This window comes from Pinus tabuliformis, chromosome J, assembly GCF_031772625.1.
Source record: "Pinus tabuliformis cultivar Carrire ecotype Pingquan chromosome J, CPIR1, whole genome shotgun sequence".
NCBI classification, from domain to species: Eukaryota; Viridiplantae; Streptophyta; class Pinopsida; order Pinales; family Pinaceae; genus Pinus; species Pinus tabuliformis.
This window is the reverse complement of record NC_142295.1, coordinates 451,661,204-451,805,382: the sequence shown is the minus strand read 5'-3', so window position 1 is coordinate 451,805,382 and position 144,179 is coordinate 451,661,204. Positions and strand designations below refer to the sequence as shown.

The following is a 144,179-nucleotide window of genomic DNA, read 5'->3' as shown; positions in this document are numbered from 1 at the left end:
TAATTCTTAACAAACTTGCGATAATACCCTATCAACCCGAGAAATCCTCACAGATGCTTTATGGATGTGGGAATTTTCCATTCCTTAATGCCTTTAATTTTGCTAGGGTCTACCTTAACTCCTTCATGAGATACAATATGACCCAGATATTCCACCTCTTGTACTCCAAAGAAACATTTGGATCTTTTTGCATATAATTGTTTCTCCTCCAATAATTGTAGCACCCTGTCAACATGTTCAACATGATCCTTCTAAGACTTGCTGTAGATTAGTATATCATCAAAAAATACTAACACAAATTTTCTAAGGAATGGTTTGAAAATTGAATTCATCAAACCTTGAAATGTTGAAGGTGCATTGGTAAGGCCAAAAGGCATGACCAAAAATTCATAATGACCCTCATGAGTTCTAAATGTTGTTTTCGGAATGTCTTCAATCTTCATTCTGATTTGATGATATCCTGAACGAAGATCCAACTTGGTGAAGTAAATTGATCCATGCAATTCATCAATGACAAGAATGGGAAACTTATCTTTAATAGTGAGCTTATTGAGCTCCCTATAATCCGGACACATGCGCCATGATCCATCCTTCTTATGCACCAATACGACTGGAGCAGAGAAAGAACTTTGACTTGGTTGAATTATACCGGCCTCTAGCATTTCTGCAACCATACATTCAATTTCACTCTTTTGGGCATAGGGATATCTGTACGGCCTGATGTTTGGAGGAACACTTCCTGGAATCAGATGAATAGCATGATCATGATCACGAATAGGTGGGAGACATTTGGGAGTCTCAAATACCTTGGAATGATTGTCCAAGACTTTTTGGAGATCTGGAGAAATAGATGATTCCACTGTGGACACATCTAGCGAACATAATTGTGCAATTACACCTCTTTGTTCCTTTTTTAGAAGCTTTGTAATACCGTTAGAGCTGATTATCTTTCCCGGTTTCCCTGCAATACCCCTTAATTCAACTTCCTTTCCTTCCACAGAAAATTTCATGATAAGTTCTTGAAAATTAAAAGCTATTGTACCCAAGGATTGTAGCCATTGGACTCCTAGTACAACATCAGCACCTCCCATTGGAATGGAAAGCATTGGGCTAGTCAATACATATTCTCCCATGGATAGCTTGATATTATGGCACTTTCCCGAGCAAAATATTGTTCCTCCATTTGCAACCATCACTTGACACTCTGGTGCTGGATATAAGAAGCAATTCAATTCTCTTGCTACCTTACAATGAATAAAATTGTGGGTACTTCCTGAATCAATCAACACTATTACCTTTTTCTTCTTGATTTGTCCTTCTATCTTGATGGTTTGAGGAGTGGTAATTCCCGCCAATGCATTACAAGATATGGTTGGATTCATTTCTTCTTTATCTAGGCTTTGTTCCTGGAGTATATCCTCTTCTTTTGACCTTTCTTGCTCCTTTTCTTCTTCCTCTTCACAATCTATGTAGAATAATTTCTTCTCAGCACACTTATGACCTTTAGTGTATTTGCTATCACAAATGTAACAAAGCCCTTTTGCTCTTTTTTCTTCCAATTGTTGTGGTGTCAACCTTATAGGTTGTGGAAGACTAGCGGCAACAACACTTCCGTCTTTATAGTTGTGAGTGGTATGCTTCCTGGTTGCCATAATTTTGCTTTCCATTTTTCTTGCTAACCTGAATGCCTTCTCTAATGAATCAGGTTCCCAAAGGCGAACATCATGTTGGATATTATCCTTTAAAGACCCTATGAACACATCAATCCTATGCTCCTCTGGAATATCTTTTACCCTTATGTTCAATTTTTGGAACTCCTCAATGTGCTCCATTATTGAACCCTTTTGTTTGAGACTTATCAATTGGCTAAAAAAAGTGTTGCTTTTTGTATCCTCATAATATGCTATCAATTCTTCCGTAAAAATTTCCCAAGTGATAAATTTTTTACAAGAGCAAAGCCATTGATACCATACAAACTAATTTGGTTCCAAATATAAAGTTGCAATACATACCTTTTGAGTGTTTTGCACATTATTGAGATCAAAAAATTGCTCCATCTGTAATATCCATGTTGCGGGATCCTTGCCATCAAACTTCCTCATATCGATTTTTGGAATATGGTGGGTCTTTGATCCAACATTAGAGTCTATGGAATCATGATTAACATTTCTTTTGTTCTCATCATGAGTTTCCTTTACTACCCTTTCACCATTAGTGACCCTTTCTTGTAGCAACTTATTCATATTTATCTTCAATTCTTCCATGTCTGTCTTCAAATCTATCTTCAAATCATCCATCTTAGCTTCCACGTCATTCATCTTAGCTTCTACACCTTTCTTTAAACAATCCATCTTAGCTTCTATGCCTTTCTTTAAACCATCCATCTTAGATTCTGTTCCTTTTTGTGCAAGGGACAATTGTTGCACTTGGTCTTGTAATTTTGATATATCATGTTGCATTTCTTCCTCTTCTTCATGAGTCATGCTAGAGCTTTCAGGTTCCTTACTAGGTGTTTTCATTTTCTTTCCTCGGGGCATCAGTTACTGATAATAATGCTCTACTATTCCCTTTGAATTCCTTCAAAATAAATTTTCAAACCAAGCTTAAGCAAAAATTTAAGAAAATCTACACACCTTTTTTCACTTTGTAGGAGCTAGATATTGCCTCTGATGTATCTCTGTACTTTCCAATCATCTAGATCTAAATTTGTGACCTACAGTAGCCCTCTATGTCCTCTTTCCAATGCCACAGGTCTGACTCAAATTGGATTCTCCAAGGAAGAGTTATGCGAAATCTCCCACAGTGACTTGATTATAGACTAGTTGAGTAGAGTGAACTTGTACGACGTGCCACGAGTCACTGTTTCGACCTTTGGATCTGAAAAATGCATACAAGAAACTACAGTCCGTCCTATTTCTGTACCTTCTTACGAAATTTCAATCTGATCCCCAGAGAGAAAGTTATGACGCTTTTCCCCAGGTCACTTGTTTGGAATGTAATTCAGGAGTTTGCAAAAAGACCAACTTCCTCAGTTCATATCTCCGCAAATATAGCGCGAACAGCTCTGAAATTCGGACCCGAGGTTCAACGTGATTTCTTCTCAAATGGGTTTTTTTTTGCAACTTCTGAAACATCACAGAAAAAAGGTTATAGCGAAAATGCCACGATGACCTGTTTGGAGCAGCGAAACCCTAGAATCCAAAGCTCCGATACCAAATGTTATGAAACCAGCTCAAGAAAAAGATAGAAAAGATAGATCAACGCCTTAGAATTCAGCCTCTTCGAGGGGGAAACCTCCTTTACATTACATAAATGAACAATTCTTGGATGATTCAAATGACAAAACCTCCTTTCTATATATAGGAGTCTAAGGAGTCACAATATAACCCAAACGACCTAACAATAATAATATAAAGCCACAAAAATAACAATAGATGGATTCTATGGGGCACAGTAATAACAATATGGGGATAATAGGGGCACAACAATATTAATAAGGGGTACAACTACAATAGTAATGGGGTAATCACTAGTATTATAGGGACCCAACAGCCTTCAGGTTGCTTCATGTAGATCTCTTCTTCCAGATCCCCGTGAAGAAATGTTGTCCTCACATCCATTTGTTCTACCTCAAAATCAAAATCAAAAGAAACAACAACAGATAAAAGTAATCTAATAGAATCTACCTTGGCAATAAGAGAAAAAAATATCACCAAAATCAATTCCCAACACATGGGAATAACCTTTTGCTGCTAACTGAGCTTTGTATTTCTCCATCTTTCCTTCTGCATTCATCTTCTTCTTAAACACCCATTTTCTTCCAATGGGTTCCTTCCAGTTGACAACTCCACCAAATCCCAAGCCTCATTTTTGTGCAAAGATGCCATTTCATCAACCATGGCCTCTTTCCAGAGTTTTCCATCCTATGAATCTACTGCTTCCCTGACAGTTTTGGGATCTGTTGTAGCCACAACCTTTTTGGACTGTTTTTGTTATTCCCTCCAGGGAACAACTGTTGTTCCCTAAAAGGAACAACACCTTTTTGGAATGTTTTTGTTTTTCCCTCCAGGGAACAACACTTTTAGAGTTTGTTGCAGCCACAACCACCACCCTATTAAAACCTACTCTAGGGGAAAATTTGAATGGGTCCCCTAAGAAGTTTGATCTTTCGTTTCTCTGAATGATAACTGGGGTTGTCGGATGGAATTATGTCTTCAAAGCTGAATGGTTCAATGGTTTATTAATTATGGTTGCAATCCATTTTTAATCATCAGCCCCCAAAAAATCATCGCACCCTCTTGAGATTTAGAGCCGGAAGGACTCATATAACCCCCAGTTGCAAAGTCTGCCTATTTGTGAAAGTTTTTATGAAGGTAAGGTTTGTTTTAGGCTTTTCTATCATATCTCTCATAATCATAACTAATGTTAATTATTTCTGTAGGCGAGGACCAAGAGAAGAAAAGTGAGGTCGACGAGTTGATGCATAAGCATCAGGAATGGCTGCAGGAAAAGATGCAAGCGAGACCTAGCTGAAACAGAGGAATTTATGACAAGCAACAGGGAAGGCATACACAGTGGGGAGCTACGCAACAGACTACGTGCTCTGTTGATCCTAGAAAAATGCCTTCATTTGCTAGATCTGTGCAAGTTTGATAAGGCTTGATGAACGAAAACAACCGCACAACACTCTACCTCGCAATCTGTCGAAGAAAAGTATGAACACATCGAAGAAACTCTGAATGAGTACGAAGTCATTGTTGATCGCTTGCCTGAATACTCGGTTGATTTGAAAAATGCAATCACAGTCATAGAGAGGTAAATAAACATGGACAACATATAGCTAAACTCTAAAGAATTCTTCGAGATGCAAAGGGATCAGAAGGTGGTAATGAAATTCGAAGAAAGCAATGCAACCTTTAAATGATCATAGCATGAATAGTACGCCTAGTCCACATGATACCTCTACCAGCTGGATTTTGTTGCCATGTGTCATTGTTTTGGGACAGAACGGGGTAGGACTTCCTAAAATTCTGAGAAGACAAGAAGTAGAACAGACATTGGTATAAGGGTTCTTAGGTCGCTATGGGGACTCTAGATGACACCTCTACACCACCGATGTCGATATTGCAAAGACATACTCCGCAAGAAAAGGATATGGAACCGCCACAGTGCATAATGGAGGCATACTCTATGTAAGTGGAGGTACTCTTGACAACGCAGATCCATCAAACTGTGTCACCTCCAAATACGCCTTAAATCATGCCAGATGTTCGATGATGAGCGCAGTGTCTTCATTTTCCTTTAGGAAATAACAGGGAATAACGGTCAGTCGATACTAGTGCGAAGAGATGGCTTACAGTCATTCTTTTTTCCGTCGGCATCCATTCATTTCCTCAAGGAAATAAAACTCTCCAGCAAATGTGGCCTCGACGTGTCAGTGGTTTCATTGACCGTTTTATGTTTGTATATTTTAATTTGTGTATTGAAAAGAATAGGAAGGTAGAAAGTCACAGAAGACGGAGGGTCAGCTTTCCTGTGGCATAAAAATTACCTTTGGATATGGGTGAAGAACTTTTTTTTGGCATAAGAGGGGTCGATTTTATTGTGCTAATAAAGAAGACTGTTTCAGTCAAGAATAAGCCTTTTTTCATATTCATTTTCCATTTTCTTTTATGTTTGGAATCAGGGTGTTGTGACTGGCATGAGGATATATATGTTATGTTTTTGTGCACAGTGATAACAGACAACTTATGACTAATCTTGTTTATTTGAATATAATTTGTTATCATGGTTAAATCATGAGCGGTCTCTGATTCGAAGCTATATTAAACATCAGTTGCAAGTTTTATTTGTAGAAACAGGAATGTGTATTCTTGTATGAATAATTATATTGCAATTAAGCTTAAATACAGCCTTGTTCATTGGTGAACTCAGTAATTGATTCATTTGGAATTGGAATTTATATATGATGTTTAATCTCTTTTATTATGCTCCTGCGGGATAGATTAGAATAGTTAGAACTAGCATAAGTAGGTAGAATCAGTGTAGATAGGACTTGATACATATAGGTTAGTTGTTTCTTTTGTTGATTTAATTGAAGTCTTCCTCCAAGAAGCAATCTTTCAACACCTATAACAGTTTACGGGATCCTTTAAAACCCATTGGAACTAGCCACTCCAAACGAAAGCGAATCTAATTGGGGTCTGCGATCGGGTTGGTTCCCTTTGTTGGCACAACGAACATTTGACGTGTCAACAAATTGGCGCTAGAAGGAGGGCCTGAACCACCGTCCACAACTTTTCATGATTTCATCTATAAATGTCGCGCATGGATTCGAAAAGATTAATGTATGGATCGTAAAGGTCGAAAAGATCATTTCGCCCATTTGGAAGAGCCTCATTTCGAAGAAGCAGAGCTCCCTCTAAGTCTCGTGTTTGGGTCACCCAAGGAAGAGAGATTGTGGGGGTATCCTGTCACTCAGGAACAACCAGTTAGAGTACTTACTCGTGCTTACACCCGTTCCCTCTCTCAGCTCCCCATCTTTCACTCTTTACCTCTGACAACTAAAAGAAAGCCAAGGGTCTTTCCCATAAGCGAAGAGACATTTGCAACCCCTTCTCTTGAAGATATTGTGCTAGAGTCTTTGCAAAGTATCGACACTCCTTAGGAGGAAATTCCTGAGGATCCCCCCTCTAAAGGTAATCCCTGGCTTGATTTGGAAAATCCTAACAAAGAACGCCTCAAAGAAACCTTCAACCAGAACCTCCCTATCCATAATATGGCTAACGTTCCCCCTCCAGGTGGGAATCCGCCTCCACCGCCCCCTCCGGGTGGGAATCCACCTCTACTGCCTCCTCCAGGTGGGAATCAACCCCCACCTCCTCTGGGAGCACTCCCTCCCTGGCTTGCACAGGATGTCGTAGCAGTACCTGGGCAGCAGCATGCCTTACCCAAGAACGCAGAAAGAGTATTGCCTAAATTCAACCCTGAGCGAGGAGACACTGCTGATAACCATATTCACTCTTTCTTCCTAGCCGTGCGCATGTTGGGGGTAGCCGATGAAGATGTAGTATGTCGCTTATTCCCTTTTACTCTGATTGGTGCGGCCTCCACATGGTACTTTAGCTTGAGAATAGGATCGATCACCTCATGGGGTGCCTTTTAGTAAGCCTTCTTAGACAAGTTTAGTGATGACAAAAAACCTGCGGCCTTAGTTTTGGAACTATCCCGTTTAAAAATGGAAGCCAAAGAAAAGGTCAAGGATTTTAACATCTGGTTCAACACTTTGTTCAACAGAATCACAGCTAATGTTAGACCTACTAATGAGGTGCTCATGGAATTCTACATCACTGCTCTCCCTGTCCCTACCGCGATGTGGGTTAAAAGGAGTAACGCACAAACCTTACGGGGTGCCATTGATGAAGCAGTAAAAGTTGAGAATGAAATGATCAATCTCACAGCATGTCATCATACGACCGAAGAAAAGAAAGCCTCTCAATCATCAAAGAAGAATAATGGGAGTGATAAGAAAGTGGCTGAGATCAAAGAAAAGGACACCACAGATGTGGAAGGTTTGCATCGGATCATTAAGAAATTGACGAACACAGTCATCGATATGAAAAGGAATTCTGGAGAGAGTACAAGTGGGAATGGAGGAGATTATAACAACAGAAAGTCCTTCAAACCTTTCTATCATAAGAAGATAGAAGGTGGTCATGGTCAACTTGCGTTGCCTGCTCCACCCAATGAAGGGAATTTAAATATGGAAGAGTTGGCTCTTATCGGATCGCTTCTTACCAAAGAAGAACCTATAGTAGAGCTGGAGCCAGAACAAGAAGATGAGGAAGAGTACCAAGTAGAAGAGCCCTTGGACGAGGCATCTCAAGTCAATGTACTATGGGATTTCTATACAAATGGGAACGATGACGACAAAGAAGATAGTATAGCAGAAATCCACACTAATGAAATCCACACACGAAGTAAAGGGCCACTTGCGGGCGTGATGAAGCCTATAGACCAGACAAAGAAAGATGTTCGCCCTTCGAAGCCATCCGCTCCCAAGTTTCCTGTTGAGAAGAATAAACCTAGTGGTGATTCCAAGGGAATTCCAGTCGTGAACTATCCAAAGAAAGATAATGCACCTCCAAATGCAACAAAGGCGACTCAAAATGGTAAACTCCCACCTAAGAATGGCAAAACCGGTATGTTTACTCTGCCCTACCCTGTTTATAACATTGATTACAATATTGTAGATGCTCTTAAGAAATCTTGAGCTAATATCACATACTTCGATTTGTTAAAGTTAACGCAGCAGAGAGATTTGCTTTTGAAAGCTATGAATGAACGAAATTATAAATCTCTCACCAATCCAAGTAGTCAAACCAAAACTTCTGTGTCTATAACTGTTAGTACCTCCAGTACATCCCAAACGCCATCAGCCATGGAAGCCACTTTGTCAAAAATGAATCGAACGCCCCAAGATGTTAGTGCAGCCATGATAGGAAGGAAATCAAAATCCATAACTCCACCTTTCCTTATCACATTTGAAATCTTCAACATGAACGTACACAATTACCTGGTAGATTCTAATGCCTCGTCCACTGTTATGCCTTACGCTGTTGCTAAAAGACTTCATGCAATGCTCGAGAAAACTGGAACTCGAATTATGAAACTGGACATAACGAATGTAAAAATAATTGGAGAATTGAAAGATGTGCTGATTCGGACGACTACCAAACCACAGTACATGCAAGTCATTGACATAGTGGTAGTTGACATACCTGAGGCATATGGAATGCTTCTTAGTAGGGACTGGTCAGCAAAACTGAATGGATATTTCTCAACTGATTGGGCCCATCTCTTGTTGCCTCAGAAGGGAAAAGGTGATATGCTGAGAGTTGATCGAGAAAGATACATGAAGTATATAGTGACAAAACTAAACGACCCCAATGAACTTGTAATGTTTACCAACTCTATCCTTGGGAATTATAGTTTCGATGTTTGTGCCACAGAAACCTGTTTTGGAGAATTCCATGCAGAGACAATTGAAGAAACTGCAATAAACACACAATTGGAAGCTCTCCCCCGTAGTCCAACTAATGAGCCACTCTGTAATATAGTAGATGATAGAACTAATTTCATAGGAAGTAGGTCATTTGATGTAACATTAGATTCTGTATTTTGGACACTCTACTTTGATGGCTCTAACTGCCTTGAAGGTGCAGGTGCTGGGAGCATTCTCATTGACTCACAAGGGAACCAACATCTGATGGCCAGCCAGTTGGAGTTTGCGTGCACCAACGACACGACAGAATACGAAGGCTTGTTGCAGGGCTTGAAAAAAGCCATTGATATGAAGGTAAAAAATCTTAAAGTTTTTGGTGACACATAGATAATTGTGGACCAGGTAAGGAAAAGGATACATTACAATTCGCCACACCTAGTAAGAAACCAACATGAGGTATGGAGCTTAATTGATAGTTTTGATTCTTTCAATATCACATACATACCTCGAGGGCAAAACCGAGATGTCGATCTGATGGCTGGTATGGCTGCGAAACTTTTGCCTGATCTTAGATTAAACAAGAATAAATATTATGTTGAATTGATTTTCAAACCATCCGTGCCTGATAACATCTCAAATTGGCAGGTGTTCGAAGGTGATGAGCAAATCCTTGAGTTCCTGCATTGGGAAAAACATTCAAAAATGCAGTCATTGATGAAAAAGAGCATGACAAACTTATGAACGGGAGTGAAGATGAGGAAAATGATTAGCCCAATATAATCCCCAAGTCAGTTGTCAAGATGGAGCACTTTTATGACCTGCATGATAAATTTAAGAAGCCGACTAACTGCAAAACACATAGCTCATCCATGAAGTATGAGTCGGTCAACCTTGGAACCGAAGAAGACCCAAAAAATGTTAATTTGGGCTTGGGATGCTCTCCACAAGAAAAGGCTGCATTTGTTAAGCTGTTTAAAGAGTACAAGGACGTCTTTGCATGGACATATGGCGACTTAAAAACCTTCAATACCGGCATTATGCAGCATGTAATTCCTTTGGAAAAGGATGTCAAGCCCTACCAACAAAAGCTTTGCAAGATGCATCCAAGCCTGGAACTGTTGGTGAAGAAAGAATTAAACAAAATGCTGGACGCCTAAATCATTTTTCCTGTCAGACACACCCGCTTAGTAGCCAATCTCGTGACAGTAAGAAAGAAAAATGGAGACATCAGGTTAAGTATCGATTTCAGAAACCTGAACAAAGCATCGCGGAAAGATAACTATCCTGTCCCTTCTATGGAACACATTCTTCAATGTGTTTCTAGGTCTGAAATTTTGTCCCTATTGGATGGGTTTTCGGGATATAATCAAGTGTTGGTGGCAAATGGAGATCAACTTAAGACAACCTTCAACACTAAATGGGGTACTTACGCATATCGCAAAATGTCGTTTGGGCTTATTAATGTGGGGGCCACATTTCAGAGAGCTATGGACATAGCTTTCCGAGGATTGATTAATAGATCAGTAGTGGTTTACATGGACGACATTACTGTGTATTCTTATCGCAAAAGGGATCATATTTATCACCTGAAACAGATTTTCGAAAGATGCTGAAGATACGGAATATCGTTGAATCCCAAGAAGAGCATTTTCGCAATTACAAAAGGGAAGCTACTGGGTCATATCCTCTCCAAGGAAGGAATTATTATCGATCCTGAAAGAATAGAGACCATCATGAGAATACAACCTCCTGCAAATAAAAGAGCAATGCAATCTTTTTTCGGGAAGATTAATTTCGTCAGGAAATTTGTTTCAGGCTTCGCGGAAATAGTGCGTCCCATTCAGCTGATGATGAAGAAAGACGTCGTGTATAGGTGGAGCGATGAAGCTAAGAAATCGTTTTAGCGAATTAAGGAGGCCATTGCAGAAGCTCCTGTGTTGGTTAGCCCCAATTTTGACAAGGAATTCCTTTTGTACACTTTTGCTTCTGATGTTTCATATGCTGCAATCCTCACCCAAAAAAATGATGATGGCAATGAAGTCCCTATTTCTTATATGAGCTCTAATCTTCAAGGGGCAGAACTGAACTACCTAGACATGGAGAAACAAGGTTTTATGGTTTTTAAAGCCGTGAAACATTTCCGCCCTTATTTATTAAAGGCCAGGACTAAAGTAATCGTTCCCCACCCTACTGTAAGAACCCTCTTCGTGCAAAAGGAAATGGGGGAACAAAGAGGGAATTGGATAACCGCTCTTCAAGAATATGACCTCAAGATTAAACCGGAAAAGATAGTTCAAGGGCAGGGATTGTGTAAACTAAGCTTTGGCAGATAAAGAAGGGAAGTCGGAAGAATCAGAAGCGTAGAGCACACAGGATGCGCAAGTAGAATTCAGGGAGGAGCCCGGATGGATTAACGAAATGCTGATGTGTGAGTGCGAAACGTTGGAAGTCCCTTTGGACCCTGAGTCGTGGTATTACGACATACGCTTTTATCTAACACGGGGATCATGTCCTGAGCACATGGATGCATCATGAAGGAGAGCGCTCAGATTAAAATCTAATCAGTATCACTTGGCCAATGACACATTATACAGAAAAAATTATGATGGAGTTTGGCTAAGGTGTTTGGAAAAGGATGACGCTAATCATGTCTTGAAAGAAATGCATGACGGCCCAGCAGGGGGTCACTATGGCAGAGAGACCATTGCTCACAAAATATTAAGAGCTGGGTATTATTGGCCTACAGTGTTTAGAGACTCGCATGCCTACGCTCGGAAGTGCAAGGTGTGTCAAACTGCCACAGGGCGAGAAAGAAAGCCAGTTGTTCCCCTTAGGCCCGTTATGATTTATCGCCCGTTCCAGCAATGGGGCCTAGATGTCATAGGTGAGATCACTCCGAACTCTTCATAGCAACATAAGTATATACTCACGGCAATCGATTACTTCACCAGATGGATCAAAGCCATCCCGCTTCGGAAGGTTAACAAAGATGAGGTAATATCTTTTATTGAGAAATTTATTATCAACAGGTTTGGCATCCCTGACGCTCTCATATTTGATAATGCTTCTTATTTTTCATCACTAAAATTGACTGAATTTGCTATCGATAAATCAATTCGCATAAGGTATGCATCAAACTATTACCCCCAGGGAAATGGAGTTGCAGAGTCCTCAAACAAAAACCTCATCCACATAATCCGTAAATCTGTCGCCGACAACCAAAGGAATTGGCACAATGCTCTAACAAATGCCCTTTGGGCCGATAGAGTCACCCCAAAAGTAGCATTAGGGAATTCCCCATACTTCCTCGTCTATGGACAGGAAGCGATTTTACCTCCCAATGTTACCCTTCCCTCTTTACAGCTCTCCCAAGCCTCGAGAGGGACCCCTTCAACCTTACTTCAAAAAAGAATCAACCAACTGGTGAGGTTGGAGGAATTGAGAGATAATGCTAGAAACAAGTTCAAGAATCACCAAATGATTGTGAAGAGATGGTTTGATTGCCATCTGGCTGGAAATAAAGATTACCAAGTCGGAGAGCTAGTCTTGAAATGGGACAAGTTGAGTGAGCCGAAAGGTAAGCACACAAAATTCCAACATTTATGGCTGGGCCTGTTCCAAGTTGAGGAAAAAATTGGTCAGGGAACCTACAGATTAAAAACTTTACAGGGAGAAACCAAAAAACTCCCTGTTAATGGCCAACATCTTAAGAAGTATTTCCAGTAGCCACCACATGGTGGTTACCTCCTGAGTAGGTTAGGATTTATTTTATTTGCTGTTAGCTTAGTTATATTTTTCTTTCCTTTTTTGTTTTACGCAAAAGTTTTATCTTCCTTTTGTTTTGAACTTCAGTCTCTTTCAGCCATTTGATTTCGGTCTTTCAATTTCGTTTTCACCTTTTGTAACTTTCTTTTGATTGCCCTCATTCATCATCTTCAACATTTTGCTTCCCTCACTGGCCTGTTGATGAGTTTGCAGATCCTAAATTCATTATTACTTTGCAAGTCAAACGAACCTTTGATGAGCCTCTGAGAACTGGAAAAATCAGGGTAAAATTTGAATCGAAGCCACTCATTGGCATCTGTTGGGAACTAGGTAGGCTCTGTTGGTAACCTGGACACCCGAAGCATGTAGGGACATCTTTATAAAACGAAAAAATGCGTAACCACGGTTGGACTGGCATGGCGGAACGCTGCATTTTTAAAATCCCACCCAGACCTAGCCTATACTTGCCTATAAGGTTTGCAGTTATTCTCCATTGGTTCCACCCACCACACTAAAATTTCCAATATCTATCATCTACAAGTAAACCTCCTTTCATGGGCTAAGCTCGTTGTCGTATATCCTGTGGCAAATTTAATTGTGCTCTAGTCCTTGTGCCTGAAACTAGAAGGACTTATTTAAAAATAAAAATAAAAATAAAATGTCGAGTCCTTGTGCCAATCTAGAAGGACAGGTTGTTTGGGAAGCTGGTTAGAGTAGGGACTGTTGTTGGACTCATAGTACTGGTTGACACAGCAAGCCCAACCTTGCTTAAGCGGTTTAAAAATATGGCATGATCCATGACTGCGCCCCATTCGATCATATGAAAGTATAGCACTAATTTTTTTTACATAAAGTGCAGATAGACATATCTACATATATTCATCAAGCTTGATGTGCGATAAAGAGCTGAGGTACACACCTAAACAGGTATTGACAAACCGGTGATGGCCCCAAAAGGATTTTGAAAGCAGAAAATAGGTAAAGGAGGGTCAATAAATCCCATAATACGACCATTGGAGAATGCCTGTCAAAACCCTATCAGTAAGTAGAAGCTATTTGTCTTTATCCTGCCTTAAGCGATTAATGCTGAAGTGGAACCCATGCCTGTCCATCTATACAATTTGCATTTCGAGTTTATCTTAACACCCTGATGTTCTACGGATCAAAGTTTATTTGGTAACAGAGATAATTGGTTCACCCAGCGGTTTGCCATTTTGTTGTGGCCACAACCTTTTTGGAGTGTTTTTGTTGTTCCCTCCAGGGAACAACTATTGTTCCCTAAAAGGAACAACAACTTTTTGGAATGTTTTTGTTGTTCCCTCTAGATAACAACACTTTTATAGTTTGTTGTGGCCACAACCACCACCCTATTAAAACCTGCTATGGGGGAAAATTTGAATGGGTCCCCTAAGAAGTTTGATCTTTCGTTTCTCCGAATGATAACTGGGGTTGTCAGATGGAATTATGTCTTCAAAGCTGAATGGTTCAATGGTTTATTAATTATGGTTGAAATCCATTTTTGATCATCAGTCCCCAAAAAATCATCGCGCCCTCTTGAGATTTAGAGCCGGAAGGACTCATATAACCCCCAGTTACAGAGTCTGTCTCTTTATGAAAGTTTTTATGAAGGTAAGGTTTGTTTTAGGCTTTTCTATCATATCTCTCATAATCATAGCTAATGTTAATTATTTCTGCAGGCGAGGACCAAGAGAAGAAAAGTGAGGTCGACGAGATGATGCATAAGCATCAGGAATGGTTGCGGGGAAAATATGCAAGCGAGACCTAGCCGAAACAGAGGAATTTATGACAAGCAACAAGGAAGGCATACACAGTGGGGAGCTACGCAACAGACTACGTGTTCTTTGGATCCTAGAAAAATGCCTTCGTTTGCTGGATCTGTGCAAGTTTGATAAGGCTCTATGGACAGAAACAACTGCATAACACTCTATCTCACAATCTATCGAAGAAACGTATGAACACATCGAAGAAACTCTGAATGAGTACGAAGTCATTGTTGATCGCTGGCCTGAATGCTCGGTTGATTTGAAAAATGCAATCACAGTCATAGAGAGGTAAATACACATGGACAACATATAGCTAAACTCTAAAGAATTCTTCGATATGCAAAGGGATTGGAAGGTGGTAATGAAATTCGAAGAAAGAAACGCAGCCTTTAAATGATCATAACATGAATAGTACGCCTAGTCCACATGATACCTCTACCAGCTGGATTTTGTTGCCATGTGTCGTGGTTTTGGGACAGAACGGGGTAGGACGTCCTAAAATTCTGAGAAAACAAGAAGTAGAACAGACGTTTGTATAAGGGTTATTATGTCGCTCTGGGGACTCTAGATGACACCTCTGCACCATCGATGTCGATATTGCAAAGACATACTCTGCAAGAAAAGGATATGGAACTGCCACAGTGCATAATGGAGGCATACTCTATGTAAGTGGAGGTACACCTGACAGCGTAGATCCATCAAGCTATGTCACCTCCAGATACGCCTTAAATCATGCCAGATGTTCGATGATGAGCGTAGTGTCTTCAATTTCCTTTAGGAAATAATAGGGAATAACGATCAGTCGATACAGGTGCGAAGAGATGGCTTACATTCATTCTTCTTTCAGTCGGCATCCATTCATTTCCTCCAGGAAATAAAACGCTCTAGCAAATGTGGCCTTGACGTGTCAGCGGTTTCAATGACCGTTCTATGTTTGTATATTTTAATTTGTATATTGAAAAGAGTAGGAAGGTAGAAAGTCACGGAAGACGGAGGGTTAGCTTTGCTGCGGCATAAGTATTACCTCTAGATATGGGTGAAGGACTTTTTTTTGGCAGAAGAGGGGTCGATTTTATTATGCTAATAAAGAAGACTGTTTCGGTCAAGAAGAAGCCTTTTTTCATATTCATTTTCCTTTTTCTTTTATGTTTGGAATCAGGGTGTTGTGACTGGCATGAGGATATATATGTTTTGTTTTTGTGCACAGTGATAACAGACAGCTTATGACTAGTCTTGGTTATTTGAATATAATTCGTTATCATGGTTAACTCATGAGCGGTCTCTGATTCGAAGCTATATTAAACATCAGTTGCAAGTTTTATTTGTAGAAACAGGAATGTGTATTCTTGTATGAATAATTAGATTGCAATTAAGCTTAAATACAACCTTGTTCATCAGTGAACTCAGTAATTGATTCATTTGGACTTGGAATCTATATATGATGTTTAATCTCTTTTATTATGCTCATGCAGGATAGATTAGAATAGTTACAACTAGCATAAGTAGGTAGAATCAGTGTAGATAGGACTTGATACATATAGGTTAGCTATTTCTTTTGTTGATTTAATTGAAGTCTTCCTCCAAGAAGCAATCTTTCAACACCTATAACAGTTTACGGGATCCTTTAAAACCCATTGGAACTAGCCACTCCAAACGAAAGCAGATCTAATTGGGGTCTGCCATCGGGTTGGTTCCCTTTGTTGGCACAACGAACATTCGACGTGTCAACAGGATCATCATCAATAATAGATAAAGCAAAATTTGAACAGAAAATAGCTGGACTATACCTTTATGGCTACCTTCTTTCTCGAACTGATCTTCTCACAGCTAGAGTTTGTGGCTCTTCATCTTCTGATTCCTCCTCCTTTAGTTCAAACTCTATCTTCTCAGGTTCCTTTGGTAGGACTTCATGTTTAATAACATCTTTCACCTCTCTAAATGCCACATTGCGGTTGTACACAACCTTCCTTGTTTCTAGGTTCCAAAGCTTATAACCTTTTAAACCATCCTTATACCCAATAAAAATGCACCTTTCAGATTTACTATCAACCTCTGTTCTTTTCTCCTTTGGAACATGTACATATGCATCACATTCAAATATCTTCAGATGTGAAAGAGAGGGTTTCTTACCAGTCCATACCTCTTGTGGAGTCTTATCCTCCAATGCTGATGAAGGTGATCTATTGACCAGGTAACATGCACTCTCCACCGTCTTTGCCAAGGATTCCTGTCCTAACTCGACACGATTGAGCATGCTTCTTGCCTTTTCCATCAACGTCCTGTTCATTCTTTCTGCAACTCCATTTTGATGAGGTGTGTATGGAGTAGTCTTCTGCCGTGCTATACCACACTTCTTACAGAACTCTTCAAATTCTTTCTTGCAAAACTCTCCACCGTTATCTGTCCTCAACACCTTTATCTTCTTCTCCGTCTGGTTTTCCACTGGAGCCTTAAATTCTTTAAACCTGTCAAAGACTTCATATTTCCTCCTGAGGAAATATATCCATATATTCCTTGAGAAGTCATCGATAAATGATACATAGTGCACAGACTTACCTAGTGATGGAACCAACACAAGTCCAAACACATCATTGTGCACAAGTTCTAATATCCATTTCCCCCTCTTAGCACTAGAGGGGAAAGTCACCCGATTCTGCTTTCCATATAATTTCACATAAATCAAAATCCAGAGAGAAATTAGACATACCTTCTACCATACCATTACCATTAAGTATTCGAAGGCCCTTCTCTCCAATATTTCCAAGCCTTTGATGCCATAACATGGTCTTTTCTCCAGTGACCACTAGATTTTTTGCTCCACTTTCAGGAACCACAGAACTGTTGTACCCATAAATTACAGTGCTACCCTGAAGCTTGTATAAAGTTCCAATCCGAACTCCTCGCATCAATACTAGTGCTCCTTGAACCATCTTGCAGGTATCTTTCTCAAACGCTGTTTTTACACGTGCATCATCTAGCTTGCTTATCAAAATCAGATTTCTGGCTAATGCAGGAATATGCAGAACACCCGAAAGTGTTCTAATCCTTCCACCTTGCAGCTCCAACTTGAATTTTTCCACGACCAACGATTCTAGTCTTCCTTTCATCCCCTAAGAAGACATCACCACCATCATATTTATCATACTTGCAGAACCACTACCTATGGGGAGTGAAGTGAAAGGATGCACCTGATTCAATCAACCATGCCTCATGATCTACATGTGTACTTGAAGAAGAAACCAAGTACACATCCCCACCTTCATCTAAGGTGGTTTTGCCTCTACAGAAGGAGCATCATCAGATCCCTTTCCTTTCTCAGCAGCTTTAGATCTACATTCCTTTTTGAAGTACCCTTCCTTTCCGCATTTCCAGCACACCTTTACAGGTTTTCCTGGAGATTTATATCTCCCTCTAGATTTAGATATCCCACTCGAGGATTTATTTTTGTTCTTGTTCTGGGACCATCCATACATACAAGGCATCACCATTCTGGCCCTTTGTATTTTTCTGTCTCATCTCCTCCGACAACAAGGATGAAACTATTTCATCAAACTGCAAGGCAGTCACATTGCCACCTATTGCAACAACCACACTATCCCACAAATCTGCTAAATAACATCACAGTATTAAAGGCATTCAGATCCTCTGTCACCAAGTCCCTATCCTTCATCCTCAGGTTATACATCTTTTTCCGTAGGAACAGTTTATTCACCAGAGACTTAGATTGGTACAAAGTCCCTAAGTTGTCCCACAAAGCCTTCACTGAAGCTTCCCCTGATACATTCAATAATATTGAATCTAAGATACATAATCGTATTGTGCTGTTTGCCTTTCGATCCAACTTATTTTAGTCTTCATAAGACATTGTCGTTGGTTTAGTACCCAGATCTACCATGATCCACCGATATTTATCCACCAACGAATCCTCCATCTTTAGTTTGCACAACTCAAAACTCGAACCATTAAATTTCTCGATCTCTATCTTTCCACTGCTCGCCATCTTCTTTCACCACAATATCCCTCAGATCTCCTACTGAACAGGGTCTACCACAGGCCCGAAAAAAATCCCTCAGCAAGAAAGGCGTCCCCTTGAAGCCAAAACAACTATGATACCAAATGTAGGTTTTAACCCCATTCAAAAATTCCTGCATATGAATTCTAAAAACAAAAAATAAAGAATGGCAAGAGCATAAAACATAAAATAGATATACACAGAGATTTTCCCCTGGATCCCAAAACCGAGACTACCATATTGATTTTTCATTATATTCCTTTCAAAGTTACAATACATATATATACATGCCGAAGCATCCATAAACCCCAATCCATTAACCCTGGATTAGAACATAACTGTAGTTCCCCTGACCGGATCTACAAAATACCATGGGCAGAAAACCATCATGCCCAAAACCATGAGCTAAAACTACGCTCAAAACAATAGGTAGGTACGCCCACCTAATATAGGGTTCAAACAAATTTTCCCTGGGGTGCTGCGTTGGACCCCGTAAAGGGGGGCTATGGCCCCCGTCAAACCCCACGATAGGGGGGGTAGCTTCCCCCCCTACTACGCTCGACACAACGAACAGGGGGGTCTATCGCCCTCCCATGCGTGGGACTATTCGTGGAAAGAATATAACACACACCCAACACCTTTAAAAATCTCCTTGGTGCTCAAGTGGATGGTTTTCGCATAAAAGTATGCATCCATGAGAAATTATGGCTAAGGAAAATGGTACATTAGATGATAGTCTACTGCTAGAAAAGAAGAAAACCTTCATCCGCTGGTACTTCCAAGAGTCATAGTCTTTGGATCTATGTGAGACAATATCCAGCTAATAACATATGCACATGGGAATGTTGGGTACCTGCATGCAACCCTAACTTCTAGACATTGACATACACTTTCCAGTCTTCTCGATTTGCTTTGAAGGTTCTTGCCGAGAAAATTTCATTCACCTTCTGCCATGTGAGATCTGATTCCTTTTCTATAAATAGTTGAGTGCCTGAGTATATTGGCAAGTAAACTGGTGTACTCTCAACTGCCTCCTCGATGCTGCTCTCTGTGGTATCCTTTGAAGTGGTTCTCTTAGGTGCCATGATAACAATGACTAACGAAGAGAAATTCTCAACACTTGCAATACTAGTGGGAGGAAAAGCACTCATGGAAGACATAAGTTAGCTTCAACACATAAACTTTCAGAGCAAGATCAAGCAACAAACTAGTGAACTAATGAAGAGGATTGCGCAATTCTAGAAGTGAAGGGAGGGAGACTGGGCATTGAGCAGTCTAAGTAGCTAGTGATGCAACTTGAGGCTAGAGATTGCGCAATGTGCAGTCCAACTTGGGAAGACTGCGAGAGATACTATGCATTACATAGTTTCAGTGGCCAAGGGGTCAGGCCTGAGCCCTGGAATTACGCAATGCACATTTGGGTCAGCTTGTGCTATGAATTGCACAGTCTCAGAGGCCAATATGAGAGCCTAAGCCTCAGACTTGTGTAATGCCCAACTAGACAAGGTGAAAACTAGCCAAGGAAAGGGCAGATCTGCCCAAACCGAGTGTGGGAAACAACATATCTGACTAATTATAAATAGATCAGTGCAAAACAAGTGCAGAAGATTAACACGCAAAAGGAAGAACAAACATGCAAGAAGAGTCACCGTAACGATGACCCCTGACGGGAAAAAAATAATAAAACTAATGCGATAATTATGAAAGGCAAACGATGAACTGAAGCAACACTTGTACAAGATAATATACATTAAAATTCCAACAACCATGAAAAGAAAAAAGAAAAACACTCATAGAAACCAAACAACAAAAATCAACAAAAAAATCGACAAAAGCAAAACTCACCTGGAAAAGCGCCGCAAACTCCTCCGAAGGATCCTTGATTTCCTTGGGAATGCTAGATCGATAAGATCGAATGTACAAATGAGCTCTGGGGGCATACATCATATAGATATAGACTAATTAGGGTTTATGAGGGGCATTCCTAAGATCAAGGAAAAAGTGACACTTGGCGGAAAGTTCCAAAAATAGTAAGTGTGCCACATTTGGGAAAATAATTAGTGAATCCCTATTTTCTAGGGATGTTTTTTTCTTTCTTTTTTTAGATTTTTTTTCTTTTTTTAGGAAACTTGCGTGTACACTGCCAAGAAGGATTCGGTAATTCTCGAGGACTGCGCAACTTCTTGATTCAGTGCATTGTGTAGTTTCCATCAACAAGGCTAGGATGTCATCCAGAATTGCGCAGTTTTCATGCTCAAGGTTGCCCTGCCAAGAAGGATTGCGCAGTTTCTGGAAGCAAGGGTGGTTTTTCTTCCAAGATTGAGCAGTTTCTAGAGGCAAGCCCAACAATGCTGCAAGGTCAATTCAAAAATTAACTTGTGTTTGAAAGATATCAAGTCTGGATCAGTGCATCACAAGAAAATCATGAAAAGATAAGTCTTTATCGTATCATGAATACTTGATGATGTTGGAAATACTGAGAGGGGGGGTGAATCAGTATTTCTTTTTCCCACTATTGTTTTACCAATTAAAACATATATATTCAGAACACAAGATGAACATCAAGAATAAATGCTTTTATTAATATAAATTGTGCAGTAAAATAGATACAATATATAGATGGTTGCAATCAATTGTCAAGCTCCAACTTGGACTTTGGTGAGGCTCCAACCTCCAAAGCACCAACTCTATTTTGCCAAGACACAAATCTTGGACTTAGGAGCACAAACTCTCAAGGACTTCAATCCTTCCTACTTCTGAGGCTTCAACCCCAAGGACTCCAATCCTACTTACTTCTGAGGCACCAGCCCAAGGACTCCAATCCTTCTTGCTTTTGAGGCACCAGCCCCAAGGACTCCAATCCTATCTTGTCAAGGCACTGTTTGATGGTAATCTTTTGCTCTCAGAACTCTTCTCTGCTAAGTTCTGTCTATTTACAGCTTCATTGTAGTCTCCAGGCTACAGTATCAATGACAACCAGTCTTCTTAAGAATGAGTCTTTACAACTCTGCACACTGCCCACACATAGTCTCCAATAGCCATTTTTCTCTCTGATAATGTCTTCACACAGCTTTAGTCAGTCTTCTGTTAGCTGCACTAAACTCTGTATAAAGAACAATTTTCTATTCAAGCTTATGTTCTCATTGTCACAGTGAATGCTTCAGCATGACTGTTTCTCTGCTGGCTGTTTTTCCCCTTCGACTGCCTACTATTCTGTTGGTCCTTCATCCCTCTTTATGTTCTGCTGCACCCTCTTTCTGTTCTGTTGGACCCTCACATGGCCTCTATTTCCTCCAGCGTATTTCAGCAACGTTCAACAGCTGCAGCAGTCTTCACCAGCGTTCACCAGCAACTTCATACAATGCTTAACCACCTCTGCTGCTTCTGCTACCTCATATTCTGGTTCTTTGCCACACCAAAAATAGCTCCTCCAACAACAGCTCTCTGTTTTTACTATTTTATAAATTCTCATACCTTTGTCCATTCGTTTCCGCTTACTCAATGGCTCTTTGGCTTCTTCTTCGCTCGCTTGAGCTCCGGCTTCCTCAACACTCGCTTGACCTTCCGGCTTCCCTCCTCCATTCGCTTTATCTTCCTCATGATTACCTTCGATTGATGTGTTGTCACAAAAATATAATGTCGTCGTGGAGGTGTTTCAGCAACGTCGAAATATAATTTCGTCACGGAGGTGTTTCAGCAACGCCGAAACTGGTGTTTCAGCAACAGAGAAATTGATGTTTCAGCAACTTTTCTCCAACTTTTTCAATAGTGTTCAACAGCTGTTTAAGCATGCATACATGGGTTTTACAAGCCCGATAACATAGCTTGCTCATACAATATAAACTCTACCTTTTTCACTCCGTCAGTGTATTTGCATATGAGTCTAAGTCTTCCGCCTCTGATAGCTCTTGATGACTCTAATATGCCTCCTTGCTTTATGGTTCCTCCTGCGGCTCCTCTTAGTCCAATGTGGCTCCTCTAACTCTGTCTGCTTCCTCTATGGCTCCAATGGTGGTGCTTCGTGCTCTTTTAGCTCCTCTCGTCTCCATTTGCTCCTCTGGTGGCTCTGTCTGCCCCTGTTTGCTCTGATGGCTCACTGCGTCCTCTGTTTGCTTATGGCTTGGCTATCCTGATGGCCTTGCTCCTATCTCTTCATAAATCTGCTCTGCATCCCCTTGGCTTCATGTCATCCTCTAGTATCCAGAATATTGCCATATTGACATCAATGACAACCTAGGTCAACAGACGACAATAAAAGATAAGCTACTGTGGATAGAAGGAAGGCTCCAAAATCAAAGCATGGGAAAATTTTTGGAGGGTGGTTGTAGCAGCTACAACAAATAGGTAATTGATAATGTGGTGAGTGGGTTAAAAAAAAAACTTATGGAAGAGGGGGACCACTACAATCAACACAACACAAGAAGTCTATTGAAATATGACTCAAATTATAATGGTGTTGGTGGGTCCACTTTGTACTTTTTATTTTTTTTATTCCTACAAAGTTATGCTCTTATCCGAAGCATATTACATTGACATAATGCTCAAATTATTAATATTGGAGATTTGCAGGAATTTCCCGCACTATAAGTAGGAAACATGGTTTCTAGTGATTGAATATTCAAAATTTCAACACAACCCCTTTCAGTTATATGTTTTTTGGGTTGATAATAAGGAGTAGGGCTTCAAGGGTCACAAGGATAAGCAAGTGTGCTATGTTATAACTCTTTGACATACTTGCAGACCCCAACAATAGTATTCATCCCAATATCTTAGGGTACTAAGTAAGGAGGTTCAATTGTATCCTTAGCCATACTACCCGATTACACAAGTATTAGAGTAATCTTTAGGAGTGGTATTCTCAATGCCACTAGTTAGGTGGTTGAGGGACTTATCTAAGGCTAGTTTCAAGGCACCTACAAGACTTTTGATGTACCTAAAGACGTGTTGAAGTGAATTCCATATGCAAATGTTGTCTAATATGACATTATTCTAAGGGGTACCAACAAGGGTTGCAAGGGTTTCCAATTAGGTGAAACCTCTTATATTTCCCACATGTATGCTTCCCTGACTGCAAGTTTACCTGCTTAACGATAAATCTTTGTGTTATTTATAGATTCTAGAATGCATCTTTAGCCTAAAAAATATTATTCCAAAAATATGCCAAGAAAGTGCTTTGATGATGTACTGAATTTTATTCAAAGTGGAAATTACAAATATTATTCAGATATATCATAAAAATTGATAGAATAGGAAACACATGGTGCAATATTCACTTGCCTCTTCTAGGGGGCCACCTCCAATACAATAGAGCTCTAATTACAAATGATTTCCAAGACACCCTTTACAATGATTTTACATCTTTATATAATAATTTCTATCTCCTATCATTTAAAAAAATACATCTATCTCCTAGAAACATTATAGAGAAGAACCTTTCTAAGAGGAAAAACCTTTTAATAAGTGTTCTTACAATAATAGTGTTCATAGTATTACCTGGGCTTTATTTACCAATAATGATCTCCATGCATAGTGATACATAACAATCTATATACTTAAAGGATTAGAAAGGTGAGGATCTTAACAAATATTCATATATATTTATTTTTTGAAATGATGGTAAATAGATTTTTAATGAAGACTTATAGATCTCACACACACGTAGTCTAATTAATAGAGGAGGAAATGACCCTTTTATGAGCAATTTTTCTGATCGATTTTGCCCAAAATTTTATAGAGACTTTTAATAATCACAAGTATAAGTTGTTGAATTTACAACTTTCTAATGTCTCAGGGTTTTTTTTTTGGGTGTTTCAAAAGTACATTTTAAATAACAAGAATCACAATCTAGCTGATGCAGCAAAGCTGCATCCTTCCTCAAACACGTGGACCTGTGGGTTATGGGCCCACGAAATACGTTGATCTCATCTCTGCAACAATTATACTCAATAATCCTTCAAGATTATACCACCTCCTCGCAAGGATCCGATTTCTACTCGTCATTCAAACTCGCAACACATACTTGTATCCTCTCACACACATATTAATGTATTCACATGAACTGGGCATCGTTCATCATACAACCAATGTTGAAAAACTATTCCTACGATCCACGTTTGATTGCTCAATCTCGTACTATTTCAATGCTGGAACAAACACAACATCATACTCGATTATTAATTAATACAAAAATCCACACCCTCTATTACAAATTTCACTCATAGTTATGGTGCCATGGCTGGCCCAATTCTCACACAAATGGCCACTTATCAATAGTCATCTCAATTCACACACCGAGAACACCCTTGGCATCTCTACGGGCCTGAATCTCATTTGAATGGCCCCCCACGACAATGTTGCATATTATAATTTAAATAAAAATTACAATAATGTGTATCATGACAGATCCACGATTTTCTCAACCTAATGCCTTAAATAACCTTGCGAGCCAACAACCAATCGCTAAGATTTGTAACGATTTTCCTATTTGTGCCAATAAATAACAAATTACAAACAAACTTAATCAGATTGGAGGAAATATCGTCCTCACGCGATGCTTTCTCCTTTGGAAGGTTCCAAAATTCGATTTTCACTTTGAGCCGTCGATGCTCCTGCATCAGACTCCCGAGGTACAAAAGTTTTATGACCTCCTAGTCATATGTCTCCTTCATCCCTTAGCAATTCTACCCACATCCTCTGTGGAATTGCCTTTATGATCTTTCCGTGAGCTACAACAAAACCTCTGCAGTAACAAGTCCTCCTTGCTACACGATACCTCACCAAGCTTCTCTCCTCTGAGCTTAGTCTTTCGGCATCTCTCTGGTTCTCTCTTCTGGAACCAATTGAGCACTCCTGGCTCTAGGTTGCTGCAATCTTCTCACCTTCTTCTGCCACTACTTGTACGACAATATAAAGACCACAAAATCACCAATCTTCAACATATTTACACCTCTACGCAGAATCTTTTTCTGCTCTGATACCACTTTGATGCAACAACGCTGCATCCTTCCTCAAACACGTGGACTTGTGGGTTACGGGCCCACGAAATACATTGATCTTGTCTCTGCAACAATTATACTCAATAATCCTTCAATATTATACCACCTCCTTGCAGGGATCCGATTTCTACTCGTCATTCAAACTCGCAACATATACTTGTATCCTCTCACACACATATTAAGGTATTCACATGAACTGGGCCTCGTTCATCATACAACCAATGTTGAAAAACTATTCCTACGATCCACATTTGATTGCTCAATCTCGTACTATTGCAATGCTGGAACAAACACAACATCATGCTTGATTATTAATTAATACAGAAATCCACACCCTCTATTACAAATTTCACTCATAGTTATGGTGCCATGGCTGGCCAATTCTCACACAAATGGCCACTTATCAATAGTCATCTCAATTCACACACCGAGAACACCCTTAGCATCTCTATAGGCCTGAATCTCATTTGAATGGCCGCCCACGACAATGTTGCATATTATAATTTAAATAAAAATTACAATAACGTGTATCATGACGGATCCACGATTTTATCAACCTAATGCCTTAAATAACCTTGCGGGCCAACAACCAATCGCTAAGATTTGTAACGATTTTCCTATTTGTGCCACTAAATAACAAATTACAAACAAACTTAATCAGATTGGAGGAAATCTCGTCCTCACTCGATGTTTTCTCCTTTGGAAGGTTCCAAAATTTGATTTTCACTTTGAGCCATCGATGCTCCTGCATCACTAGCTCCAAAATGTATGGCTAGATTTTGGCCAAAAAAAAACATTTTATCTATTAATTAAACTACATATATATTTATATATCACACTTATTTAATAATTTTAAGAAAAAATAATAATAAAAATAAATATTTTAATTAATTAAAATACACTTTATCATTCACATATATATATATATAATTTTGTAAACAAAATACTCAAATATGATAATATAATAGGAAAAAACACCTTTAAAATATCATAATTTTTACTTCTTAAATTTGATTTATTTGTGGCTTTAAAGTTTACAACCACCCTAGATCCATCTTAACCCCAAATCTATCAAGCGTCAAGAGTGATCAAATCTCTCGAGGTGAAAACCTATTTTTTTAGTGCAAAACTTGAGGAAAAGTTTGCACCTCGAGAGATTTGATCCCTCTCGGCGTTTGATAGATCCAGGGTTAAGATAAATCTAGGCTGGTTTCAGTGGTGTGTGGTCATACAAAATTTGTTGAACATTTAATTGTTTTGATCATTTTAAATGTGCTAAATATGTCTAAGATTAATTTGGTCAATTCAATTTTAAATTTGCTTAGTTACCTCACTTTGGTTAGATGAGAGAGATTGTTAGTAACTTTAATGATGAAAAATGATGAAATAAAAATTTCGAGTGCAAAGTGACAATGTAACAATGTTGAATGATATAAAATGTGAATAATAAGAATATATTCAATTACAAACAATCTTCATTGTGATCAATCTAAAACTATTTTCTTCTACTGTTCTTATTGTCACACCTATTAGTTTTGCCATTTTCTCATATCGATCATATGAAAAGGGCAGTTGAAATCATAGACCATTCAAATATTTAACTCGAGCTACTGTAGTAAACATCATACCTTGTCTCTGTTGCTCTCCAATATTAATAGTAGTTTTCTCCAAAGTCAATCATTATGACTTATGGAGTGTTAAACCCCAAATAATTTTCAATGGTAGTTATTTTCTATTACCACATTTGAATGCAAAGTGATTAACAATGTTGAATGATGGAAAATAGGAATAATAATAATGTAGCCAATTACAAATAATTTATAGCTTTAGGAAGAAAACATTTCAGGTAAGTGAACACTTTATTTAGGATGAAAATTCAACTATTGTATTTCTGGTTGAATTACTGTAACACAGAAGTCAATGCACATCATGAATAATTTTTATGTGCTTACATTGAGAGAGAGTGTGTATGTTTTGGGGATGAGAAGGAGAAACAAGAGTAGATAGAGATATAGATGGAGGGGGGGGGGGAGAGCTAAAGACAGGGAGGGAGGAATAGATATAGATATGGAGAGAGAAGTGTTAGAGAGCGAGAGAAGGGGAAGAGAGAGAGAGAGGGAGGGAGAGAGAGAGGGAGGGAAAAGGGAGGGAGAGAGAGGGAAAAGAGAGAGAGAGATAAATAGATATGGAGATAGAGTGTGTATGTTTGGGGGGTGAGATATAGAGATAAAGAAGGAGAGACAATGGGAGATAGAGATATAGATGGAGGGGGCAGAGATGTTCTTACACTAAAATCAATGCACACTATTAATCTAATTACTTTGAAATTGATATACATTATACATCTAGTTGCATCAAATTAGAAATCAACATCTACACTAAAATCAATGCATCTAGTGCAAACAATCAAATAGGATTAGAAATCAACATCTACACTGAAATCAATGCATCTAGTACAAACAATCAAATAGGTTTAGAAATCAACATCTACATTGAAATCGGTGCATCTAGTGCAAGCAATCAAATAGGATTAGAAATTAATATCTACATTGGAACCAATGCATCTAGTGCAAGCAATCAAATAGTAGAAATCGATATCTACATTGAAATCAATGCATATAGTGTAAGATATTAAATAGGATTAGAAATCGACATCTACATTGAAATCAATGCATCTAGTGCAAGTGATCAAATAGGATTAGAAATCAATATCTACACTGAAACCAATGCATCCAGTGCAAGCACTCAAATGGGAGTAGAAATCAACATCTACACTGAAATCAATGCATCTAGTGCAAGTGATCAAATAGGACTAGAAATCAACAACTACACTGAAATCAATACATCAATGCACAATATTAATCTAATTACTTTGAAATTAATGTACATCGTACATCTAGTTGCATCAAATTAGAAATCAACATCTACACTGAAATCAATGCATCTAGTGCAAACAATCAAATAGGATTAGAAATCAACATCTACATTGAAATCAATGCATCTAGTGCAAACAATCAAATAGGATTAGAAATCAACATCTACACTGAAATCAATGCATTTAGTGCAAACAATCAAATAGGATTAAAAATCAACATCTACACTGAAATCAATGCATCTAGTGAAAGCAATCAAATAGGAAAAACACAACTTGCTCATTCCCTCGCTCTATTCCCCCTCCATCTCACTCTCTCTCTTAAATATGACCACATTGTATTGTATTTAAAAAAAAAAAGGAAAAAAAGAAAAGAAAAAGAAAATTGGTTGTAAAATATTAAACCTATATTTTGGATCAATGATGTCAAAGAAATACAATAATAAAAAACTTAAAAGAATCATGTACTCTCTTTCCTCTATCATTGTTAGTCACTTTGCTTTCTCTCTGCTTAGATCCTTGGTTAAGATGCATCTATCTCATTCTTTATAATATTATTTATATTATAAATTTCACATATGTATATATAAAAGTATTATCATTTTTAATTTATTAAAACCTCAATTTAATCTTTGTGGGAATATTTTTAGTAGTCACAAGGATGGAGGGTATAGATATACCTCAAAATAATTATAACCTTTTTGTTTTTAGATTTAATTAAAAAATGTTATAAAATTAAACTAAAATAAAGTATTTGTAAAATATTTTGATTTTGAAATAAGTTATGGTTTTTGGGCTTGTGGTATTGATAAGCCATGGTATTGGCCCATGATATTGTAACAAAATAATTAAAAGGTTAGATTCTTAACACAATAATCAAAAGCCTAGATGGCCCATGGTATTGTTAAAACATGGTATTAACTCATGGTATTATGATTTTCTTCCCTCCTCTCCCTCTCTCCCTCCCTTTCTCTATATCTTTCTCTTCTGGGTATTGGCCCATGATATTGTAAAAAAATATATTTAAAAGTTAATAATATCCATGGTAAATATTCATGACTAAAAATCTTGTTATATTGTAAATATTAATGCCGAGAGACACTCTACAACCACATTTAACATTTAACATTTATCATAAACATTTAACATTTATATGTCAACTAAATTTAAAAAAAAAAGCTAAAACATTAAAAGTAATAAAAAAAGTTAAATTAATAAATAAAAAAGTTAAAAAAATCATGGAAATTTCCCCAAACAATTGATAAATTCCGGCTCAGATTTTTGTAAATTCAAGTTATAGCTATCAAACTTCAAGGTTTTGGGTGCCCCAGAGAGTTTTGATGGTGCTGAAACCATTTCCACCATCAAAAACATTATTCAAACACTGCTATAACAAGATTTATTGAATTTTTTTGCCTAGATTTCTGCCACTTTTGGCCGTTTCATTTCCACCATAAAAAACATGATGCAAAATTTTGATAAATTCCCGCAGAGATTTTTGTAAATTCAGGTTATAGCTTCAAACTTCAAGGTTTTGGGTGCCCTAGAGGTGTTTGATGGTGCTGAAACCATTTCCACCATCAAAAACATGATTTAAACACTGCTATAACAAGATTTATTGATTTGGGCCACTTTTGGCTGTCCGGGCAATTACTCCGCGTGGGTAGGCACTTCCATATAAAGACATTTAAATTTAATAAAAAAAGTTAAAATAATAAATAAAAAGTTAAAAGTAAAGTCAATTTGTTATATTCTGATTTCGTTATTAACTTATAGCCTTTGTTACCATACCATGGGCCAATACCATGGCTTATCAATACCACATGCCCAAAAACCATGGCGTATTTCACAATAAAAATATTTAATAACAATATGACACGATTCTTAACCATGGATATTCACCGACATGCCCAAAAACACACAACTTATTTCCCAATCAAAATATTTTATTTTAATTTAATTTTATAACTTTTTTTAATTAAATCTAAAACGAAAAAGGTTATCATTATTTTTGAGATATATCTAAACTTGCTATCCTCAAGACTACTAAAAAGATTCCCATAAAAATTAAATCAGGGTTTCAATTAAATTAAAAATGAGAATACTTTTATATATAAATATGTGAAATATATATAATATGAATAATATTACTAAGAACCAGCATAAATCCATCTTAACTAAGGATCTAAACGATGAGAACAAACAAATTGACTAACAATAATAGAGGAAAGATAGTGCATGATTGTTTTAAGTTTTTCATTATTGTATTTTCTTTGACATGATTGATCCAAAATATAGGTTTAATATTTTACAACCAATTGAGTTTTTTTAATTTAGATACTTTCTTAAACACAATATCATGGAATCAAATTTAAGAGAAAGAGAAGGGGGAGAGAGAGAGAGAGAGGGAGGGGGAGAGGGAGGGAGATAGTGACAAAGGTGGAGGGAAAAGAGAGAGAGAGCGATGAGGGGAGAGATTGAGGGAGGTGGGAAGGAGAGATAGAGGGAGGTGGGAGAAGACAAAGAGGAGGGGGGAGAGAGAAGGAGAGAGGGAGAGAGAGAGAGATGGAGTTGGAGGGGGAGAGAGAGGGAGGAAATAACAAAGACATAGAGAGATAGAGGTGGAGAAAGAGAGGGAGTGACAAGGGAGATATGGGGAGAGAGTGAGGGAGAGAGGAGGGAAGAGAGAGAAGAGGAGAGAGATAATGAGAGAAGGGGAAGAGAGAGAGGGAGACACAAAGATGGAGGGGATAGAGAGAAGGAGAGAGGGATGGAGATAGTGATAGAGTTAGAGGGAAGAGAGAGTGTGTGTGTGATGGGGGGTGAGAAAGAGGGAGGTGGGAGAGAATGACAGAGAGAGGAACCAAGGGAGAGAGGACCCAATAGAGAGAAGGACAGGAGAGGAGAGAGAGAGAGAGGGAGAGAGAGATGGATTTGGAGGGGGAGAGAGAGGGGGGTAAGAAGAAAGACACAAAGGGAGAAAGGTGGAGAGAGAGATGGAGTGATAAGGGAGAGATAGAGAGAGAATGAGGGAGAGAGGAGAGCAAGAGAAGAGAGTGAGAGGGAGAAATGCAAGAGAGAGGGATGGAGGGAGAGTGAGAGATAGATATGAGAGTATCTATGTTTGGGGGGTGAGATAGAGAGAGAGAATAATAAAGAGACACATAGATACAAATATAGATATTATATAATATTATATGACCAACCTACATCCATCTTAACCCTGGATCTCTCAAGCATAGAGAGCGATCAAATATCTCGAGGTACAAACATTTCCTCAAGTTTTGCACTCAAAAAAGAGACTTGCACCTTGAGAGATTTGATCTGATCTAGGTTGGTTAATTAAATTTAAAGATGGTAATGTAATCATTATTTTAATTTATGTGGTAAAATGGATGTTAATTTATAGGTACTATTTATATGTTATATATTTTAATGTGATATATATATATATATATATCTAAAAAAATAAAAAAAACAAAATTACAATAAAAATAAATAAATTGAATTTAAAAAATATTTAACAACTCACCTCTTAAGACTATACAAATATAACATTTCACATCTAATGCTCGCACATCTACCCTACCCTATACTGAGTTATAGAGCCGCTATCCACACTAATCTTTTTTTTAATAAAATTTAAATTTAAATTTATCATTCATTACCGCCGAGGAGTGTTATAAGGGAGAATTTTCACTCACCTTCCTTGTTTATCCTCTAAACACAAAGCCTATTAAAAAAGGACACGCGTTCGAAATATGTTTTATAAATAGAAATATTGATTTGCATTGGAATTCAAAGGACGTGGAGCTCCTGAGCTCACATCAAACTACGATTCCAACGATTCCAATCTGCACAGAGATCTTTCTTCCGTAGGATAGCCCGGGCATCGAAACCCCTCAACTACCATTTCAACCGGTCTCAAGTTCCAGCCCTTTCAACTTCTGTCGAACAAACCTCTGAATCAACCACTCTTGCGCTGGCCGCCCTGCAAGAGCAGCTGGCCAATGGCGGTCCAACTTTGTGGATGTTGGCTCCAAGAAAAACTCCTTACCCAAGCCCGAGTGGATGAAAGCTGCAGTTCCAGGAGGGAACACGTATACGGCCATCAAAGCCAAACTTTCTTTGGTAGCGGTGTAAGCAGGTGACCCATTTGCTTCCCCAGGTCGCACATCAACGGTCCTTGCGAAAGTTGTATTAGCAGGAAACGAAATTAAAAGAATTCCCAAACGTCATTGCAGACCTCTGCAAATTGGAAGTTTTAAATTTAGATAATGATTTGTTGGAAATGCTGCCACTTTGGATCGGTGACCTCAAGTGTTTGATAATCTTATCAGTCTCTTCTTCTCTGTAACTGAAATGGTTGCCCAATTCCATTGGTCTGGTCACTGAGACGACAAATATGGATATAAAGGATAGTGGGACAGAATACTTACCACATCTTGTCCAGATGAACAATATAAAATCTTCAGTACTATCAGATTGTCCGCTGCGCCAATTTCATCTAAAAGAGTTGGAGAAAGAGAAGCACCCTTCCTGCAACGATCTGTGCTTGAGATGGTGTTGAAAGTTGAGGCAAATAGGAGGTCTTTGTGGTCTGCCCAAAACCTCAAGCTCCCGGTCTTGAAGCGTTGGTATCTTTGGAGATACTGACTGTTGAGAAATGTGAGAAGTTGGAGAGAATAGAAGGGTTGGGGCAGCTTACAAGCGTTAGACAACTAGGTGTTCGGCAATGATGTGAGATATGAGAACTGCCAAACGTGGAACATTTGTCTTCTTTGAAGGTGTTGGCTGTGACTGGATCTGTAGGACATTTGAGGTCATTAAAGATTCTTGATGTTCGTAACTGTCCCAAACTGCGATGGGGTGAGGGGGGACTTGAGCAGTTGCAGCGACAATTGAGGGGGTACGAAAGTGATGTCTTTTTACACACGTTTCTTGTCATTATGGTGGCGTCGCTTACCGTCCTTTATATGCCACGGGAATCCTTTTATCAGAGCTATTATTACAGTTATTAGCATGTCTGGTGGTCGATGTACTGGTGCGTGGGATGTATCCCTTTTCCCTTTTGGTCACTAGTCTGAATAGCATTGGTGATTTCATTGCTTCGTTATTGTAGCATTAGGGATTCCATTGCTTGACGTTCAAAATTTTTATGTACAAACGTGAGAAAACATCCCTAACGCCTCTGTTTCGTTGACTTTCATTGTCTCCACGTGCACTGGCACATTTTTAGTAAAAAGGTTTCCAAAAAAATTAAGGGTTTCTTAGGTAGATTTAAACGGAGTAGCAGTTTAATGAGATTATAATTTTGTTCGGAAAATAATAGAAATTTTGATAAGATTTTGATAAAATCTGGTTAAAATTTTTAGAAAACTAAAGTGCTTTAGAATTTTTAATTATGCTAAATCCATTTTGACCATAAAAGAACCATTCTAACAGTGAAATTTTTAGAAATATTTTCCCCCAAATTCAGCCAGAAACTTGCCATATGAACGAAATTGTGATTTTAGTAAACAAAGCCATTTACATAGGCTACATGTGTAAGAAATAAGTAGAAAATAATTTAAATTATTCTTATATTATTCATTAAATGGAATGGAACTTTCTAATTACATTAAATTTATAAAGAAATTATTTCGAAGTTTCACATTGTTTTTAATAGTAGCCATTACTTTAAAGTTAATTTTTTTTAAGAAAGAAAAAACGCTTTTTCATTATAAAAGAAAGTACACATACTGACGATTTTCTCCACCTGCACCCTGTTGCTTCAAAACAGTTACATGAACCTGTTATCGTTGACATACCTTTTGGAAAAAATTCTATCTTCTATACTTTTCTGTGACTTATCTCTATAAACAAATCTTCCAATTTGCCCCTTACACCAAAATGTTACCACCTCAATGTAACTGGCCAAAAAAACAAAATATAAAATAGGTCTCTATGATCATATTCCAGAAACAGCAATCTATATAACATAAGACTCTGAACTAGACGTTCCTTCATATTAGGATGTATCCAAACCGCTGAAAGCAACCATTTTCAAAAGCCTGGAAGCTGATCATCCCTGGATCGGCACTGCAACCTTCTTTAGACAATATCTGCCTCACTATTTTGATGTATATCACATAAGACTCTGAACTAAGACGTTCCATCCTATCATGATGTATCCAAACCGCTGAAAGCAACCATTTTCAAAAGCCTGGAAGCTGATCATCCCCGGATCGGCACTGCAACCTTCTTTAGACAATATATCTGCCTCACTATTTTGATCTCTGTAGATATGGGAAATAGAAACCCTTTTGAAATCATTGATCAACACCCTGACCCTGTTCTTCCAGTAAGAAAGCTCAGCAGTCTCCAATTTATATCTCTGGTTTGCCCATTTTACAACTATCATGAAGTCTCCGAATGCGACGATGTCCTCAATTCCAAGCCATTTGGAACAATATAAGACTCCCCACCATGCAAGAAGTTCCACTCTATTATTTGTTCCTTTGCCTCCGATTATGATTTTGTCTTCAATTCCAAGCCATTTGAAACAATATAAGACTCCCTACAATGCAAGAAGTTCCACTCTAATATTTGTTCCTTTGCCGCTAAACCATAAGAAACGGTAACAACCCCAGGCCCCAAATGAATGGCCATCCCGCTGCCACAAGATTCGAAAGATGAGGCCACATTGAAAAAACCCGCTGGATAACAGGCCCACAGAGCCCTTGGGCGCAGAATGTTTTCTGATTTCTTGTTCTCATGGAGATCATATTCCTTAAAGAAAGCCGAAATTTTAATGAATGTTCTCCTCACATCTGGTTGTACCTGCTCAAAGGTGTTGGCGTTCCTTACCCTCCATAATCCCCATAGGACAAAAAAGGTAATGTCCTGTGTGCCTTATACTCCACAAACCACTGCCATAGACATGCCCCAATGTCTGGACTCTGTCCTATCCCAATCTGCTCTGATGTTAAACAGGTTGAGCAACCCAAACCCCAAACCACACCAAAACCGAAAAAGAACACTGCAGGAAAAGGTGGTTAACATCTTCTACTTGAGCCAGACATAAACCACACCTTCCAGGGCCCTGGAATCCCCTCTTGATTAAGTTATTCCACGTCAGAATTTTGTCGTGAACCACCAACCATACAAAACATTTGAGTTTCTGGGGAGTATTCCATCTCCGTGACCTGTTGAGCTAGCTGTAGCGAAGATATGCATATGAAGCCTACTTAATGATAGAGCATGCTTCACATACCTTAATATGTCCTTTATGAAATCCACCACACGTAGTTAGTCTGTTCTCCTTTGGAGTCAAAATAATCCCTGCAAGCTTTAATTGTAATATATAGTCTTTCCATTCTTCCACTAAAAGATATGATAGGCCAAGATCCCAGGCATTTTTCCTAGAGGTTGAATGTGGAACAGTCCCAAGTGAACTAGTTATATCCTTAAGAACATAAATACCCAATTCATGTAAAAAAGGAAACGAGGGAGAAAGATAGAGTATGACTACCTTCCACTCTGAAGAATGCGTCCAATCTAATTTCCAGAAGCGATCCTGAGCCAATCTCCCATCTCAGATTCCCAAGGAACCAATGTTTAGTTTGTAACAAGCTTCTCCATGACTGTGAAACTGCCTTAGGATCAGGAGCTCCCTCTCTGGTATTTGCCTTTAATATATTCGATGCCATAATCCATCACCACACACTTCCTCAAAATTTTTTTGAGCAATAAGGCCATATTAAAACATTCCGTATCTTTGAAGCCCATCTGCCTTCATATACCTGTCCAGCCAGCACCTCCATCCGGACAAGGTGGATTTTCCTATCGGTAACAGTACCAACCCACAAAAAATGTGAGATGATGGAGTTGATCTTGTTTACAATACCCTTGGATAATTTAAAAATATGCATCCAATATATGGAGATACTTTGTAAAACGGACTTGATTAAAATGAATCTGCCTCCCAGTAATAACCACTTATGTGACCACAAATGTAGCCTCTTCTCAAAATTTATGAGTTAACTAGCCCCAGAGTTTGTTTTCATATACGTTTGGCTTCAAGAAGAAACCAAGGTATTTTAACCCTCCATCCAAAGAGATTGATTGGACATCGAACAAGGATGCAATCTCCCTCATCAATTCCCCCTCATGGTTTGTCAAGATTAGGACCGACTTATCCTTGTTCATTAACAGTCCTGAAATCTCCTTGAAAGATGTAATAATCTCGAAAAGATCCTTCCATTCTCTGAGACCTGCCTTTCCAATTGCAAACACATCATCCATGAACATCAAGTGTGTAAGGGAAATGTCACTAGTCAGCTTGCAACGTGTAATGATACCCCTATCACACGCGTTCGAAATCCCTCTGCTTAGTATGTCAATCACCAACATGAACAGGGGGGGAGATAGTGCACAACCCTATCTAAGACCTTGAGATGCTTTGAAGAAATTTGTGGGGAGGCCATTGATGATTACCGCGAAATTAACAGGCGAAATGCAAGCCATGATCCAATCCACCATTTGAGCATCAATACCCAACTAAATAAGGATCATCCTCAACAATTCCTAGTTGACACAATCACAGGCTTTGATAAGATCAATCCTCATTAGGCAAGCTTCAATGCGACGGGTCTTAATGGAGTGAATGCATTCTTGTGCAATGGCAACAACATCATGTATCTGCCGCTGTCCTAGAAAGCCAAATTGTTCAGAAGAGACAAACTTTGACTGTGATGGCTTGATCCAATTTGCTATGGTCTTAGATATCAGAGTATAGATCATATTGCACAATGAAATAGGACGAAAGTCCGAGAAGGAAGACGGCTTCAATACCTTAGATATAAGTGCTATGAAAGTTGCATTCACCACACTTGCAACCTGACGTAGCCTTCGAGACTCCTCAACCAAATTTGTAAGTTCATCGAGCATAATGTCCTGGAAGTGAATAAACAATTCCACAGACCAGCGATCAGGTTTAGGGTTCTTACCTCTTGCCAATTCTTTCAGGACTGCAAGAACCTCATCCTTTGTGACTGGTCTCACCACGAGATCTTTGTCCTCCTCATCGACCATGATAGGGAATAGGTTGTAGAGTTCCATCTGCTTGGTGAAAGGAACCTCCTCTCTTTCTTTGTAAAGGTTACTAAAGTAACAGATAGCTTCCCTTTGAATTTCCACTTGTGATGTTAAAAGACAACCTACTTCATTCCTAATACTCCAAATAGAGTTTTGGTTTTTCCTAAAAGTCACTTGTCTATGGAAAAAACGGTTGTTTTTGTCTCCTTCTGCCCTCACATCAACCTGCTCTTTTGTTGCCATTCCTCTGCTTGTCTCTTCAAAATCTGGCTTTTGCGTGTCTCCAATTCAAGAAGCGTTTTTTTGGTGAATTAGAAAAGTATGTCGAATCTTGAGGGTCTTCTAGCAACTTTATCTGACTGCCGATCCATATCAATTCCCTCACCATCTCTTTCTTCTTTGACCTAGCCCATTTCCGAACCTTGTCTTTTAGAATTTTCAGCTTGTGACATACCAAATCCATATTTGAAACCCCAGGTTCCACTCTTGTCTTAATCCAAGAATCACAAACCAAAGCTATAAAATTGATCTCTTTTAGCGAAAAGTGGTTAAATTTAAAAGGGAAAGCCTGCCTCTTAAATTCCCCCGTCCATTCCAAAAAAACAAGGAAATAATCAGAAATGAGGGATGGAAGGATCCAATTGCATAATTGTTTCAGGCGACAAGCTATACCGTCCTGGACAAGGAATATATCCAATCTTTTCGAAATACCCTGTGAACCCCATCAACCGTTCTTCCATGTTGGGCCAATAGGATCTGGCCGGATATCCTTTAATGATTTTTGATAGAAAAAGTCCTTGAAATATAAACCCAATGAATCTGGCCTGCATTGAGCACCCCAAACCTCATTTGTCTCCAGGGTAAGATTAAAGTCTCCTACCATGATCAACGAGCTTAGGTCAAGAATACTGCTACCATCAACCCAGTCCCAATATCGCTTTCTATCCGAGTAAGGGGCATATACATTAATTATTTGTAGACGTATTGAAGAACCTCTCTGGACACCTGTTAATAGTAAACCAACAACATAATTGTAACCCAAAGTTAAGAACATCTGGATTCCACAGTGTGGCCAGACCTCTCGAGAGACCGGAGGCGCTGGTCGCACACACATGCCAAAGAGGACAAATCTGCATCATAAAACCCAAAGCCTTCTCCTTGCTAGTCATGGTTTCTTGGAACAAAACAATGTCGGGGTTGTAAATCCCAATAATGCTTTCGAGGGATTGTCTTTTGGGGGCCGATCCCAGACCCTGAACATTCATGGACATAATAATCATTTTGGGGAGTCTTCCATTTAAGGACCAAAGACTCAGAAAGAGCTACATCTAAATATCCAACCTTAAAATAAGTAGGCTCACTGAAAGGTGGCAAATGACCCTCCGACGACTCTTGAAAATAAGTTGAAAGGTTTGAAGGGACCATAGAACGATTTGTGATTTTCTTATATTTGACGCCCCTTTTTTTCCTAGTGGTAACGTTCTTTCGAGATTCAGGACTCACAAATACATCCTCGTTTGCAAAGAAGGATTTCTTAATGGTGAGCAGTTCCAAACCACTCAAAGAGTCCCAGGCCAGTACCTCCAATTCCTCATCTTCCAAGAATGACGAAAACATGCATCCCAAAGGCTCTCCAAATTTTATTGGAGAAGAGAAGTATTTCTCCTTCCTAATTTTTTCATCTGCTATTTGGACCTCTTCCAGATTTTCGAGAGCAGTTACATTTCGAACAAGAGTTGGACGTGCCAACCTCTCAAGGGGTTCTAATATTGTTGACAATGGCTGAGTGGCGCCCAAAGTGGCAAGTTTCAAAGCACGATTGGTGGGTTGAGTAGAGGGAAAGACCCTATCCCCAGTAACAGACACAACCTCCATCAAATTTATGAGAAGTTAAACTGTTACCTGGATCCAGAGGAGGTATGAAAGCATCATCCCGTCATTCCACCCACCTCGCACCACCTTTAAAACGCACAAGATGCCCTCCAAGCCTGTTAATTCTCTGGCGACCCCATGCATGTCTAGCAAGGCACTCCGCCATGAGGTGTCTAGTCATGTGACAACATAGACACCGAAAAGGAACCCCCCAATAGTCAATAACTTGTCTGTGAGAACACGACCCCAAAGTAAAGATTAGGATCTGCTAGAAGACCCCCAAGAAATTCATTTCAACCAGAACCCACGCTATCCGCTTGTCGCGGCTGCCCAAACTACCTTCCTCACAGGAAATAGAATTTGCTAATTTTGTTAGCAATGGCAAAAAATGGCCTCCTTAGTCCACAGCTCTAGCAACAACCTTGGTAGTTTAACCCAAATGATGTTATGTCGAGGCGTGTCCTTTGCAGGATCAAAGCATAATTTCGACTTCTGTAATGAAAGGTAGCCCCTACCTTTATCCCATGGGGAAGCAACAATGCGAGCAACATCTTCAGAACTCAGGAAGTGGAAAGCGAACCAACCGTTTAGAAGCACGACTACCCTCGGTCTATATTTCAAAATAGGCAACAACGAGGACTCAACCCATCCCTTCATTTCTTCACCAGTCATCTGGCTGAATTCTCACCTACCCACCAGAGCTTTTTGTTTCAGTCTATCCACCTCCTCCCAATACTCTTCCATCCCAAGGATTAAACCTTGTGTATGCTCATTGGGTTTGATTCCCTAATGCCTTCGAGTGTTTTTATTCTTCCCCGAAAAAACCCTGACACTGTCTTCATGTAGAACACCCTAGCCTATATTCCCCTACACACTACCGACCTCCTGTACCATAGTTGTTTGCTTGTTGAAAAAGAATTTTGCATTCTCCTCTGTAAGTACCGTAACCTCTATTAGTTCCTCTACCCCATGAGAGAAGTCTCACAATAGAGACTCTATTGACGCCATCCCCTCGGAAAATCACAACGAGAAGCTAGACCATCTGGACAGGGGAAATTGGGCACCTAAACCGCCTCAGAAAACCACACCTAGAAACTCGGAAGCCACCCCAACTACCTAGTGGTTGTGCCACATTCAATGAGACATCCAGGACAGAAAACATACGTCTCTATCCAAACAGAGAAAGATACAAAATATCAAGTAGAGAGAGAAAAATATCGCTGATCACTGACATCGTCCCTTTGAGAAAAGGGTCCCCAATATATAAGAGGCCCAACTCCACAAACCGAGAGCCCCCCAAAAAAACGATTTCAATGAAAAGGATGCCAAAGGGGATAAATGTTGTTAATTTTAGATAACAATGGTATGTTTTATGCTTTAGCACAATTTACTTCAATGTTTCTTAGCAGTCCAATGACAATTTCCAATTATCTTCAATAGCAATCACATTAACTTGTACATTGACAGTAAATGCAGATAGAACATAAAAACATGTGCAGAAGACAAGCCAAGACAAGAGGACACAAGATGTGGCAGATGCCAGGGACAAATCCCAATGTGGGGAAACCCTTTGATCAAATCTTCTTATTATTCTTCAATAGTTCAACAGAGAGAGAGAGCACAAATATCAGAAATACATGCCCAAAACAAGTCTGCCAAATCAGCAGTCAATGCAGCCCTAACCAGAAAGTCAATGGTGGTCAAAGATACCCCAAAACGTCCTCCAATCAGCTTGGTCAACAACAGAAGAATGCGACCTCCAAAGAGGGTCAAAGTCAACCCAAAACAAGCTTGGTCAACCCATTCAAAGTATTTTGTAATTCTGCGGTCAAACCAGAAAATCAACACAATAGTCAACTCGGTCAAACAGTCCCCAATCACCTCAAAATCGGTGCCAAAGAATGTGGCCTGTAGAAACCAAAATTCTGCCCCCAAACAGAAGTCAACGCTGGTCAAATACTGATGGTCAACGCATGCCCTAGTCTTCAAATTTTCGGCCTTCAAAACCAGTCCAAAAATTTGCCTTCCTTCCACACGTGCGAAGAAGAGGGCCTCCAATGTTGTACGAACCAGTCAAGAGAGGAGAGAGAAGATGATGTGATGAGATGAGTGATGTACAATGAGAGAAGGGTCACTCCTATTTATACAATTCGTTGAGGGTGAGGAGACACATCCATTGGGCTTCATGAGCCTACATTTGACTGAGGCCAACCTTGACAATTTGTCCATGAGAAATAATAAATTCAAAATTCCATTAATGCTTGTCAGAATGAGAAGATCTTTATATCAAAATTGTACCTCTCGAAAAGAGGAATCCAATGCAATAATCATCTCCATCATGTGAGCTGTCCTAAGGTGGAATTTGGCCCTAGTTGCATTTTTTACACTCCCTCTCAACTAGGGAGAATTCCACCTGCCAATCCATCATCATGCCAACCTGTCATCCTGTACCATCCCTGCCATCACTGTCCTGGACTGCTCTGCTCTGCTGAACCATGAAGAAATAATGAAGAAAAAGTGATCAAGAGTGAGACATAAGATCATATTACTCTCCACTGACAAAAGTCAGTCCTTGATCCCAGATCAAGTTGTTGGACACCATGCATCCTAGTCATAGGGAGTACGGCAGGACATGATGCATCCATCGATAGTGCTATGGTCCCTAACCATCTTTTCCCAACTCATTGGCCAGATCAGAGGTACTTCCCATGAGTCCTAGACTCTAGGTAGGATGTGTGCTGGGGCATCAATAGGAGAAGGTGAACCACTCATCCTGCTCATATGCCATAGGAGAAGGTGAATGTTAAAATTGGCAACTAGGGCCAAACTCCATGTGGGTCATCTTATTTATGGAAACTAATATTTTTCTTGGATCCCTCTCATTGAGAGGTGTAGGAGTGATCTAAAGATCATCCGATTCCGATAAGTATTCATGGAGATATGAATTTATTTGTGTTATGGGACAATTCGTCAAGGTCGGCTAGCAACCAAATTGCCCCCACTTGTGCTCAACGTTTTAGTATAAAACAAGGTGTCTTGATAGTCATTTGAGCAACATGCATTTTCTCTTGTGATCTCTTCCTCTCCACTCGTTTGGGTCTTAGTGGAAGGAAAAGTCACCAAGAGTATATGCTGCCATAGAATGAGTGCCCTAAGCATCTACGTTGCCCTAACATGAAACTATGGAAGATCATGGAGAAGCATCTACGTTGTCCTAATAGAGAATCCTATACATTGTCATGTTATGGAAAAATGGAAGCCTAATACGCTGTTATGGAAGCCTAACCTATACGTTGCCATAGAATGAGTGCCCTAAGCATCTACGCTGCCCTAACATGAAACTATGGAAGATCGTGGAGAAGCATCTACACTGTCCTAATAGAGAATCCTATACGCTGTCATGTTATGGAAAAATGGAAGCCTAATTCCTATATGCTGTTATGGAAGCCTAACCTATACGCTGTCATGTTATGGAAGCCTAAATCTAATACGTTGTTATGTGAGTCTACAGCAATCCTATATACATCTACAACAATCCTATATACAATCTCTCGGAGAATGACTTCAGACAAGGACAGTATATGGATCTGCATGTATATCAGTGATATATATGTCTGCACTCTTTCATGGTTGGATGAAAGTATGTATTAAGGTGCAGTTGTATGCAATAAGGTGCAGCTGTATGTAATAAGTTGCATCATGATGTAATAAGGTGCAGTTGTATGTAATAAGGTGCAGCTCTATGTAATAAGGTGCAGCATGACAGTATGATGGTGCAACATAGTGCACAGTGATGGAATGGTGCAACATAGTGCACAATGATGGGTACAACAGTATGATGGTGCAGCATAGTGCACAGTGATGGAATGGTGCAACATAGTGCACAATGATGGGTACAACAGTATGATGGTGCAGCATAGTGCACAGTGATGGGTACAGAAGTGTGAATGGTGCAGCACAATGATGATGGACATGGTGATTTTGCAGCACAGTGATGATGGACATGGTGATGGTACAGCAATGGTGCAGCACAATGATGATGGACATGGTGATGGTGCAGCACAGTGATAGGTACAATAAGGTGATGGAATCACCTGTGTCCAAATCAGCTACCTCATGTGACATCTTCTTAGAGAAGATCTCTGCTCTTATTTTGATAAGTCAAGATGCTGACTTCTGATGTATATGTACTATCTCTCTGATGTATATGGATCTGCATGTATATCAGTGATATATGTCTGCACTCTTTCATGGTTGGATGAAAGTATGTAATCAGGTGCAGCTGTATGCAATAAGGTGCAGCTGTATGTAATAAGTTGCATCATGATGTAATAAGGTGCAGTTGTATGTAATAAGGTGCAGCTCTATGTAATAAGGTGCAGCATGACAGTATGATGGTGCAACATAGTGCACAGTGATGGAATGGTGCAACATAGTGCACAATGATGGGTACAACAGTATGATGGTGCAGCATAGTGCACAGTGATGGAATGGTGCAACATAGTGCACAATGATGGGTACAACAGTATGATGGTGCAGCATAGTGCACAGTGATGGAATGGTGCAACATAGTGCACAATGATGGGTACAACAGTATGATGGTGCAGCATAGTGCACAGTGATGCAATGGTGCAACATAGTGCACAATGATGGGTACAATAGTATGATGGTGCAGCATAGTGCACAGTGATGGAATGGTGCAACACAGTGCACAATGATGGGTATAACAGTATGATGGTGTAGCATAGTGCACAGTGATGGGTACAGAAGTGTGAATGGTGCAGCACAATGATGATGGACATGGTGATTTTGCAGCACAGTGATGATGGACATGGTGATGGTGCAGCACAATGATGATGGACATGGTGATGGTGCAGCACAGTGATAGGTACAATAAGGTGATGGAATCCCCTGTGTCCAGATCAGCTACCTCATGTGACATCTTCTTAGAGAAGATCTCTGCTCTTATTTTGATAAGTTAAGACGCTGACTTCTGATGTATATGTACTATCTCTCTCTCTGCTGAACTATTTAAGAAGATAAGAAGAATTGATCAAGGGTTTCCCCACATTGGAGTTTGTCCCTGGCTGGTGCCACATCTTGTGTCCTCTTGTCTTGGCTATCTTCTGTGATTTATGTTTATGTTCTATTTGTATTTTACTATCGTGCTAAATGTGATTGCTAATCTGGAATTGATATTGAGCTAATATGGAAAATTTAAGTAAATTTGCTATTAGCATAGAACATACTTAAAATTAACATGGTATTAGAGCTAAGATGAAGACAAAGCCCAAGCAAGAGTGAAAGAGCAATCACCAAAGACAATTGGGAGAGGAGAAAAGGCTCAATGGATTCCTCATCCCTCTTCAAATTCAAGAAGGGTGGAAGGAAAGGCAGATGCCTTACTTACAATAAGTTCGACCATTATGCGAAGGAGTGTCCGAATGGTAGGGACACATCACTTGATGATGATAACAATCATTCCAAGGACATCTTCAATGATTGGAGGAATGACAGGTAATGTAGGTCATCAAGGAAACGACCGACTCTTCAAAGAAAGAAAGGAACTCCAGGTATGAAGAATTAAATGTTATTTCTGACAAGATAAAGCGACATTATCTTATATTGGCCCTCTCCTCCAGACTCTTTGGGAATCTGGCTTATTGATTGTAGTCCTTCAAGGCACTTCATCGGATAGAAGGGTGCTCTCTCTGATTTGGGAGAGATGGAAACAACCATGGGATTATACTTGGAGTCAATGCCACCTATCCCGGAAATGGTGTAGGGAATGTTACCCCTCAATTGAGTGAGGGTAATTCGATTCATAAATAAGAAATCTCTTTATGTACCTGATCGCAAAAAGAACCTAGTGTCCATTTCGACAATGGAAGCCAAAGGCTTCAAGGTGGCATTCATCAATAGAAAGGTATGTGTTTGAAAATGAAATTTTCCAAGATGATTTTACTCATAGGTTCAGGATTGGCAATTTGTATCAAGTTGCAGGAAGTTCATTGGGGACCATGTCAGTTGACACATCTCATCTATAGCACCGGAGGTCTGCTTATTATGGGGCCCTACCCGATATGAGTCAGATGATGACAGGGATGCCTGAATTCAAGAAAAGCATTAAGGTACATGTCCGAGATGTAGCGAAGGAAAATCTTACAAGGGGAACATTCCTCTCATGTAGCAGGTCCATAGATTTGGAACAACCTGAGGGGTTTGAGATTCATGATCGGGAATCTCATGTATGCAGGTGGAAGAAAGCCCTCTATGGCTTGAAGAAAAACACCCCGGGCTTAATATGAGAGGATTGATAGCTGTCTGATGAAGCTGAGATTCACTAGGAGTGAAGCCGATCCAAACCATTGCTTGAAGGTTGTGGATGATAGACCTCTCATACTGGCACCTTCTGAGGACAACCTCTTTCTGACAGGTGCAGACCCTCTCATTTGCAAAAGTAAGAGGGAGTTGGATTTCGGATTTGGAATGGTGAACTGCAAGCCCGTGACTACCTCGATGGAGCTTAACTTTCAGAAGTTATGTGGTAGGGATGCCAGACCTGATTTGGGAAATGCCTTTGAGTTTCATAAACTCATTCTAGCATTGATGTTCTTGGTGAACTCCCGTCCAGATATATGTTTTGCAGTTAGCATGTTGAGTTCATATATGGTTGAGCCTCACTGGATTGGTGCCAAGAATTTTCTGAGATATCTTTGGGGCACAATCTCTCATGGATTGAGATACACTGCCGGAAATGTGAAGCTGCATGATTATTCGAATGCTGACTGGGCAGGCAGTGTGGAGGATCGCAAGAGCACTTCTGAGTGTTGGTTCTCTTTGGGTTCTGCTTCGATATCCTGGATGAGCAGGAAGCAGAAGTCGGTTGCTTTAAGCACCGCTGAGACCAAATACATAGCTACAAGTATGACCTCATGTGAAGCTGCCTGGTTGTGGAAGCCCTTTAGTGAGCTGTTTGAACTTTGTACACGTGTTGGATACCACCGTGATCTTCTGTGACAACCAGAGGGGGATTCGATTGTTGAGGAATCTTGTATTCTATGATTGCTCCAAGAATATAGACATCAGGTACCACTTTATCTGGGATATGGTACATTGATGAGCATGAAGGCTCCATCACATTGGGACTGATGTGCAGGTTGCAGACATTCCGTTGAAGCCCCGGGGAAAGGTCAAATTTGTGACTTTCCAGAACGACTTGGAGTCATTGAGAGACCCTCTTATGAGGGTCCTGTATGATGCATGCATTGAGCTCTCAGAGCTCCGGGGGGCTTGGGGTACTTCTTGGAGCAACAAGCGACCATAGGGCGACTCACCCTCCCCTAGTGGTGCGCTGTGTACAAGGTGAATGGTTCAGCCTTCCCTTGTGATACCTCGTGGCGACTTGTGGGCAGGATGAGTGGTTCTCCTGCCGAGGCATCCTACCCATGCAGTCTAGGACTCATGGGAAGTACCTCTCATTTGGCCAATGAGCAGGGAAATGAGGATAGGGACCATAGTAGTATCGATGGACGCATCGTGTATCTACCATACTCCCTATGCTAGGATGACCGACATTGATCTGGGATCAATTGGAATTGACTTCGGGTCAGTAAGAGTGATATAGCTCACTCTCTCTTGGAACTGATCTGGGATCAGTATGAGTGGTTTGAGACACTCTCTTGTGATATTGATCTGGGATCAATGAAACTGACTTCGGGTCAGTAAGAGTGATATAACTCACTCTCTTTTGGAACTAATCTAGGATCAGTAAGAGTGGTATGACACACTCTCTTCATATGGGACTGACTTCGGGTCAGTAAAGAATGGTATGAGACATTCTCGATCAATTCTTCTTCTTCATGGTTCAGAAGAGTAGAGCAGAGCAGTGCAGGGCACTGATGGCAGAGATAGTATAGTCTGGTAGATGGATTAGTGGATGGAGTTCTCCCTAGTTGAGAGGGAGTGTTAAAATTGGAAACTAGGGCCAAACTCCATGTGGGTCATCTTATTTATGGTAGCTGATATTTTTCATGGATCCCTCTCATCGAGAGGTGTAAGATTGATCTAAAGTTCATCTGATTCCGATAAGTATTCATGGAGATATGAATTTATTTGTGTTATGGGACAATTCGTCAAGGTTGGCTAGCAACCAAACTGCCCCCACTTGTGCTCAACATTTTAGTATAAAAGGAGGTTGCTTGTTAGTCATTTGAGCAACATACATTTTCTCTTGTGATCTCTTCCTCTCCACTCGTTTGGGTCTTAGTGGAAGGAAGAGTCACTAAGAGTATACGCTGCCATAGAATGAGTGCCCTAAGTATCTACGTTGCCCTAACATGAAACTATGGAAGATGATGGAGAAGCATCTACGTTGTCCTAATAGAGAATCCTATACATTGTCATGTTATGGAAAAATGGAAGCCTAATACACTGTTAAGGAAGCCTAACCTATACGCTGCCATAGAATGAGTGCCCTAAGCATCTATGTTGCCCTAACATGAAACTATGGAAGATCATGGAGAAGCATCTACGCTGTCCTAATAGAGAATCCTATACGCTGTCATGTTATGGAAAAATGGAAGCCTAGCTCCTATATGTTGTTATGGAAGCCTAACCTATACGTTGTCATGTTATGGAAGCCTAAATCTAATACGTTGTTATGTGAGTCTACAACAATCCTATATACAATCTCTTGGAGGAATGACTTCAGACAAGGACAGTATATGGATCTGCATGTATATCAGTGATATATATGTCTGCACTCTTTCATGGTTGGATGAAAGTATGTAATAAGGTGCAGTTGTATGTAATAAGTTGCAGCATGATGTAATAAGGTGCAGTTGTATGTAATAAGGTGCAACATGACACAATAAGGTGCAACATGACAGTATGATGGTGTAGCATTGTGCACAGTGATGGAATGGTGCAACATAGTGCACAATGATGGGTACAATAGTATGATGGTGCATCATAGTGCACAGTGATGGAATGGTGCAACATAGCGCACAATGATGGGTACAACAGTATGATGGTGCAACATAGTGCACAGTGATGGAATGGTTCAACATAGTGCACAATGATGGGTACAACAGTATGATGGTGCAACATAGTGCACAGTGATGGAATGGTGCAACATAGTGCACAATGATGGGTACAACAGTATGATGGTGCAACATAGTGCACAGTGATGGAATGGTGCAACATAGTGCACAATGATGGGTACAACAGTATGATGGTGCAACATAGTGCACAGTGATGGAATGGTGTAGCATAATGCACAGTGATGGGTACAACAGTGTGAATGGTGCAGCATGGTGCAACACAGTGATGATGGACATGGTGATGGTGCAACATAGTGATGATGGACATGGTCATGGTGCAGCAATGGTGCAACACAGTGATGATGGACATGGTGATGGTGCAGCATGGTGCAGCACAGTGATGATGGACATGGTATGATGGTGCAGCACAGTGATAGGTACAACAAGGTGATGGAATCACCTGTGTACAGATCAGCTACTTCATGTCACATCTTCTTAGAGAAGATCTCTGCTCTTATTTTATAAGTCAAGATGCTGACTTCTGATGTATATGTACTATCTCTCTCTCTGCTGAACTATTGAAGAACATAAGAAGAATTAATCAAGGGTTTCCCCACATTGGGGTTTGTCCCTAGCTGGCACCACATATTGTCTCCTCTTGTCTTGGCTTGTCTTCTGCAATTTATGTTTATGTTCTAACTGCATTTTACTATCATGCTAAATGTGATTGCTAATCTGGAATTGATATTGAGCTAATATGGAAAATTTAAGTAAATTTGCTATCAGCATAGAACATACTTAAAATTAACAGTGAACCACTCATCCTATGCATATGTCAATCGTAGAGGAAGGTGAACCACTCACTCTACATGCATGTGTTCGGGTAGGGGGAAGGTGAACCACTCACCCTACACACATGTCAACCATAATGGGGTATCATAGGGGAACGTGAACCACTCACCCTGTATCTAGCGCACTGTTGAAATTTGGTACCGGAGGACAGGTGGTTCCCTTAGGCTTTGATCTTTGGCCTAGGGAAAAGTGTCCAAAAGAATTTAATTTTTCTCCTAAAGTGACTTTATAATTTTATAAAGTTAAATATAATTTAAAAGTGACTTTAAGTGATAAAGTTACTAAGTCTAATTTTAAAGTAACTTTTATAAAGTAAATGAAAAATTAGAAAGGAAAAGTGACTTTGGAAATAAATGACTAAGTGGGTCTTTATTAAAGTGGGGTGAATTAAAAAATAGAAAGTGAGATTTAAATGAGCATTTAATCTCAGCCATTGATCTAAATCTATTTCAGCCATTGGATTTAGAGATCACCCAAAAGTCACTTGGATCACCCAAAAGTCACTTGGAGTTATATTAAAGGAGGAAAAGGTCATTCATTCTTTCATGAGCAGATTGGGAGAAGGAGAGCAAGAGAGCAAGAGAGATTTCTGAGCAGGGAGGAGAAGGAGACAGCAGCTTGGCACACATTCCAAGGTAGCAGTTGAGCAGATTTGTACAGTTGATTCAGCACATAGTGAAAGGCAGATTTTTGCACAAAAATCGAGGAGCAGTTTGCTGATTTTTCTGCACACAAAACGGAGGCCGTACAACATTTATTGCTGTCCTGTTTGCTGTAATTTCCAGATTGCTGTGAGGCACGGGAAAGGAGATAAGTTGTAAATTTGCTTGCTGATTTTTTGCTGAATAATTCTCACTGTAAAAAGGCAATTTTCAGAAATAAAGAAGAGCTCTCAAACTGGTTTTCCTCAAGAGTTGTAGGGGGTTTTTCCAGGGTCAAGTTGACCAAAAATATCAGTGTTTTAATGTGTTTTAATGGCTGTTTTTGATTGCTGATTTTTAATTCTGCAATTTCCAGCATTCTGAAAAATTTCCAGAATTTGTGTTTTCAGCAATATTTATTTTTTTCAGTCTGTTAAATGTATGGTTATGGGAATGGGCATTTAACTACATGGGAGAAATAAGGAGAAACTGAAAACCGGGGTGGGAAAACAGAAATTTCTACATGGTATCAGAGCTTGAGTGCTGAAGGGCAGTTTGGGACAGCAAAAGGAAAAATTACAGTTGCTGATTTTTCACTCAGAAAATTCCAGCAAACTGATTTTTTCATAAACAACAGTTTTATCTTTACTACAGCAGTGCTATTTTTCTGTTTTAGGACAGCAGGATGTCATTGGGATTGAGGGTGGAGGATAGGCTGGATGGGCATATAAATTACAGCGTTTGGAAGGAGAGAATGCAGAGTATCTTTGAGAAGGCAGAAGTCTGGGATATCATGGTGCATACCGCACAGAACCCTGTTGTTGTGCCCACTGATGTTACTCAGTTGGCTGAATATAAAAAGAAGAACAATAAGGGTAAGAGGCTGATTCTAGACGGAATCAAAGACCATTGCATTCCTCATGTGAGAAGAAAGAGCAATGCCCATGAGATGTGGACAGCATTGTCCAATCTCTACCAGAGTACCAATGAGAACCGGAAGATGGTCCTGAAGGAGAAGCTGAAGAACATTAAGATGGGTAATGATAGTGCAGCTGGATATCTCACAAAGATTACTAATGTGAGAGATGAGTTGGCAGCGATTGGAGAGGCCATTCCACCCACTGAGTTGGTGCGGATTGCAGTGAATGGCCTCCCCCGTTCATGGTTGAACTTTGCTGATGGGGTTTGTGCACGTGAGACCCTTCCCACATGGGAGAGGTTTTGGGATGATTGTATTCAGACAGAGATCAGGAAAGGACAACTTGGGGCAGCCAAGCCAGTTGAGCAGGATGAGGACGTAGCACTGGTGGCAGGAGGCAAGAAAGGCAAAGGGAAGAAGCAGGCTTCCACAAGCGGTGGTGGGGGCAAAGGCAAAGGTAAAGGTAAACAGGGGAACACACAGAAGGACTATTCCAAGGTGAAGTGTTGGAATTGTCAAAAGATGGGACACTATGCAGTTGTGTGTCCGGAGAAGAAGAAGAAGAAGGGGAAGAACCAGGACGTGGCAGCTTCAGCAGAGATTGAGGACTTTGCAGGTCGTTTTGACCGGGAGTTTGCGTTCACTACGTGTGAGTCTTCTAGTGCAGGATCACCTGCCACACAGGTTCAGAGGGAGCATGCTTTTCCCTCGATTAGCGGAGCATCTTCAGGTATCTGGTATGTGGACAGTGGGGCTTCACGTCATATGACAGGAGTCCGTGAGTACTTCTCAGAGCTTTCAGAGAGTGGCACTGATATTGAGGTAGTACTCGGTGATGACAGAGTTGTTAGAGCAGTCGGGGTGGGGACAGTGACATTTCAGAGGGAGTCCAAACCTCCCTTGAAGGTGTCAGAGGTTCTTTATGTGCCAGGGATGAGGAAGAACCTCATATCCGTCTCAGCTTTGGAGGACAGAGGATATGAGGTACTGTTCAGGGGAGGACAGGTGTTGATGTATCCCAGGGGCACTCCAGCTGATTCAGCTAGAGTGATAGGTGTACGCCATGCAAAGGTGTACAAGTTTGCATTCCAACCCCTTTTGGCATTGAGCAGTAGTACTGACAGCAGAGCTAGCAGTTCTGAGCTGTGTGAGATTTGGCACCGCAGGATGGGACATATGTATCATGGAGCCTTGAGGACATTGCGGGAGATCACTACAGGTGTGCCAGATTTCAATACTGATCACTTTGATACTTGCAGAGGTTGTGCGATGGGCAAGTTTGCCAAATCCCCTTTTCCCAGCAGTGACAGCAGAGCAACGGGGATACTTGATTTGATTCATTCCGATGTGAGCGGTCGGATGTCTCATGTTTCCTTGAGTGGATATGAGTACTCTGTGTTATTCATTGATGATCACTCCAGGAGGACCTGGATTTATTTTTTGAAGACCAAGAGTGAGGTCTTCAAGCGGTTTCAGGAGTTCAGAGCTCTTGTGGAGACTCAGACAGATCGAAAGATCAAGTCCTTGAGGTCGGACAATGGAGGAGAGTACACCCTTGGAGAGTTTGTTGACTATTGTGCGGAGGCAGGCATTAGGAGGGAGTTCACTGTTCCTTACAACCCCCAGCAGAACAGAGTTGTAGAGAGGAAGAACAGATCCATCATAGGGGCTGCCAAAGCCATGTTACATGATCAGGGGTTGCCATTGTTCTTGTGGGCAGAAGCCTGCAACACAGCTGTTTACTTGCAGAACAGGAGTCCGCATCGTGCCTTGGGGCACATGACTCCGGAGGAGGCTTTCTCTGGGAAGAAGCCTGATATTGGTCATCTTCATATCTTTGGATGCATAACATACTCCTATATACCCAAGGAGAAGAGGACCAAACTAGAGCCCACCGCAGAGAAGGGTATATTTGTGGGCTACAGTGAGACCTCAAAGGCCTTTCGGATTTACATTCCTGCACAGAGGAGAGTTGTTGTCAGACGGGATGTGAAGTTCGAGGAGGACAGGGCCTTTAGGAGGTCACGGGAGTTAGAGTATCTGGATCAGCCAGACCCTCAGCAGCAGTTGAGTCAGTCGCAGGGATCCAGTGGGCAGGGATCAGGAGGATCCGGAGGTACATCTATGAGGATGTCAGGTCCATCAGTGAGCAGTGGCTCGCCGAGCCAAAGGGGTGGTGCTCCGGGCAGCATGCAGAGCAGTTCACAGAGCAGTTCACTAGGGAGTCCACTGATGTACAGTTCACACGGTACCTCAGCTTCTACAGGTTCAGGTGCAGGCAAGAGGACAGCAGAAAAACAGTCAGGAGTTTAGGCTACTGATGATGATGAGGAGGAGGAGTTTCATTCTCCAGTGGGAGAAGTGCGCTCAGGGAAGAGGAAGCCCAAGTGGCTTCAGGACACCTTGAGAGATGCCACATCTGTTGCTGAGCCGAAGAGGCCGGTCAGAGAGAGTAGACCACCTGAGAGGTTTTGTAGCTATATGGCGATGGTTACCAGCATCCTTGACTCTGAGCCTTCTAGCTATGAGGAGGCAGCTAGCCAGCAGGTCTGGAGAGAGGCCATGCAGGAGGAGTATTCTTCTATCATGAAGAATGATGTTTGGGAGGTGGTGCCGAGGCCTGAGGGCAAATCCGTGGTTACTTCCAGATGGCTTTACAAGGTAAAGCATGCTGCAGATGGCAGCATTGAGAAATTCAAAGCGAGGTTTGTGGCTAGAGGGTTCTCCCAGGTAGAGGGAGTTGATTATGAGGAGACCTTCGCTCCCGTGGCTCGATATACTTCGATCCGCTCCATTATATCGATAGCAGCAGAGATGGGTTGGAAGATCCACCAGATGGATGTGAAGACCGCATTTCTCAATGGCTTCATACAGGAGGAGGTGTACATTGAGCAGCCACAGGCTTTGAGGTGCATGGGAAGGAGTCCCATGTGTGCAGACTGAAGAAGGCCCTTTATGGCCTGAAGCAAGCTCCCAGAGCTTGGTACTCCAGGATAGATACATACTTGCAGGGGATGGGATTCACAAAGAGTGAGGCAGATCCGAACCTTTACTTTATTGTGATTGGTGAGGAGCCTCTCATTCTGGTGCTGTATGTGGATGACTTGATCATTACAGGTGCAGAGAGACTCATAGAGCACTGCAAGAGAGATCTTGCGGCGGAGTTTGAGATGAAGGACATCGGCCTGATGCATTACTTTTTGGGTTTGGAGGTGTGGCAGGAGGAGGGGCATTTCTTCCTGGGGCAGGGGAAGTATATTGTGGACATCCTTAGCAGATTCCACATGGAGGATTGTAGACCCATGTCGACACCGATGATCACCAACTGGAAGAAGCTTCATGCTTCGGATTCCGAGTTGGTGGATCCCACATTGTACAGGCATCTGATTGGTTCCTTGATGTATTTGGTCAACACTAGACCAGATATCTGTTTTGCAGTCAACACGATGAGTCAGTTTATGTGTGAGCCTAGGAAGGTTCACTGGGTGGCTGCAAAACACATTTTGGGGTACTTGCAGGGGACAGTGGATTATGGTCTGGACTACAGGCAGGGAGATGGAGTGAGATTGGCAGGATACACTGATTCTGATTGGGCAGGTTGTGCTTCTGATAGGAAGAGCACTTCAGGGTGTTGTTTTGGGTTGGGTTCAGCAGTAGTGTCATGGTTCAACCGGAAGCAGCAGTCAGTAGCACTGAGTTCAGCGGAAGCAGAGTATATGGCAGCCAGTCTAGCTAGTTGTGAGGCCATCTGGCTTCGCAAGATGTTGTTTGGCTTATTTGGTCAGCCGTTGAGACCTTCAGTGATTTACTGTGATAATCAGAGTTGCATTAAACTCACGGAGAATCCAGTATTTCATGACAGGTCAAAGCATATCGGGATCAGATATCATTTCATCAGAGACTATGTTCAGAAGGGAGTTGTGAAACTTGAGTATATTTCCACTTATGAGCAGGTTGCAGATATTCTTACCAAAGCCTTACCACGGGGCAAGCATGTCTACTTCAGAGACAAGATGGGTGTGGTGAGGAACACCTTCCTCGGTAAGAGGGAGTGTTGAAATTTGGTACCGGAGGACAGGTGGTTCCCTTAGGCTTTGATCTTTGGCCTAGGGAAAAGTGTCCAAAAGAATTTAATTTTTCTCCTAAAGTGACTTTATAATTTTATAAAGTTAAATCTAATTTAAAAGTGACTTTAAGTGATAAAGTTACTAAGTCTAATTTTAAAGTAACTTTTATAAAGTAAATGAAAAATTAGAAAGGAAAAGTGACTTTGGAAATAAATGACTAAGTGGGTCTTTATTAAAGTGGGGTGAATTAAAAAATAGAAAGTGAGATTTAAATGAGCATTTAATCTCAGCCATTGATCTAAATCTATTTCAGCCATTGGATTTAGAGATCACCCAAAAGTCACTTGGATCACCCAAAAGTCACTTGGAGTTATATTAAAGGAGGAAAAAGAGGAAAAGGTCATTCATTCTTTCATGAGCAGATTGGGAGAAGGAGAGCAAGAGAGCAAGAGAGATTTCTGAGCAGGGAGGAGAAGGAGACAGCAGCTTGGCACACATTCCAAGGCAGCAGTTGAGCAGATTTGTACAGCTGATTCAGCACATAGTGAAAGGCAGATTTTTGCACAAAAATCGAGGAGCAGTTTGCTGATTTTTCTGCACACAAAACGGAGGCCGTACAGCATTTATTGCTGTCCTGTTTGCTGTAATTTCCAGATTGCTGTGAGGCACGGAAAAGGAGATAAGTTGTAAATTTGCTTGCTGATTTTTTGCTGAATAATTCTCACTGTAAAAAGACAATTTTCAGAAATAAAGAAGAGCTCTCAAACTGGTTTTCCCCAAGAGTTGTAGGGGGTTTTTCCAGGGTCAAGTTGACCAAAAATATCAGTGTTTTAATGTGTTTTAATGGTTGTTTTTGATTGCTGATTTTTAATTCTGCAATTTCCAACATTCTGAAAAATTTCCAGAATTTGTGTTTTCAGCAATATTTATTTTTTTCAGTCTGTTAAATGTATGGTTATGGGAATGGGCATTTAACTACATGGGAGAAATAAGGAGAAACTGAAAACCGGGGTGGGAAAACAGAAATTTCTACATGCACCACCAGGGGAAGGTGAACCACTCACCCTATGGTCGCTCATAGCTCCAAGAAGTACCCCACGCCCCTAGGAGCTCCCAGAGCTCTATGTCCAACTCATACGGGATCCTCATAAGAGGGTCGTTCCACAACTCGAAGTCTCTCTTAGAAGGTTAAGAATTTGACCTTCCCTAAAGGCTTCGTGAGAATCTCAGCAACCTGCTCATCTGTTTTAATATGTTGGAGCCTAACTGCTCCCCGTTGTACCATCTCCCGGATAAAGTGGTACCTGATATCAATGTGCTTGGAGCGGTCATGGAACACAAGATTTTCTGATAGATGAATCCCACTCTGGTTGTCGCAGAAGATCACAGTGGTATCCAACATGTGCTCAGATAGTTCACTGAAGAGCTTCCTCAACTAAACTGCTTCACAATAGGGCATACTTGCAATAATGTACTCGGCCTCGGTGGTGCTTAGTGCAACCGATTTCTGCTTCCTGCTCATCCAAGATATAGAAACAAACCCCAAAGAGAAGCAACACCTAGATGTGCTCTTATGATCCACCACACTGCCAACCTAGTCAACATCTGTGTTGTTGTCACTCACTGCTAAATGTGTTTTCAGTTGCCCGAAGTGCAAAAGAGAAGTGAAGTTTAAAGCCATTTTCCAAGCTGCAGAATCACTCAAAGCCAAATTGGACCCCCTCCATTGCATAGTGCTCGGAACGAGATTTCTAACGGTATATGGAACTCCTCAAATGGACCCCGGAATCAGAAGATATGGCCTGTTAAAGATGAGGGTTTTGTCACCTTTGGAAGGAGGAAAGAATCGCAGATTGGAGGTTTGGGAGCATATCGCAAATCGCAAATCGACGGATCAGGAAGTGATGAGGCAATCAGAGGTTTGGGGTGAAATCAACGATCATCGATCGCTGATATCACAAAATGGCGGATCGACGATTTCTCATCCATGGCACATGGCATATTGGAGGTTCCAGCGACATGGCATGTCGGCGATTGCAACAGTGCAAGTTCGACGCATCGCAATCGACGATAAAACAAATGACACCTTTCCAAAGTTTCAATTGCGATTAAAAGTGTCAGGATTTAAGCCGATAGTGCAAATCACCAGGAAAGGGCCGAAAACATTTAACAAAGGAAATCAACGCAAAACCAAGTGCAGGCAAGCCTTTTTCTCTCTCCTCCAAGGGGCCACGTGGCAGAATATTATTGGATCCGGTAAAGACATGGTGGTGCTGACGTCAGCATGACGTGGCAGTACGGAGGACACATGGCACGCAAATCTGGTATTTTCAAGGGTTCAAAGAGGGCATATCCTGGTGACACATATCACCACTCACAAGTTGACACGTGGTTGAGGCATGTTGTTACATCAAAGTTAAAACCCCAATTGCGATCTGTTGATAAAGGGGTTTCAATAAGGGGGTTGGCCCACGATCACATAAAGGGCCGAGGAACCAAGGGCCGAGCGCTAAAGGGCTATCGCAATCGGAGGTCATAAACATGTTGCGGCTCCAATGTAAAAGTCCCGATTGGAAACCCTGATTACGATCTGTCGAGAAAGGAGCTCCGATAAAAGGCGCACGGTCGTGAAGGCTTAAGGAAACCCGACGCAAAGCACTTATAAAAGGAAAAAGGCCCCCCAGACAGGAGTCCAAAGGCCCTAGCGCCTTAGGGCTAAGCACCCGGTCATAGCCTTCGATCCTATGATGAAGAAATACTGAAAGGGGTTAAACCAAAGGGGGCCTACGGAGATCGGGTCTTGTTGTTCTGTAACGCCTCTTAGTGTAAAAATCCGATACAACGACACCCCGATAACATGGTACAATGCTTTAAAGCCGGATGGGTCGGCAACTGAGACTTTGAATGGAGGTATGGAGCAGTTGCAAATTGATATCGACCGACCCTGTGGAAGCCTCTGCAACAAGAAACCCAGGACAACAATCGCCTCATAAATAAATTTGATTTCTTCGCTGCACGTCTTCAGAGAGTAAATGGAGGTATGGGACTCAGGAAGACTTAATGGCTCAGCATGGGGCTCCACTCAGATACACAGCGAAGGACTGCCAAGACATTCTCCACTTCTGCTCTGTGACAAGCAAATATAGTTGATCGCTACCAACTCCACAGAGTGGAGAAGTCAGGTAGTTAAGGCGAAAGCAACAGGAATCAACCGAACAACAGGAAAGGCACATCATGATAGAGACGTGGCCTGATCAGGGGCCTTCATAGGAACAACAGAGGGATACTTCCTCCATCATCTTTCCGTTTTCCTTTTCTTTTCATTATTCTGTAATTTCTGTTTATTTTCAAGAAAGGAATCAAATCCTTAGAAATCATTTTGGGCAGCAGAGCTATCGCAGGCCGAGGCAGCTAGTCAATCGGATAGCTAGCCCTTGGCTGAGATATTTTGTAAATGTGGATTCAAAGCCCCCCTTCTCTATATAAATAAGGGGAAGAAACACTTAATAGAGGTTCCAGAATTTTGCACCCAGAGTGGTCCAAATTCTATGGTTCCATTTTGGTTCTAATCGCTTGTTCATGAGGGACTTGAGCTGTAGATTGCTGAATGTAAATGGACTAGTGAATGAGACTCATTTTGAATATTAATGAAACTCTTTGGTGATTCCAATCATGGCAATGCGCAGTATGTTTTCCCCTCTGTAAATCTCATTTCATATATGTTTTCTTTCTATGAAATAGTGTGATGAAGCTGCAGGTTTCACCCGTGTTCATGATTGTATATTTGTTACTAAGCAGCGACAGTACCTGTGTTAGCTACAGATTTACTTAAGTACCTGTAATGTGCACAGATTTTCTTATGCTTTTAGTGACAAATGTGCCCATGAGGTATATGGCCTGAAACCCTAACTAACGCTCCACTCCTTCCACTCTTTCATCTCCTCCCTCTTCCATATTTTTGCTGGAACATTATGGCTTAGGATTCTGCATTGCAATCATCCCTACGCACCGATTTCCCTCCTCTCTTTCCTCCTCTTCACTTTACTGCAACGTCAAGATTACGCTGCCTGTTGTTGTGTGTCGGCCACCAAAACCAGACATTTCTCTCTGAGTTTGGCCCGATTTACCCCTTGAGCATTCAGATCCATGTGTTGGCTTGAGTTTACCTTAATGACAGGTTATTGAACCAGGCCCCCTTTATTCCTTTTTTTATTACGTGACAATTGGAGTGCACATAATTCCTAAGATAATCTCAAATGCACTCCTCTATTTAAGATGTCCTAGGCACTGGTCTACAATCAACCCAAAGGTTGTCTCTAGGAAGCTTTCTATATCTCCTGAAGCACTTGTGCTACAGGTGCTAGAAAAAGCGACAACATGTATATCCATGTAGCCTCAAATTCCCGATAGTATATCTCAGTCCATAGTGGATTGTGCCCCGAAGATATCTCAAGAGATTCTTGGCAGCAATCCAATGAATGTGATGAGGCTCGACCATATATTGACTCAATGTGTTCACAACGAAGCATATGTCAGGACGGGAGTTGACCAAAAACATCAAGGCCCCCACAAGTTGACGATACTCGGTAGGGTTTGCCAATCCGGGCCCAACAACACTTCCACATAGCTTCTTAAAGTTGAGTTCCATTGGAGTAGTCACAGACTTGCAATCCACCATCCCACATCTCTCAAGTAGCTTCACAATGTATTTTCCTTGAGAAAGGAAAATCTCACCTGGCTTTTGCCAGACCTCCAACCCTAGGAAATAATGCATCAGTCCTAGGTCCTTCATCTTGAACTCGGAAGCCAACTCCCTCTTGCATTGATGAATGAGAGGGTCATCACCTGTTAGAAAGAGATCATCCACATAAAGGACCAGAATGAGAGGTTTGTCCTTTTCAACCTTGAAGTATAGGTTTGGGTCAGCATCGCTTCTTGTAAATCCCAGCTTCATAAGATAGCTATCGATCCTCTCATACCAAGCCCTAGGGGCTTGCTTCAACCCATAGAGGGCTTTCTTCAACCTGCATACATGTGTCTCACGATCTTGAACCTCGAACCCCTCGGGTTGTTCCACATACACTTCCTCCTTAAGTGAACCATGCAAGAAGGCAGTTTTGACATCCATCTGGTGTAGGTTCCATCCTTGCGAGGCAACAAGGGCTATAATCGAATGGATGGTGGTATATCGAGCAACTGGGCAAATATCTCATCGTAGTCTACTCCTTCCTTTTGAGAGAAGCCTCGAGCTACAAATCTGGCCTTGAATTTCTCAACACTCCCATCAGCTCCATGTTTGATCTTGTAGAGCCATTTCGAAGTGACCACTGACTTGTCCTTGGGTCTAGGAACCACATCCCAGACATCATTCTTCATGATCGACTCATATTCCTCGTTCATCGCATCCTTCCAAACTTATTGCTTCACGACTTCTTTGAATGTACAAGGCTCAGATTGTACAATGGTATTCATGGCAGCTAAGTACCCTTGGTACCTATTCGGCTTCTTGCTTTCACGAAATGTCCCCCCCGCCCGGTGCAATATGTTTCTCAGCATCTTCAAGAGTACCTTTGAGCCACAAAGGTCTTTTTCTTGAAATAGAGGGCTCACTAGGAGGTGGATCAATGAGATCCATCGGACCTTCAACATCGGGCATCAGTTCATCAGACGAAGGTTCATCTTGCTTTTCTACATCAGCATCATCATTGTTCTTCCTAGGAATAGGAAGATCTCAAATCTTTCTAAGAGCAGAATCTTCATCGAAAGTGACATCATGACTTAATTCCACTTCCCTTTGACCAGGCACATAGATTCTATATGCCTTTGAAGTTTCACTGTAGCCCACAAATGTTCCTTTCTTCCTAGATGCATCTAGTTTGTTTCTTTTCTCTTTCGGCACATGAAAATATATGGGACAACCAAAAATTCTAAAATGAGAAACATCAGGTTTCTTACTGGTGAAAACTTCTTCGGGTGTCTTGAAGTCCAAATCTTGATGTGGGCATCGGTTTTGGACATACACAGCAGTGTTGGCAGCTTCTCCCCATAAGAACTTTGGAATACCTTCATCATGTAGCATGGCACAGATGGCTTCTATGATAGTACGATTCTTCCTTTCGACAACACCATTTTGTTCAGGAGTATATGCGGTAGTGGTCTCCCTCTTAATTCCAGCTTCTCTACAATAGTCTTTGAATTCATTTGATTCATATTCGATACCATTATCAGTCCTCAATATTTTGATCTTCTTCCCTGTTTGATTCTCGACCAAGGCTTTGAAAGAGCGGAACCACTTGAATACTTCATCCTTCTTCTTTAAGAAATAGATCCATGTTTTGCGAGAGAAGTCATCCACAAAAATAGCATAATACAAATATCCACCCAAAGATGTCACGGGCAACATACCTGATAGATCAGAATGGACCAATTGAAGAATATCGATGATTTGAGTCTCACTTGAGGGGAATGGTCCACTTGTATTTTTTCCAGCTTCACATCCCTGACAAACACCTTCATGATTTAAATTGAATTCGGGCATACCTTTGACCATCTTCCTTACATCAGGTACAGATTTGAAATGAAGGTGAGAAAATCTTCGGTGCCATAATTCGGATTGAAGAGAAGTGTCACAAGTCATTGCTCCCAACAGACTTCCTCCAACCTAATAGAGACCTTCAACCTTGAATCCAAGAGTGAATGCATCTCTTGGGTTCCTTTGCCAAACACGAACCTTCCCATCAATGAATGTCACCTTAAAACCTTTGTCTTCCATCGCAGAAATAGAAACTAAGTTCTTTTTCAGATTAGGTACATATAACACTTCTTGTAAGTGGAGGGTTTGACCTTGATTTAAGTGAAGAGTAACGGTCCCAATTCCTTTCATGGGATAAGTGTCATTATCCCCAAGTATAATCTCCATATTCATCTTCTTTTCAACCAAGTTTGACAGGGCTTCTTTGTACCCAGTGAAGTGCCTTAAGGCACCATTATCAATTAACCAACGATCCAATTTATCCGAAGGAGAGGCAGTGGAGATGGCAAAAATAAGATAAAATTCTTTTTGCTTTACAACATTATGTTGATTTGGGGTAGCATCGGATGTGCTCTAGGCCTCAAATTTTGCAGGGAGGCTTAGGCACATGTATTCCAAAGAACCCAGAAAACGTTTTGGGAAATTCCACCCAAAAACAATTTTATTAAAATAAGTAATATTTTTAATGGAGTTCCTAAGTCTAAACTTAGGAAAATTAAAATATTAATGGGTATTAATCTAATTGTGGGTGTAACTTCTAGAAGAAGATGAAGATCAAGCCAAAATGATCTGAGCCTTTGATTAGGAGTTAATCTAGGCCGTTGGTTGTCCAACATAAAGATATAAGAAGGGGCTTGAGGGTCGTTTAGAAAACACACCGAGAGATCAAGAGATCGAATTTCTGAAGTGAGAGGTTCTCAGGAGGAAATTCTAATCGAGGAGATTTCTTGCAGAGAGGCAGTGAGTATCCAGAAGAAGGAAGTTTTCTTGGGCTGGAGAGTATGAGGCAAAGAGAGGGCAGAACGAAGTCCAGAGAGAGGCAGACGCTAGCCCACCCAGAGCTGACGCAGTGGCAGCGCATGCCTTAGAGGGAAATCAAATTCCTGCTGAGGAAATTGAGTTTCAGTAGTCGAGCGCTGAGTTTCAATAGTCGAGAGCCGGGGTGTGAGACTGGGAGGTAGAAATTCGAGTTTGCCAGCCAGCGGAGGGTCCAGAGAAGGAGCAGTGTGATACCCAATATGGGTGATGTAGGAACTGTGTGGGAGTGACGCAGTTCTGCTCAAAGGGTACGCAGAGGCTCCAGTTCAGCGTGATCAGTCTCAGATTTTCCTAGTGACAGGGTGAGATCATTTCACCATTCATTTTGTCCAGTATTCTTTCTGTATCGGATTTCTAGTTGAGCATCCAAGAATTGTATTCAGATTTTCTCCTGCATAATAACAAAACCCTCAGATTTGCTGCACCGGTTTTCTCGCATTAGGTTTTTCCGGGGACATTTGTCCAAAAATAAAGGTGTCATTTGTGTTGTATTTTCTTTCTTGCTCAGTATCTTGTTTCCGCTTATAATTTAATTAAGTGAAGGTTGCAGTGTATGTATTACGATATTTTCCGTAGGAACTGTAAATAATTTGTTTAAAGGAATTTAATAAATAGGAGTAATATCATCGGTTGCTACAGTAGGGGTTCCTGCTTTGGATTTTTCACACATTAACTTCATCATACCTGGAGTTTCTCGACTTCTTGGGAGGACGACCATTTCCATTTCGATCAGTGGGAGCATTCATCTTTCCTTTGTTGTTGAACCCATTGTTCCTTTGATTGCCATTGCCCTTGAAGTTGATGTTATTGTTGTCATCATCTCTTGGAGTATCCTTCTTATGAGGACACTCTCTAGCGAAGTGGCCAAACCTATTGCAATTGAAGCACCTTCCTTTCCTTCCTTCTTTGAATCCCAGCTTGAACCCTTGTCCTTGATTCCTTGGACCAACATTGTTCCTTCTCTTAGAATGAGCGGAGAAGGCAGTAGGATTGTTTCCATTTGAGGGCTTGTCTCTTTCCATCATCCTTATTTCTTCTTGAGTGCATCTGGCCAATAGTTCATCAAATCCCGGAATCTTGTCATTGTTGAGGATGGTAGTGTTGAACACATCCCAATCTCTTGTAAGGCCCCCAAGAGCAATAAGAGAGAGATTTCTGTCACCAATGACTTCACCAATAGATAGGAGATCATTCTTGATCTCGGTAATCCTCATGAAGTAGGATTGGATGGATTCTCCTCTATCCATCTTGATATCTTTCAGCTTGTTCTTGAGAAAGAGAATTTGATTTGCATTGTTTACTTTGAACATCCCAACCAGCTTTTCATACATCTCCTTAGATGTTTCCAAATCAGAAATATAGGCAACCAAAGGCTTATGAATGGAATCAACAATAATCTTCTTAGCTTTAACCTCACCTTTCTTGTACTTGGTTTGTGCAGTAGTAGATGCATTTGGAGGAGGCTCTCCTATTCTTCCTTTGATATAGTCCATGGCATCACTTTCTTCTAATGTCAAATCCAAAGTCATCTTCCATGCATGATAGTTGGATTTGTCCTTAAGCTTGTCCTTGGATTTGAAGAAAGATGTAGACATCATTGGGACTAGTTCCAAGTCCTTGTCCAACAACTTCCCTTAGTGATTGCTTTGCTTTACTCTTTCTTGGGCTTTGTCTTCACCTAAGCTCCGATACCATGATAATTTTAGATAACAATGGTATGTTCTATGCTTTAACACAATTTACTTCAGTGTTTCTTATCAACCCAATGGTAATTTCCAATTATCTTCAGTAGCAATCACATTAACTTATACATTGACAGTGAATGCAGATAGAACATAAAAACATATGCAGAAGACAAGCCAAGACAAGAGGACACAAGATGTGGCGGATGCCAGGGACAAACCCCAATGTGGGGAAACCCTTTGATCAAATCTTCTTATTATTCTTCAATAGTTCAGCAGAGAGAGAGAGAGTACAAATATCAGAAATACATGCCCAAAACAAATCTGCCAAATCAACAGTCAATGCAACCCTAACCAGAAAGTCAACGGTGGTCAAAGCTGCCCCAAAACGTCCTCCAATCAGCTTGGTCAATAGCAAAAGAATGCGGCCTCCAAAGAGGGTCAAAGTCAACCCAAAACAAGCTCGGTCAACCTAGTCAAAGTTTGTTGTGATTCTGTGGTCAAACCAAAAAGTCAACGCAACAATCAAACAATCCCCAATCACCTCAAAATCCGTGCCAAAGAATGCGCCCTACAGAAATCGAAATTCTTCCCTCAAAACAAAAGTCAACGTTGGTCAAATACTGCTGGTCAACGCATGCCCTAGTCCTGAAATTTTCGGCCTTCAAAACTAGTTCAGAAATCTGCCTTCCTTCCACACGTGCAAAGAAGAGAGCCTCGAATGTTGTACGAAGAGGAGAGAGAAGATGATGTGATGAGATGAGTGATGTCCAAATGAGAGAAGGGTCATTCCTATTTATAGAATTCGGCGAGGGTGAGGAGACACATCCATTGGGCTTCATGGGCCTACATTTCACTGAGGCCGACCTTGACAATTTGTCCATGAGAAATAATAAATTCAAAATTCCATTTATGCTTGTCAGAATGAGATGATCTTTATATCAAAATTGTACCTCTCGAAAACAGGAATCCAATGCAATAATCATCTCCATCATGTGAGTTGTCTTAAGGTGGAATTTGGCCCTAGTTGCCAATTTTTACAAATGTCCCCTAGAAAAATCATGCACCACCTAATAAATGTCTAGACAACTTTTCGGGTGATTCACACAGTTGTTGGAACTTCAAGATTTTTAATTTAATGTGGAAAATGTCACTATTTCAAGATCATTTTAAATGTTGAGTTTATTTTTGTTTCTTTAAACAAATTTTGTGTAGTGAAAACATCGCATCGTGATCCTAATGAGCCTACTAATGTGGCAGAGGAAATTGTCTCATGGGGGCTTGATTACGTGGTCTTGACAAGTGTTGATAGAGATGACTTGCCTCACCAAGGAACTAGTCATTTTGCCAAGACTGTACAATAATTGAAGCAATTGAAGCCTAGAATGCTTATAGAGGCTCTTATCATTGATTGCATGCATGTGTATTTTATTTCTCTTAACACCTTTTTCATGTTATTTATGCCTTCCCAAGCCACCTTAAACTATCTTCTATAGTTACAGAATCTTTGGAAAAACAACACGTGCTTCTTTATATGGTTTTCAAGAAAATCCTGTTCTACCAGTTATATTCTATCCAAATTATCATTGCATGTTTGTTGGCACTCATTTTCATGTGAACATGAGAGGTAGCAGAGTAATTTTTACTCAATTTAACATGTAGTGCTAGACTTCCAAGGGAATTTGGATTGTGTGTAGGAAGTTGCAACTTCAGGGTTGGACATTTTTGCCCACGACATTGAGACTTTAAAAGAGCTTCAACGTGTAGTTCGAGAGCACCAGTCCAATTTCAATCAGTGACTTGACATGTTGAAAATTGAAAAAACTTATTCTTTGTGTGGTGTTTTAACAAAAACATCAATGATGTTAGGCTATGGAGAAACCCTAGCTCAAGTGATTGAGGACAATGAAGAAGGTCAGAGAAGTAGGTGTTGACGTAATAACGTTTGGTCAATACATGTGCCCCACAAAGAGACATATGGTCGTCTCGGAATATTTAACACCAGGGGCCTTGAAAAGTACCATCAATTGGGTATGGAAATGGTAAGCCTTCAAGTTCTCGCAGTTTTTTGATAGGAATTTATGTTTGTAATTGTGTATTTGTTTAATATTGCCCTTCCTTCTTTTATAAACTTGAGAAGGCTTTCAATGTTGTAAGATCATTTTAATCTCTCAACAATTGGATCGTAATGAATAAAATCTTTTGATTTGGATGGTAGTAAGCACTACAATAGTTAGAACATTTGTGTTTTCTAAATGGTTTGCCAAAATTGTATACCTTGAAAAGCAACATACTCGAATTTACCAGGACACTATTACTTTTTTGAGCTGATCAAACCATTAACCATGAGTTGTATAAAAGCATTGTGCGATTTTCTAATTTTGAAATTTAAACAATGGGCTAAAATTAAAAAAATATGTCAGCTTTTACCTTTGTTTTGGGCATTGCCGCATTATGTTGAGATGATATTGATTCTATCCTAATAGTTTTTCTAGCTTTCCCTCTTTATATCAACATGTTTTCAAATTTTGTAAACGCGAGGTTCAAAATTTGTGGAAATTTCTTGCACTGCCAGAAAACTTTGACATTTTTTGGAATTTCAATACACTTTTAGATGGTGCTCAATGGTTTTTTTAGACTTGCCCCCTCAATTGAATGGCAGTGATAGGATTTCAGTTGCAATAATGCAAGGCTATGTTGCACGAAATGCTGAAAGGTCTAGAAGTTTCCAAAACGGGTACAATTGGAAACGCGTATTAAAATTGGCATCTAGGGTCAAATTCCACTTTAGACAGCTCATTTGATGGAGATGATGATTGCATTAAATTCCTCTTTTTGAGAGGACCAAAATTGATCTAAATATCATCACATTTGGAGAAGCAGAAATGTGTTTTTGAATTTATGCCCACACGTGTAAATTGTTCAGGTCGGCTACATCATCATTTAGGCTCATGAAGCCCAAGAGATGTGTCACTTCACCCTCAACGACTTGTATAAATACAAGTGACCTCTCACCTCATTTGGCATGGTCATCACTCACACATTCTTCTCTCTCCTTCTCTCATTGGTTCATACAAGTATTGTGCATTCTCTTTCTCTCAGACATGTGGCAAGGAGGACAAATTTCAGGACAAAATTTCAGGGCTGAAAATTTCAGAATTTTTTGCAGTTTGACCAATGTTGACTTTGACTTTCTGGGCATATTTTGACTTTGATTTTCAGGGTGAATTTCTGTCTCAGCAAGCCACATTTTTGGGCATAGGAACCGAGGCAAAAGGAGGACTTTCACTTGCGTTGACCGCAGGCCTGTTTGATCGCAAGGTTGACTTCAGGTTCACCAAGTTTGACCGCAGTTTTTATGACTGTTTTGGGCTGACTTTGATGACTCTTGGAGGTTGAGTTTGACTGCCTTTGACCGAGCTTCAGAGGAGAAGTTTTGTTGTTGCATTGACCATATTTGACTTTTTGGTTAGGGTTGAATTTGACTGCAGTTCACTGCATATTTGACATGGCTGTTTTGACATTGATTTGGTAAGTAAACTTTGTCTTTTTGTACTCTCTCTCTTTGCTGAACATTTGATATAATAATTAGAAGAATTGATCAAAGCGTTTTCCCCACATTGGGGTTTTTCCCTAGCATCCGCCAAACCTGGTGTCCTCTTGTCTTGGCTTGTTTTCTGCATTTTATTTTATGTTCTATCTACAGTTATTGTCAATGTGATTTATGGTTAATGTGATTGCTATTGGAAACTAATTTGGAAATTGTCATTGGGTTGCTTAAAGTACATTGAAGTAATTGTGCTAAGCATAGAACATACCATTGTTAACTAAAATTAACATGGTATCAAAGCCCAGGTGAAGACAAAGCCCAAGCAAGAGAGAGAAAAGCAATCACCAAGAAAGATTTATTGGACAAGTTTCAATGGCTTCTTCATCTTACTTCAAGACTGAGGACAAGCTCAATGACAAATATGACTATCATGCATGGAAGATGACTTTGGACCTGACTTTGGAGGAGCATGAAGTATTGGACTATGTGCAGGGAAAAGTGGTGGAGCCTCCTTCAAATGCACCAGCTGCTGCTAAGACGAAGTATAGAAAAGGTGAGGTCAAAGCAAAGAAAATTTTGGTTGACTCTATTCAAAAGCATTTGGTTGCCTATATTTCTGATTTGGGAACTTCTAAGGAGATATATGATAAGCTAGTTGGGATGTTCAAAGTGAACAATGCAAATCAAATCCTCTTTCTCAAAAACAAGTTGAAGGACATCAAGATGGATAAAGGGGAGTCTATCCAATCCTACTTCATGAGAATCACACAAATCAAGAGCATGGGACGTGTTTAACACCACCATTCTCAACAATGACAGAATTCCTAGTTTCAATGAATTATTGGCTAGATGCACTCAAGAGGAGACGAAGATGATGGAGAGAGACAAGCCTTCAAATGGAAATGAACCTACTGCATTCTCTGCTCATGCTAAGAGGAAAAATAATGTTGGTCCAAGGAGACAAGGTCAAGGATTCAAAGAAGGAAGGAAAGGAAGGTGCTATAATTGTAATAGGTTTGGCCGCTATGCTAAAGAGTGTCCTCACAAGAAGAATTCTCCAAGGGATGATGACAACAACAACAAGAATTTCAAAGGCAATGGAAATTGAAGGAACAACAAGTTCAACAATAAAGGAAAGAGGAATGCTCCCGCTACTCGATTGGTACATGGTTGACCCCCCAAACGGACGAGAAACTCTAGGTATGAGGAAAGTAATGTTGTAGCAAAAAAAAAGGAATTTTATCTTATTTCCGCTCTATCTACTGCCTCTCCTTAAGATACTTTGGATCATTGGTTGATTGATAGTGGAGCTTCAAGGCACTTCACTGGGTACAAAGAGGCCCTCTCAAATTTGATTGAAAAGAAGACTAATTTGGAGATCATACTTGGTGATAATGCCACCTACCTCGTGAAAGAGATAGGTATTGTTACTCTTCACTTGAATCAAGGTCAATCCATTCATCTACAAAAAGTATTGTATGCGCCCGTTTTGAAGAAGAACCTGGTGTCTATTTCTACGATGGAAGATAAGGCTTCAAGGTAGCATTAATTGATGGAAAGGTACATATTTGGCAAAGAAACCCTAAAGATGCATTCACACATGGATTTAAGGTTGATGGTCTCTATCAAGTTGGAGGAAGTCCTTTTGGTAGCCTTGACTTGCGATACTTCTCTTCAATATGGCACCGAAGATTTGCCCACCTTCATTACAAAGCCTTACCTAGGGTAAGGAAGATGGTCACAGGTATGCCCGAGTTCAACATGAATCATGAAGGATTTTGTCAGGGTTGTGCAGCTGGGAAACTTACAAGGGGACCATTCCCTTCAAGTGAAAGCAAAACTACCGATATTCTTCAATTGGTCCATTCTGACCTATCTGGTATGTTTCCCATAACATCATTGGGAGGATACTTATATTATGCAATTTTTGTGGATGACTTCTCTCGCAAAACATGGATCTATTTCTTGAAGAAGAAGGATGAAGTGTTCAAATGGTTCCGTTCTTTGAAAGCCTTGGTGGAGAACCAAACAGGGAAGAATATCAAAATATTGAGGGCCGACAATGGAACCAAATATAAATCAAATGAATTCACTGACTTTTGTAGAGAGGCTGGCATTAATAGGGAGACAATCGTTCCATACACTCCTGAGCAAAATGGAGTTGTTGAAAGGAAGAATCGAACAATCATGGAAGCCACCCGTGCCATGCTCCATGATCAAGGTTTACCGAAGTTCTTATGGTGAGAAGCTGCCAACACTACCGTGTATGTTCAAAGTAGGAGCCCACATCAAGCACTGGATTTCAAGACACTCGAAGAAGTTTTCATTGGTAAGAAACTTGATATTTCTCATTTTAGAATATTTGGTTGTCCTGTGTATTTTCATGTGCCTAAAGAGAAAAGAAACAAGTTAAAACCATCTAGGAAGAAAGGTATAGTTGTGGGCTATAGTGAAAATTCAAAGGCATATAGAATCTATGTGCCTGGTCAAAGATATGTGGAAGTAAGCCATGATGTCACCTTTGATGAAGACACTACCCTTGGGAAAGCCAGAGATCTCCCCATTCCAAGGAAGGATAATGATGATGCTACGGAAAAACAGGATGAACCTTCGACAGATGAGCCTATGCTTGATGTTGAAGGCCCGATGGATCCCATTGATCCACCTCCTGGTGATCCCTCTACCTCAAGGAAAATATCTTTGTGGCTTAAAGATACTCTCGAAGATGCTGAAAGACATATTGCTCCAAGAGGGACATTCCGTGAAAGTAAGAAGTACGTAGTTACTATGAGTACTATTGTTCAAACTGAGCCATGTACGTTCGAAGAAGCTGTAAAGCACCAAGTTTGGAAAAATGTGATGAATGAGGAATATGAATCTATCATGAAAAATGATGTCTGGGATGTGGTGCCTAGAACAAAGGACAAGTCTATAGTCACCTCAAAATGGCTATACAAAATCAAACATAGAGGAGATGGGAGTGCTGAGAAATACAAGGCTCGGTTCGTTGCTTGAGGCTTCTCTCAAAAGGAAGGAGTGGACTATGACGAGATATTTGCACCGGTTTCTTGATATACCACTATCTGATCTATTATTGCTCTTGCTGCCACTCAATGATGGAGCCTACATCAAATGGACGTTATGACTGCTTTCTTGCATGGCTTGCTTAAGGAGGAATTCTACTTGGAACAACCTCAAGGGTTCGAAGTACAAGATTGAAGGACACACGTATGCAGGTTGAAGAAATCTCTCTATGGGTTGAAGTAAGCTCCTAGGGCTTGGTGTGAGAGGATTGATAGCTATCTTATGAAGCTGGGATTTACGAAGAGCAATGCTGATCCTAACCTATACTTCAAGTTTGAAAAGGACGTGCCTCTCATTTGAGTCCTTTATGTAGATGATCTCTTTTTGACAGGTGCGAACCCTCTCATTTATCAATGCAAGAGGGAGTCTAGGATGCATCTCTAAGATGCATGGTGTTCAACAACTTGATATAGGATCAAGTCTGAGTTCTACCTCTAGACTGACTTTTGTCAGTGGAGAGTGGTAAGGTCTTGTGACTCACTCTCGATCGATTCTTTTTCATTATTCATAACAGTGTTCAACAAAGCAAAGATGAGATGAGATACAGAGATGGTACATGACGACAAGATGGCATGATGATGGATGGATTGGCAGGTGGAATTTTCCCTAGTTGAGAGGGAGTGTTAAAATTGGAAACTAGGGCCAAATTCCACTTTATACAGCGTGTTTGATGAAGATGATGATTGCATTAAATTCCTCTTTTCGAGAGGACCAAAATTGATCTAAAGATCATCAAATTTGGATAAACAGAAATGTGTTTTTGAATTTATGCCCACACGTGTAAATTGTTTAAGTCGGCCACATCATCATGTAGGCTCATGAAGCCCAAGAGACATGTCACTTCACCCTCAACGACTTGTATAAATACAAGTGACCTCTCACCTCATTTGGCATCATCATCACTCACACATTCTTCTCTCTCCTTCTCTCATTGGTTCGTACAACTATTGGGCATTCTCTTTCTCTCACACGTGTGGCAAGGAGGACGAATTTCAGGGCCGAAAATTTCAGAATTTTCTATAGTTTGACCAGGGTTTGACCAACATTGACTTTGACTTTCTGGGCATCTTTTGACTTTGATTTTTAGGGTGAATTTTGTCTCAACAGGCCGCATTTTTGGGCACATGAATAGAGGCAAAAGGAGGACTTTGCCCTGCGTTTAATGCAGGGTTATTTGACCGCAAGGTTGACTTCATGTTGACCAAGTTTGACCACAATTTTTATGACTGTTTTGGGTTGACTTTGAGCACTACTGGAGGTCGAGTTTGACTACCTTTGGCCGAGCTTCAAAGGAGAAATTTTGTTGCTACGTTGACCATCTATGACTTTTTGGTTAGGGCTGAATTTCACTGTAGTTGACTGCAGATTTGACAGGGTTGTTTTGACTTTGATTTGGCAAGTCAACTTTGACTTTTTGTACTTTCTCTCTCTGCTGAACATTTGATATAATAATAAAAGAATTCATCAAAGGGTTTTCCCCACATTGAGGTTTTTTCCTGGCATCCGCCAAATTAGGTGTCCTCTTGTCTTGGCTTGTCTTCTGCGTTTTATTTTATGTTTTATCTATAATTACTGTCAATGTGATTTATGGTTAATGTGATTGCTATTGGAAACTAATTTGGAAATTGTCTTTGGGTTGCTTAAAGTACATTGAAGTGATTGTGCTAAGCATATAACATACCATTGTTAACTAAAATTAACAATGCGATTCTCAAAAAATGGAAACGTCGGGCGAAACTTCATATGTATGTATGTATGTATGCAAATAATTTTTTTAACAAATAAGTTAATAATGCATCTTGCAAGAAAAAAAGAATGAGACACAAATGAAATTTAGAAGGAAAACCCAGTTTATGTTAACTTGCATAGATGATCACATGATGCAAAATCCAAAATTATGCTTTATAAATGAGGTTGTACATCCAAGATTCGAAAATCAACCTTTATACACGAGGCTTTATATCTAAAATCAACCTTTATACATGGTTATATATGCTGGAAATGAAATATAACATGAGCTAAAAACAAATGCAATTACATATTTTATAATCATAATGTTCATCTTCATTAACAAAAATAGAACAAGTTTCTTTTTTCGCAGAACTAGAGCGTGGATTGATTAGAGATAAATTAATTTGTGGAGTGATTAGTGATAAAATTTAGTGTTATATTAAATCTATTTTGGCTATAGAAAGGCCCCACAACCTTCTTGGGTGCTTGAGTGAGCTTGTAAAAGCAAAATATTCACATAAAAGAGACAAAATTGGGCAGAAACAGGGCAGATTTGGGCCGAAACGCTCCTGAAACGTTTCGATAGCGTTTTGGTGGCATTTCCAAATCAGGAAACACCACTAATGCGTTTCAGCCTAGTTTCGGTCACATTTTGGCAACATTTCAGCATTTCGGGGAGTTTCGAGTACGAGTACGCCACCTTAGGGGTCGTTTCCTGCAACATAGATGCAAGGATACTCACAAGGAAACAAAGAATGGAAATGTATGTAAGTATGAGAAGGGATTATCAGAACTGTACACATATATGTTGTACACTCTATTGTATTAAATATACATAGGAGTATAAAACTGTTGTAGAGTGATCATGTTTGACCAAGTAGCCTATGGTTACAATTAGAAAATATGTACCTTAGGTGAGCTAAAGGTTGAGCTTGAGCTGAGTCGTAATTTTGGTCCTTGCCGAGACTTAGTCTGATAATTTTTCTTTCAACAACATGGTTTGCTCTTGTGATGGGTGGGTAATGATGTCCAATAGAATTTCAAATTATATGATGCCATTAAGCATATAGTGAATAGAATTATATTGAATATAATTTCAAATTATATGAATAGGATTATACTGAATAGAATTTCAAATTATATGAATAGGATTATACTGAATAGAATTTCAAATTATACTGTATAGAATTTCAAATTATATGAAGTCATTAAGCATGTACTTATTACTTAACATAGCTCTGATGCCACGTCCAAAAACAATTCTATTTGTGAATTGGTAAATTGGGCCAACTAAATCACATTAGCGTTTTGGGCTTAATCTAGTTTGCTCTTATGATGGTTGGGTAATGATTTCCAACTACTGAATAAAATTTCAAATTATATGAAGTCATTAAGCATTTATTTAACATAGCTCTAATCCCATGTCCAAAGACAGATCTATTTTTAAACTAGTAAATTGGGCCAAATTAATCCCATTGGGATCTTGGGCTTCCTCTGGTTCATCTGCTAGTCGTTGGAGGATATCATCCACCAGTGCATTAGCCCTTTCAGAGTTATTGATGACTCTAATGAGGACCATATATTGGGGTCCACTCACTCATCCTTAGCAGCTAGCTCTAGCAAGCCTTGACATTTTCTCATGTGTTCAACACCAAGACTTATCGGTTTCTAGTATTTTTCTTGCACTTGCAATCTATTTGACATCTTCTATTAGTTAGACATTTGGGTTTTCACTAGACACTTATTTCTTTATCTTTTCCTGCTTTCAGTATTGTTCTAGGAGTTGCTTTTGCACTCCCATTTTGTACCAACTCCCTTTCACTGCTTCACTAGTTTAATAATCTTAGATGTAGTCTCTCTGTTATAGGTTCCCTGTTCTTGAATGCAATTATTATACTAGCATAACAGTACTTATTCAAACCAAAACTGGCAGCAGTCATATCACGGAAAATTACATATGCTCAATCGACTCAACCTCAAGATGCACAAGCATATAAAAGTACTATATATGTTTGTCCCCTCTACTTTCCTCATGCTGTAATGATCAAACATAGGATCACCATTGTCCATAGGCTTGTTCTCTACAATCTGATTTTTGCCTTTAGTCTCTTTTATTGCTCCAAACAACACTCTATTACTTGAATCATAACTTTTCTCATAATATGTCCCAGGAGCCGATGATTGGTGCCTCAATGATTGCATATAATTTCTATCTTCACCTTTACAAGTCGGGTTGCAGTTATTATGATTAATGGAATTATCTAAGTTCATCGTGAGTGAAGATTTTGAGTAACTTTTGAGGATACAAATGTAAAAATATGAGTGTTAGAGTCTTCAGATCTAATTGAATGGTCTGGTATGAAAAGAGTATCCGCATATGGTCACAAATCTCCTTTCTTTTGATGGTTTCTGGACATTGGTGGAGGCTCAACATCTTCATTTGGTATATTTGGTTGCAAAGGACAAGACAACAAACCTCGAAATTTTAAAAACATTTCATAAAAAGTTGACATGTTAAACCATGTAAACATATGATTTGACATTCTTCTTGTTCTTTTTTTAAAGGACTGCTCTAACTACTTGGATGTTTGATCGACGAAAGACCTATGATGACAACACCATATCTCAAATTTCAGCACCTACATTGATCGTTAGTGAATCACCTACATTGATCGTTAGTGAATCTTGTAATTTACAACCATAGTCAGCCATCCGAAACATTCAAGGATACATTGCTCTTTATCAAAGTCCACGGATGGCACATAAAATATATGCTCCAATCATCATAATAATATAAATGTTGATGATGGTGGAAGAGACAAATATGTTGGAAGAATATGCTCTGACTATGTGCATATGTTTTAGTTTAAAATAATACATCTTATATAAAAACATGGAAGAGTCATTGAGGCACTCGGTGTCGAGGTGCCATCAAATGAATATTGCAAATGGCAAGGATACCTCGACAATCTAGATGATGTATGGAGATAAAACGTCATTTGATTATCGTTGGGCTTCAGAACATGCTATTATTTTATATAAACAATTATTTTGCAGTGTGGCATGTGAATTGATTGTCGAGAATACCAGATACGACTTTGTCTTACCTACTCACTGCAATTGTAATAACTTCCATAGAGCCTAAATCTGTTTATTGCAGTTGCGAGTTTTTGGGTATTTGTCTATGTATTTGCAGAAGGAGGTGGACTTGCACTTAACTTCTATGACAAGGCCTGCCCCAAAGTTTATAGTGCAGTAGAAAATGTAATTGGATAGTGTTGTATGCCTCAGTGTTCAACTGACCTGCATCAAAGTCCATTTCTAAACAAAAATTTTGCCTTGCAATTTTTTGTTGCAACAGGGAGATTGGTAGATCTGTGATTCCTTGGCATTTTTTGGCCACATAACTTAACCCATGAGTTACTTCCCACCATAATTTAAGGAAGCCTTTGTATAAAAAAAGGATAGGAATAAAATATAAATAAATATACTTACTGGGAGTTACTTCCGACCATAATTTAAGCAAAGCCTTTGCATAAAAAAATGATAGGAATAAGATGTAATAAATATACTTAGTAGTAGTTACTTCAAACCGTTATTTATGTAGGAGTAAAATTGTATCTGTATAGACATCTCAATTTATTAGTTCCTGCCAAATCAAGACTGTAGGATTCAATTTGCCTATTAACCACTATTAAATTAACATTAACCAATGCAAGTTATAATGTTTTATGCAAATTTTTCTAGAGCATAATTTCTAACTTGAGTGGTAGGCACTAAGCTGCCTTGCAACATTTGTTTTAAATGAATTGTTAATTTTTCATTCAATACATTTACATATAACAAAAAATTAACCTCCTCTTCTTTGATGTTTCCTTCCCTTGTTTCGAAAATATGCTAGTTTTACACATAATTTTGAAATGTCACGCTTCTCACTTATCACTGGAAAGTACTGAACAAAATATCTATGTGCTAAAGCAGGTGATTAGTGGTTTGATGAACGCACTGCCATATCACAAAATTTGATTTGATTTTTATTTCTATTTTTAAATATTCGATGGATTCAAGGAATATTAAACCCAAACAAATTCGATTTCAATCATGTGATTGTGTGATGGATGTACTAACATAACACAATTATTTATTTTTTAAAATTTCAATTATTTGTTAATAAACCTACACTTTCAAAAAGACAAATTCAATTTCAATCATGTGATTGTTTGATCCAGTGTTTTAAAAAACGGCCGAGCCGACTCCGACTCGGTCAAGCCAGACTGAGCCAATGCCTGGCTGGGTCGGCTCGGTGGCCGAAACAGAACAACTGGTCGGGTTGTCACTGAGCCAGTCAAGCCAGTCATCGACTCGGTTGACTCGGTAACAACTTGGTCGGCTCGGTAATAACCCGGCCGGCTCGACTCTTTGAAAAAGATCCTGAAGCACATTTGTCAAAAGTTGTTCCGCCTCCTACATATCAACGGTTGGGTTGTTGTTTATTGCATATTTATAGCCCTAAAGTAATCTATCACTGTGAGAAAGTTTTGAAAATTACAAGGCCGAAGTATGGTTATCCTAGTGGCATGAATTAGAAAACTGAAACAATGCATTGAGCCATACAATGTTTTTAAAAAGGCAAACTTTCTGGCAATGGACGAATAGATACATATTTACCTCTGACTGTTCTGGAGTTTGACCAGAATTAAATCAAAGATTTTGAGACTTCATTAGGGGCAGATTTCTTGAAATCATCTCCAGCAGTCTAGGTAGAAGCATGAGACAGGCCGTCCTGTAGCAAAGGCACAAATTTGAAGACATCTGTTGATCAGTTCATTGGCTTATCATTTGGGAAGCTATGATTGGTTGCAGAGAATTGGTATTATTGTTGTTGTAGTCTAGTGATTGCCCTTGGGCAGAGGCAGAAAAAAATCCTGGCATTGGTGGCTAAGTATGAACTTTGTATTGGGCAGTGCACTGGGTGCCATTTTGATATAATGGATATATTCATGAGCCCACTTTGATCATATGTTGTCTTCTCTCTATATTCTAAAGCTTTGTGTTTGGAAATATGAATGAAAATATTTAAAATTATGTTTTTTATAAAATAAATAAATATTTAATGTATTTTTTATGACGACCGAGTCATTGAAATCAAACTGGCCGAGTCGATACCGAGTCGGAGCGGACCCTCGGCCATTTCCGAACCATAGTCGGAGTTTTAAAACATTGGTTTGATTGATGTAAAAAATGTCACAATTATTGGTCCTTACTTTCGACAATGCGGGGCGGGGCTATAGTGATCGCTCGATTGTTGACTGCTTATTAATTTAAGCATGACCATTTTTTAAACCAAAATTTCAATATATATTAATTAAATTTTAATTTTAACTACTATTTATTCGAGAGATTATTGGTTGAAGAAGTTTGGAGCCTTATTGTGCAGTTGCCTTTCGTAATGTAAATAACCAAAATTTTGTACTAACATTTCTTACTATTGAACTAATGCTAAAATTACTTCTAGCATTAGTCTTCTAATATTAAATGTTATATTAGATACATCCTTATATAACATACAGTTGCTGTCCCACTATGAGGGCATGCTGTCACTTATTAACATGTTAATTTTTAATTCTCCGGATGCCACACCTTTCTTTGTTGCCACATAGTGCTTCGCTGCTTCACCACTTGTTCATTTAGCTTCAGATTTATTTGTCTAGGCCAGTACCTGAGTCCCTTCTGTCTTTAGATTGCAAAGGAAGAAGGTAAAACCCCAAGACCGGAACAAAATATGTGTCTGGTTCGAGGTTCTATTCATCTCTACAATTGATGTGCGTATTAAGCAGAGTGCCTTTACCAGCTGCGGAAATCTGCAACCAGCCTCTGGATTTCCTCTGAACTTACACTGCACATACCTGGCCATTAGTTATGATACCTATGTTGGTTCCTGCTCACCCTGCATGGCCCCTTGCTTGGCCACCTGCTTACACTGCATGGCCACCGCGAACATAACCTACAAACAAATAATTCAAGCAATTCACACTATGGTATGCCTATGAACTTCTTCAAGCAAGCACAGATTCAATCCAAATTTAAGATGTAGACGAGACGAGGCTTCTGGATTGGTTTGAATTAAGTTCAGTGGTCAAATTCTTGTGGGAAACTTGCAGATGAATCACAAGCAAACAAAGAGAAGCAAAATTGAGAAAAACCATTGAAATGGACAGTGGACGAGAGTGGAACAACATGTAACTCTAACTTGTACTCAACAAAAGTTGCAACATAATATTTTGCAAAGCGCATACCTGAATTTGATTTCTGTGCCTATCATTCTTGAATTTGTTGTTGCTGCTCCATACCTACAAACCTATATACAACAAAAATAAAACTAATTATTCCATAGCAATTGGAGATGCCTCCTAAATATCATTGATATGTTACATATACCAACTATGATAGTCTATTTATTTTTATTTGAGAAAAGAGATATGCTCAACCTGAACTTACTGATAGTAACGCTTGTCGGGCTAAGGAATGCACGACATAGTTATATTTATAATATATATTCTCCAATTTAAAACTCCTAAACTGTGAAGCCAGTCTCCGAACTTTGTCACAGTACCTGCTCAACCAGGGTTTATTCCTAAGTTACCAGAAACACCTGAGGAATTCGCTGGAAACACGGATCCCCTTTCCGTTGCTCCTTGTCAGAAACGCCGTAAAAACGTTTTTGTGCCGTTTCAAAAAATCAGAAACTTCGGATTTGGAATTGGATACGTTTCCCAGGGTTTTAAATTTTTTTGGATTTGTTTCCGGATTTCTGAAAACAAATCCACAAAAATTGTGATTGGAATCCACCCTTTTTTAAGATGAAAACCATGAAAATTTAAATTTCTATAGCCACAAATAAATAATAAAAATGAAGAAATCAGATTTGCAAATAAATTCCCTATATACAGTCTCATAACGTCTCTTCTAAGTCTTTAGAAACAACAACACTCCATATATTTATCAAGGATTCTTACTACTCAAAAAAAGATAAATGTTAAAAAATGCAAATAGAAGGGTTTGATGAATGTCTTCGTAAAGAGATTTATTTGAGCGATTAATTTTTAGTTTGGTTAAGGTTTTGTTAATTGTCGTTGATTTTGCTCTTGATTTCATAAATGCCTTTAATATAACAAATATTCTCTAGCCAATCTTTTGCCTGCATATAGTCAAGAGACCAAGCTGACGTTGAAAAGATTGAAATGTTCAAATCAGTCTTGACGGAATATCCCAATGATCCCATAGGCCTTTTAAATTCCATGCAAGGAAGATAGATACCATCTGCCATGCATGACACATTCTTTGAAGGAGTTGGACCTGAAAGCACAAAGGCGGTAGCATTTCTGATTAGATTACTAATGATGATGATGATATGTTGAATGTTATAATGCTCACTAATAATTGACAATATTCATGCTGAATTGATGATGATGATTTGTTTATGTTGAATTCATGATGATGATTATGTATTTTTAGATATAGAATCTAGATTCTAAAAGATGAATGGCAATATGAAATTCTTGTATATATATATATATATCGTTTCCCTGTCGTATTGTATCTGAAAATTTTGAAGTTTTGCCGTATCCATTTCAAACCTTGTATTCGTATCCGTTCCTGTATCTGTTTCAATGCAACTTTGGTTTATTCACACTTCACATACCCATTACCTACAGAACATACAATTATTGCCAAGTAGGGAAACAATTCTCTCTTGAAATCAACACTGACAAATTAACTCTTAAGGGCAAGAAGAGGACATAGCTTGTTCCCTGATTGAAAATGAGCTTACAATTTCCAAGGGCGGTGATGTGGGTGATTCCAAGCCACAAAGCATGTTGGAGGCCAACAATTAATGCTTTGTAATGAGCACAATTGCTGTCTAGTTTGAAACAATGATTGACATATGCGCTGAACCTCTCCAAAATAGCATCATCACGGTCCTTATAGATAAGGAAGCTCTTTCAAAATGCTGACACTATACATACTATTATTTTTCTAGAATGGCCTTAAGGAGGCATTTCCGAGTGATTAAAACCCACCAAAAGTTGGTTGGGTAAGATACCCAAGTGGTTGGGGTTTTGACCCAAAGTTGTGGTCTTGAGACTCAAGTTAATTAATTGCTTAATTTAATTTGTTGTTGAGTGGTAAAATAGGGGTTTCTTGATGGACAAGGAAAACCCCCAAGATCACTCACACAAAAGTATAAATAAGATACCAAAGGGGAGGCCTAAATACACACTTGTGAAGGACTACAATGTGTGGAGAAAGCTAAGGCAATGTGATCTAGCCGCAACATAAGGAGAAGGAGATCAACTTGAGGAAGCCTAGTTTTTGGAGTGTTTTGTCTCCTAGAAAGGCTGCGTTGACCATCCTGGAGAAGGTCAAGCTCTATGTTTTGTTGGAGGTCCATTCATGTTGCTATCTGTGCTTTGTGAGGGAGATTTGAGCCCTAGAAGATGTTGGGAATCACGATTGCCGTTAGGCCAAAACCCACAGGTGTTAGTCAATGATCGCATTGCTAGAGATAAGGATCCACAAGAGGCGGTTAGTCCATGTCGTGAAACACACGAGGAACGTTGGTTTATCCAATGTCCAATAATCTCCCCCCCAACGCGAGTCGAGTGTGTATCGAACTTGTGACCTACGGTCTGATACCATTTGTTGTGAATCACGATTGTCGTTAGACCAAAACCTGTAGGTGTTAGTCAACGATCACATCGCCAGAGATAATGATCCACAAGAGGTGGTTGGTCCATGTCATGAAACACACAAGGAGAGTTGGTTTATCCAATGTCCAATAGAAGAGGGCTAGATGGATCCCTGTGTAAGCTATCTGCCATAGGAAAAGATAGATCCGAGATATCTAAGTCTGAGCGAGGGTTCGGTGACCTTGACTAGGGTCTGACCTAGGCTGTCAAGGTGGAAAGAGGGCTTGGCCGTAGGTCTAGAGCAATTCCGTGTTAGGGTCGCAGGAGATTGGGGCTGGCCATAGGCTAGCCTAGCCCTAAAAGCAAGGTTGAGGGGCTGTAAAGCCTAAATAGACCTTGCTCAAGTTGATTAAAGGTAGGCCGAGTCTACTAGGAGTAAGAACATGGTTGAATGTGAGGGATGAAGTGTGGCCAAGGTTGACAGATGGCCTAGCCCTAGAAGCAGGGCCGAGGGGCTGTAAAGCCTAAACAAACCTGCCTGAAGTTGATTGAAGGCAGGCAGAGTCTGTCAAGAGCAAGAACATGGCTGAATGTGAGGGCTGAAGTGTGGTTGAAGTTGACAGTAGGGAGGGCCTCAGGCTGGAGGTTTGAAGTTGCAAGTATTAGAGGGTCTGTTTTGTGTGTGAAAGGGAAGCCAAGGGCAATAAGGGTTTGCCATAGGCCGCCTTAGCCCAAGGAAAGGACGCTGTAAGGTAAATAGAGCAGGCTGAGGGCCTGAGAAGTCTGAGAAGGGTGACTGTGGGGATAAAAGGACCCTTGAAGGTGATCCGAGAGCAATAGAATAGCATGGGAAACAAGCTTAGGGCAAGATTGAGGACTTTAAGGACTGCTGAAGTAGTTAAGTATGAAGTCTGTTAGTTAAAGGAAGACCTAACAACATGGTATCTAGAGAGTTTAAGCTGATATTTATGCAATGGACTGAAGGAGAAGTCGTACTGTGAGCTATTAGTTTTTGTAGCATCGGAGGTGTTCTAGTCTCCAAACTTTACAGAGAGGCTAAAACACATAAGTTCTCCATAACCCATAAATCATTTATGGAAATTCCACCCAGAAGTGCCTTAATTAGATTATTAGGCTATTTTAAAATATTTCCCAAGTCTAAACTTAGGAAAAGGGGTTATTAATCAGTATTAATTGAGAAAGGTGTGAATCATCTAGAAACTCACATGGATCGATCCAGATATAATATTAGCCATCGATTATGTTTTAATATTGGTCGTTTGAGTCCCAATTAGAGATTATAAGAGGAGGTTGATGGGTAGATGGAGAACACACACTTGAGATCGATTTCCTTGGGCAGTTCAAACTTCCAGAGAGCAGCAACAATTGCCGAAAGATTTCGAGCCAGAGAAGGAAGCAGAGACAAGGAGGGGTAGAGACGGTGAGGCTGGAGGAAGATTTTCCATATCCGGTGAGTACTTTTCTCAAGGAGGTTGCACAAAGGCAACGTAGAAGCCTCAAAAGGCAATTTGATTTTGTGAGATTAAGCTGGTTTTTAGTTCCATAGGTCAGAAAGCATTTCCAAAGTGTTGGAGAGATAGTTTCCCAGTTAGCATAAGGGATGACGACTTGATTCACAATTGTTCTAGACTGAACATGTAGCAGACTTTGCTAGGGTGACGTCGAAGCTGTGCAGGGCAAGGTGGAAGACTTGCTTTTCAGGGGTAGTCAAGTGTCGAGATTGTTCAGAGTGAGGGTAATTTCCCTTAGATATTTTTTTGCCAGTATTTTCTCTGCAAGATTGCCAATTTTTGGCCTCCAGATTGTACTCGATTATTTCATTGTTGCTTAATAATAAAAACCCTTTGTTGTTGCATCGTTTTCTAAAGTTGGGTTTTTCTGGGGACATTTGTCCAAAAATAATTGTCAATTTTTTTTGTGTGTGCCAATATTTTCTCAGATTACAATTTATCTTCCGTAAAATTTAATTTGGTGAAAATTGTAGTTGTGAATTATTTGTTGTTTGCGTGGGAAAATAAACTGTTAATTAATTTACAGTTAGAAAAATAATTTCCAGTTGTTGCAATAGTTGAAAATTTCACATGGTATCAGAGTTATTTTGATCAGACGGGGAAGCTTGGAAGCAGAAGCATAAATTCGCTGCTCAAAGGGAGCAGTTGTACGAATTTCTGGAGGTTGTTCAGAGCCTAAGCCAGGCAGTGTGAGTTGCTTAGGGAAGTTCGATTTTTCAGCGGAGGTTGGCAAAAAGATTCGGCTTGCTAGTTGAGTGATTCCAGCAGGAAGAGGGAGCAACAACACAAATATTTTCGCTGGGCATCTTCCTTTTTTGGGCGCAAAAGGGTTTTGCAGCAGTTTGCAGTAGCAGAATGAACACCGGGTGGAAGAGAAAGGTACACACAGAGATAATTTCTCTTAGGGGGTTTCGAGTTCTAGAAATTTGATTTTCCAGTTGTAGATTGGTAGAAGCTGTGAGTAGAGTTTCTCACTCCATAAGGGAGTGCGTGTAGCAGACTCAACAGCTGAGCAACAGGAAAGAGGGAGATTTTCGACTAGATTCAGAGATGGCCACAACTGGGCATAAAGATTAGGATAGGTTAAGGAGCCTCCAACTTTGTCATTTGGAAGGCTAGGATGTCCTTCCTATTGGATGAACATGGCCCGAAAGCCTATGTGGATAATGTAGTGGCAGTACCCCAGGATGCAGATCAGCTAAAGGAATACTGGAGAGAGATGGTGGAGGCGAAGCAGGTGATTCTGGATGGAATCTGGGACCATATAGTCTCACATGTGGCAGACAAAGGAACAACCAAGGAAATGTGGGATTCTCTCGTTGAGTTGTATCAGAGCACTTCCGAGCAGCGGAAGATGTTCCTACAGGAGAAGCTGAGAAGCATCAAGATGATGAAGGGTGAAGGTATAGACTCCTTCCTCACCAGGATTCAAGAGGTCCGTGAGCAACTTGCAGCTGTTGGGGAGGAACCTCAACCAACAGAGCTTGTTTGTTTGGCACGAAACAATGTCTTAGAGGAGTGGCAAGTGTTTGTCCAAAGTATCTTGGGCAGAGACACATTGCCTAGATGGGAAAGGATGTGGTCAGACCTACAACAGCAGGAATTGAGGCGAGCTTTGTTAAAGAGCACCATCAAAGGGAGTAGCAGCAAGGGCATGAAGGGTGAGAAGGAAGAGGAGAATGTGGCCCTAACATTAAAGGGTCCTAGTCAGGGATAGGGGAAGAAGAAGAAGAAGAAAAAGGACCTATCTAAGGGGCCCACAGTATTTAGTAGTAGGATGGATCAGTGTCATTGATGCAGTCAGATTACCCGAGTGATAGTTGTAGACTAGTTGTAGTCAAGTGTTGGGGAGCACAGAGTAGTGTTGACAGCAGAGCAGATGACTAAGTGCGGAGTTAGCAGTAGCGCAGATTCTTCAATGGACAGTGCAAAGGTTAGTAGGAGTCAGATACTTAGGAGGCAGATGTAGCACAAAGACACAGTTGATTCAGTATTTAGGATGCTTCTCAGTTGCAGTAGTTGCAGCAGCAGAAACAACAATTGAGAGGGAGTTGTAATGTAGATGCAGAGTTGACCGCAACACAACAGTGTCAGCAACAACACAGATGCAACATCAGAGTTGTGCAGTGGCAGATAGTAACAGTGGCCAGACATCAACAGCGTACAGAGGGTGATACAAAGACAGGGTGTTGTAGCAGTAGCGCAGCACTAGAACACCTTCCTCGCTAAGAGGGAGTGTTAGTTTTTGTAGCATCAAAGGTGTTCTAGTCTTTGAACTTTGCGGAGAGGCTAAAACATAGGAGTTATCCATAATTCCACCTAGAAATGTCTCAATTAGATTATTAGCCTATTTTTAAATATTTCCTAAGTCTAAACTTAGGAAAAGGGCTTAATTAATCGGTATTAATTAAGAAAGGTGTGAATCATCTAGAAACACACACAAATCGATCCAGATATAATCTCAGCCATCGATTATGTTTTAATCTTGGCCGTTGGAGTCCCAACTAGAGATTATAAGAGGAGGTTGATGGGTAGATTGAGAACACACTTGAGATTGATTTCCTCGGGCAGTTCGAATTTCTAGAGAGCAACAACAGTTTCTGGAAGAGTTCGAGCCAGAGAAGGAAGCAAAGATAGAGAGGGGAAGAGAAAGTGAGGCCGAAAGAAGATTTTCCAAATCCGGTGAGTACTTTGCAGAGGGGCCAAGATTTTCTCTAGGAGGCTGCGCAGAAGCAACCCAAAAGCCTCAAAAGGAAATTTGATTTTGCTGAGGTGACACTGTTTTTCAGTTCTAGAGGCTGAAAAGCATTTCTAGAGTGTCGGAGAGACAATTTCCCAGTCAGCATAAGGTAGGATGACTTGATTCGCAGTTGTTCTAGGCTGAGCGTGTAGCAGACTGCGCAAGGGTGACGCAGAAGCTGCGCAGGGTGAGGTGGATGACTTGCTTTTCAGAGGCGGTGAAGTGTTGGGATTACTCGGAGTGAGGGTAATTTCCCAAAGATAATTTTTTCCAGTATTTGCTGTGCAGGATTGCCAATTTTCGAAATCTAGATTGTACTCAGATTATTTCACTGCTGCTTAATAATAAAAACCTTAGTTGCTGCACCGACTTGCCCAAGTTGGGTTTTTTCGGGGACATTTGTCCAAAAATAGTCAAATTTATGTGTGTGCCAATATTTTCTCAAATTTCAGTTTATCTTCCACAAAATTTATTTTGGTGAAAATTGTAACTGTGAATTATTCGTTGTTTGTGTGGGCAAATAAACTGTTAATTAATTTATAGTTAGAAGAATAATTTCTAGTTGCTGCAATAGTTGAAAATTTCACATGAACTGTGTGATAGAGGTTAAGGGAGCTAATCTCTACATGATCTTGGAGGCAAAGGACGTCCATGATTCAAGGACAAGAGGACTAAAAGGGCTGAGGACAAAGGACTGCCATCAACAAGTAAGTCAAGATTTGTATTTGTATTTTTGATCGACAGATTGAAGGTCTGAAGGACTAGACCTCAAGCCCTAGTTGTATACTAGTTGTATTAGTGTTTCATAACGGGCCATGATCCTTGATATGGGAGCCCTAGTGTTTTTCTTATTGATGGACTAATGAGAAAACATGATTTGGGCCATATAAACCTTGTGTACTTTATTTTTTTTCCCATAAGGAAAAATCGTAATTTCATTAAAAAAGAGGAAATTACATTCTGTAGATGCTGGTGCATATGCAGTGCATGATCATGTCATGTATAAATAGTATTGTTGCCTTTGATCCACACAGGGGGCAACAATATAAACAAAATACTATAAGCCATATGATAAACAGACTGTTACCATGTTTAGTGTCAATATATACATACAAAAAAGGCATGTGCCTGATCAAAAAATAACTAAAACAAGATCATGTATTAAACTTGTAGATCCATAAAAGGCCGATGATAATATTGGTAGAAAGCTTCCCCATGTTGTTCTCTAATCAACCAGATGCCCGGCTCCCCGATCGCAGCTTCTTTGGATAGGCTGTCGGCAACTCTGTTCTTCTCCCTGTAAATATGTGAGCAAGTAAATGTGTCAAAAGATGAGATCAATCTCAAAGTCTCTTCCAAGATGTGATTTAATGCATATGTAGAACATCTAGATTTCCTGTTCAGCCAGTCACAAATAATTTTTGAGTCCCCAAATAATTGTAGATCTCTGCAGTTTTTCTCCAAGGCGAAATGTATGAGATGTTTTGCGGCAAGGAGCTCAGCTGAATTGTTAGTGCATCTGCGGAAACCTATGAGCATGCTATAAGAATGATGATGGGTTATGTGAAGTATAGCCCCCCCTCCACAGCCTTGCTCTTGTGCTGCACCGTCGAAGAAAGCCCAAGGTTTGTTGTAGTTTATTTGAATAGGAGTGGGAATGCCGGGATTACGAGGGGGAGGATCATCCGGAATGAGGGAGAAATCAGCCTTGACTTTAGTCACTAGCACAGCCCAGTTCAGCGCTGTATCCTGAAAAATAATATGGTTTCTGGCAATCCAGATTGTCCAGCAGATCAGAAGGGAAAGGTTTCGAAGCTTTTGAGATGAGGAAGTGTTATCCCAGGACTGCCAGGCCGCAAGAATAGAATTACCAGCCCACTTTGCAGAAGGTGCAATGGGCTGTAGGATAAGCTTCCACAGGTTACAAATAGCCGTACATTCCAAAAAAAGGTGAGAAGTGGATTCATTTTCCTGCTTGCAAAAGCTGCACCAATGGGGACCATAATGTGCTCGTTTGAGGAGGTTTTCACCAGTTGGGATTTTGTTCCGGAGGATGGTCCACATTAAGAGTCTTGTTCTGGGAGGAGCCTTAAGTTTCCAGAGATGTCTCCACCAGTCAACAAGCAACAGAGGCTTCCTTGGTGCCGACAATGTCAGATATCCTTCTTTTGGCGAGTACCTTCCATTTTTTGAAAGAGCCCATATAATCTCATCGTCACCTTCAAGGATACGGATGTGGGCATCAGTGAGGGCTTGAGTGTATTCCTCCCAGTGCTGAGTCCAAATAGGAGGAATGTTTAAATGATGTGCAGATTTCTAGGCTTGTTGAAGGAAGGAGGTATTCTCCGTGTCGGCAATTTATGCAATATAAGAGATGTTATGTTGCTGGAGATACTGTGTGAGATCCATAGGTAGGCGGTGCATGTCCCCACATCCCACCCACGGATTGAGGCCAATATGAAAAGTGTGCCCAGATCGAATTCTCCAAGTGAGGTCCTCTCTAATAGTGTTCAAAGCCTTTAGTACGGCCTTGCAGATAATAGAGATGCCCGAGGTACTTAGGTGAGTTCTTCTAATCCAGTCCATGATGTGCATTGGAGCGATATATTTGGCATATGTAACCCTTGTCCAAAGGTTGTCTGCTGATACTAATTTCCAATCGAGTTTTGTAGCAAGTGCTAATGAGAAATCTTCTAACTTTTTTAGGCCCCAACCCCCCCATTTTTTTGGTAGGTTCAGAGCCTCCCACCTGACCCAAGCAAAAATCCTGCCCTAATTGTTCCCTTGCCAAAGAAATCTGCAGCAGAGGGATTGTATTCTAGTGAGAATACCTCTGGGAATCCAAGCCAGGGACATCCGATATACAGGAGTGGCCTCTAGGACACTTTTGATTAGAGTGAGCCGTCCTGTATGCGAGAGATATTTGAGGTACCAGGTGTTAAATCTTTTCTCCATCTTGGAGATGAGCCAAGTCTAGTCAACAATTTTGTATCCAAGTGGCTTCAAATTGTAACCCAGATATTTTAAACCATCAGCTAATTGCAGCTGAGTGAAATGGAAACGTTGCAGAGCAAAATAGATCTCATGCGGAGTACATTCAGCTGCTGTTAATGTGGACTTGCTGTCATTTATGATCATACCTGTTGCCTCCTGGAAAAGGGAGAAATTTGCTTTGATGATGCTAATGTCCCCAATACTGCCATTGATGAAAACCAGGATATCATCTACAAAGAGAAGATGAGTCAGGATGCAACCTTCTGTTATCTTTATACCCTTTAATATGCCCCTTCGATGCTCTTCTTTGATGAGATTGCTGAGACCTTCCATAACAAGCAAGAAGAGCAAAGGTGAGAGAGGACATCCCTGTCTCAGCCCCCTTTCAGAGGTAAAGAAGGGAGAGGCACTTCCATTCACCAGAACACTGAAAGGGATATTAGTAATGCAACTCATGATCCATTTGATGAATAAGTAAGGAAAACCTAAATGGGTTAACAACATTCTAATATAAAGCCAATTTACCCTGTCGAAAGCTTTTGATAAATCGACCTTCATAATCATACCTTTGCCACGCCTTGAGTGTAGAGTATGAATTACTTCCTGAGCAGTACCTACAGCTTCATGGATCTGTCTGTCCTGTAGGAAAGCGAATTGCTCCGGAGAGATATGATTAGAAAGAATAGGTTTCATCCTATTTGCAATGATCTTAGCTATGATCTTATATATAGAGTTGCAGAGAGATATGGGACGAAAGTCCTCAAATGAGTCTGGGTTGTCTTTCTTCGGTATGAGTGCAATGAAAGTAGAGGTGATTGAGGTTTCAAGAAATCCTCTGATTCTCGAGTCCTCAACAATTCTGAGTAGGTCTTCCCCAATGATGTTGAAGAAGGCCAAGTAGAATTCAATCGACCAGCCATCGGGACCCGGACTTTTATCCTTTTTGAACCACTTTAAGGTGTATTCCAATTCCTCTAGACAGACTGCCTTTATTAATTCATCTCCTTCCACAGGATCCACAAATCTGGGGAAGAGTTGTGCAACCCTGATAATTTCAGCCAAGTTGATATCCCTGGGGGCACGGTATGTGCTTTTGAAGTGAGAGGAGGCAAGTTCAGCAAGTTGCGGGAATGTGTTAACAATCTACCCCTGCTCATTCTGTAGCTGCCAAATGGTGTTGATCGCCTTTCTTCCATTGGCGAATTTGTGATAGAATTTTGTGTTTTCATCCCCTTCAAGCATCCAGATGGCCCTGCTTCTTAGGCACCAGGTTTCTTCCTTATCCTTAAGTATTTTTGCCCTTTCAACATAATGAGAAACCATCCTTTCCTTATGATCGTCTGAGGTGTATATTCCTCCAAGATCATTTTCAAAAGCAGTAATTTCATATTCAATCCTACAGAGAGTTTGTTCCTCCTGTATTCTTTTGTTATGTGCCCAAAGTTTGGACATCCTCTTAAGGATTGTAAGATTTTGTATAGATCTTCTAGTACTGTCTTCTCTCCTCCCAGGGGGGTTTGCTTTCCAGAAATTAGTGACCATTCTTATATAGGAGTCATCCTTGAGCCAGACAGAACAGAACTTAAAGGGTCCTTTAGGTTTTGCTTGCCCTCCTTCAATTTCCAGGTAAATGGGTAGGTGATCAGAGATCCCACCTGTACCTACCTAGTGTCTGATATGTAAACCCAAGTCCATAACCTTTTCTTTGACAAGGAAGCGGTCAAGTCTGTGGGCCAGACTGTCTTCCCCAGTCCTGTTATTCCTCCAAGTCGCTTGGGGCTTTGCAGAGGGGATGTCAATCAGATGGTGAGCGTCCAATTCAGATAGAAAGTAATCCGAAAGGGAGTCTCGTTGTGCCCTGTGTCCCCAGGATTCAGAATGTCCGATGGAAAAATTAAGGTCCCCACCTAGGATCAGGTGGTCAATCAAAAATAAATCAGAACTCAGAAGGTTCTGCCAAAATGCTGGTCTGTTCTGGCACAGCCCATAGACATTATATATTCGAAAATTCATCCCCAGGTCAGCAGATTTGATATCTGCTCCAAGATGGCCCAGACCACCCCAGCAATTGAGCATCTTTATGGTATGGGAGTTATAGCCCAAAGCTAAACCTCCCGACCTCCCATGAGCATCAAGTCCAATAAAAATCCAACCAGGAAGCATGTTTTGGAGGGATTGTGAGATGTCTAATACAGGTCCCAGGGTTTCTTGTAGAAAAATAATATCAAGCGGAACAATTTTTAACAGACGTCGAAGAGCTAGTTTTTTATCCGACCTAGCCAGCCCTCTACAATTGTAAGAGAAGATCTTCCTGGAGGCAGGCTGGGATTCTCGGGTTCTAAGCGTCCTTGGGATGGTAGATTGAACCCCCAAAGCAATCTCATCTTCAGCTGTGCCTTGGGCTTTAGAAAGATTGGAAGGTCAGCCCTTGTGGAGTTTAGGGGGAGGGGGAGAGTGGAGTATCTCAAGCCCAACATGATCCTGGGCTTGTCTCTTTGTTTTCGAGCGAGTCAAGTATCTCCCAGGTGGGGGGACCTGGAGGGAAGGAGTAGTAGACGGGAGGTGAGAGGGAGAAGTCGAGGAGGGTGCAGGTGAGAAAATGGGGTTGGATGAAATCAGGCAGGTGAGCGGAGCGATGAAAGGGGGGGCAGAATCCAAACCCAGACCCAGATGTTCAGAAGATGGGTTCATGACATGTAGTTCAGAAAAAGAGCTAGATAAAATGCAATCAATATGAGATGAGCTGCAAGAGGAAACAGGGATGGAGGGAGGAATCATACCCGACGAGGGCAAGCCCTCGGATGGCGACTGAGGTCAAGAAGGTGGAGGCGGCTGAGAATGGTTGGGAGGCCACCCTCTCTTCTTCGGCTATGGGGGAGCCGTTGTCTCTTCTGCTGGGTTCTTCTGCTGGCCGGCCGGGATCTCAGAAGCAGCTGGGTTCTGTGGAGCCGTAGGAGCCTGTCTCCTAGGCTGAGCGTCCTGATGAGAATGCAGGTGGGAGGCATTTTCTGGTGCCGAGGCCTGATTTTTCTTTTTGCCCAGCAGGGGGCAGTCTTTATAGAGATGCCCAACCTTATGGCACCTCCGGCATCGAAATGGGATGCCCTCATAGTCCAGTAGTTGTCTTCTGGTGTTGTTCCTCCAACGGATGTCTATGTACTCGAGCAAGCCCTCTGAGAGGTCCAGATGAACCAATATCCTGGCATAAGCCAATTTCCCCGAAGTCTGGTATGAATCGTCAAATGTGAGGTAAACACCGAGGGCATTCCCAATGCGCTTGAAGACATCTTCCGTCCAAAAATGCAAGGGTAGTCCAAGCAGGCGAACCCATATAGGGCCTGCATCGACCCTCTCCCGCTCCGGGTCAAAAAGGGGAGTCCATCTTCTGAGAAGAACGGGAGCTAGGTCAAGGTGCCAGACCGTGGAGAGCACCCAGTTGGTGTGCTCCAAACAGCTGAAATGCAAAGAAAACCATCCTTTGACTAGGGTTTGTACCTTCGGGATATCCTTCAGGTTTTCGCCCCAGACCTCCGAGACCCATTGCTGTAATTTTGCCACACTGTAGTGTCTGCCACGAACCCGACCGACTAACACCTTCTCGGCTATGTCCATGGCATCCAGTAATTTAATGTCCTCTGCAAAATTGAGGGGCACCGCACAGGCCGAAGCTTTAGACCCCTTTTCTTTCTTGAAAGCCCAGAACCCCCTGCAGCCGACGCTTCCTGAGTCGAGGAGGGTTGAGAAGGTCCTGGCGAAGGAGAAACCCTAGGGTTTTTAGTCACCGCCTATGGAATAGAAGCAAAAATGCCAGAAATTGGTCCAATGCCTGTATAATGCCCCCTAGAGGGAGCCGAAGAGAACAGCGGAGCAGATGGAATAGGACCAAGGACCGCAGAACCCTGGGGAATTTCTGAGGGAATAGGGCTAGTCACCGCCGGAGGAGGGTTAAGGGCAGAAACGCCTCCGAGAGTTGGGCAGATAGGCTTAAGCGAAGGGTCGATAAGGGCCAGAGAGCGCGGCGAGAGGGGTTGAGAGATGAACTCAGGGGGAGAGGGCGCATCTTCAGGGAGAGAAACCGACGGAATGCGAGGGCGAGAAAATGGTGGGAGAGCTTCTATCTCGTCGGTAAGGTCGGACATGAAAGGGAAAAATCCAGCAGCGGTGGTCCTGGTGGGTGTCCATATGGGCACATCCTCCGAAGGATCCGGAAAGTCACCCAGCTCATCCATAACTGTCGAGAATTGTTTATGACAGCTGCCAGAAGAGGAAAAAAACACAACATAAAACTGTGAAGGTTAGTAAACGGGAAGGGATGAAACCCTGAGAGGTAAAAGTATACTGCAACAGCTGGGGTCGGTCAAACGGTTAACTAGTGCTAGTAACGCAGGGGGGAGCAAGGGTTGTTCACAGGTTACAGGGGCAGGTGCAGGGGGGCAACAGAGGATGCGGGCTGCAATCGGTCGCGACATCGAACCCCAAGACCTGTCATCATGGCTCACCATTGAACATCTCAAGCCATTGAAATTGTCTCCTTTCATCCATTGATGTATTATCTCTTGTTTCAAAGAAGGGATTGTTTTCCACCTTGTGTACTTTATTGATTTCACTATTGTTATATTTTTGCTGTGCAAAGTGTTTTTAGTTGAGTACCTTCAGTGTGTTTATGATCAAGCCTAGACATAGATCAGATTTGGAGTACAAGGGAATTTCAACATCCTTTGCATTATTTCTCACATATTATGTATAATTTTCAATCCACCCCTCTGTTTCCTTTGTTGGATTCTTCTCATGTGTTTTTTGTCTAACAACATTTCCCCATTTACATGCAAATCTTTGTCTACACTGCAACATGGCTTTGAATGATTTTGTGCTGCAGTATATGGGGCACAGGGAAGGGAAGAAACCTAGATGCTTCTAGGCAACAAAATCATAGAGCACCTTCAAATTAGCTAAAGTGTTTAACAACATTTCTCAGTGATCCTAACAATACCCAATAAGAAGAACAAGGTTGGGATGTTTGAGCGAAGACAATATCCACTAGTATCCACACTTTATTACCAAATTGTTAAAATCTTCTAGAGTTATTGTGATAAGGCCTTTTCACTGCCACAAGACGCCCTGTCTCCTAATTCTCTCTTCTCATTGAAGAAGATGGTAGCTTCTTCAAGCTCTTCATAGCAGAAAAATGGCAAATAGGACAAGAGCCTTAGCATATTACAATGTTTATAAAATGTCAAGCAATGGACTCTACATAGTGGGGGCACATGGATTGCATCCAAGCTTGCATGCCCACCCAAAAGTTCATTTTTATTTATTTTTAATTTCAATTATTCTTTATTTTTTATTTGACCATATCTTTATTCTGAAACAAGCAGTACCAGGCGTTGCTTGCGGGGCACATGTCTACATGACTGTCTTTCGAGGTTGAACAAAGGTCAAAGTATGTTCATGGTAATGTAGGAATTTATGATTCACTTGGTGGACCTTCTTCATCTAGAGAGGCCATGCAGATGGGTTTAGAAGTTTACCATCATTTGAAGGCATGTTTATGCTCCTTTGGCACTTTTCCACCCTGCTCCACCCCTCTCTGCTCTTTATTTCTTTTCTAGTTAATGGTTTTATCTACAATGGCATTCTTCTTGTTGGTATGAGGGTTTAACGGATCTAACATTATGTGTTTGGTAGTATGTGATGGTGCAGCTAAAAGGATTAGTAGCAATTTCACTTGGGGGTATTGAGGATTCAACATCGTATGTGGAATTGGTGTCCATTGCATGGTTGGGGTCTGATACCAGCAAGAAACTCAGCCCAACCATTGCCAACATACTGGAGACCAAACTCTGTGTACCCAAGTCATGCTTGTACATCAAGTTCTACGATGTCAAGGTTGGTTCTTAGTTCCTCCTTTTGTTATGTTTTTGTGCAAATGGCTTCCCAATTGAGCCATCATCTACCTCTGTGGTATTGATATTCTGAATTTGTTTTGCACTTTCTGTGGTGGCACGAGATTGGGGACAGGCTCATCCATTCATAGAAAATGTTCATTGCTTGCATGGTTTACACTTGTAGTGTCAACCTTTGTCTTCTAGACCAGCACATGCAAGCAATTATAGGACTGCTTCATTGTTAGCATAACCAAGTGTTGATGTTTTCCTTGTACTTCAAATTCAAAGTCTATGTCTATAACACGATCTCAAACACACTGAATTACCCACAACCTACTAGCACTTTGCACAATGGAAATCTTCAACAGTGAAATCAAGTTAGTGCACAAAGATATGAGCCCAAAGCTCGATTATTTTATTCCTTCATTAATAAAAGAATCATGGGGCTCCCATGCTAGGGATCATGGCCCTCGATCTTTGATACAACTAGAGCTTGCAGTCTGCAACATCAGATCTGCAATCCGCCCACAAAGAAATAGACAAGAACAAACACATAACTTACTTGTTGAAGTAGCTCGTCTAGATCAACCCTTTCTGCACTTGTTGTCCTTGACATTTGGCAGGTCCTTTGCCTCCTTCGATCAGTTGCTCACAAGGGTTCTACTACTCCAAAACACTTGAACACTTCAGCTCCAACAAAACTGCCTTCTCTCAATGACTATGCTGCTTCAAGGCCATTGAACATAGGCTCAACAAGTCTGCCTTCTCACAGTGGTGTTTGCTTCTTCGAATCACTATACATAGGCTTCAAAGCAAGGTCTGTGTTTAAGGATGTAAGTAGTTTCAGTCTTAATAATTGTACCTCTATGTATTTTATGTAAAAAACAAAATGAAGAAAAAGAAAGAGAAAAATGAAAATTATTTTCAAGCATGGGTTTCATGCTAAAAAATAATTCATTATTATTACTATTATTAGATAAGCATGTTCTTCATGCTTCTAGGATTTGTCGAGTCAAAGAGTTAAAGTCCTATTTGGACCCATTGTAAAGAAAAATAAAAAATAATTTTTAATATGTAATTTTTGGGTCAAATACCCCCTAGATGCCAAGTTGGCCTACATGACAAGTCGGCCCTGTCCCAATGGACATGTTTTTTCACACCCCTCTGGACAGTATAAGTAGAAGATGCTATGAGCTCATTTGGACATACACTTGGATGTGTTTTTGGTATGAAATTTCACAGAAGAAGAAAGATAAAGTGGAGGGACGAAGTCTGAAATGAAAGAAGAGTTTCTTCTTGAGATGGAATATGTGGAAATTCTGCCTTGGTACTTCTCTTGTTGTTGATATCTTGATGATGAATTTGTTGAGCAGAATGGAAGGTTTGACTTGGCATCTAGAGGTGGAAGTTCTTCTGTGGTCATGGGTCTTGGATGTCTCACTTTGATCTGATTTATAAGAAGAGATTTTGACTGGGTTTTCCCCTAGGAGAGGGGTTTTGCCCTGGCTGAGAGCCTATATTTTGTGTTCTTTTGTTTCTGTGATCTTCATGTTTATGCTATAGTAATTGTTTGATGAAATAAAGCAAAATAAATATTAATAAGAAGCCAACTAATTCACAAGCAGTTACTATGAAAGAGAAATCTAATGTAAAATTGATAAGCCTCCCAATTTCTCAACATGGTATCAGAGCTAAGGTCTGGAATAGGAGGCTGAAGATCACTATGTGGCATTAAATTATGATAAATCTCGAATTTCTAAAACCCAGATTTGTTCTATAACATGATTCGCTTAAGGCTTGGGCTCACATTACAGTGATGTATGGTTCAGTAATCTCATAATATAATATGGTGGCACACATTTTTTCAGTCCTCTATACAAAAGCTCGAATCTTGTGATTCACACTCCCTGCATCGTTGTTTTGACTACTACATGATGGCTCATTATATTATGACATTGAATTCCTTAACATTACACTGTCTAGCTCAGATATTACATGCAAAATCTCGTATCTGTGGGATTCTCACGTCTATGCATGGCATTTATGATATCGGATATATATTGTATTACGTTACAATTGGAGTGGCTGGCAAGATTGATGTCTCACCCTAGGTCATTCCTATAATTGCTTGATCAATTCGCGAGATCAATTCATATGGCTCAAATCATAAGCATTTCAATATAAATTGTCTTCAGACACTAGATGATAATACAATGACATCGCTCTCAATGATCTTGCAGATGATACACAATCTTGTGGATCGGTTACCGCGTAGCACTATGACTTCTCTGAGTGGCATCATGGTTTAGTAACATCATGACTCTGTCTCGGCATCACCAGAAGCGTCGCACAGTATGGTTCGATGAACAACTACTGTGGTCCGCTTTGATTGATAGTTTTGTGGTCATACATGACAGTGACTCTCTATACTCACATCAACAGTGACTTCGCTTCAAGCAGAGGTTCTCATACATATGGCATTGTTTGGCATCGCATTCCAGAGTGTTTGCATTATTTAATTATGGATAGCATACGACTCGTATAAACTCATGTAGCCCATATCCTAGGTATCGCATCAAAATTGACATGATGGTGTGGCTCGGGCAATTGATAAGGACTGTGTCTTATTCCACAATTGATAAGGACTTTGATGATAGTGAGAAAATGCAACTTGACAACTATCTGTGCTCATTGTTTAAGATGATCGCATACACTCGACAACCTGTGGCATGTCGCTCAAACAGTGGCATTTTAACTTGATCTATAATCTCGTTTTACTTGGTATGACTACGACCTGGAATGGATGGTCTTGCTCTTAAACGAAGCATGATCATGATATCACAATTACTATATATCGGAACTCGTCATCGCAACCTATAAAATATGTAATGAAGCATGCATTCGGAATCGCGCATAACAGTGACTTCAATTTTGCTATGTAGCATATTCATTTTATAAACAATGGTATCGATGAATGTTTGGCGTCATATGAATTAACATCTCAGTGGATCCCATTCCTGGAATAAATATGACTCGCAACATTTTTATGGCTCTGTCATAGCACAGTGATCTCAGAACTCTCGTTGACTCTTGCTGGATTATTCTCATGGACTCGTATCACAGTATGTTCTCTCGTATCACAATATGTAAAAGTGAAACCTAGGTTTTGAAAATCAAAACCTTAGACGTTGATACTTTCGCTAAAAGTAAAAACCCTATTTTGGGTTAGGCCAAGGATTTCTAGGGTTTGTAGCTAGAACCCTAGATTTACTTTGTTTAATAATCATAGTATCCCTAGATTGACAAAGTTGACATTATGCTCTTGTCTTGGTATATTTTGCTTGGTTGTACTTGCTGCTAGGAATTGCAGGCTATCAAAATTGTGAAAGCAAGATGAGAAAGATGAAAGAATAGAACAAAGAAAATCTCGTGATTGATGATGACTTCATAATAAGCATGTGGAAAGAGGGAGCTGCAGAAAGTTGAAACCCTTATGATATTGAATTTTACGTCTAATAAGCATATTGATGATTGAAAGCTGAAGCTGAACTTTGTTGCCATATTAAGAAAACACAAAGGACAGATGACTTCAGAGAAAGCCTTGAAAGGACTGTGGATTTCGAGGGAGCAGTTTAACTCTCAAGTTTTAAGGTATGTCTTTAAGTTTTAAGGTCCCAAGTGTTAGAGGATGGCTCCATGATGTTTAGGAAGGTCGAAGTTCTCCGATGACATGATGATGCTAAAGAAGGAGCCTGTGTAGCTACTACTACTATGATCTCCACTGGAAGAACAAAGTAGTTGATGTTGGACACATCTCCCTAGTTGAGAGGGAGCTTGGATATATTCCCTTTGTGTATATCCTCCCTGGTTGAGAAGGAGTGATGATGGACATGATTCTCTACTTCATGTGTCATGCACTAGGCCAGGACTAACAACCGTACATCTAGTGAAGGCCATGAGGAGAGTGTTATGCACCACCTGTGGGTGACACCCATAGGAGAAATTTTTCTCCTAGATGGTCCTCAGCCGACAGCTAGTAGCCCCTTGCAACCACCAAATAGGTTGATGTGCCATTATCTTCACCACCTGAGCCAGCCATTATGTACCCTCGCCCATTTGTCATGATTGTATGTTCGAAGGTGGGCCCTCCAACCCTGAAGGTATGGATTTCATTATGTAGTTGGGTATTTTTGCTTGCATGGATTAGTGGGGGGATTCGACGGAAAGAATGGGCTTGGTTTATACTCTTGTCCTTGTCCAAATTGGTGGTTATCCTTGTATCCTAGTCCCGTGGGATATCCTCTAGCGACTACTAGCTTTAGGGGTGGCAGTACATGGGAAACCCCAATTTTGGTTGCGTGGTCTCGCTTTCCGACACCACATATATCACCCCTCTCTGCTCATTATAACCCTTTTTCACATATTTCCCATCCGGGTCTACATTTGTCCATTACGTCCACAAAGAGTTAACCTCCTCCTCCCCTTGTCCATGCTTTGGGTCGGTCCTGGAACGATGCCCCAGAGGTTGATGTAGCGAAAAATAAAATAAAAAGCATAATTTGGCCACTCTCAATAGGAAATGTAGCATAAAATGCAAAATATGGCCGGGACATACAAGTTTAGCACATGGGCAAAATCCAACATGAGCTCTACCCTTATCATCATGGCCATCACCTTGGCTCCTATGGATCCTATATTGCCCCCCTACGTCACTAAGGAACCCATGATTATCCCAACCCCTGGTGGGAGATGAACTACCCAACCTTAAGGGGGTATTCATTGCTATATCATTCACATCATGCTCTCATCCCCTGGAGCCTCGAGCAATTATAAAAGAAAAATCAATAAAAGGCAAAAGGCATATGAAGAAGGGTGGAAAAACAAAGGCCAAGATAACTCATGTATTGCGATTGCTCCCTCCTACATCTATACACCCAAGTGTGGGCTTTCCTCATCACAACTACCCTCGTACCATGGCATGTGGCTTGGAACTTTCCCCTAATGCCCCACTCCATTCCATCATTATATCACATGCCACCAGCCATAGGACGGATGTACCATGGACCTGTCACTCCCTTAGAGGTTGAAACCACTTAATAGGGTCCTTGATTAACCTCCTTCTTGAACTTGGAGACACCTGTACACTCTAAAGCCCATTATGGAAGGGCATGCCACTATGAAGTGCCCACTTGGTTCCATGATTTGTAAGCTCATTTGCTCAATTACACTAATGATTTATTGTACTGGAAGGTGAGGAGACACATTGGATCTTATACAAGATTGTAGGTGGGTCTTCATCTTGGGGTTTGGTCTCCCTATACGGGGTCCAAGCCCTCCAGAGGGTCATATTGGCATTTGTAGGGTGTGCGTTGAGAGCCATGGGCCTCCACTATAGCTAAGAGCAGATAGCCATGCCATGGGACCCTTTAATACCATTCATTGCTCGCTTGTGTTCCACTTGTTTGATGATGATGATGCACCTGGACCACCTTGCCCAACTCGCTACACGCATGCACCACACACTTGGCAGTTGATCCAGGGCCCAGATGAGGTTGTGCCTCACCATGGGAGACAAAGGGAGGGCTTGCGTCATTATTCCAACCTTTGTAGATAGTATACATGCTTGTTTGATCCACTTGGAGACCCATGAGGATGATTTTGTGCCCCCACAACCACTTGGGAGCACCACAGGTCATTTGCTTGGAGATCAAGGGGCCATCCCCTTCATCACTATTTTTGGAGCCCTTCCACTCATTTTGGCACATGAAGGACTTCACTAGGCCTTTCAAATGGACCTCTTAGCTATTGTATTACCATTTCAACCCTCGTGAGAGGCTTATTTTTTATGTTATTGGGCTATCTTGGTGGGCTTGTCACCAAGGGATGTTATTTTGCACATTATTTTATTATTATGGGTATCATTAGGCCTAATTAGGAAAATTGAATCCCTTAGAGGATCATATATATTGATGAGAGGATCATTTCATTCTTCATCATCACTTGGATTTGTATCTCTTTCTTCTTGAGAATTTCGTGCTACCTTTTGATGGACGAATTGGAGATCAATTAATGCATTTTGATGTTTGGATATTTGTTATTTGTCTTGGAGATTCATTCTGGCAAGTATAATGGATGGATATAATCTTCATTTCATGTAAGTTCTTTCTTTTATGCGAAATTTTACATGCTTATTGTCTAATGTATGGAACGCTATTGCTATGGCTATTTTGTGCCCTAATTGTGATGTGAAATCCTTAAACACTTGATAATCTTGGCTCATTTCATATGTTGTTCATTTTTGGCAAGAAGATCGAAACATTCCTAGGGGTGGGTTGACTCTATGCACCCTGAGACTCCATTACTTGGCAAATCGAAGTATAAATCCTTGTTGCTACCTTGCAACTGCCTTTCTAGGGCATGCGAAGTTGCAATAGGTCTCCTTGATAAAGCAAAAACCCTAATCAAAATCACTTTGACTCCATTCTCATCAATTGGCAAGGCATTAGTCTACAAGTCCTTGGTGATCACCATACTTTTACCTCCTTTCTCAAGTTTTTCTACCCTAACCCTACATGGCTTATCTAGGGCTTCCAAAGATTTCCAATCTAGCCATTGGTTTGCCCAGCGAGTTGTTGAGGAGCTGCGTTGGGGTATCCTCCACATGCCCTCCAAGTTTCAAGTCAATCCTACAGTCGGTTTGTGGGATACACAAAGCACTAGCTCCCAAATTGTTTAGCCCTTGGTCCTTCTAGGTTAGCAGCCTTCTAAGGGATCTATTTAGCTAGGAAACTCAAAGGAAGTTCATTTGTTTTTATCCCTTCTTCTCCCCTTGCTTGGTCTAGACCTATTGTTTGAAGTTTCATCCGAAACCCTAGACTTTGCTTGGGTCCCCTAGGCTTCTTTGTGGTCCCGCATCTTCATCACTCTTTATCTCACAAGGTCACTTAGAATCCATTTTCCCTTAGGAATCTTAGGTCTAGGGCATCCCTTATCAAGGAATATCTCTAATCCCTAGGTCTAGGATTCCCTTTAATCCTTTCTTGGAGAGCCCTTCACCTTGCTTCTTGAGCAAGTAAGCCCTATCATCTGAGTCTCTCCTATGAATGGGCTCTTGAAATCAATATCTCTCCATCATTGATATATCGTTCATAGTGATTTCCCTATACTGGGACTCCTTCAATTGGTGAAATTCCGTAAAGAGCAGAGGACATTGATTGAGGTGACAGTGGGTCTTTGTTCCATTGTTGCCACTTGGTCTAGTAGTTTCCCCTTCGGAACCTCTCCTAGGACCCCTGCTAGATTGATTGGTAACAGAGAGAATGGGGACCGAAGGATTGGGTAAGCATCTGAGACTGGTACTCCATGAGGATAGATGTTCCTTGAATTTTGACCTTGGTGATGACAAATCTGTACTAATCTGTATACCATAAGGTAGAGGTGTCGAATAGATCATGATGATGAGTTGTTGTACCTTAGGCTAATTAGCCCGTATGATGGTACTTAGGGTTGGTATCTTGGTAGGTAGCGTAGACGATACCTAGATCCTTATTAGGGTTGGTGTCTTGGCAAGTAGCCTAGATGACACCTGGATCCATGTTGAGTTGGTGTCTTGGCAGGTAGCCTAGATGACAACCGGATCCCTGTTGAGTTGGTGTCTTGGCAGGTAGCCTAGATGACATCTCGATCCTTGTTGAGGTTGTGTCTTGGCAAGTAACTTAAATGACACCTAGATCCATGTTGGGTTAGTACCTTGGCAGGTAGCATAGATGGTACCTAGATCCCTGTTGGTATCTTGGTAGGTAGCCTCGATGATACCTAGATGTTTGTTAGGTTGGTACCTTGGCAGGTAGTCTTGATGGTACCTAGATCTCTATTGGTAACTTAGTAGGTACCCTAAATGGTACCTAGATCCCTTGATGGGTTGATACCTTGGTAGTTAGCCTAGATGGTATCTAGATCCCTAGCATTGTATATGCTAATTGCGATACTCTTCTTAGAATATTTCAACTTGAGGTCATCCTTGTACCATTTGTACAATTATGAATACCTCCCTAGTTAAGAGGGAGCATTGAACGATGTAGCTAGTTTCAGTCTTCATAATTGTACCTCTATGTATTTTATGTAAAAAGCAAAAAGAAGAAAATGAAATAAAAAAAGAAAATGATTTTGAAGCATGGGTTTCATGCTCAAAAACTATTTATTATTATTAGATAAGCATGTTCTTCATGCTTCTAGGATTTGTTGAGTCAAATAGTCAAAGTCCTTTTTGGACCCATTGTAAAGAAAAGGTGAAAATATTTTTTAATATGTAAATTTTGGGTTAAATACCCCTCTAGTTGCCAAGTCGGCCTACATGACAAGTTGGCCCTATCCCAATGGACATGTCTGTTCGCACCCCTCTGTACAGTATAAATAGAAGATGATATGAGCTCATTTGGACATACACTTGGATGTGTTTTTGGTCTGAAATTTTGTAGAAGAAGAAAGATAAAGTGGAGGGATGAAGTCTGAAATGAAAGAAGAGTTTCTTCTTGAGATGGAATATGTGGAAATTCTGCCTTGGTACTTCTCTTGTCGCTGATATCTTGATGATGAATTTGTTGAGCAGAATGGAAGGTTTGACTTGGCATCTAGAGGTGGAAGTTTTTCTGTGGTCATGGGTCTTGGATGTCTCACTTTGATTTAATTTATAAGAAGAGATTTTGAGTGGGTTTTCCCCTAGGAGGGGTTTTTCCCTGGCTGAGAGCCTATATTCTGTGTTCTTTTGTTTCTGTGATCTCCATGTTTATGCTATAGTAATTATTTGATGAAATAAAGCAAGATAAATATTAATAAGAAGCCAACTAATTCACAAGCAGTTACTATGAAAGAGAAATCTAATGTAAAACTGATAAGCCTCCCAATTTCTCAACAGTCTGCAACCTATAGCGAAATTGCTCCTTAGATAACTGTTCAACGCAACCCTTAAACATGCTATAGCACCCTTTGCTGGATAGACTTCCACAATACCCTTAAACACTCAATCTTCTTAATATATCATCCCTTCAGCATCCCACTTCTCTCTCTACGCAGGATAACGAGCTGCTCCACTGTCCAAGTTTGAGGGTAATTTCGAGCTTCTTTAGGGTTGAACTAGGCTACAAAACCCATGTGTTGTTACAGATGCCTTACGGTCCTCCTTAATAGACTGCACCGAGGCACAATAGGTCTCTTTCAGGGCTCGACCCTCCCTCCTAATGCACAAAACTAATACCAACCGCTACACAAAAAATTTGATGCTTAATCTTAACTTGTCTAAACCATTACTAGGGCTCGGATTTACCTCAAACTTCAGTAGTCCTTCCCTCCTTAACTTGGCCAGAACAAAGCCCTTCTAGGGCACACACCTTCCACGGGAAATTAATCTCAATTTGAGCTTAACTCGACCTTCCTTAACACAAAGAATTAGACCATAATTCGTCTCTCCAAGGTTGCGGCTCCTTCCTGAGGTATGCAACTCCTTCTAGGTAGATATGTCTCAAGATTGAATGCTTCTCTTAACTTCTATTCATGGAAACCCTTGGTCTCGACCTTCCTTTAGCTATTGTTTACAACGATCTTTTTCAAACCCTACAGGAACAAGAGACAAATCTGCTACATTGGCCTTAGACTAGGCCCTAAAACCTTTGCCTTGTTCTTCAGGCCTCCAACATTACGACACCCCTGCTCCCTTGACTCAGCCTTCTTAGAATAGTAGATCTCGGTGTCTATGATCAAATCTCAGTCCTCCTAGGGATTTGTTAGCACAAGAGCGATTACATCTTCTCTTGCACACGTGTGTTTAATGAACTTTTCCTAGGCTCTCTTTATACTTTTCCTTAGGTAACTTAGGAAACCTTCTAGATATAGGGTTTTAGACTCTTTGACCCTTAGAATAAATTAATATTTCTTTCTTGGTCCTAAACCCCTTACTTGGGTCCAAAACAACATTTTGGGTAAATCACCCAACAAACAACTTATTGATGGGTTGTCCTCTCTTGGAAATACCTTTTGAGCTACCCAAAATCTAACACTCCCTCTTAGTGAGGAAGGTATTTCCTTCATGCTTCCAGCTCCATGACTTTCCACACATGCCCATGACCTCCTTGCATGAGTCATGACTTTCCTTGCGTAGCCATATCTGTCCACGTATGTGCCACGACTTCTTTGTACTAGGCCTAGCTTTGACTTGTGTGGTGCATGAATATTCCCGCATGCAACATGCCTTTTCCATTGTGATCCTTGCCTTTCCTCGCAGGATCTACAACTTTTCTTGCACCACCATGAATTATCTCGCTTGGTCCGTGACCGTCCTTGCATGGGCTGAATCGCTTGAACTTGAAGATTCGAACTTCCCTAGGGAAACTGACAATCCTTTCCAGTCTCCCTATGAAGCTAGACTCCCTCTAAGCCTACACAATCTTCACTAGAACACCTTATACTTGTACCTGTACGTGCTTCCTGCACACTCTTTGATCCACATCCCCTTCAAAGTAGCCCTGATACCATGTTGATTTTTCCCTTGTACTTCAGATTCAAGTTTATGTCTAAAACACGATCACAAACACACTGAAATACCCACAACCCACTAGCACTTTGCACAACAAAAATCTTCAGCAGTGAAATCAATTTAGTGCACAGAGATATGAGCCCAAAGCTCGATTATTTTATTACTTCATTAATCAAAGAATCACAGGGCTCCCGTACCAGGAATCATGTCCCTCAATCTCTGATACAACTTGTATACATAGTATACAACTAGGGCTTGCAGTCTACAACATCAAATCTACAATCTACCCATGAAGAAATAGAAAAGAACAAACACATAGCTTGCTTGCTGAAGTAGCCCATCTAGATCAACCCTTTATGCACTTCTTGTCCTTGATACCTGACAGGTCCTTTGATCAACTTCTCACTGTTGATTTTTGAGTAGCTTTGGAGGCACTCCAAGCCCTAGGGTTCAGGGTTTGAGGTTGGAGCGCCATAAAAGTCATTTGTGGGCTTGGAACCCAAGGTTGGGGTTTTGTACCCAAAGGAGTTGGGCCAAAACCATGAGGAATTTGAGCATGAGAAAATTTGAGGTGATAGAGGATATCGAGACAAAACCAATGCATCAAGAATCACTCAAATCGAAGCTCTAGATCATGAGTTATGAATTTTTGAATGTCATTGTCATGATTTGTGCAAGTCGGCTTGGCTTTAGAAAGACTTGTTGACAGTTGGCATGAATTCGTTGGAGCCACATGTGAAGAATATAAATTAGGCACATGTGTGAGTTCATTTCATCATCCACAAATGCACAATTCATAGCATTCTTCAATCTGAGGTAGCCACAACTTAGGAAGGGAGGACGAGGGTGGAAAAAAGTGTTGTTTCAGAGCTGTTCTTACCTTTTCCACAGGCCGAGTTGGAGTAGAAGTAGGCCAAGGCCTCAAGGGACAAATCTGGGATTTTTGGAGGTGTGTTTGTGGCATATGTCAACACTGTTTAGGGCTGCGGTCATGTACAAAATGATGGACAGGGAGTCGAGGTCTGTTCATTAGTGAACAAAGAGTTGTTTGGTGTGAACAATGGTTGGTATTTAGTCCAAAAAGCCAGCGAGTTACAACAGCTAAGAGGAGGAGCTATGCCGCAGCTATAGGAGGCAATTTGGAGGTAGAAAAGAGGGCTGACAAGTAGTTGTTGGAAGCCCTAACCAGGCAACCTCATCAACAACAGGTTACATCAGTCCAGGAGCAGTCAAAGGTATGTGTGATTGTTGAATTGGTGTTGAATTTGTTGCTAGGTGGATGGTCCATATGTGGACAAATTTATGAGCGGCTTGTGGGAGCCAATTGGAAGGCTTGTCTTGGTGGATGAAAGCCTATCTCTAGGAGCAGATTTCACAGTGAAGTATTGGGTGCCATTGGACTGGTGGAGGGTAGCGTGTTGGCTACCCAAAGTAGCCCTTGACAAGAAGTCATAAAGTGACATTGACAACTGAAGGTTGGGTGAAGATTGGAGCCTAATGTGTAGCTCTTTGATGGACGAAAGAGGCTACTAGATTGGCAGATTGGAGCTCAGGTATTGGCCAGCCTAGAAGAGCATATTGGATCAACCTGTGTTCATTGTAGCAGAAGCGACTTGTAGCAATGATAGGTGGTAGCCCTCTTGGAGACTCTATGTATTGTCACTTGATGGACTAAGGAACAACTAGAGAGCAGAATGGGAGCGAAGGACTAGCAACATGAGATATGACATAGAGACTGCAACGAGATTTTCATTGTATCTTGTATCCCTTGTATGGGAGCCCTAGACTGTTGTATTACTCAGTTGGTTTAATATAATGAAGATTGGGTTGTTGTACATATTTGTACAATATTTTGTAAAAAGTTGTTTATACTTGTTCATGTGTGATTTACTGCTTTATATTTTCCACTGTGCAAAGTAGCATTTGTTGAGATTCTTGGTTTGGTAGCGTCAGAGATTCTAAGATTCTATCCTAGACCCAAGATTGTGGAAATTCAACACTCACAAGGGTTCTGTTGCTCCAAAACACTTGCACACTTCAGCTCTAGCATAACTCCCTTCTCTCAATGGTTATGCTGCTTCAAGGTCACTAAACATAGGCTCAACAAGTCTACCTTCTCACAGTGGTGTTTGCTTCTTCAAATCATTGTACATAGACTTCAAATCAAGGTCAGCAACCTACAACGAGTCTGCTCCTTAGATCACTATTTAACGTAGTCCTAAAACACGCTATCCAAGCACCCTTTGCTGGACAAACTTCCACAATACCCTTCAACACTCAATCTTCTTAATATATCAACCCTTCAACATCCCACTTCCCTCTCTCTGTGCACAAGATAACATGCTGCTCCACTGTCCAAGTTTGAGGGTAATTTTGGCCTTCTCTAGGGCTAAACTAGGCCATAGAACCCCTGTGTTGTTATAGATGCCTTGCAACCCTCCTTAACAGATTGTGTTGAGACACAATAGGTCTCTTTCAGGGCTCGACCCTCCCTCCTCATGTACAAAACTAATACCAACCCTTACGTAAAGAATTTGATGCTTAATCTTGACTTGTCCAGACCATTACTAGGGCTTGGATTTACCTCAAACTTCGGTAGTCCTTCCCTCCTTAACTTGGACAGAACAAAGCCCTTCTAGGGCACACACCTTCCACTGGAACTCGGCCTCAATCTGAGCATAACTCAACTTTCCTTAACACAGAGTATGAGACCATAACTCATCTCTCCAAGGTTGTGGCTTCTTCCTAAGGTATGCGGCTCCTTTTAGGCAGGTAGGTCTCAAGATTGAATGCTTCTCTTAACTTTTGTTCATGGAAACCCTTGGACTCGACCTTCCTTCAACTATTATTCACAACGACCTTCTTCAAACCCTATAGAAACAAGAGACAAATCTGCTACATTGGCCTTAGACTAGGCCCCAAACATTCGACTTTGTTCTTCAACCCTCCAACATTATGACACCCTTGCTCCCTTGACTTGGCCTTCCTAGAACAGTAGATTTTGACCCTCCTAGGGCTCTCGTAGCACAAGAACGATTACATCTTCTCTTGCACATGTGTGTTTATGAACCTCTCCTAGGCTCTCATTATATTTTTCCTTAGGTCACTTAGAAAAACTTCTAGATCTAGGGTTTTATCCTCTTTGACTCTTGGAATAAATTAATATTTCTTTCTTGGTCCTAAACCCCTTGCTTGGGTTCAAAATCCCAATTTGGGTAAATCGCTAAACAACTTATTGATGGGTTGTCCTCTCTCGGAAATACCTTCCGAGCTACCCAAAATCTAACACTGAGCACTTCACATTCTTCCTTTTGGAGTTTGACGTCTTTTAGGGTTTTGGACAAAAAAAATTTGTAGGGAAATGGGTTTGGCATATTTCCTATTTGTCTGCAAGTTTGTAGAAGGGCCTCTACTATGGAGGAAAATGTTAACTGAATTCATTTGTTGCTATTAACAAAGGTTGGATTTTGGATGGTGTGTTAAAAATGGTCAACTAAGGTCAAATTCCACTATAGACAACTCCTTTGCATGAGATGATGATGGCATTGGATTCGTCTTCTCGAGCAGAAATGTATTTTTGAAGTCAAGCCCACGATATTGGTTTTGGTCAAGGTCGGCCCCACAATCATGTATACTCATGAAGCCCAAGAGGCATGACCTTCGACCCACATTGACTTGTATAAATATAAGATGAGTTCACTCCATTTTGGCATCAACACACACATGATTTTCTCTTTCCTCTCATGATGGATTCGACTTTCTTTGGGCAGCTATCTCTCTCTCACACATGCAAAATTTTTGAGGATGAATTTCCTGCGATTTTTCTGCAATTTCTGCAGTTGACTTTTCGAGTGCAGGGAGCAGCGTTGACCAACATTGACCAGGAACTTTGACCAACTGTTTGACTACAATGTTGATGGATTATTACTCTGCTAGTTAGGCCGCACTTGTGGGCACAGGCACTGAGGCAAACTGAGGTGTTTGACCTGCGTTGACCACAGGTCTGAGGCAGGTTTAACCGCAGACTATTGCCCGAGTTTTGACCAGACTTTTGAAGGCTGCATTGACTTCATTTTGGCTGCCTAGAGAGAGTGAATTTCTCTCCTTAAATCGAATAGATTGGGCTGATTTGACTGGGCTGTTAACTGTTGACTGCTGACTGGTTAGGTTAGCTTTGAATATTGTTGACTACTGCATTCACTGCTGTTGACTTCTGCAGATGTGTCTTTGATTTTAGGACAGTGGATTGGGATCATCTATGGCAAGTCAATCTATTGACTTTGACTAATGTATCATTGTACTTATGGATTTCTCTCTCTTTGATATTATCAAGATGAAAAGATCTAGGGGTTTTCCCCTTTGTGGTGTTTTGCCCTGGCTTTAAGCATAAAGCATGGGGTCCTCTTGTCTTGGCTTGTCTTCTGCATTTATGCTTGATGTTCTTTCATTAGTTACCGCCATATGATAATGGTTAATGTGATTGCTAATGGATTAATGAAGTAATTGACCTAAGAAAAGAACATGTTAACTAAAAAATTAACAGTATGGCGCCACATTTTAATGTGGCATATCTTTGAATGCAAGCTACACCTTCCTGGAGTTCAACTTGCAAACTGCAAATCTTGTTTTTCCGACATTACATATTTATAATAGATTGTATGAACTAGGTTGTTGTAGTAACAAAACTGCTTTGTATTACTTTAATTTCAGTGTTAGCTTGTACTGGTTAAACATCTTGCAGCTGTGTGCTTTTCCTATTGTTTGCATACATTGTCATTGTTTGTTAGGAAAATAACGAAGATGGATGTAGGAGGAGCGATGATTATTTCCATCCAAAAACATGACATGAATCAATTATAGATTGGACCTATAGCGTTTGTTGCCTATTCAAGGGTTTAATCACACAACTATAAAAGAATTGGGGAGATACATGTCTTTATTATACTTGTTCTAGAAGATGAAATGTATTGTGGGCATTTCTTCACTTTGCATGATACTGATATCTGAGAAAGGTTGCAACTGCCAATTAAATGTTACTTCAAAGATTTAGAGATTGCAGACAAGTAGAAGAAAAGAAATGTTAACCTTGTCTGACTGCTATTAGAGAATGTGATATTCTATTTTCTTGTAATGGAAGTGTAAGATAACTAAATTTTTCAGGGGTGATGTTTGGTATGTGACATGGTACGATGCTGTGTTTCACTGTATACTGAGCAAAATATTCTAGCATTGGCCAACAATGGCTTGTCTGAAGTTTTATTAGCAGCAGTGCTCCTAATTGTTCACAACAAACTGTCGTTGAATAGCTGAAGTTGACTACTGTTCCATTTTATTTTTACAAGCGTAGGGTGATTATGAGGGCTATTTGAAAATAGAGCTCATGATAGAAATTTTGTCATGTCCCTTCCCAAATGAATTTGTAACAGGCTTTGGTCTCTTCACAATTTTGTACAAATTTTTGTTAAGTAAAGGACCCAAGCAATTTTGACTTAGGGACTTAGGAGAAATGAACGCTAGATTAATTTGCTAGTGGAAGGTGGGGGCCACCCACGTGGGAAAACACATTGGGCAATTCAAATTGCCTTGGAGGGGAAATCGTATGGCTGTTGGAGGGGCCCACATGAGGAAAAGGGAGGTCCATGAAGTTATAAGGAGGAAGAGCTCCTCACTTGGGGATTCATTCATACTTGCACATCGAAATCACTTGACTGTTTGCTCGAGCTGCTTAGCCAAGTCAACTGGCTATTTAGCTACGAATCTCTCAAGCGGGAGATTCAACCTTACCTTCGGGGGACTACGAGTGCCACCCTAGGAAGGCATTTTCAGAGCACCTTGAGGAGCACTGGGGAAGATTCATAGCCAACACACTCAGCCCACAAACCAACAGTGCGTATTTCTGGGCCAGTAGAGAAGGGAACACGCAGTTGTGATCAAAGCTTCATTGGGCCAGCACTTGCCGAAGAAACTTGGAGAGTTGAAGGATATCAGGAGGCCAACCTTGGGGAGGAGTTTTGGAGCAAGTGGGTGCAACAATTGGGCAGTTCGAAACTCAGCCTTGGAGGACTGCGCAGAGGGCCAAACTGGGCATCACGTGGGCATTGAGGGAGAGAGCCACAACACCAGGATCACATCAGGGAAGGGAGGAAATTCATAAGGGATCACATCTCGGTGATTTGGGACAGTTTTGGGGAGCTTTCCCAGCATCATTTAGACAGACCGAGTTTGCCAGCTTGAGCAGGAGGAGGGGCTCCTTGGGGGTCCACTTTCAGTTGTTTGAATTAGGCCAAACCCTTCCTGGGTTTTGGTGGGTTTTTGCTAAGGATCAGGGAGCTGAAGTTTCATAATTTTCTGAGCACGGGAAGTAGTGATTCCAGCACTTTCTCTGCAACAGACAACGTAGTTTCTGGGCAGCATGGATCAGTTCTGGAGCAGCAGTTGGGCAGCCCTCAGAGCATCATTTTCTCACCTGGGTTTTGTCACGCTTGTCCTTGGAGACAAGCCTAGGTGCACCATTCCATTCATTGTTGTATTTTCCCATGATGATTTAATAAAATGGCTCAGAAGTTCTCTATTTCTAGCGTTTTCATGGGTGTATGGTGATTGCTTCTCATTTATGATTGTTGGTTTGTCTGCTTGCTTTGTTTATCACTGAATTTCCTAGTTAGGAACATTACAATGGTATCAGAGCCCAGATCTTGGCTCAGCCGTGGGGAGTTTCTCCTATGAGAGAAGGGGACTAGCAGAATATTACATACAGGAGGCAGAGGTACCGAAGCAAAGAAAGAGAGCTGGAGATCACTCCAGACACTGAGGATAGGGGAAAGGCAGTAGTAGTAGAGGAAGACATGGGAGAGCCCAAGAGCAGGGAGGAGATGGCCTTTGATAGCCTCTTGAAGGCTCTGAATGATCTGGCAAAGGGGCAGAAGAGATTAAAATGCAGAACCGGGAGAGAACCACTCCTAGGGGATTCCTATTTGGGGAGACTTCGGGGGCCTCTCAACAATTCGACCATCCTTCACCCGCAGCACAACCTCCATCAACGAGTGGGCCAACTCGAGCTACACTGCCCTCTTTCGTGCCTTTGGCATAGGTTGAACCAGCAGGGGCTGAAGACCCTTCACAGATGGGAGAACACTTCAGAGAATGGAAGTCCATGGGTGTAGACTTCAAGGAAGCACTCTCTTTCAGAGATTTCTACAAGCTCAAGCAAAATGAGAAGAGAAAGGGTTATGGAGGACAGGGCACGCAGAGCTATGAGTTGCAGAGGACGATAGGGAGGATGTACTTCCCCACATACGATGGCATTGCCAAGTGCATTGCTAGGGCTTGGGTTGAGAAGATGGACACTTATTTCCAGCTTAACCGGATGACAGAGCTGGAAGCCATCAAGATGGCGACACTGCGCATGGAGGGGGAAGCCCATGACTGGTGGTTTCATGGCTTGGCTACCCTAGGGCATGCCAATGTGACTTCATATGAGGATTTCACCAGGAGGGTGGTGGAGCGCTTTGACCAGAGGGATCGGGAGACTCACTTCAGGGAGCTAACCCAACTCCGACAAACATGCAACTAGAACAGTACATATCGAGGTTCCTGAGAGTTTTAGTGATGGTGCCGGACCTATCAGATGCTCTGAGGGTATACACCTTCATAGAGGGCTTACTTGAGCCTCTGCGTGGACTGGTGAAGTCACATAGACCCTCCACGTTGCAGGAAGTGGTTATGTGTGCCAGAGATTTATAGGGGGCCATCCCCAAGACACGAGCGCCCTTTCCTGCACGTACCCCCTACCCCCAGAAGAGGAATGACATTAGTGTTGATTTCTGGTAGAATCGGACGTGCTCTAAGTCTCAAATTTTGCAGGGAGGCTTAGGCACATGTATGCCAAAGAACCAAGAAAGCATTTTGGGAAATTCCACCCAGAAATAGTTTTATTAAAATAATTACTTATTTTTAATCGAACCCTAAGTCTAAACTTAGGAAAATAAGATAATTAATGGGTATTAATCGAACTGTGGGTGTAACTTCTAGAAGAAGACGAGGATCAAGCATAAATGATCTTAGTCATTGATTAACTTCTAATCTCGTTCGTTGAATGTCAACGAGGAGATTATTTATGGAGGCTTGAGGGTCACTTGGAAAAACGCACAGAGAGTTCAGATGTTCAATTTTCTGATGCAGAGCAGCTGCCAGGAGATTTTCGATAGTGAGCTTTTGTAGTGAGGGGCAGGGATAGTTGGGTTGGAGTATCTTCTCCAGGACCCAGGGTAAGCAACAAGGGGACACGAGGAGGAGGCAGCGTAGACATAGGAGGGGTTGACGTTGGGCCAGAAGGGCCCACGCAGAGCTTGACACTGAGCCAGGAGGGCTTAAGTAGAAGCTATGCAGTCTTCAGCGGAAAAGTCCGAGTTTGTTGAGGGAGCTGACATTTCTGAGCCGGGAGGGATGGAAATTGCTCTAGAGGGCAAACTTTTCCCAGTTGAGCTGACGCAGAGCCTTTTGAGGCTGATGTAGAGCCTATGCAGGGCCAGCGCAGAGATAGCCAGGGATAGTTGGTTCAGTTGCTGGAACAGCCGCGAATTGCCGAGTAGAGTGAGGTAATCTCACTAAGTTTTTCTGCCAGTTTATTCTCTCTGTAACTAGATTGCTAGAAGGGCATCCAAAGTTGTATTCAGAAACTACTGCTTAATAATATAAAAACCTCAGCGTTGCTGCACTGATTTTCCCAATTGGGTTTTTCCGGGGACATTTGTCCAAAAGATACTGTGTCACTTGTGTGTATCTTTCTCTATTGTTCTGTTCTTGTTTTGGGCAAATTAATTAATTAAGCGAAGGCTACAATTGTATTATCTTCAATATTTGCTGTAGGAAGCAGTAAATAATTTGTTTCAGTACTTAACAAATAGGAGAAGTTTAATTAGTTGCTGCAGTAGTAGATTCGGGTGGGATTCTCGAATTTTCACATGGTATCATAGCTAGTGTAGGTGAAGCAAGAAGAATAGTGCCAGAGAACCCAACGCTAAGCAAAAGAGGGAGTCGAAAACGCTGCAGGAGGCAGCGATTCGAAACCCCAGAGGGTTTGCGCAGTCCTAGCCGGAGGGCTGATTTTTGGGGCAGTCTCTTTTTGAGAGAGTCGACAGAGAGGAAGGACTCCCAGTTCGAAAGTTTGCCGGGCCAGAGGGAGCAGCTCTGAAGCCTCAGCGTGAGGAGAAGATGTTGGGACGCAGTCTTTTCTGCAAGTCGTTTTGCTGGGCAGAAAGACGTCAGAAGAGAAGAGAAGCACAAAGAGGGAATTCTTCCTCAGAGGACTTCCAACCAAGAAGACCGAATTCTCACGAGCTGAGCAGCAGCAAGGGGCAACATATCTACTGACTCTAGCAACGAGTGCATAGGCTAGCCCAACAGCAACGCAAAGGAGAGAGGAGGCTATTCGACTTTTTCATTTGGCAGAGATGGCAACCGCATCTCCACGAGGGAGGTGGGGAGATATAGAGCTGTAGTTCGAAAGAACTACAGATGGGCAGGATCCTTGAGGAGCCCACCTCTTGGATCAATTCCTTGCTACGGAGCCCAGATCAGAAGTAGCAGGATGGACTGGTGTTGGATGGTGCCAAGGAGTGTCGGAGAGACAGTTACAGTGGCTAGGAGCGCCAGAGACTGAGCAATGCAGAGCAGAGTTGGAAACAATGCAGATGGCACAGAGCAGAGGTCAGCAGCAACACAATAGATTCAGAGGGTCAGCGCAAAGACTAGTAGCAGTCAGGCTCCAACATTCACATGGCATCATACTGAACACAATTAGTTCAATAATTTGGGATGTTTTTCCGTTGCTGATGGAGTAGCAACAACAGTTTGCAGTGCAGGGACAGTTGGCAGTGGTTGTGCCAAAAACGCACAGATGCAAAAATTTAGAGGGAGTTGCAGTACAGATGCAATGTTGATAGTGGCAGGGTCAGCAGGAGTACAGATGCAACATTTGCACAGAGGTTGGTGGACAGCATGATAAACATCAACAACGCAGAGGGAGATGTTACAGAATAGAGTGATGCTTCAACATGTTGCATTGCTAGAGCACATTCCGCACTAAGAGGGAGTGTTGATTTCTGGTAGCATCAGATGTGCTCTAAGTCTCAAATTTTGCAGGAAGGCTTAGGCACATGTATTCCAAAGAACCGAGAAAGCGTTTTGGGAAATTCCACCCAGAAACCGTTTTATTAAAATAATTAATTTGTTTTAATGGGGCCCTAAGTTTAAACTTAGGAAAATAAAATAATTAATGGGTATTAATCTAACTGCTGGTGTAACTTCTAGAAGAAGATGAGGATCAAGCAGAAATGATCTTAGTCATTGATTAGCTTCTAATCTGGGTTGTTGAATGTCAATGAGGAGATTATTTGAGGCTTGAGGGTCACTTGGAAAAACACACAGAGAGTTCATAAATTCGATTTTCTGAAGCAGAGCAGTTGCTTAGAGATTTTCGATAGTGAGCTTTTGTAGTGAGGGGTAGGGATAGTTGGGTTGGAGTATCTTCTCCAGGACCTAGGATACGCAGCAGAGAGGCAGAGAGACACCAGGAGGAGGCAGCGCAGACCCAGGAGGGGTTGACGCTGGGCCAGAAGGGCCCACACAGAGCTTGACGCTGAGCCAGGAGGGCTCACGTAGAAGCTGTGTAGTCTTCAGCGCAAAAGTCCGAGTTTGCTGAGGGAGCTGACATTTCTGAGCCAGGAGGGCTGGAAATTGCTCCAGAGGGCAAACGTTTCCCAGTTGAGCTGACGCAGAGCCTTTTGAGGCTGATGTAGGGCCTACGCAGGGCCAACGCAGAGATAGCCGGGGATAGTTGGTTCAGCTGCCAGAACAGCTGGGTAGAGTGAGGTAATCTCACTCAGTTTTTCTGCCAGTTTATTCTCTCTGTAACTGGATTGCTAGAAGGGCACCCAAAGTTGTATTCAGAAACTATTGCTTAAAAGTATAAAAATCTCAGAACTGCTGCACCGATTTTCCCAATTGGGTTTTTTCGGGGACATTTGTCCAAAAGATACTGTGTCACTTGTGTGTATCTTTCTCTATTGTTCTGTTCTTGTTTTGGGCAAATTAATTAATTAAGCGAACGCTGCAATTGTATTAGCTTCGATATTTGTTGTAGGAAGCAGTAAATAATTTGTTTAAGTACTTAACAAATAGGAGAAGTTTAATCAGTTGCTGCAGTAGTAGATTCGGGTGCGATTCTCGAATTTTCACATGGTATCAGAGCTAGTGTAGGTGAAGCAAGAAGAACAGTGCCAGAGAACCCAATGCTGAGCAAAAGAGGGAGTCGAAAACGCTGCAGGAGGTAGCAGTTTGAAACCCCAAAGGGTTTGCGCAGTCCTAGCCGAAGAGCTAATTTTCGGGCCAGTATCTTTCTGAGTGAGTCGACGGAGAGGAAGGACTCCTAGTTCGAAAGTTTGTCGGGGCAGAGGGAGCAGCTCTAAAGCTTCAGCGTGAGGAGACGTTGGTGGGACGTAGTCTTTTCTGCAGGTCGTTTTTCTGGGCAGAAAGACGTCAGAAGAGAAGAGAAGCACAGAGAGGGAATTCTTCCTCAAAGGACTTCCAGCCAAGAAGTTCGAATTCTCACAAGTTGAGCAGCAGCAAGGGGCAACATATCTACTGACTCTAGCAGGGAGTGCATAGGCTAGCCCAACAACAATGCAGAGGAGAGAGGTGGCTATTCGACTTTTTCATTTGGCAAAGATGGCAACCGCATCTCCAGGAGGGAGGTCGGGAGACATAGAGAAGTAGTTCGAAAGAACTATAGATGGGCAGGATCCTTGAGGAGCTCACCTCTTGGATCAATTCCTTGCTACGGAGCCCAGATCAGAAGTAGTAGGATGGACTGGTGTCGGATGGTGCCAAGGAGTGTCAGAGAGACAGTTACAGTGGCTAGGAGCGCTACAGAGCAGAGGTCAGCAACAACACAATAGATTCAGAGGGTCAGCGCAAAGTCTAGTAGCAGTCAGGCTCCAACATTCACATGGCATCATATTGAACACAGTTAAGTTCAGAAATTTGGGATGTTTTTCCGTCGATGATGGAGTCAATGTTGCACGAAGCGGGAGCGAAGCGGAAGCGTTTTTTGGAAGCGGGGACGCCGAAGCGTCATTTTCCAAAAATCTAGGAAGCGAAGCGTCCGCGGAAGCGTCTGCTATATATATATATATATATATATATTTTTTTGCATTTATACTCAAAACAAACATCCCAAATACCAAATTAATTGTAAAAGACATGAAAACACGCATATTTTTGCATAAATCAAGATAGATATAACATCCATTGTACATTAATGATCTAGAATCTAGATTCTTCTCCTCTTGTCTAGCCTTTGCCTCTACCTCGATTGTCTAGGGATATTAGTCAACATTGCCCAATTTTGATCAAACTACCTAATTCAAGACTTAAAATATGGTAGAAAAAGCTTAACATGTTTGATCGATGATTTTGACTTGATTGAAAGGTAATTTTTTTCTAAGGGCGTGCCGCGTGACAAAGGAGTTCAACAATTAACACCACCAACACCAGGGTACATATAGGGCTTGGTGCTCTTGATTAAATGCTAATCGCATACCTTCATACTTGATATAATCTAATGAAATGCCACAATCCCATTGATCCTGAATACCTGAAAACTGTTAAGTCTGCTGAATTTTGAATAGGATATGAAATTCTATTTTCTCCATATGAAGTCCAATGAGGCTGGAACCACTCTCAAACATTTTGAGTCGTTTCATGGTAATGTTAAAAATTTAAGTAAAAGGATGAAAATGAAAAATAAAGGAGAATGTCACTTTTACTTTAAGAATTTAACATTACCATGAGGAAGCATCTGCTATATTTATATTTTTTTTTGCTTTCATTTGTCACCCTAACCCAAGGTGGACCCACCCCCAACAAGCAAACTCACCTAAAATTTAAAAAAAAATTGAAAAAAAAAACGATTTTCTAAATGCTTTTCCAGAAGCTTTTCTGGAAGCGTACGGAAGCGTCTGGGAAGCGCGCTTCGGCGCTTCGGAAGCGCCAGCGCTTCCAAATTTCCAGGAAGCGTCTAAAAAAGCCGAAGCGGCGCTTCCGACTTTCGGAAGCGCGCTTCCGGCCAAGCTTCCTAGGCGCTTCCGTACGGGACGCGCTTCGGGGCTTGGAACCGGGGGGGGCGCTTCGTGCAACACTGGATGGAGTAGCAGCAACAATTTGCAGTGTAGGAACAATTGGCAATGAGTATGCCAACAACCACACGGATGCAAAAATTCAGAGGGAGTTGCAATACGAATGCAGTGTTGACAGTGGAAGGGTCAGTAGCAGTACAGATGCAGCATTTGCACAGAGGTTGGTGGACAGCATGACAGACATCAGCAGCGCAGAGGGAGATGTTACAGAACAGAGTGATGCTTCAACATGTTGCATTACTAGAGCACATTCCTCGCTAAGAGGGAGTGTTGATTTCTGGTAGCATCAGATGTTCTCTAAGTCTCAAATTTTGTAGGGAGGCTTAGGCACATGTATTCCAAAGAATCGAGAAAGCGTTTTGGGAAATTCCACCCAGAAACAGTTTTATTAAAATAATTAATTATTTTTAATGGGACCCTAAGTCTAAACTTAGGAAAATAAAATAATTAATGGGTATTAATCTAATTGTGGGTGTAACTTCTATAAGAAGACGAGGATCAAGCAGAAATGATCCTAGTCATTGATTAGCTTCTAATCTGGGCCGTTGAATGTCAATGAGGAGATTATTTAAGGAGGCTTGAGGATCACTTGGAAAAACAAACAGAGAGTTCAAAAGTTCGATTTTCTGAAACAGAGCAGCTACCAGGAGATTTTCGATAGTGAGCTTTTGCAGTGAGGGGTAGGGATAGTTGGGTTGGAGTATCTTCTCCAGGACCCAGGATACGTAGCAGAGAGACACCAGTAGGCAGCGCAAACCCAGGAGCGGTTGACGCTGGGCCAGAATGGCTCACGCAGAGCTTGACGCTGAGCCAGGAGGGCTTACGTAGAAGTTGTGCAATCTTCAGCGCAAAAGTCCGAGTTTGCTGAGGGAGCTGACATTTCTGAGCTGGGAGGGATGGAAATTTCTCTAGAGGGCAAACGTTTCCCAGTTGAGCTGACGCAGAGCCTTTTGAGGATAATGTAGGGCCTATGTAGGGCCAGCGCAGAGATAGCTGAGGACAGTTGATTCAGCTGCTGGAACAACTGGGAATTGCCGGGTAGAGTGAGGTAATCTCACTAAGTTTTTCTGCCAGTTTATTTTCTCTGTAACTGGATTGCTGGAAGGGCATCCAAAGTTGTATTCAGAAACTACTGCTTAATAATATAAAAACCTAAGAGTTGTTGCAGCAATTTTCCCAATTGGGTTTTTCCGGGGACATTTATCCAAAAAATACTATGTCACTTGTGTGTATCTTTCTCTATTGTTCTGTTCTTGTTTTGGGAAAATTAATTAATTAAGCTAAGGCTGCAATTGTATTAGCTTTGATATTTGTTGTAGGAAGTAGTAAATAATTTGTTTCAGTAATTAACAAATAGGAGAAGTTTAATCAGTTGCTGCAGTAGTAGATTCGGGTGGGATTCTCGAATTTTCACATGGTATCAGAGCTAGTGCAGGTGAAGCAAGAAGAATAGTGCCAGAGAACCCAACACTGAGCAGAAGAGGGAGTTGAAACGCTGTAGGAGGCAGCAGTTCGAAACCCCAAAGGGTTTGCGCAGTCCTAGCCGGAGGGCTGGTTTTCGAGGTAGTCTCTTTATGAGTGAGTCGACAGAGAGGAAGGACTCCCAGTTCGAAAGTTTTCCAGGGTAGAGGGAGCAGCTCTGAAGCCTCAGTGTGAGGAGAAGCTAGTGGGACACAGTCTTTTCTGCAAGTCGTTTTGTTGGGCAGAAAGACGTCAGAAGAGAAGAGAAGCACAAAGATGGAATTCTTCCTCAGAGGACTTCCAACCAAGAAGTCTGAATTCTCACGATCTGAGAAACAGCAAGGGGCAACAGATCTACTGACTCTAGCAGGGAGTGCATAAGCTAGCCCAACAACAGCGCAGAGGAGAGAGGAGGCTATTCGACTTTTTCATTTGGCAGAGATGGTAACCGCATCTCCAGGAGGGAGGTGGGGAGATATAGAGCTGTAGTTCGAAAGAACTACAGATGGGAAGGATCCTTGAGGAGCCCAACTCTTGGATCAATTCCTTGCTACGGAGTCCAGATTATAAGTAGCAGGATGGACTGGTGTGAGATGGTGCCGAGGAGTGTCGGAGAGACAGTTACAGTGGCTAGGAGCGCCAGAGACTAAGCAGCGTAGAGCAGAGTTGGAAACAATGCATATGGCACAGAGCAGAGGTCAGTAGCAACACAATAGATTCAGAGGGTCAGCGCAAAGACTAGTAACAATCAGGCTCCAACATTCACATGGCATCATACTGAACACAGTTAGTTCAATAATTTGGGATGTTTTTTCGTTGCTGATGGAGTAGCAGCAACAATTTGCAGTGCAAGGACAGTTGCTAGTGGCTGTGCCAACAACTGCACAGATGCAAAAATTCAGAGGGAGTTGTAGTAAGGATGCAGTGTTGATAGTGGCAGGGTTAGCAGGAGTAGAGATGCAACATTTGCGTAGAGGTTGGTGGAGAACATGACAAACATTAGCAACGCAGAGGGAGATGTTACAGAACAGAGTGATGCTTCAGCATGTTGCATTGCTAGAGCACATTCCTCGCAAAGAGGGAGTGTTGATTTCTGGTAGCATGAGATGTGCTCTAAGTCTCAAATTTTGCAGGGAGGCTTAGGCACATGTATTCCAAAGACCCGAGAAAGCGTTTTGGGAAATTCCACCCAGAAACCGTTTTATTAAAATGATTAATTATTTTTAATGGGACCCTAAGTCTAAACTTAGGAAAATAAAATAATTAATGGGTATTAATCTAACTGTGGGTGTAACTTCTAGAAGAAGATGAGGATCAAGCAGAAATGATCTTAGTCATTGATTAGCTTCTAATCTGGGCCGTTGAATGTCAACGAGGAGATTATTTAAGGAGGCTTGAGGGTCACTTGGAAAAACACACAGAGAGTTCAGAAGTTCGATTTTCTGAAGCAGAGCAGCTGCCGAGAGATTTTCGATAGTGAGCTTTTGTAGTGAGGGGCAGGGATAGTTGGGTTGGAGTATCTTCTCCAGGACCCAGGATACGCAACAGAGAGGCAGAGAGACACCAGGAGGAGGCAGCGCAGACCTAGGAGGGGTTGACGCTGGGCTAGAAGGGCCCACGCAGGGCTTGACGGTGAGCTAGGAGGGCTTACGTAGAAGTTGTGTAGTCTTCAGCACAAAAGTCCGAGTTTGCTGAGGGAGCTAACATTTTTGAGCTGGGAGGGCTGGAAATTGCTCCAGAGGGAAAACATTTCCCATTTGAGTTGACGCAGAGCCTTTTGAGGCTGATGTAGGGCCTACGCAGGGCCAACGTAGAGATAGCTGGGGATAGTTGGTTCAGCTGCCGGAACAGCTGGGTAGAGTGAGGTAATCTCACTCAGTTTTTCTGCCAGTTTATTCTCTCTGTAACTGGATTGCTAGAAGGGCACCCAAAGTTGTATTCAGAAACTATTGCTTAAAAATATAAAAATCTCAGAACTGCTGCACCGATTTTCCCAATTGGGTTTTTCCAGGGACATTTGTCCAAAAGATACTATGTCACTTGTGTGTATCTTTCTCTATTGTTCTGTTCTTGTTTTGGGCAAATTAATTAATTAAGCGAACGCTGCAATTGTATTAGCTTCGATATTTGCTGTAGGAAGCAATAAATAATTTGTTTAAGTACTTAACAAATAGGAGAAGTTTAATCAGTTGCTGCAGTAGTAGATTCAGGTGCGATTCTCGAATTTTCACATGGTATCAGAGCTAGTGTAGGTGAAGCAAGAAGAACAGTGCCAGAGAACCCAATGTTGAGCAAAAGAGGGAGTCGAAAACGCTGCAGGAGGCAGCAGTTTGAAACCCCAGAGGGTTTGCGCAGTCCTAGCCGGAGAGCTAATTTTTGGGCCAGTCTCTTTCTGAGTGAGTCGACGGAGAGGAAGGACTCCCAGTTCGAAAGTTTGTCGGGGCAAAGGGAGCAGCTCTAAAGCCTCAGCGTGAGGAGACGCTGGTGGGACGTAGTCTTTTCTGCAGGTCGTTTTTTTGGGCAGAAAGACATCAGAAGAGAAGAGAAGCACAGAGAGGGAATTCTTCCTCAGAGGATTCCAGCCAAGAACTCCGAATTCTCACGAGCTGAGCAGCAGCAAGGGGCAACAGATCTACTGACTCTAGCAGGGAGTGCATAGGCTAGCCCAACAGCAGCACAGAGGAGAGAGGAGGCTATTCGATTTTTTCATTTGGCAGAGATGGCAACCGCATCTCCAGGAGGGAGGAGGGGAGATTTAGAGTTGTAGTTCGAAAGAACTACATATGGGTAGGGTCCTTGAGGAGCCCACCTCTTGGATCAATTCCTTGCTACGGAGCCCAGATCAGAAGTAGCAGGATGGACTGGTGTCGGATGGTGTCGAGGAGTGTTGGAGAGACAGTTACAGTGGCTAGGAGCGCCAGAGACTGAGCAGAGTTGGCAACAGTGCAGATGGCATAGAACAAAGGTCAACAACAACACAGTAGATTCAAAGGGTCAGCGCAAAGACTAGTAGCAGTCAGGCTCCAACATTCACATGGCATCATACTGAACACAGTTAGTTCAGTAATTTGGGATGTTTTTCCGTTGTTGATGGAGTAGCAGCAACAATTTGTAGTGCAACGACAGTTGTGCCAACAACCACACAGATGCAAAAATTGAGAGGGAGTAGCAGTACAGATGCAGTGTTGACAGTGGCAGGGTCAGCAGGAGTATAGATGCAACATTTGCGTAGAGGTTGGTGGACAACATGACAGACACAACATCGCAGAGGGAGATGTTACAAAACATAGTGATGCTTCAACATGTTGCATTGCTACAGCACATTCCTCGCTAAGAGGGAGTGTTGATTTCTGGTAGCATCAGATGTGCTCTAAGTCTCAAATTTTGCAGGGAGGCTTAGCACATGTATTCCAAAGAACTAAGAAAGCGTTTTGGGAAATTCCACCTGAAACAGTTTTATTAAAATAATTAATTATTTTTAATGGGACCCTAAGTCTAAACTTAGGAAAATAAAATAATTAATGGGTATTAATCTAACTGTGGGTGTAAATTCTAGAAGAAGACGAGGATCAAACAGAAATGATCTTAGCCATTGATTAGCTTCTAATCTGGGCCGTTGAATGTCAACAAGGAGATTAAGGAGGCTTGAGGGTCACTTGGAAAAACACACAAAGAGTTCAGAAGTTCGATTTTCTGAAGCGGAGCAGCTGCCGGGAGATTTTCGATAGTGAGCTTTTGTAGTGAGGGGCAAGGATAGTTGGGTTGGAGTATCTTCTCCAAGACCTAGGATACACAACAGAGAGGTAGATAGACACTAGGAGGAGGCAACGCAGACCCAGGAGGGGTTGACACTGGGCTAGAAGGGCCCACGCAGAGCTTGATGCTGAGCCAAGAGGGCTTACACAGACGTTGTGCAGTCTTCAACGCAGAAGTCTGAGTTTGCTGGGGGAGTTGACATTTTTGAGCCGGGAGGGCTGGAAATTGCTCCAGAGGGCAAACGTTTCCCAGTTGAGCTGATGTAGAGCATTTTGAGGCTGACACAGGGCCTACGTAGGGCCAGCGCAGAGATAGCCGGGGACAGTTGGTTCAGCTGTCGGAACAACCAGGAATTGCTGGGTAGAGTGAGGTAATCTCACTAAGTTTTCTCTGCCAATTTATTCTCTCTGTAACTGGATTGTTGGAAGGGCATCCAGAGTTGTATTCAAAAACTACTGCTTAATAATATAAAACCCTTTGAGCTGCTGTACATATTTTCCCAACTAGGTTTTTTCGGGGACATTTGTCCAAAAAATACTGTGTCACTTGTGTATATCTTTCTCCATTGTTCTGTTCTTGTTTTCGGCAAATTAATTAATTAAGTGAAGGCTGCAATTGTATTAGCTTCAATATTTGCTGTAGGAAGCAGTAAATAATTTGTTTCAGTACTTAACAAATAGGAGAAGTTTAATCAATCACTGCAGTAGTAGATTCGGGTGGGATTCTCGAGTTTTCACAACTAGAACCCCACCTTAGAGAACCACCTAGGGACGGGGGCAGCTGGATGATGAGACACGGAAGGACCTCAAGAGGAGGAAGCTGTGCTTTACTTGTCAGGAGCCTTGGGCACCAGGCCATCGGTGCATAGCTGGCAAAGCACATTACATTGAGGTCTTCTCAGATAGTGACCAGGAGGACGAGGTGGAGCAGGAGTGTGGTGTGGGAGACGGTGAGAGTCCAGCAGAGAGGGGACCACCACCACCACCTCCACAGGGAGGGGCATCCTTTGCCCCATCTGGGGGAGTCCTTGCTTCTTTATGCAGGGTCCCCAAATTTCTGACATTGAGGATTAGAGGCACGATACAGGGGTAGCGGGTGTCAGTCTTAGTTGACAGTGGGGCTACCCACAACTTCATAGATGCCCAGTTGGTTCAGAGGAGGGGCCTCACCACGACCGAGTTTGAGGGCTTTTCAGTCTTGGTGCCGGGTGACCGTACCATGTAGTGCACTCGATATGTGCCCGCTTTGACAGTAGCCATGGGGAACTACTCTATGACGAACCATTTCTTTGTGGTCAATGTGCCAGACACCAACGTGGTGATGGGTGTCCAGTGGCTGTACTCCCTTGGGCGAGTTACCACTGATTGGAAGAAACTAGACCCTGGCCCGGATGGCAAATCGGTGGTCCTTAGAGGCATGCATTCGTACCCACCACAGACAATCTCAACGCATAGGATGGAGGCATATCTGTGACATGGAGACACAACATAGGCAGTAGAGCTAAGGGTCTTAGAGGTTGGAGGGCAGGCCTAGTCACCACCTCCGGACATACAAGCCTTGTTAGACAGGCACTCAGTGGTATTTGGAGACATCCCACCAGAGCAGTCACCAGACAAGGGATTTGAGCACACCATCGAGCTGGACCCTGGTGTGCAGGCAGTGATTACCACCCCTTATAGGCATCCTAAGGCCTATAAGGACGAGATTGAGCGGGCCATCAAGGAACTGTTGGCATTGGGCCACATCAAGCCAAGTTCTAGTCCCTTTGCTTCTTCAGTGGTGTTGGTGAAGAAGAAGGATGGAACCTTGCACATGTGCATTGACTACTGGGCCCTCAACAGGAAAACATTGAAGAACCAGTACCCCATACCTCACATTGATGAGTTGATGGATGAGATTAGAGGAGCCAATTACTTCTCTAAGATAGATCTACGTTCGAGGTACCATCAGATTAGAGTGAGGGATCAAGATATCCCCTAGATAGCCTTTCTGTGCCATGATGGGCACTTTGAGTTCCTGGTCATGCCCTTTGGGTTGACCAATGCCCCGACTACCTTTCAGTCATGTATGAACCATGTGTTCCAGAGGCAGTTGAGGAGGTTTGTATTGGTTTTCTTCGATGACATATTGATATACAATAGGACTTGGGAGGAGCATCTCCAGCACTTGGAGGAGGTGCTGCGTATTTTGGAGGAACAACAATTCTATGCCAAGTTGTCCAAGTGTGAGTTTGGCCTGACCGAGATGCTCTACTTGGGGCATATCATTGGCACAGATGGGGTGAAGGTCCATGAGGAGAAGATAAGAGTTATCTGTGATTGGCCAGTACCTAGAGATGTGACAACACTGAGGGGCTTCTTGGGCATCTGCACGTATTACTAGAAGTTCGTCAAGGGGTTTTCGCAGTTAGCAACTCCCCTCACGGATTTGACAAAGAGAGGGGCTTTCGCATGGACAGATGGGGCACAGACAGCTTTTGACCACCTCAAGGAGGTGATGAGCAGTTGTCCAGTATTGGCACTTCCAGACTTCTCCCAACCCTTCACCGTGGAGTGTGATGCATCCGGGGAGGGAGTTGGAGCAGTACTATTTTAGGACGAGCGCCCCATTGCTTTCGAGAGTCGGAAGCTCTTACCCCATGAGTGGTCATATTCTATATATGACAAGGAGATGCTGGCCATTATGCATGCCTTGGCCAAGTTCCGACAATATTTGGTGCGTAATAGGTTCTGGGTGAAGAATAATCACAACAGTCTTCGTCACTTCATGGGGTAGCAGGGCCTCAACAACAGACAACAAAGATGGGTCAGCAAGGTGCAAGCCTATGGCTTCGACATAGAGTATGTGCGGGGGAAACACAATGTGGTGGCTGATGCCCTATCCAAGAGACCCGCAGGCCTATCACTCATGAGCATCTGCCATGATTGGAAGGCCCAGTTATTGGTTGAGTATTCTAAGGACAGGAGGGCATGCGAGATTCTGGAGGGTACCCATGCAGATGAGCGCTACCGGGTGATGGACGAGGTCATCTACTACAAGGGGCACATATTTTTGGTTCCCAACTCGCAGTTGAGGGAGAGAGTGCTCCAGGCAGCACATGACTCGCCATTGTTAGGGCATCAGGGGTTCAGGAAAACATACATGGCAGTCAAGGAGTATTTCACATGGAAGGGCCTCAAGGGGGACGTGTTGAGGCACGTACAGGAATGTGAGGCATGTTAGAGGAACAAAGGGGAGCTGATTCATCCTGTAGGATTATTACAGCCGCTCCCCATCCCTGAGGGGAAATGGGAGAGTATCTCCATGGACTTCATCATGGGGCTCCCCACAGTACAGGGCAAGGATTGCATCTATGTAGTAGTTGACCGTTGACCAAGTATGCCCACTTTTTCGCCATCCCTACCAGATATTTGGCTTCACAGGTTGCAGAGTTGTTCTTTAGGGAGGTCTTCCGGTTACACGGGCTTCCTAAGAACATAGTGAGTGACAGGGATAACAGGTTCATGGGAGGCTTCTGGCAGGAGCTCTTTAGGTTGGTTGGTACCGAGCTCACCCCTAGCACGAGCTACCACCCCCAGACAGATGGCTAGACCAAGCGAGTTAATTAGTGGCTGGAGGGGTACCTGAGGAACTATGTGACTGGGCAGCAGAGGGCTTGGATTCGGTGGCTGCACTTGGGCGAGTATTGCTACAACACCACCCATCACATGTCCATCGGTATGACTCCTTTCCGTGCCTTCTATGGTTATGATGCATTATCTTTTGTTGACATTGTTTTCGGAGACAACCGGGCCCTAAAGGCCAAAGATTGGATCCGAGAGAGCCAAGACATCTTCAAGGCTCTCAAGGATAACTTAGTGACAATGCAAAACCAACAGAAAATGTACGCAGATAGGCACTGAACTGAGAGGCATTTCGAGGAGGGGGATTTGGTGTACCTCTGGTTACAACCATACAGGCAGTCCACATTGAAGCAGAAGGGGGTCGAGAAGCTACAACCCCGTTTTTATGGGCCATACAGGGTAGTCAGATGAGTTGGGGAGGTGGCCTACGAGCTAGAGCTGCCTCTGGGGAGCAGGATTCACAACATATTCCATGTCTCATGCCTTAAAAAGGTGTTGGGACAACAGGTGACAACAATAGTGTAATTACCCCCACTGGATGATGAGGGCCATCTGGTTTTGGAGCCTGAGGCCATTTTGGAGAGACGGGAGAGGAAGCTGAGGAGCAAGACCATTAGGGAGCTTTTGGTGCGTTGGAGGAACTTGCTGGATGAGGATGCCACCTGGGAGGGTGAGCACATTCTAGAGCACCCGGCGCTGAAGTTGTTTGAGGGCAAGCAACATTTAGGAAGGGAGGGCTGTCATGTCCTTTCCTAAATGAATTTGTAACATGTTTTGGTCTCTCCACAATTTTGTACAAATTTTTGTTAAGTAAAGGACCCAAGCAATTTTGACTTAGGGACTTAGGAGAAATGAAGGCTGGATTAATTTGCTAGTGGAAGGTGGGGGCCACCCATGTGGGAAAAATTGGGCAATTCGAATTGCCTTGGAGGGGAAATCATATGGCTGTTGGAGGGGCCCACATGAGGAAAAGGGAGGCCCACGAAGTTATAAGGAGGAAGAGCTCCTCACTTGGGGATTCATTCATACTTGCACATCGAAATCACTTGACTGTTTGCTCGAGCTGCTTAGCCGAGTCAACTGGCTGTTTAGCCACGAATCTCTCAAGCAGGAGATTCAACCTTACCTTTGGGGGACTACGAGTGCCACCCTAGGAAGGCATTTTCAAAGCACCTTGAGGAGCACTAGGGAAGATTCATAGCCAGCACACTCAGCCCACAAACCAACAGTGCGTATTTCTGGGCCAACAGAGAAGGGAACACGCAGTTGTGATCAAAGCTTCATTGGGCCAGCACTTGCTGGAGAAACTTGGAGAGTTGAAGGATATCAGGAGGCCAACCTTGGGGAGGAGTTTTGGAGCAGGTGGGTGCAGCAATTGGGTAGTTCGAAACTCAGCCTTGGAGGACTGCGCAGAGGCCAGATTAGGCATCACGTGGGCATTGAGGGAGAGAGCCACAACACCGGGATCACATTAGGGAAGGGAGGAAATTCATAAGGGATCACATCTCGGTGATTTGGGGCAGTTTTGGAGAGCTTTCCCAACATCATTCAGACAGGCCGAGTTTGCCAGCTTGAGCAGAAGGACGGGCTCCTTGGGGGTCGAATTTCAGGAGTCTGAACTAGGCCAAACCCTTCCTGGGTTTTGGTGGGTTTTTGCTGAGGATCAGGGAGCTGAAGTTTCATAATTTTTTGAGCATGGGAAGCAGTGATTCCAGCACTTCCTTTCCAGCAGACAACGCAGTTTCTGGGCAGCGTGGATCAGTTCTGGAGCAGCAGTTGGGCAGCCCTCAGATCATCATTTGCTCACTTGGGTTTTGTCACGCTTGTCCTTGGAGACAAGCCCAGGTGCACCATTCCATTCACTGTTGTATTTGCCCATGATGATTTAATAAAATGGCTCAAAAGTTCTCTATTTCCAGCGTTTTCATGGGTGTATGGTGATTGCTTCTCATTTCTGATTGTTGGTTTGTCTTCTTGCTTTGTTTATCACTGGATTTCCTATTTAGAAACATTACAAATTTTCTGGGATATAAGAATTAAAATAGATTAAAACATTCTATGTCACTTTCTCAGCAAATAAGGTTAATTCATAGGCTCTGGTCTGTTGTATAGTTATGGGTGTTGGATCATGATATTTGATGTTTGATTCTTTTAATTTTGATGCTTGCTTGTATGCCGTTTGTTCAAATACATCTTTTCTCAGTGCACGCCCTCAATCATAGCTGGTCTGAATATTTTCTGTGCAGTATTTCTTTGACATATATACATTCCTATTTTGGTCACTTTCTAAAATAGGTACTTTGGATACTTAAAAAGGCCGGATATTTAGCTATATCCATCGAAAAGGTCAAGCTATAACCCACAGATTCAAGGTATTTTTGATACCTTGTTTAATTGATCCAAACCAAATTGGATGATGCCATGTCGAGTTGTGACTAGATGTGTTTAATCATTGGGATCTCCACATATTTTATGTTTAATTTCACGATTTCAAATGGTATGGGCATGATAAAAAGCCCAAGTAGAAGTATGGAGTGTTTTCTTTATGGTCGTGACAATTCTTTGCCTAGGAATCTTGCAGCCAGCTTGTAATCAAGGATACAAAATGCTGTGTAAACAATGAGAACCTTAAGGACAGTTATGGCCTCGTATGTATGTATGTTCTTATTGTTTAATAAGAAGAGTGTAGATTTAGTGCATTCCCGCGAATGACAATGGTTGTGGAAATCTGTGTGTTGACAAGCAAATTGAATTGGGCCGTCAAATGCCATTAACCATATCTATATTATGTCTAAGCCTGTTGATGCCAATTACGGCCAATGGGTTTGGTGTTTATTGTTGCAATTCGATGGCCATTGGAATTGGTGAAAAAAACATGGGATATGGCATATCATTGTTTTGACTGTATGCTCATAAATAAACCCATTCGTAGAAGGCAAACAAAACCTTATTGCATCCTCGTTTAGCTTGCATATTCATCTCCATTTGATGGCAATTTTATGCAAGATAAGAGATGCCCTTTATGTGAAGAATATATGCCAAAAGGCGTGTTCATTGGTTCTGTGTTTTCTGCTTGGCACGTCGATGTTTTTCTCATGCAAAGTCTGCATTTGTCGCTTGCAAGCCATTTTGCTTCATGGAGAATTCTACCCCGAGCATTTTTATGTGTTGTACTAGGGATCTCTGCAATTACTTTTTGGTCAAAAAAAATGATGGCCAACATGGGAAGGGATGGACGTATGGGTTTGGGGAATGCAGGGCGCAATTTTTTAAACCTTTAATTTTTCCCTTAACTTGCATTATAACACAACTGGGGTTTTTGCCATCAAAGTGCTTGTAAAAATGTTTTAATTTTTCCCTTAACTTCCATTATAACATAACTGGGGTTTTTGCCATCAAAGTGCTTGTAAAAATGTTTTAATGGAAACGTTTTCATTTATATTATTATTATCGAATTTTAAGGTCACAGCCAAGCCACACACCAAAATGGTGTATAGCTATGTTACCAGAAACGAGAAACGAGAAACGGCAACAGTACGAGAAACGGAGTTTGGAGGTTTCGCACTCAAGAAACGAGGAGAGAGAAAATGAAAATAAAAATGAAAAATGCAGAGTTAGTTTCAATTTTCAATATAGTTTCAACTAAATTTCCAGCCCAAATTTTATTAAAAAACTAAATAATTTGAATACCAAATTGATGTTTAGCAAATTGACTATTAAATATATACATTCTTATGCTTCCTAATCAATTAAGTGTATACATTCTTATGCATTTTGGACCTTTGGCTAATTATTGTTTCCTTAAAAAAAATCCAAATAATTATATATATAAACAATAAATAGAATTTGCAATTAAATGTGAACTTCTTGAGCCACATATAGAATAGTGTTTAAACTATGAATTTTAACAATATACATGTTAAAGGAAAACAAATCAACTAAAAAAAGGGACAATAGTACAAAAATGATCAACTTTCTGTATACTTTGCATAGGCCTCTAGGTTATTGAATGAATACATGCATGAAATCTACACTAAAGAGTGAAAATATAGGGCTGAGAACGACTTGCAAAAGAGCCAACTACGACCTGTGAAAGATTTCTCGTAAAATATATGCACCGGTTAACTAAAACGACCGTAGAAAACGGCGTTTCTGTCCGGTATCGTTTCTTACACGTTTTTTACGGGGAACGGTGGCAACCGTCCCGTTTCTAGTAACATAGGTGTATAAGACCCCTTTGTTTGTGGGACAAGGGGTCCACCTCCACACAGCGATTTGACTGCTAAGTCTATGAAAGCATACATACTCTACCCTCTCTGGATTTGAACCTATGACCTCTTAGGAGGAAACATATGCTCTTAACCATTAGGCCAATTAATGGATTCAGTCGAACCTCTATTTCTTGACCTCTTGCTTGATGTTGAGCAGCTAGGTATTCTTTAGGGCGTTAATTATTAACAGCTGTGGATACATTCATTTCCCACTCTTATATATGCATTTGGGTTTGTAGTATAACTATGTTTTGGCATGGTATAATGTGGCCTGCTTATTCTTTTCAGAGGGTGAATGTTAGCTAAGTTATAGGCTTATCTGAGTATCTCTTTCTCTTTCGCTTCTTTGTGAACTCTGTTGAATACATTCTTCTTTGATTGAACCATATAAGCTCAAGAACATTTTGTGATGAGTCAAGTGATCATAGGCATTTTATTTACATGGTTTGACTTTGCTTTTTATGCTACAGTGTAAGTTATCCAAAATATTACCCACATGAGCAACCATACCGTCTGTGCGACTTTAAGTTTGTCAATAACTTGCTTCTGATTGCCTTGAACTACATATTTATGCTCTTGTTGGCATTACTGAAAGTAAAATAAATAATAGAAATGCAATAGAGAGATACTTCTATGATTGGATTCGATGAAGGCACATGAAAACTTAAATGGTTGCTGCTTGAAGGAAAGAGGACTGCTGTTCTGACTGTGATGAGTATTTAGAATTTTACTGCTGGTTATAATTTGCTTACAACGAACCTAGATGTAGTCACAAACAAGTACTGAAGGTTATTGCTGTTCACAAGGCTGAAAAGTGGTCTGAAATCCCTCAATCAATCCTACAAGAAGTTTCCCAAAGACCCCACATCCTTGCTGGAAACATCTGTTAATTGCACCTGCCTGCTTTTTTACACTTATTTTCATGCTGCCTTAGCTGTCCAATCATTGATATCACAGCCATAATCGTGTTGCCATTAACCCTAGTTCTGTTTGTTGGTGAAAATTTTCCACAGCTGGAGGTATCAACCATTGGAAAGACCAACACTATTGGGTTCCAGAGAGCCACCAATCAAAGGATATATCTACTGGTGTATCTTCTATTTATGGCTCTTCAAATGCTGCTATTGATTCTGCGGTCATTTTCTTCTATACATCATCTTCAGATTACCTCGTAATCCTACAGGAGTATGTTACAGGATTTCACATCCTCCCATCAAAAGTTGATCTTATATGCTGAGTTATCCTTACACTTGGATGGTGATCTGTTTGCTTTGTTTGGAGACCTTGGAGGATGGCAACATGGTGCTACAGGCTGTCATATTATAACCAGATTGCTGATGTCAAACTGTTCATGGAGGCTACTATCAAATACTGCAGTAAGCGACACTTTGCCATGATGGTTTTGGAACCTTAACACCAATGTCAAAATCTTTTGAAACGTGTTTCCTAAAACTAAACCAAATGCTGCAACAAACTTTGACCACGCCCAATTTTCCTTTGACTTGCCAGGCAAGGACTACTGCTTCCAGCCATTGTTTATTATTTAAAATTTAATGGATTTAAGTCAGAATAAACCCACACTTCCAAAAGTCCGATGAATTTTTGGAGTCATTATACCGTACACAACTTTATTCATTATGAGAAATTTAATTGTTTGGAAATTTCTTTGCACAATTGAATTTTTATTTAATGATTAAGTTTAAGTTATGTTCAGTTTCAATGCTATATGGAAGATTAGTTTCAATATTAAATAGAAAAATTCAAAAATGATGTTTTATGAAAATTAATTTCTTAAAATATGAGTTCATTTACTCTCAATCCTTCTTTATTAATTGATAAAAATTATATTCCCACGCAAATTAATAAAAACTAGTTTATATATACATTTCTGGTTGAAAATGACTGAAACTCTCCATCCTTTTTAATTAATTGATAAAAATTATATTCCACGCAAATTAACAAAAACTATATCTATATAAACTAATGTATACATTTCTGGTTGAAAATGACTGAAACTCTTACCTAATTGTGATCCCCCTGAACTTATCTTTATCGTGAATTTTGAAACACGAAGATTAATAAAAATTATACTTATATAAATTAATGTATATACTTGTCGAGTGGTTTATAGTGAAATTTTTTGGAAGTTTTTTGGTGAGTTTTTTGGGTCTAATTTCATTAAAATTTGGCAGGAATTTATTGAAATCACAAGTTTGATGAGGTGTTTTTAGTGAAACTTTTTGGAATCTTTTCGGGTGGGTTTTTCCGATCTAATTTCTCTAAAATTTGGCAGGAATTTATTGAAATCACAAGTTTAATGGGTAACCCCTGCACAATTGAAGTACCCTCGGTCCTTTTCAATGCGCTGAATCCATATATACAGTCAACAAACTAGTTTAAATAACACAAATCAAGATTTCACCTCAAATTTTTCTGCCAAATTCGGACCCCAGAAAATCCAAAAAATAACTAAAAACGAATCTTGTACTTCTGGTTAAAAATGCCAAGGAAACTCTTACCTAATTTTGGTGAACCATATCTCTGAAATATATTGGACTGACAGCGGAATTAAACGTATTCTAGAAATCCCCAATCTATATAAAGATGCCCAAATATACCCGTAAATTGTAATGTGTACACTTAATGGTTGAAAATGACAGAAATGTATACACTTAGTTGAAAATGATTCAGAAATGTACACACTTAATGGTGGAAACTGACTGAGACTTTGCAAATTGTTATCAACCACATATAGAGTATCAGATTGTTTGGACTCTGCAATTGTAGTCGCATTTTCAAAATTCCAATTTCACTTCACTTCCTCCAGGAAACTCTTACCTAATTTTGGTGAACCATATCTCTGAAATATATTGGACTGACAGCGGAATTAAACGTATTCTAGAAATCCCCAATCTATATAAAGATGCCCAAATATACCCGTAAATTGTAATGTGTACACTTAATGGTTGAAAATGACAGAAATGTATACACTTAAGTTGAAAATGATTCAGAAATGTACACACTTAATGGTGGAAACTGACTGAGACTTTGCAAATTGTTATCAACCACATATAGAGTATCAGATTGTTTGGACTCTGCAATTGTAGTCGCATTTTCAAAATTCCAATTTCACTTCACTTCCTCCAGGAAACTCTTACCTAATTTTGGTGAACCATATCTCTGAAATATATTGGACTGACAGCGGAATTAAACGTATTCTAGAAATCCCCAATCTATATAAAGATGCCCAAATATACCCGTAAATTGTAATGTGTACACTTAATGGTTGAAAATGACAGAAATGTATACACTTAAGTTGAAAATGATTCAGAAATGTACACACTTAATGGTGGAAACTGACTGAGACTTTGCAAATTGTTATCAACCACATATAGAGTATCAGATTGTTTGGACTCTGCAATTGTAGTCGCATTTTCAAAATTCCAATTTCACTTCACTTCCTCCAGGAAACTCTTACCTAATTTTGGTGAACCATATCTCTGAAATATATTGGACTGACAGCGGAATTAAACGTATTCTAGAAATCCCCAATCTATATAAAGATGCCCAAATATACCCGTAAATTGTAATGTGTACACTTAATGGTTGAAAATGACAGAAATGTATACACTTAAGTTGAAAATGATTCAGAAATGTACACACTTAATGGTGGAAACTGACTGAGACTTTGCAAATTGTTATCAACCACATATAGAGTATCAGATTGTTTGGACTCTGCAATTGTAGTCGCATTTTCAAAATTCCAATTTCACTTCACTTCCTCCAGGAAACTCTTACCTAATTTTGGTGAACCATATCTCTGAAATATATTGGACTGACAGCGGAATTAAACGTATTCTAGAAATCCCCAATCTATATAAAGATGCCCAAATATACCCGTAAATTGTAATGTGTACACTTAATGGTTGAAAATGACAGAAATGTATACACTTAAGTTGAAAATGATTCAGAAATGTACACACTTAATGGTGGAAACTGACTGAGACTTTGCAAATTGTTATCAACCACATATAGAGTATCAGATTGTTTGGACTCTGCAATTGTAGTCGCATTTTCAAAATTCCAATTTCACTTCACTTCCTCCGCGTTTCCATTGAAACATTGTCGACTCGTCAAGCTGACGATTTCCCATCCCTAACCCGACACACAGCACACTTCTCGTGACTCTGCGTTCTAATTCCACCACTGTTATAGCGGCAGCCTGCATCCCATATTGATCAGAATCATTAACAGATTCGGCCAGATCGAAGACAATGAGAAACTGCGCCATGTATAACTTATTCTTTGCTTGTTCCTGCAAACAAGCAACCATTCTATTTCATTTGACCGCTTTACTGTTGATTGGTAGTTTTCCTTCGGTTATATCACATGTGAGCGCATATAAATGCAATAATGCTTCTACTTACGCTGATGGAAGTATATTTTCACGCAATTTGAATACGGTAATGGGCGATCTACTGAAGAATGCACCTCAAACAGGGTTCAACACTTGTTCCTATGGCCAAAATGCCAACAGAATCTATGGCCTTCTCCAGTGTCTTGGGAACATGTCTCAGCAACACTGCTTAACCTGTTCACAATTAGCAAATGATAGCGTTCGACAACTTTGCGGAAACGCCATAGGTGCTCGAGTATGGCTTGTTCACTGCTTCCTGCGATACGACATCTCTGCCTTCTTCTCAAAGCTAGACACCGACGGGACGTATCTTCAGCAAAGCCAAAACAATATTGGGACATACAGTCTGAATAATTTGAGGACCAATACTTCAAGACTTCTTTCCAACCTGTCTGATAAGGCATGTGTTCCTGCAAATAAGGGATTCGCTGAAGGATCCGCTGCATATTCTTCTATTAACATCGTTTACGGTCTAATTCAGTGTCGGAGAGATATATCCATCAAGGACTGCAGAACTTGTTTGCAAATAGCAAGGAACAACCTCTACAATTGTTGCTCTTTGAAGCAAGCAGCTGACGCACTGTTGGGAAGCTGCAGGGTCCGATACGGAGGATACAACGTTCTTACTACTTCTGGAGGGGTTAGTAATACTAGTCCACCTGCATCCTCTGGTTCCTCAAACCCTCCAAAAGGTACTGCCCAGAGAACTTTAGCGAATATAATTTCACTCTGTTATGTTTAAGGTAAATCAAACATATAATTATGAACAATATACATATATATAGAAGCAATCATATAAAGAAAACCAAAAAATACTCTCAGACAACTCTAATTCCGGGAAAAATCCAACTTACTGGAATTTCATTAGTCCATTTACCAAAAAATACTAAAAAAACTCTAACTCGGGGACAATCCAACCTAAAAAGCCATGTCATTAGTTCTCGGCAAAAACCTTGACATAGCCTGCTGGGAGCCCTCCCCTCCTCAACGCTTGACACATTACATTGCACGGGGAATCCCAAACTTGCACAAGCCTTAGCCTCCGCCCCCCTCCCCAACGCTTGACACCTTACATTGTACGGGGAATCCCAAACTTTCACAACCCTTAAACCAACTCTTAATCCATTAAAATGGAGACCCATAAACCTATTATACGTTTGTTTCCAACCACATACAATTGACATAATACCATCGACGACCAAACCATGTACCAGAAACTACTTACTACAAACTATCAATCCCTAATAGAGATTAATCCTACCACACCCAACATGCCCAGTAATGCACAAATAATCTCTTTCTGCTTCTACATTGATTGAATTGTATCATTTCTGCCTTTCAGGGATTATAAATTTAATTGTGCTTCGGCTTGTTTAAATAACAACACAATAAATACTCTGCAGAACGTTCCTCGAAAACAATACGCACTATTTTGGGGATTTTGGGAGGCGTTCTCCTCGCGTTAGTGATCTGTCTGTTTACCACGCGGAAGAAACTGAAATCTGCGATTTCAAGGAGGCCAGTACCCCTTGCGCAGGGTGAAGGTAGAATCTACATTTTGACTTCTGTTTTGCCCCTGTAAATTTATGTTATCCAATGAAGCTGTTTATTTCTTACTTATTCACTGTTTTTTTTGTTCATGCACAGACACACATGAATATGGTCCAGAATGGACACTAAATCAGGAACAAATTCTCTTCACCTTAGAAGCACTCATAGAGTCAACGGATAATTTTCATGAAAGAAACAAACTTGGAGAAGGTGGCTTTGGCGCTGTATACAAGGTAAGTGCATGTTTATATATATATATATATGAAGGGGAGACATTCATAATAACAATGAATCGCACAGAGAATAGAACAGGTCCAAAGATGCATTCCTGATCATTCTATCTGCATCTATCTTTCTTAGAGTAAGAGTACTATTGGTTTTGTCTGCCTCTTTTTTTTTAATCCAAGCTTCATCAAAATCCATGATTAAATCCATTTGAAATTGCAATTTGATAATACAGAGATGGAATCAATAACTTCCAAAATTCTTATTATATTAGGCACTCTGTAACATATGTTTTACTAAAATCTACCATGAAATCCATTGAAGTTGTATATTCTAATTTCATGAATAAAATCCATTACCTCCAAAATCCCTACGCATTTTTTATCATACAATTTGTATATTTAATATCTAGATTTTTATCAGACAAAATGAATTTTTTATATCACTTTATTTTCCAGAGTTTGTTTATTTTCGTGAATATGAGTTGGACTATTTGTAAATCGATTTTAGACACTAAAATTTTATAGGCTAGAGTTGGTGATGGGACTTGCTTTCATATTGCTTGTATCTTCTTACACTACGGGAGTATGGGTGATGCCTCCAGAAATTTGAACACTGATGATACTAGTTTTATGCTGATAAATATGTTAATTTTGAAATAGGATTTCCACAATTTAAAGTTAATGGTTAATAATTATTCCACATGTCTATTTTAGAATAAAGTTTTCACAATTTTAATTTAATTATTATCAATGATAAATAAGTGGATGTTAGGGATTTAACCTCTATGGAATATTTTATAATATTCTTAATAGTAATAAATTAAAAGTTGAAGTTGAAATTTATTTTAAAAGTAGTTATGTTTTTTCAATTAAATTGATCAATTAAAAAAAGGTCACATTAAATAAATTATGGTTTTTTTGGCCATGTGAAATTGATAAATCATAGTACTGTAACAAACCCTATTTATAGGTTGAAAATCTCCATTATTAAATGGAAGTGAATCTCCATGGTTAAGAATTTTACTACAATATGTTTAACTTATATATTAATTCTTTTGTAATTAATAACAATAATAATAATTTAAAATAAAGTTATAATTTAGTTGATTTTTATGATATTTTTAATCTTGGCAATGAGATGTATCATAAGTAAATGTTTTGATATCTATCATGGATTATTGCCTATTGCCTATGGTCCTTACTGGTCATTTAATTTATTGCAGTGCTAGTCATTTAATTTATTCAAGTGCAATAGTATATTTATATTTAAGATTTGATTAAAAAAAAATATTCTTGATCGTCTGCTTGGGGTAGCTTAATTGGCAATGGCTGTGGAAATGAAGTCTCACCCAACCAAGTCTTGGATTCAAATTTTGTGCTATCCCCCAATCGGATGAGAAATTGGACATGATGAAGATATAGTCCTACCAAACTTACAAAGACAAAAAAAACAAAATATTCTTGATCATCCAATTATAATTGAATTTATTAGATTTTTTAATTTTTTATTTATGATTATTTGTTTTACTAAAAAGTTCTTTTAACTATATCTTGGACTCGTCAACCCTATTGCCACATTCATCTGACTTATATGACTGGATTGGTAATATTGCTAATAATTTCTATTATGTTAGCCTATCAAATTGCCAAATCAAACAGATCCTTAGCTCACTGATAATTTTGTATTTTTTGCCAAATCAAACAGATCCTTAGCTCACTGATAATTTTGTATTTTTTCCATGAGACCTACCGTCTCATGCACAGATCAATAAACTTCTAGATGCAAGAATATGGCTTTTCATTCGATGTTGCCACATTCATCTGACTTATATGACTGGATTGGTAATATTGCTATTTTCTATGATGTTAGCCCTTCAAATTGCCAAATCAAACAGATCCTTAGCTCACTGATAATTTTGTATTTTTTTCTCATGAGACGTACAGTCTCGTGCACAGATTAATGAACTTCTAGATCCAAGAAGATGGCTTTTCATTCGTTGTTGCCACATTCATCTAACTTATATGACTGGATTGGTAATCTTGCTAATTTCTATGATGTTAGCCCATCAAATTGCCAAATCAAACAGATCCTTACCTCACTGATATTTTTGTATTTTTTCCCATTAGACCTACCGTCTCGTGCACAGATTAATAAACTTCTAGATCCAAGAAGATGGCTTTTCATTCGTTGTTGACGTGACTGGTTCTTTCAGGGAAACACAACAGACGGAAAAGAAATAGCAGTGAAGAAGTTGTCTGCAATTTCTAGGCAGGGCAACGCAGAGTTTATGAATGAGGTGAAGGTTTTGGCCAATGTACGACATCGAAATCTTGTAAAGCTGCTTGGATGTTGTGCCGAGGGAACCGAAAGGTTGATAGTTTACGAGTATTTGCCAAATCACAGTCTGCACACCCTCCTGTTTGGTAGGTCCAACGTTATTTAAAAATGATGATATATCGTTGTTTTATAAATTTAAAGACATTGCTGATATTGCTACGAGATTCCGATTATTCAAGAATTCTGAAAGTTGCTCAATTTGAATTAATGTAGATCCAGATCACAAGCTGAAATTGCTTGACTGGCAGACGCGCTACAAAATCATAATGGGAATAGCTCGTGGTCTTCGTTATCTTCACGAGGAATCAGAGCCTCCAATCATTCACAGAGACATTAAAGCAAACAACATTTTGCTTAATGAGGCATTGAATCCCAAGATAGCAGACTTTGGGTTAGCAAGACTCTTTCCCGAAGAGAAGAGTCATATCCAAACCAGAATTGCGGGGACATTGTAAGCTCACATTTATTTTTCTCTACCCTCTCCTGAACAGTTTACCTTCATGCAATCATGCAATTTTAACAACGCCCCAACTTACTTCAAGTGTTTCTGTTTCATTTCATTGGAGTATGTAGCGGTCACATGGCGCCTGAGTATGCAATGCAGGGACAACTGTCCATGAAAGCTGATGTCTATAGTTTTGGAGTGCTGGTCCTGGAGATTGCCAGTGGAAGAAAAGTCAGTGATATAGATTTTCCCCAAGAAACGCAAAGCTTATTAGAATGGGTAAGATTTCAACTTCAACCTCACTTGGCTTCAATAAATAAATCTGTGAATCTTTTAAAAGACTGGTTTGATGTGCTAGAATAGAGATATTGATTGATTCTGTATTTGATTTTGGATGCCATCCAGGCATGGAGATCATACAAGGAAGGGTGCCTTTTGAATATGATAGATCCTACAGTCACCCAAACATGCCGAGAGGAGCAAGCAGTAAGATGCATTCATGTTGCCCTTTTGTGCACGCAAGCAGATGCAGGCATCCGTCCCACCATATCTAATGTTCAACAGATGATTTCCAGCTCTTCTGAGGTGTTGCCAAATCCCAAAAAACCCGCATTTGTGAAAATCAGTGAGCGTAACCTCGACGGATCCATAGCCCGCAGGATTGACGAGTCAGGGATGGCCTCAGTGTTGCCTGCCCTTACAGGGAGTCCTATTATTCCTTCTACAAATAATGTCACCATTACGGAATTGGAATGTAGGTAGCTTATGTTCACGGTTGGTTACCAGCAGGACTGAAGGAAATCCTTGTCTTTAAAGTTATTTTTCTGTGATGGTTTAGCAGCCATCAATGCCTCTAGTAATTAAGCCATAGACAGGACAGAGTGGCTAGTAATTTGCATTCTGAGAATGTGGGTCTTGTTTTTTCCTTGCCAAAATTTTACCGGGTTCAGAAGTTATAAACAGTTGCAAGTCTCATCACAGGCAGATACAATTGCCAAACATTTACCGGGTTCAGAAGTTATAAACCAAGTCTCATCACAGGAAGATACCAGCAATAAGAAAGTAAGTCTTATTATCAATTCCAATCTCTGGAATTTTGGAATTTTGATATTTGGAGTCGATTTGCAATATTATGGATAAAAATACAAGCGGGAAAAAATCTTAGCCTATAATTTTGTAAATCCTACGAAAGTTGCTCTGGAATGTCAAGTTTGAAAGCTGGTTAGCCATTACTTGTAAGTAAAAGTATATGAGTATTTTAATGTTAGGGAAAGAAATCATGTCTGATGTCTGTAACTTGTTTCCAAACATACTCAACGGCTTTGCGTCGCCTCTGTACGGGTTATCTTGATTATATGTTGAATATCATGAGAAAAAGATTTAACAAAGGTTGGATCTATCGATAGGTTTGCGAATTCCAAAGAATTTTCAATGGAATTTTAGTTGTTAAACAAGGTAACTTGCAGCCTTTGCTCTCCAGCGGATTCCTATAGCTTTTTTTGAATTTATTAAAAATTGTAAATATTTAAATTAATATATATATATATATATATATATATATATATATATTTTGTGTTTTATTTAGATTTTGAAATAATTTGAAAATTAAATGGGCATGATCAAACTGAATAGTCAACCAGATTAAGATCCAAAAAGACATAAGTTTTTGGACAGATCTCTGGAATCACCACGGAGCATAGTTACCTTTGAATACGATATGGTAGGGAAATATTTTGATTCAAAATTTTTCAATTAAGAAAAAAATTCGATTCAAATTTTTTCAATGCGGAAAAAAATCATCAATATATTTCACAAAAATTTACTTATATCTTTCAAAATCTACCAAATCTACTTCTTATCTGAATAAGGATGCCTTTTTGCTTTAGCTTGCCCTGCTGACTACTGCCTCTATCTGAGCTGCAATCCATTTATGTTTTTTACGATTTAGGCAAGGACAAAGCTCCATTAAATCAGTTTCCTCGGCTTTGAGATCTCCCGCCCATACCATCCTTATCTGCTCCTTTGTCAGTGTTATTTTCTAGGTATCACTATAAACTCCCATTTCTCTTATCTTCTAACTATTACTAGAACCTTGCAGTTTTCTTATCAATTAACTTGATGTATAACATATTTTCTTCATTTTTCCATTTTCGTTTGAGGTTAGATTTTGCAATATGATCCGTGGGTGTTTTTGCACATGGGAGCTTGACTGCAACCTCCTCCTTTTTGGGAGAGATCTACCGAAGATCGAAATAGATATAATCTGCATATGAGGTCTCGGGATTTTCAGTGACATTCATGCTTGACTCAACTTCTGTATGCTGGGCTGCTGGCAAGCTACGACAGTTCATGATTGCCCTTTGTCGGAATATATGTTGGACGTAGTCTAAGAGATTGTTTTTTTCTCTCCAAAATCATGGAATGGAAATTCTGGTTATATTTTGATAAAATTTGGCAGGAATTTTTTAAATTCAAGTTATATCTGTCAAACTTAAATATTTTGGATATTCTAGAAGTTTTTAATGGTGCTGAATCCATTTCCACTATAAAAACATGATTCAAACCCTGCTACTCAAAATTTTTTGAAATAATTTTGTTCAAAACAATTTTTAGCCGTCCAAACAATTCCTCCTCTCATATAGTCACAGAAACAATTCCTCCCCTCATAGACGCCTCTGTGCGTCTGTTGGAATCATTTTAAGCGCTGCAGCATCTTTCTCAGTCACATGTAACCTCACTGTCAGGGACTGTCAAAACACATGAACATTGCAGTGATGGTGATTGCCTCGGTCATATGAGCGGATCCAGATGACATTGCGGGCGCTTTGAGCGGTCTTCTGACTACAAGTGTTGGTCTTCACTTGGATGAAGAATTGTTGCGGAAGTGGGTAATCAATTCGACCCCGATTGATCTAGTGCCAACAGAAACAGAACTATGGCCTCTTAGTTTCACCAATCCTTCAACAGGTTCATTTTTTTTGGTCTGGGTAAAGCCCTAATATTTTCACCATTTTATTCTATATTTATTTATTATTATTTTTGAGAGAAAGAACAGGGATGAAAAAAGATAAAAATGAATTTTTTTAAGTTTTGGAAAAAAATTTGAGCAAAAGTTAATGGGAAAGTATAATTTTTACAAGCCGGGTAAAATACATTTTATAGGGGCTAAATATTTTGACAATTTTTTTAAGTAAGATTTTTCTAAGCATAGTGTTTAATTGTAGTAGTAAAAAAAAAAGGGTTTTTGATATTATGGTAAAATTAAGTACATAGAGATCCTTACTCTAAACTTAAGGATATAGAGTTTTTTATTTTATATAAATATTATACATGGAAAAGAAAAATGCAATAGCACTTATAATTCAAAGGACTCTGGTAAATGTTAAGATGAAGCCATGGGGTTGATTCAGTTGCATGTTTTAGACAACTTACTATTTCATCTTGAAAAATGGATTACTCCCAAACAAAGTTGGTTTGAAAGTGTCAATGAATTCCACGCTTTAGAATTGAAAACTAGATTATCAATCATAGTACCTGATGAGCATGCCTCTATTGAGGAGTATCTTGCTCAAATTAGGTCATTGTTGTCCCAATTAAAAGTATGTTGAAAGGAGAAAAATGAAGTAAGTATTTTTTCGATCTTGTCAAAACTAAAGGGTCCTTTTGAGGTTTTTTCATCTACCTTCTATGCAACAAGGGATGTCCTTGGCGACTCATTCAAAATCGCCAGCGTTGAGACATTTTGTGATCATCTCATGTGAGAGCAATCTAAGCTCAAGCAACTAGATAGTCTATCTAGCTCTGCAACTTAGGCTTTGGTGGCTCATAACTCCAAAGGTCAACATAAAGTCTGATCTCAACAAAAGAAAAATTATGTTCAAGCCCGTGAGACTCCCTCCAAGGCTAAGCAAAACACTGAGTCTCCACCTCCAACTTCCAAGAACGATGGATCCTCCTCCAAGACAAAGAAGAAACAAGAAAAGGAAAAGACAAAAACATATGA

At 40.8% G+C, this 144,179-nt stretch overlaps 1 protein-coding gene and 1 pseudogene across 4 annotated transcripts; both read left to right on the top strand.

The window, feature by feature from the left end:
* Positions 1-32,245: 32,245 nt before the first annotated feature.
* On the top strand, positions 32,246-141,569 carry LOC149227768 (cysteine-rich receptor-like protein kinase 44). Of its 4 annotated transcripts, XM_089377923.1 has the most exons (9): positions 33,338-33,476; positions 132,212-132,574; positions 135,699-136,307; positions 137,019-137,159; positions 137,263-137,399; positions 139,607-139,817; positions 139,945-140,182; positions 140,305-140,455; positions 140,582-141,567. In XM_089377923.1, exons 2-9 carry the CDS (start codon positions 132,490-132,492, stop codon positions 140,936-140,938), a joined length of 1,929 nt encoding a protein of 642 aa, XP_089234049.1. In that variant the 5' UTR covers positions 33,338-33,476; positions 132,212-132,489; the 3' UTR covers positions 140,939-141,567. The 4 variants fall into 4 exon arrangements, with proteins under 4 accessions (XP_089234050.1, XP_089234049.1, XP_089234051.1 ...); XM_089377925.1 differs by lacking the exon at positions 135,699-136,307 and having other exon boundaries at positions 140,582-141,565; XM_089377924.1 differs by lacking the exons at positions 132,212-132,574; positions 135,699-136,307 and having other exon boundaries at positions 32,246-33,476; positions 140,582-141,565.
* On the top strand, positions 57,190-67,556 carry LOC149227769 (lipoyl synthase, mitochondrial-like; annotated as a pseudogene).
* Positions 141,570-144,179: the final 2,610 nt, after the last annotated feature.

What these genes read in the sequence shown, in the direction of transcription:
- LOC149227768 (XM_089377922.1), top strand. Translation starts at nt 135,473, where the DNA reads ATGAGAAACTGCGCCATGTATAACTTATTCTTTGCTTGTTCCTGCAAA. An exon ending in ACCCCTTGCGCAGGGTGAAG is followed by an intron (nt 137,160 to 137,262) that starts GTAGAATCTACA and finishes GTTCATGCACAG; the next exon opens with ACACACATGAATATGGTCCA. An exon ending in CGCAAAGCTTATTAGAATGG is followed by an intron (nt 140,456 to 140,581) that starts GTAAGATTTCAA and finishes GATGCCATCCAG; the next exon opens with GCATGGAGATCATACAAGGA.